Below are 143,804 nucleotides of genomic sequence, written 5' to 3'. Positions count from 1 at the left end.
CTTAGAATCCATGATATCAAACTTCATCTTGAAGTTTTTACACAGATTGAGATCAATCATCCACTTCTTGACATCAATGAATGCTCCAGCTGTAGCTAAGAAAGGTCTTCCCAGGATTACTGGATCTTTAGGCTCTTCATCCATTCCCAGCACCACAAAGTCAGTAGAAATCTCAGCTTGTCCAATTTTGATGGGCAGGTTCTCTAGTAGACCATGAGGCAATCTAGTAGTCATATCAGCCAATATTAAGCGGAGGTTGCATAACTTGTATTTGTTGAATCCTAGCCTCTGAGCTACAGAGAGTGGCATGAGGCTGACTGAAGCACCAAGGTCACATATGCACTTTTTGAAGGCCAATGGACCTAGAGAACAAGGCAAGGTGAAAGAACCAGGGTCCTCTAGCTTTTTTGGGATAATCATCTTCTGAATAACAGCCTTGCATTCATGAATAACCCCACCTATTACATGTACTACTCTCTCATCTTCCAGAGCCTTAGCTTGAGCTTCTTTAGCTATCTCCTCCTTCGCTTTGGTCCTTTCTATTACCAAATCAGTTAAAAACTTTTGATATTGAGGCACAAGTGCAAATGCATCAAGCAAAGGCATCCTAAGTTCAATCTCCTTGACTTGTTTTTCGAACAGAGCTTTATACTTCTCAGTAAACTCCTTCTTAAACCTCACTGGAAATGGTAGAGGTGGCTTGTATGGTGGAGGAATGAATCTCACAGGTTTATCTTTGGGAGCAGCGGATTCTTTAGTAGCTTTAGGATCAGATTGCTTGGCGGACTTAATTGGTTTGACAACCCGTCCCGCGGATCCCACTAGCCCACCGCTAGCTGCCCCAACGGACCGTCCGTGGACCCTGCTAGCCCACCGCTAGCCGTCCCAACGGACCCTAAGCTGGCTGTGCAGGGCATCGATCCTAACCTCTCACTGTGGACAGGAACTATTCATCCAAATCCACCAGTAGGCAATTGGTGCGCCAGGCGTTCCTTGAACCCTGGTCCCCATCCTTTAACAACCTTCCCACAGGACAAGCTGTCACTAGTTGACCTGCAGATTAACTGGTGACAGCATGTCCTGTGGGAAGGTTGTTAAAGGGTGGGGACCAGGGTTCGAGGAACGCCTGACGCACCAATAACCTACTTGTGGATTTGAATGAACAGTTCTTATCCACAGTGAGAGGTTAGGATTGATGCCCTGCAGGGCCAGCTTGGGGTTCATTTGGACGGCTAGCAGTGGGCTAGCAAGGTCCACAGACGGTACGTTAGGGCAGCTAGCGGGGGGCTAGTAGGGTCCACGGGATAGGTTATCCCAACGGACCCCAAGCTGGCCCTGCAGGACATCGATCCTAACCCATCACTGTGGATATTCAAATCCACCAGTAGGTTATTGGTGCGCCAGGCGTTCCTCGAACACTGGTCCCCACCATTTAACAACCTTCCCACGGGACAAGCTGTCACCAATTAACTGAAAGGACCGACCTTTTGTTTTTTAAAAATAATAAATAATAAATATATAAATATAATATAATAATAACAACTAAGCTAGTGGTCTCATATCCACTAGCCATCTAACCACAATCACAATCAACAGCGGAATAACAATACCAATATCCAATAAATATCCAACAAATATATATAGCCAATATTCCAAAACATAACCAATATCCAAATAACCAATCATTAGAAAACATGGAACCAGCAACCTAGCAATGTTTCTAATGACCCAACTCTAGCAACCTAGTAATGCCAGACAACATCCAATCGAGTCTCTAGAACATTGTCCTCTTCATTGCCTTGATTCCATGATCACACTTTACCTTTACCTGCACCACGAACACAAATTGAGATGCATGAGTATTTTATAAACACTCAGTGAGGCAATCCTCCTATCTACAGGGCTATACACACAAGCAACAGTAATTCCAATGTTCCAAACAATCAACAAACAAAACATACAAACCAGGAAAACAAACATCAACTCGCTGGAAGGGAGGTGTCGACCGACACTAGCCAAGTGACGACCGACATTGGCTCAACGGTGTTGACCGACACTACCCCACAGTGTTGATCGATGCTGCTTCACTGGTGTCGACCGACACCAAGTGGTGTCGATCGACACTCCCTCTGCATCCGCGATCCAGATGAAAACGAGAGTCGAATCTCGCTCCAAAACACCACCAAATTGTCCAATACTTGAGACCCAAGCCTTATACACTCATAGGAACCTGTAGCAATCAATCCCAGCAAGAAAAACACACAAACACAGCAACAAACAAGCAAGAACAAGGAATCACATGCTTAGATTAGCCATGGTCATGCACTCACCTCTTTACAGGAAGTTTCTGACCAACAATGATGAATCTCACACTCCCAGCAAGCTTCCCACACGTTCCTAGCCTTGAATCCTCACTCCCACAGCAAGATCTCACCCGTAAAGCCTTGAAATCTCACCAAAACTCACACAAACTCAAGAACACACATTTCTCTTCTTTTTCTCTCTGTTAAGCGGCCAAAAAAACAAAACTCCACGACCTAGGTCGACTTGCCAATTAAATAATCCGGTTCTATAGTTTTCCTTAAACCAAACTGACCAAAATCGACAATTAAATAAATTTGGCCAAACCAGATAAAAGTTGGTGTCGACCGACACCCCGTTGGTGTCGATCGACACCCATCCCCAAAATAGACATTTTGGTTTGCGGATGTTACAATTCTCCCCCACCAACATAGATTCGTCCTCGAATCTCGAACAACCATCAGCCAAGGACTCCCCTGCAACCATCTCCACGGCCCGCACTCCTCCGACTGATTTACGGAAGGTCACCTCTAGTCGATAGACTCACGCTCCAAGCATTATTTGCTCTCGAATTTTGGACTTTCCTTTACTTATAGGCATAAACCTTGAGTTTTTATTAGCTCCTCATCAGACCTAAGTCTGCATGCCATAATGTTGGCTCCTCATCGGGCCTAACCCCTATGCCATAATATATATAAGGAAAATCCAATACTCGTCTCTCGGGTTGCCACCTTACAGCGCGCCTCCGGATCGTCATCCGAAGTTGATATACCAACCATACTCCCAAGCCACAAAGTCTCAGAATATGGCAGTACTAGGAGAACCTAAGTCCCCCAAAGGTTGCGAGCAAACAATTCTGAACACGTCTGAGTCCTATCCCTATTCAGGTTTCCTTCCCGTGGCTCGTGTAAAACATCTCAATGTCCTACCAACCACATATCCCCTCACTGGAATATACCTAATGACCACACAAGGATCATATACATGCCACAAGGCCAAACAATCTGTCCTAAACAGGACCGTCACAAAGACCAAACAATCTGTCCTAAACAGGACCGTCAGAAAGACCAAACAATCTGTCCTAAACATAACCGTCACAAAGACCAAACAATCTGTCCTAAACAGGACCGTCACAAAGACCATCTGTCCGGGAGGACCGTCACAAAGACCATCTGTCCCGAAGGACCGTCACAAAGACCATCTGTCCCGAAGGACCGCCTAAACAGGCACTCTGGCTAAATAGCCCGTCACAAAGGCCACACATCTGGCTAAACAGCCCGCCACAAAGACCACACATCTGGCTAAACAGCCCGCCACAAAGGCCACACAATGTCACAAAAGACTACCACACATGGGCACAATGAATCAAAAGTCCGCCACTAAGGCCACACGACTGGCTAAACAACCCGCCACAAAGGCCACACAAGCCCCTCCAAGGCTCTCCACCACTAAAATGGACAAATTCTAACTCACATAAAACTTTCCATTTTTAGCACCTTCCACCTTTGGAAACTTTCCACTTTTAGAAACTTCTATTCAGGAAACTTTTCCCAAAACCCTGCCTCACGGAAACTTTGTACCCCGAGCACCACCTCATCTTGTTACTGAGTCGCACAACCAACCATCCCAAGCGACCGAGTAAACAAGAGAGATGGGCTGAAATACTCCATTCCCGCTCCAGCCACGGATTACATATGGGACCAGGCTAGACAAGTTCAAGTCGCGGCTTGCTTCTCATACCACTTCTTAAACCTTGCCTTCATCCTCGCCTCAGGCTCCCAAGTCTGCTCCTCCACATCATCACAGTCCCAAAGGACTCTCATCAAAGGAATCTTCTTCTTCCAAAGTTCCTTGATCCTCCTCCCGAGAACCCTCACTAGTCTCGCCTCCACAGTCATATTAAGCTGAAGATCTTCAGGAATCTTAGGCAACAACGGATCATCCTCACGAAGACACTTCCGCAACATATACACATGGAAAACCTTGTGGAGTGCACGCATAACCTCAGGTAGCTCCCGTCTATATGCCACTTGTCCAACCCGCTCAATCACTCTGAATGGACCCATATACCTCGGACTCAACTTGGTCTCAGTCAATGACATGTTCGGACCCCGCAATATGGCCATCTTGAGGTACACTCTGTCTCATACCTGAAACTCAAGATCTGTCCTCCTCCTATCAGCATAACTCATCTGCCTATCCTGAGCCTCCTTCATGTTCAGCTTGAGAACCCGAATCTTCTCTGAGGTCTCCTGAACAAAATCTGCCGCGAACATGCTCCTCTCCCCCACCTGAGTCCAGCATAACGGTGTACGACACGGTCTCCCATACAAAGCCTCATAAGGAGTCATCCCAATACTCGCCTGGTAACTGTTGTTGTAAGCAAACTCTACCAGGTTCAGGTGATCTGACCAATGGCCACCCCAATCCAAAACACACATCCTCAGCAAATCCTCCAGCGTCTGAATCGTCCTCTCTGACTGTAATAAGTTGTACTCATATGCACCTTAGTGCACATCTCTGCCTGAAATGCCTTCCAGAATACCGAAGTGAACTTAGAATCCCTATCAAACGCAATACTCGCTGGCACCCCATGCAACCTGACTATCTCCCTCACATACTTCTTAGCCAAGACCGCTGCTCCATCAGTCTTCTTAATGGCCAAAAAATGTGCTGACTTAGTCAACCGGTCCACAATGACCCAAATAGCATCAAACGTCCTAGACACTAACAAACCCACCACGAAGTCCATAGTAATCATATCCCACTTCCACTCAAGAATGGGTAGACTCTTCAGCAAACCGCTAGGAACCTGATGTTCAGCCTTCACTAGCTGACACACATCGCACCTCGCGACCCAACTAGCTACATCCTTCTTCATCCCAACCCAGTGATAGTACCTCTTGAGATCACGGTACATCTTAGTCGCTCCTGGATGAATAGAAAACCTGCTCGCATGAGCCTCTCTCAGGATCTCCTACCTCAACTCCTCATCTTTGGGCACACAAATCCGACCGTGCACCAAGATAGTACCATTATCTGAGACCTGATACTCTGAATCCACATCCTTTGAGGCATTAACCAGCCCCAAATCCTTCTCCTTAGCCAACCGCACCCTACTCATAAGATCTGCTCTATCAACCACCTCCAAACCCAACGGTTCCTGTGCAACAGCACACAACCTTAACGCACTGATCTCTCCTACCATAGACTCCATCTCCTGCTCCTGAGCCGAAGCTACCCTCTTCCGACTCAAAGCATCTGCAACCGTGTTAGCCTTACCAAGATGATAGGCTATCTCCAAATCATAATCCATCACATTGGACCCCAATAGCCCACCGCTAACCGCCCTAACAAGTCAATTGGTGACAGCTTGTCCTGTGGGAAGGTTGTTAAAGGGTGGAGACCAGGGTTCGAGGAACGCCTGGCGCACCAAGAACCTACTGGTGGATTTAGATGTCCACAGTGAGGGGTTAGGATCGATGCCCTGCAGGGCCAGCTTGGGGTCCGTTGGGACGGTTAGCGAGGGGCTAGTAGGGTCCACGGATGGTCCGTTAGGGCAGCTAGTGGGGGCTAGTGGGGTCCGCGGGACGGGTTGTCACAATTGGATCCTTGAGCACCTCGATAGGATCCTTTATCTGAACTTCATCTTGAAGAAAATCCTCCCCATCTAAACTCTCATTGTCCTCAGTGAGCCGTACTTCTACAGCTTGGGTGGTGATTGCATGGATAGTGCATAGTCCTTGGGTTTTGAACTGCTTTTCTAAGTAGTATGCCAGGTGTTGGGGTAGAAGCAGTCTTGCCTTCCATATACTTCATCTTGGAGTTAAGAGCTTCAAATTTGACGTTCACATGATTGTAAGAACATTTCATCCTCTGACTGAATTCAGCAAACTTTGTGGTAGTATCCAGAGAACCACTAGCTTGTCCTTGAAGAATTTGTTGCATCAGGTGTTTCATTTCTTGATCAGGAGCTTGAGTAAGCTGAATCTGTTGAGGGTGAAATCCTGGCGGTGGTTCTGAGGGAGCTTGATAACCTTGCTGAAACTGTTGTTTAGGCACAAATCCTTGATTGTAAGGCACAAAAAGTTTTTGTTGACCTTGTGGTTGTTGTTGAGGAGGGTACACCTGATCCTGGGGATTTGCAACGTTGGTACTCCTGTAAGACAAATTGGGGTTCGTCTTATAGGGGTGTTAACCCTTGTTGTATCCACCGTGATTCTGGATGTAACTGATCTCTTCTAACTGCTCACCCTCCCTATCTTGAGCTTGGAAAGGTTCATCCTCAGCTAGGTAGTGGACACTCTTCTGCTGACTTAGCAAGATGCGATCAAGCTTCTCATTGAAATTCTTGAGGTCCTTCTTGTACTTCTCCTTAGAACCAGCATCACCTCGAACTGTGCGGTTGTAGTCTTCATTGTAGTTGCCGTCATACTGGGCGAGGTTTTCAACCAGTTGCCATCTTTTCTCTACGTCTTTGTTCAGGAAGTTGATGATAGAAGCAGTGTCAAGCAGCATGTGTATCTTTGGAAGTACACCACGGTAGAGAGTGCTCAGCAGTGACTCGTTGCTGAATACATAGTGTAGGCATTGGCTATGGTAACCCTTGAAACGTTGCCAGACTTCACAGAATGATTCTGAGTTCTTCTGAGTGAAGCTTGAGATGTCATTCCTGAGACGTGCTGTTTTGGCGTTGGAGAAGAACTTAGCCAAGAAGGCTTTCTTGCAATCGTCCCAAGTGGTGATGGTTCCCTTAGGAATATTTTTCTCCCACTGATGAGCTTTATCTCCCAGGGAGAATGGGAAGAGGCGCAGCTTGTAACCATCCTCACTCACGCTGTTGATATTGGTGAGATTGCACAGATGGTCGAACTCGTCCAAGTGGTCGACTGGATCCTCCATGGGCAACCCGTGAAACTTGTTTCCTTGGATCATGGAGATCAGACCTAATATGTCTATATTTTGCATCTCCTTAGCCTGTATTTGTCATGCATTTAGCTGGGACAACTAGTTATTTTGCATCATTTTAGAACCACTTTTGTACATTTTGCATATTTAGGAAGTTTCTGCATCATCCTTGCATACATTGCGCATTTCGGATTTTTTCAGGTGTCTAGGAGACGTTGGAAGCGCAGAGGATCGAGCCACACTCAACCTCTGCAATCAAGCCACGCTCAACCTCCGCAATCGAGCCACACTCAACCTCCGCAACCAAGCCACGCTCAACCTCCGCAATCGAGCTACTCCTCACTTCCACAATCGAGCTACTCCTCACTTCCACAATCGACCCATCCTCACTTCCACAATCGAGCTACTCCTCACTTCCACAATCGAGCCCTCCTCACTTCCACAATCGAGCTACTCCTCACATCCACAATCGAGCTACTCCTCACTTCCACGATCGAGCCATCACTCGAGCCACCGGTCTAGGGATTCAGCTTTTGACGTCTTCAACGAAGTTGTAGAGAATTGAGTCATATTTCCAATGCCGTTTATTTCAAGCCAATCGGAGGTGTGGTTCAAGAGTTATCATCGTTTTAGCGGATGCGTATACACCCAGCTCGAGCCACTTTCACCGACCATGCTTGAGCCATTTTCACTCACACCACTGGAGCCACTCCTACTCACTCCACTCGACCTCACTCTAGGGAGAGACGACACGCGACTCGACCGCACATGTCAGGAAGACGTTCCGTCTTACGCGCTTCAGGAGATTCCCAAACCGATGCTTCACCTTGTTGTTTTAAGTTTTAAGGATTTACATATTTTTACTATAAATACATTTTGTTAAGTCTTGGCTGAAGACATCTTAGTTTTATCTCGTTTTCTTTTGTAAGGTTTACCTAGCCACCAAAACCGTACTCTGATCTTGTATCCCGATATCTTTGAATTTATTCAGTATTTTGATTTGATTTCTTCTACAAAGTTGTTCTTCACATTTTAATCTATCTAAGAATGCTTGTTTCAATGTTTTCTATGTTTGCATCTTTGACTATGATTTTCGGATCTGAGTAGTGTGTTAGTTCTTGAGGATGGGATAGATTAGGTGAAGGATCTTAGGATGTAGAGTGTTTAAGCGTTGATTGCATGATTTCCTTCTGGACTAGAGTAAAAAATACTAGTTTTTCTCTGATCAATTGGGACTAGGTTTGAGACATTTCCACACCCAAAAGGTGTTTGATGAAATGTCTGACCAAGTAGTGCCAGAGACTTACGTTCCTAGTGTGACAACCCGTCCCGCGGACCCCACTAGCCCACCGCTAGCTGCCCCAACAGACCGTCCGTGGACCCCACTAGCCCACCGCTAGCCGGCCCAACAGACCCCAAGCTGGCCCTGCAGGGCATCGATCCTAACCCCTCACTGGGCAAATGGAACTATTCATCCAAATCCATAGTAGGTTATTCGTGCGCCAGGCGTTCCTCGAACCCTGGTCCTCACCCTTTAACAACCTTCCCACAGGACAAGCTGTCACCAATTGATCAATTGGTGGCAACTTGTCCTGTGGGAAGGTTGTTAAAGGGTGAGGACCAGGGTTCGAGGAACGCCTGGTGCACCAATAACCTACTGGTGGATGTGGATTTCCACAGTGATGGGTTAGGATCGATGCCCTGCAGGGCCAGCTTGGGGTCCGTTTGGGCGGCTAGCAGTGAGGCTAATGGGGTCCACGGGACGGGTTGTTACAATAAAAATCGATTTTTATGTGACAACCCGTCCCGCGGACCCCACTAGCCCACCGCTAGCTGCCCCAACGGACCGTCTGTGGACCCTGCTAGCCCACCGCTAGCCGTCCAACAGACTCCAAGCTGGCCCTGCAGGGCATCGATCCTAACCCATCACTGTGGATATCCCAATTGGTGGCAACTTGTCATGTGGGAAGGTTGTTAAAGGGTGGGGACCAGGGTTCGAGGAACGCCTGGCGCACCAATAACCTACTGGTGGATTGGGATATCCACAGTGATGGGTTAGGATCGATGCCCTGCAGGGCCAGCTTGGAGTCTGTTGGACGGCTAGCGGTGGGCTAGCAGGGTCCACAGACGGTCCGTTGGGGCAGCTAGCAGTGGGCTAGTGGGGTCCGCGGGACGGGTTGTCACACCTAGCCTAAGAGATTAGTTGTCTAGGATGTTTGTTGACATGAATGAACTTGTTTGTAATGCCTGCTCGACCATGATCCTCTAGCGAGAGCTAGGTATGGAAGTGGTTGAGTCTGAGTAGCTTTTGCCAAGAGATTGGATTAGCTAGGTTGTGATGTTCATTGTTTAGGGATAGTTTGCTTGTGGTATGTTAAACACTCTGTAGACTAGGATATTCCACCGACATCAATTACCCCATCCTTAGGACTTCTTTCTTTCTGATTTTTATTACATTCTTGGAACAGTTTCGTTTCTTGCTTTTTAGTTCATGCTTAGACTCGTTTATGTTTTTATTTATTTTTGCTTCGTGTCATGCATTCTCGTTTCTAGTTCGGTGACTCATTTCGGTTTTGCATTTTAATCACTCTAGGATTGTTAGAAAAAACACTCTTTTGAATTGGCTTAACTTGTGACTTCTTGATTGCATCTTGAGTGATAGTGAACCTTCCCAACTGGATTGACACCTTAAGTATTACAACGCATAAGGTTAATTGAGACCTGCTAGGATAAGACACACAAAAATCCTAGTATCAATTTGGTGTCGTTGCCATTTGGGATTCTTTTTGCTACATTTAAGATTTCAAGTTTTGCAAGATTAAGTTCTGTTACACAATCATTATGAGTACTGACTTGCTTTGGTTTTCTGCTTGTTTGTTTTGCATCTAAGGTACCTATTGATTGCAACCTTGCATGCACACCAGATCAAGAGGGCATCAGAATCTCCTTCCTGTGATCGACGAAATCAATCGGTTGCAACGCCCACGACAAGCTCGTCAACCCACTTATCATCCCGCACACGTCACTATGGAACACCAGAATGAACCACATCAGGGACCGCGAAACATTGGTGCTGGGGATGCACCGAACACTCATACTCAACGTGCTGGAATCGTCCCTCCTGCCGTGCCGAACAACAACTTCGAGATCAAAAGTGGTCTGATCACCATGATCCAAGGAAACAAGTTTCACGGGTTGCCTATGGAGGATCCACTCGACCACTTGGACGAGTTTGACCGTCTTTGTGGTCTCACCAAGATCAACGGCGTGAGTGAGGATGGTTACAAGTTGCGCCTCTTCCCTTTCTCCCTGGGAGACAAGGCTCATCAATGGGTGAAAAACCTTCCCAAGGGATCAATCACCACCTGGGATGGCTGCAAGAAGGCATTCTTGGCCAAGTTTTTCTCCAACTCTTGAACAGCACGTCTCAGGAATGAGATTTCCAGCTTCACTCAGAAGAGCTCAGAATCATTATGTGAAGCATGGGAGCGTTTCAAGGGTTACCACAGCCAGTGCCCACACCATGGTTTCAGCAACGAGTCATTACTGAGTACTCTCTACCGTGGTGTCCTTCCCAAAATACGTATGCTGCTTGACACCGCTTCTAACGGTAACTTCCTGAACAAGGACGTCGATGAAGGTTGGCAACTTGTGGAGAATCTCGGTCAGTCAGACGGCAACTACAATGAGGATTATGACCGCACAGTTCGCGGCGACGCTGGGTCTGAGGAGAAGTATAAGAAAGACCTCAAGAATGTCAATGAGAAGCTTGACCGTATCTTGCTAAGCCAGCAGAGGAGCATCCACTTTGTATCTGAGGATGACCCTTTCCAAGTTCCAGATGGGGAGGGCGAGCAGACTAAGGAGATCAGCTATGTTCAGAATCAGGGTGGATACAACAAAGGTTACAACCCCTACAAGACGAACCCCAATTTGTCTTACCGAAGTACCAATGTTGTTAATCCACAAGATCAGGTGTACCCGCCTCAACAACAACAACAAGGTCAACAAAAACCTTTTGTGCCTTACAATCCGGGATTCTCACCAAAACAACAATTCCAACAGGGTTACCAAGCTCCCTCAGGACCACCGCCAGGATTCCGCCCTCAACTAGTTCCGCCTACCCCAGCCCCAGATCAAGAAATGAAGCACATGCTGCAACCACTTCTTCAAGGTCAAGCTAGTGGTTCTCTGGATACTGCTAAGAAGTTTGCTGAACTCAGTCAGCGGATGGAATGTTCTTACAATGATCTAAATGTCAAGTTTGAAGCCCTTAACTCCAAGATGAAGTATATGGAAGGCAAGACTGTTTCTACTTCTACCCCAACAACTGGCCAACTACCTGGAAAAGCAGTTCAAAACCCCAAGGACTATGCTACTATGCATGCCATCACCACCCAAGCTGTAGATGTACGGCTCACTGAGGACACTGAGAGTTTAGATGGGGAGGAATTTCTTCAATATGAAGTTCAGATAAAGGATCATGTCGAGGTGCTCAAGGATCCAATTAAGTCAGCCAAGCAATCTGATCCTGATGCTACTAAAGAACCCAATGCTCCCAAGGATAAACCTGCGAGATTCATTCCTCCACTATACAAGCCACCTCTACCATTTCCAGTGAGGTTTAAGAAGTAGCTTACTGAGAAGTATAAAGCTCTGTTCGAAAAACAAGTCAAGGAGATTGAACTTAGGATGCCTTTGCTTGATGCATTTGCACTTGTGCCTCAATATCAAAAGTTTTTAACTGACTTGGTAACCGAAAAGACCAAAGAGAAGGAGGAGATAGCTAAAGGAGCTCAAGCTAAGGCTCTGGAAGATGAAAGGGTAGTACATGACATAGGTGGGGTTATTCATGAATGCAAGGCTGTTATTCAGAAGATGATTATCCCAAAGAAGCTAGAGGACCCTGGTTCTTTCACCTTGCCTTGTTCTCTAGGTCCATTGGCCTTCAAAAAGTGCCTATGCGACCTTGGTGCTTCAGTTAGCCTCATGCCACTCTCTGTAGCTCAAAGGCTAGGATTCAACAAATACAAGTCATGCAACCTCTGCTTAATATTGGCTGATAGGACTACTAGATTGCCTCATGGTCTATTAGAGAACCTGCCCATCAAAATTGGACAAGCTGAGATTCCTACTGACTTTGTGGTGCTGGGAATGGATGAAGAGCCTAAAGATCCACTAATCCTGGGAAGGCCTTTCTTAGCTACAGTTGGAGCATTCATTGATGTCAAGAAGGGGATGATTGATCTCAATCTGGGTAAAAACTTCAAGATGAAGTTTGATATCAAGGATTCTAAGAAGAAACCAACTATTGATGGACAGACCTTCATGATTGAAGAGAAAGATCAGAAATCTGGGTTTAGCATCTTTGAGGATGTGAATGAGGCAGAAACAGAGGTTTTGGTAACCATAGAGAAAAGTCAAAGTGTCACTCGACCATTCTCCAACTCGAGTGCAGTCGTTACCCTCCCTACGCGTCGAGACATACTTCCTAATCACCAACCGCAAGAGACAAGTCCTCCCGCGCTTGACAGTTTGTTTGAACCCCAAACAACCAAGATTTTAAGGGATACAGTGGCGGAGTTAACAGCCACGTTGGAGGAGATGAGAGGGCAAATCATGCAGCTCCAGGATAAAGTTAAAATCTCTTCTCCAAGAAAAGCAAGACAGAGGTTGGGGATAATGAAGAAGAGAAGATCTTTTCTTATTGAACCTGGGCAGAATGCTAAAGAGTATATGGTTAGACAAGACATTCTAGAGGGGTCTACAAAACTCAACTCGACCGACACCGGCACATCACGCTCGCGACTCGAACTTCCCGACTACCTCACTTGAGCCGCTCTCGCTGTTCTGAACCGACGAATCGAGCCAACCTTCCCAACTGCCTCAATCGAGCCACATTCCGACTTCCTCTCTCGAGCCACTCATGACATCCGCTCGAGCCCACATCAAGGCATGCACGGAGTTAAGCAACAGATCGAACATCAAGGGGATTATCAGCCCACAGAGGTGGTTGTGCTAGTATCAGATCATGGCGAGTCTAGAGTCGAAGACATGCAGTGTGACAAGCAGCCGAACATGTATCAGACCACGCAAGCGGTTGAGCAGCACGTCGACCAAACCACTGAGGACACCCCTGCGGATCCAGAACAAGGTGAAGGACAAAGTCAATATAACGCTCCTCCTTGGGCGAGCACCGACTCCTTCTGCTACTACTGAGGTACTCCCACCTTCCCTTTGTACATACCATTTCATTCCTGCATTGTTTCTGTTGTGATTCTTAAATCCTCCTACAAATTTTTTTTACACAGGAGACTGTGTAATTTAAGTTTGGGGGAGGGTTTGAGATGATGTATCTGATGTTGTGTTCTGTGATTCTTATTTTAATTTTTGCATTATATCATGTTTGAGTTTGCATCTATTTATTGCATATAAAAAAAAAAAAAAAAAAAAAAAAAAAAAAAATCGAAAATTTCCACAAAAACAGAGTGTTCATGTAGTTTGCACTTGCATGTTAGGATTGAGATAGGATCAAGGCCCTTGTTATTAGTTCTTTGATGCTTGTTGACTGAACTTGGAAATGTAAGATTGAAGCATGTTTTGAATTGATATCATTCCCTATCTACCTGAACCTAATCCTGACTTGCAATTATCATGTGATGCATTGAAGTTGAACTCATGGATACCATACACATACTTGGATTCTATTTCACATTTTTACCACCCTTGTCAATCCAAGTAGTTGATTCCCATCTTTGGAACAGTTCCCCGCACCATTAACCAACCGTTCTTTCAAGCCAATTGTATTCTTGAGTGTCAGGCCTTTTCCGAGTTGAGCTTGTTAGAAAGTGTTAGGTTCTAACCGACAAGAGTAGGATCCTGTGTAGTTCTAGTTCGCGTTATCCGGACTAGTAGGACTAGGTGAGAACTCGATTTTGGGTATTGGGTATGGATTTGTGCAGAAAAGTAAAGAGGTAGAAAGTCTTTAGGAGGGGGATGTGTTTACATAGTTTACAAGTCTAGTAAAGAATTTGGGTTGAGCAAAGTAAAAAGAGTTATTGGTTCTCGGCATAAAATAAAAAGATTAGACAAAGAAAAAGAAAAAAAAATGCTTAAGTTGTCTAGAGTCCCTAGAAGAAAAGAAAACGAACCATAGTGATAATAAAGATTTCCCCATCCGCTAGAATGAAAAGAAGTGAACTCCTCCTAAGACTAAGTGTAAAAAGTTTGAGATGAAGTTTCTGATGAAGGGTAGAAATAGGACCAACTTCGGTTTAGAGTGTTCTTTGGGTAGACAGGACGCTGCTCTTGTACGTATCAGTTGGTTTCAACCTTTAGCCTTCTCTTAAGCTCAACTCCTTTTCCTGAGAGAACCTTGTTCTGTATTGATAAAACCACGTGATGAGGAGACCATCTATGTCTCGAACCTTTACCCTAGCCAAATGAGTTCAATGACATTGATTAGCTTGATTCACGGTTCTCTGTTAATGAATGTTAAAGGGGATTATTGATAGGATTGCATGTGTAGATTTGAAATAAAGTTCCTTCACCATGCATCATAGAACTAAAAACAAGGACCTTGATTCTAACTACTCTATACAGCTTGTTTTAGGTTTTGAGACCCCATCTTCACACCTCTCTTCCATACTTTGTTCTTGATAGTTTGCTTGAGGGAAAGCAAAGAATAAGTTTGGAGGAGTTGATATGTCTATATTTTGCATCTCCTTAGCCTGTATTTGTCATGCATTTAGCTGGGACAACTAGTTATTTTGCATCATTTTAGAACCTCTTTCGTACATTTTGCATGTTTAGGAAGTTTCTGCATCATCCTTGCATACAATGCGCATTTCGGAGTTTTTTAGGTGTCTAGGAGACGTTGGAAGCGCAGAGGATCGAGCCACGCTCAACCTCCGCAATCAAGCCACGCTCAACCTCCGCAATCGAGCCACGCTCAACCTCCGCAACCAAGCCACGCTCAACCTCCACAATCGAGCTACTCCTCATTTCCACAATCGAGCTACTCCTCACTTCCACAATCGAGCCATCCTCACTTCCACAATTGAGCTACTCCTCACTTCCACAATCAAGCTACTCCTCACTTCCACAATCGAGCCCTCCTCAATTCCACAGTCGAGCTACTCCTCACTTCAACAATCGAGCTACTCCTCACTTCCACAATCGAGCCATCCTCACTTCCACAATCGAGCTACTCCTCACTTTCACAATCGAGCCATCCCTTGAGCCACCGGTCTAGGGATTCAGCTTTTGACGTCTTCATCAAAGTTGTAGAGAATTGAGTCATCTTTCTAATGCCGTTTATCTCAAGCCAATCGGAGGTGTGGTTCAAGAGTTATCATCGTTTTAGTGGATGAGTATACACCCAGCTCGAGCCACTTTCACCGACCATGCTCGAGCCATTTTCACTCACACCACTGGAGCCACTCCTACTCACTCCACTCGACCTCACTCTAGGGAGAGACGACACGCGACTCGACCACACATGTCAGGAAGACGTTCCGTCTTACGCGCTTCAGGAGATTCCCAAACCGACGCTTCACCTTGTCGTTTTAAGTTTTAGGGATTTAAATGTTTTTACTATAAATACATTTTGTTAAGTCTTGGCTGAAGACATCTTAGTTTTTATCTCGTTTTCTTTTGTAAGGTTTCCCTAGCCACCAAAACCGTACTCTGATCTTGTATCCCGATATCTTTGAATTTATTCAGTATTTTGATTTAATCTATCTAAGAATGCTTGTTTCAATATTTTCTATGTTTGCATCTTTGACTATGATTTTTGGATCTGAGTAGTGTGTTAGTTCTTGAGGATGGGATAGATTAGGTGGAGGATCTTAGGATGTAGAGTGTTTAAGCATTGATTGCATGATTCCCTTCTGGACTAGAGTAAAAAATACTAGTTTTTCTCTGATCAATTGGGACTAGGTTTGAGACATTTCCACACCCAAAAGGTGTTTGATGAAATGTCTGACCAAGTAGTGCCAGAGACTTACGTTCCTAGCCTAAGAGATTAGTTGTCTAGGATGTTTGTTGACATGAATGAACTTGTTTGTAATGCCTGCTCGACCATGATCCTCTAGCGAGAGCTAGGTATGGAAGTGGTTGAGTCTGAGTAGCTTTTGCAAAGAGATTGGATTAGCTAGGTTGTGATGTTCATTGTTTAAGGATAGTTTGCTTGTGGTATGTTAAACACTCTGTAGACTAGGATACTCCACCGACATCAATTACACCATCCTTAGGACTTCTTTCTTTCTGATTTTTATTACATTCCTGGAACAGTTTCGTTTCTTGCTTTTTAGTTCATGCTTAGACTCGTTTATGTTTTTATTCATTTTTGCTTCGTGTCATGCATTCTCGTTTCTAGTTCGGTGACTCATTTCGGTTTTGCATTTTAATCACCCTAGGATTGTTAGAAAAAACACTCTTTTGAATTGGCTTAACTTGTGACTTCTTGATTGCATCTTGAGTGATAGTAAACCTTCCCAACTGGATTGACACATTAAGTATTACAACACATAAGGTTAACTGAGACCTGCTAGGATAAGACACACAAAAATCCTAGTATCAAGACCCCTTTTGATTTCAAAGTTATTGTTCTGCACGGCGGGAGGGACGATTCCAGCATGCTGAGTATGTGTGTTTGGTGCATCCCCAGCACCAATGTTTCTCGGCCTCGGATTTGGTCTGTTAGGTTGCTCCATAATGACTGGTGCGGGATGATTAGTGAAAATACGAGTTTATCGTGGTCTTTGCAACCGATTGATGTCGTCAATAGCAGGAAGGAGATTATGATGCCCTCTTGATCTGGTGTGCATGCAAGTTTGTAATCAAAAGGTACCTGAGATGCAAAACAAACAATCAGACAACCAAAACAAGTTAGTACTCAGAATAATAAGTGTAACAGAACTTAATCCTGTAAAACTTGAAATCTTCAATGTAGCAAAATGAATCCCAAATGGCAACGGCGCCAAATTGATACTAGGATTTTTGTACATCCTAGCAGGTTCAATTAACCTTATGCAGTTGTAATAATTAAGGTGTCAATCCAGTTGGGAAACTTTACTAACAATTGAGATGCAATCAAGTAATCACAAGTCAAGCCAATTCTAAGAGTGGTTTTTTATCTAACAATCCTAGAGTGATTAGAATGCAAAACGGAATTGAACTACAGAACTAGAAACGAGAATGCATGACAAGAAGCAAAAATGAATGAAAACAGAAACGAGTCTAAACATGAACTAAACAGCAAGAAGCGAAACAGTCTCAGGAATGCAATAAAAATCAGAAAGAAAGAAGTCCTAAGGATGGGAATAACTTATGTCAGTGGAGTCTCCTAGTCTATAGAGTGTTTAACATGCCACAAGCAAACTATCCCTAAACATCACGACTTAGCTAATCCAATCTCTTGACAGAAGCTACTCAGAATCAACCACTTCCAAACCTATCTCTCGCTAGAGAAACATGATCAAGCAGGCATGACAAACAAGTTCATTCATGTCAACACACATCCTAGACAACTAATCTCTTAGGCTAGGAATGTAAGTCTTTGGCAATAGTTGGTCAGACATTTCATCAAACACTTTTTAGGTGTGGAAATGTCTAATACCTAGTTCCAATTGATCAGAGAGAAACTAGTATTTCTAACTCTAGTCCAGAAAGGAATCATAAAAATCTAAGCTTAAACACCCTACATACTAAGATCCTTCACCTAATCTATCCCATCTGATAACACTCTAATTTACATGTTTTTAGCATCCTTTTTTGTCCATATTTTGCATTGTTCATAACTCTAACTTAGCATTTTTAGACCATTTACTGAAGGAATCAAGTTTTAGTGCATTGAGGGTGTTGCATTTCTGCATTTGCATATATTAGATGAAAACAGGTGCTAAAGAGCCAAGAATGGAGAAAAACAAGGACAACTCGAGCATGTACCCGAAGGAGCCATCGAGCTACAAGAACAAGTCTAAGCCCCAACACGATCGAAGAGGATCCAAGAGCGCGAAGAGCAACCCGAAGAGCCACCCGAGGAGTTACCCGACTCAAGCCTCGTGTACCCCATCGAGTAGACCATCGGGCAGGTCTGGGAAGCTAGGTCAAATGGGTTTCCATATATAAATCCCCTCTTTCCCTTGCTCCCAAAAGAGCACGCCGCAGACCCTCAAACGAGAGAGCGAGAGCTTCTGTGAGAGAACTGAGCAACTCAACATTTTCTTCTTGTTTTTGTACTTTTCTTTTGTAGTTTTCTTAGATCTTTATCCTATACTCTTTCTACTCTACTCTATCTTTCAATATAATGTCATTTTTGTTTATTATGATTGCTTTTTCATTCGTTTCTATGTCCGAGTAGTGTAGCAAAGTTTCTAGGGATGGGATAGATGATTAGGTGTTCTTGATCGGTTAGGATGCTTTAGTTGATTGTTATGATTGATAAATTTCCTTCTAGGTTGATGTTCTTAATGCGGTCAACAGACCGAAAGGTTGAGATTAGATCTAGGGCGTTTATAATGCTACAGGCCGAAAGGAGTAGATAAAATGCTTGATTAGGTCAATGCTAGAGGTATACTTAACTTTGAGTGACAAAATCAGATAAGTCTAAGTATACTGACAAAAATGAATTGTTCTTAATGCCTGCTTGTTCATATTGCTAGTGCGACAGTGTGGTAGTATGTTCAAGGTTGATTGTTGCTAGTGCGACAGTGTGGTGACAAGGTTTTAGAGATTCATTGTCTAGGAAATGATTGCTTGAGGCATGTAAGGCATCCGTATTGGTCTAGAACACTTAGGATTCGATTACCCCCATCCTTAGGAACTTTCGTATTTAATTTCTTGCATTTTCTTTACTTACTCGACTACTTACCCGATCAGGTACACGATAACCTGCATCGAGTAATACCTCGAGCTGTTCATAGTTCACTTGCATACTCGATCACCCCACTCGATCATATACTCGGTTGCTTGCATCGAGTGCTTAGGTCATGTGGTTTACTTGTTTATATTCTTTTACTTTGTTTATATTAGGACTATTAGAACCAAACCCCTCTATTGCCTGGCTTAACTTGCTTGATTCTGATTGCATCTTATCTGCTAGTATAACAACTATTTGGATTGATAACCCTTTGTAGTACAACTGCATAGGGAATTGATACCATTGGTGAAAACTAGTCTAACAATTTGGCGTCGTTGCCATTTGGTTGTTTACTTTTGCTACGTTTAGGATTTCAGGACTTGCTAGATCAAGTTCGTTTGTTTATATTTTTTTCAGATACTGACTTGTTTGCTTCCGCTTTTGTTTGTTTTGAATCTCAGGAACAACCCGAGTACCCACCCGACCCGTCACTCGATCACCTGGATCGAGTTGATCCTCGTGTACACACTCGGATACTTGCCTGTGCATGCAAACACGATCCAGAGGTAGCCAGAACCTGAGTCCTTTCATCGACAACATCGACAGACCTCGGCTACTCAGACAACAACAAGTTCAACCGGAACTAGCGACCATTGAGGAGATGATGAATAATCAGAACGGTCAACTAGATCCTCAAGCAAGGACCAACATAGGAGCACGAAATGCTCCGACTACTCACACTCAGAGGAATGGCATTGTGCCACCAGCTGTACAGAACAACAATTTTGAGATCAAGAGTAGTCTCATCCAGATAATACAGAGCAACAAGTTTCATGGACTGCCAATGGAGGACCCATTGGATCATCTGGATGAATTTGATAGGCTCTGTAGCCTAACTAAGATAAATGGAGTCAATGAAGATGGATTCAAGCTCAGGCTTTTCCCATTCTCTTTGGGAGATAAAGCACACATCTGAGAGAAATCGCTCCCTAAGGAGTCCATCACCACTTGGGAAGCGTGCAAGAAGGCATTCCTGGCCAAATTCTTCTCAAACTCCAGAACTGCAAGGCTGCAAAATGAAATTTCCAGCTTTGTACAAAAGAACAACGAAACGTTCAATGAAGCTTGGGAACGTTTCAAGGGGTACACAACTCGATGTCCACATCACGGATTCAGTAATGCTTCATTGCTGAGCACACTATACCGAGGAGTGGTCCCCAAGATACAGATGTTGCTGGACACCGCAAGCAATGGTAACTTCCTCAACAAGGATGTTGATGAAGGTTGGGACCTAGTTGAGAACTTGGCTCAGTCTGATGGCAACTACAATGAGAATTATGATCGCTCTATGCGATCTACAGGAGAGGAAGATGCCAAGTACAAGAGGGACATGAAAGCCCTCAATGACAAGCTCGATTAGCTCCTCAACCAGCAGAAGCATGTACATGCTATATCAGAGGAAGAGCAGTTTCAACAACAAGATGGGGAGACTATGCAGCTAGAGGATGTTAACTACATCAATAACCAAGGAGTGTACAATAGAGGGTACAACAACTTCAAGCCAAATCCGAATCTGTCTTATCGGAACCCGAATGTTACGAATCCTCAGGACCAAACCTACCCATCTACAGTTCAAGGGAACCAGACCCAACAGAAGCCTTTTGTCAAGTACAACCAAGGCTATGCACCTAAGCAACAATACCAAGGGACCTACAACCAACCACCAGGGTTCCAACAACACCAAGGTCCACCGAACCAGTCACAAGAAGCCGAGTTATGTGGTCTTATTCAGCAAATGATTCAGCAACAGGCTACAGCTTCTATGGACATCGCGAAACGGTTCGCGTAAATGAGCAACAAGATCGACTCAGGATACAATAACCTCAATGCCAAGTACGAATCACTCAATACAAAGGTTTGATACCTGGAAGGCCACCACAACAACCAACTCGCACCAAAGATCAATCAACTGCCGGGTAAAGCTGTTCAAAACCCCAAAGATTATGCAACTGCTCAAGCCATTTTCCTGGATGATGACTATGAGAACTACCTCACTGGGGACAGTGATGATCAAGATGGGGAGGATGTGGATGACTCAACGAAGAATGAGGCCAAATACTATATATCTGAGTATGAACCTGAGCCTTCACCCGAAGAGACTGATCGAGTTGATGATCGAGCACTGGTTCGAGAATCACAAACTGAAGAATAACCCGAAGTGGAACCCAATGACCTACACGATGGTGATGATCGGATAATGCATCGAGTAGATGTTGAGAAAGGAGATCAGCCTCAACCACCTGCACTGGTAGGAGGGGAGTTGGAGGAAAGGTTCAATGTTGCACTTGACATCCAGTTGGAGGCGCTTGCAGAGTGAATAGCTAAGCGCAAAGCTCCACCACCTAAGCTTTTGCCCCCACATGAGCTTCAGCATGAAGCTGCAAAGGAAGCAGCTAGATTGGAGGATGAGTTTAAGGAGGCTGTCAAGGAGATCGGATTTGAAATTCATAGAAGTGGAATTTGTTTGGATCCTGAGGTAAGAATTGAGGAAAAACTTAAAGATCCTGGCTCTTTCACATTGCCGTGTTCAATAGGATTTCGGATTTTCAAGAGCTGTTTGTGTGATCTTGGAGCTTTGGTCAGCATTATGCCGCTTTCAGTTGCTAACAAGCTGGGATTCACCGACTTCAAACCAAGTAAGCAGTATCTGGTTCTAGCTGATAGAACAGTAAGACATTCGATTGGCATTTTAGAGAATCTGCCTCTAAGGATTGGGAGACTGGAAGTGCCTACCGACTTCATGATCCTGGATATGGATAAGGAACCAGATGATCCACTGATTCTTGGAAGACCATTTTTGGCAACAGTTGGTGCGGTGATCAAAGTGAAACGAGGCAAGATCAAGATAGAGCATGGTGAACACTTCAAGATGGAGTTTGATGTGAAGAAAGGGGTTAAGAGGCCAACCATAGATGGTCAAGCTTTTTCCACCAGGACCAAACAAACAAAAATGCTACATCTTGAAGTGGTCAACACCACATTTACCATGGAACCTGGACAAAATCTGGTAGATCTTTTGAACCAGCCTGCTGTAGTGGAGAGGATTCCAGAACCTCTTCCACATGGATCCCATGCTTAAGGAGTATGAAGAGTCAAGCTTAGTGACTTTTAACAAGCTCACTTGGGAGGAAGTCCCAAAGGTATCCTTTAATTCTAGTCTATTTACTGTATTTATCTTTATTTAATTTTTATATTTTTGCAACATTTCAAAAAAAAAAAAAAAAAGAGAAAATTGGAAAGAGTGAAATTGGTAAACCTGAGGGTCAACCCGACACCGTACTCGACGCGCCTGATCGTGTCTCTTCTCGGGTAGCGAGTGGAGTCCAAATTCCGCAAGGAAGCCCACTCTCGGTGAAGCCCACCAACCGAAACCCTAGCCTATTTAAGGAGGTCGAACCCTTCTCCCTCTTCATCACCGATAAGTCTCCCTCATTCTCTTAACTTTTTTTTCTTTCAATCTCCATAAGTTTATATTCTTCTCTCTCGATTCCAAGCTCATCCGATTTTCTTTGGAGACTAACCCTATTAATCCCAAGAACTAGCTTTTCTTTTTCTTCCCAAGGAATCGATATGGAGCCAACCGCTAGAACCTACCAAAGGAAAGGAAGAAGATCCACCTCCGCCGCTGTTACAACCGGAGGAGACGCCGCCGAAGTTCGACAACCCCAAGAAAGAGTAAACGTTCCACATTCCCAACCGTTGGGTGGACGTTTAGCCTCCCCTACCCGTTGCACAACTCGATCCACCACCCGACCTGATGCTCGAGTAGCCGATCGAGTAAACCCCCGAGTTTGCTCACCGAGTCCAACGACGAGTGCTGTCCACCGTTGTCCTCGACGTAGGGGCCTGTCTACGTCCGAGAAAACGCTTACCGACCCTATGGAGGTCGATTCTGATGCTGGAGAGGAAGAACAAAGTGAGATACAAACCTCTCGATCAAGGAGTAGAGCCGAAATTGCAAGGGGGAAGAGACAGGCTTCGGAGAAGGCTGAGAAGGTGGTTGAGAGAGCCGTGGTAGAAGAAGATCAACAAGCTGAGGAGGAGGAAAGAGAAAGAGAAGAGGAGCATAGAGAGAAAACCCGCCAAGCCTCGCGGAGGCTAAAGCAAAAGGAAGTCGACACTCCGGCAAGATTGTTCAAAGTCTTCCGGAAGATGAGCTTTGTTGGTACCCGATACCCTCACCGTGAGACCATGAAGCAATTGGGCATCGCTAGAGATGTTGAATTTCTGTTCGATATGTGCCACCTGGGCAATATGATGCGATCCCATCTATAAGCTTATGAGGAGGAGACGGTCCACTTCCTTTCAACCCTAAAGCTGCACTATTTCGAGGACCACCCGACCCTACTACCCGATGGGGGGATCGGGTTTATCACCTTCTCCGTTCGGAACACGGAATACCGGCTGATTTTCAAAGAGATTGAGACGATGTATGGTTTCAAAGCTGGTAGTGGAGAAGGGATGGAGGTCAGCAAGGAAGAGATGAGGTCCCTATGGCTGAAAATAGGAGACAAGCACCTCTACAAGTCCACGAGCTCCAAATCTGCTCAAATAAGGAGCCCCGTTTTGAGGTATTTGCACAAGTCCCTCGCATGCACTCTTTTTGCTAGAAAAGAGACTGGGAACGTGAATGACCACGAGCTTCAGTTGTTGGATGTTGCGTTGTGTGGAGTTTTGGACAGTGCTAGGGATGGAACACCGCTAGTAAGAGACATAACTGATACTAGTATGTTGTTCGTGCTACTCGATCAATTCCTGTACTTGAAATCGTGAGCTGTGAAAAGGAGAGAAGGAGGCAGAGAGATCTCTATTGTGGGACTAGTCACACCAATCTTAGTGGCATGCAATGTGCCCTTAAGGGGAATTGTCCACGAACCAAGGTGGCTGGATACGGACTACCTCGTGCTGGCGAGATTTTTGGCCTATGAGAGGCCTAATGACATGACATTGTTCAAGTTTGTCCATCCAAACGCCGGAGCTGCTCAAATGGTTTTACCCAATGTCGTATACACCAAGGTTCGGTTAGGACACAACATTGACTTCGCACCGCCGTTGGAAGAGCTGTACAACCCGGAGGAGGAGTCCGAGGCTGAGAAGAGAGAAGAAACCGGGCAGAGAAAAGGAGATAGCTCGGAGGAGTTTGATTTTGAGGAGTATGCATGCTCTCAAAAGCAATCGGTTGGAGTGAGAGAAGCTCAAAAAAGGATCGGGTGGTTGAAAAAGATGAACAAGTTCTTGGTGAAGAAGGTGAAGGATCTTGCCGGTTCAGTGAAGGTAATGGGAGGTCAGATCAAGGAGTTGCAAGACAAGGCAAGCTGTGCCTCAGCTCCTACCTCGGCACAAGCACCTACATGGATGGGGAGAAGCGGACCACTAGGAGGAACTCGAGGACTGCCACCTCCTGAACCTCAAAGAGCATCGTCGTACGATCCCCGAGCTAAGGAGGACATTACCCGACCAGAAGCATCGAGGAGAAGCCACTCTGACGCTTACCCGACACCCAATCCGATGGGGTACACGATGCACTATCTGATGCACCCATCGAGCACCCAATCAGGTGATTATGCTAGACTTTTTCCTCCACCGTACCAGATGCCATTCACGATGCCGTACACGATGCACCCTGCAAGTGGATACACCGGCGATCATTCTAGGCCTGTTCCGCCATTTCCGTCCTACTACCCGATGAGCTACGCGATCCCACCCTCGATCAACACCTCGGATGCTGGTCCGAGTAAGTCGTCCGTGCACATTACTGAGCTCTTTAACGAGCAAAAACCGGCACCTGCTGAAGCCGGAGACGACCCTGGCTATACGTTGGCAAGTATGGAAGCTGCTGCAACCTCCTTCTTCACCAACCCATGAGGTACCACATTCATCCAAACTTTGTAAATAACATTGCATTTAGTTTAATTCATTTTGTGTGATTCTTGGATTCTTTTCCAACTTTTATTTACACAGGGACTATGTAATTTAAGTTTGAGGGAGGGTCCTAGAATGTATTTAACATTGTGTTTTATTTTCTTATTTTCATTATTTCAAATTTTTGTATGCTAGTTTTATTCATTTGAGTCTGCATTTATGTGCATTAAAAACCCAAAAAATTTGAAAAATTTCGAAAAAAAAAAAAAAGAGTGTTCATGTAGTTGCCTTTACATATTAGGATTGAGTCTAGTTTGTTTCATATAGGATTGTCGCATATGCATTTTAGGGGACAATGATTAAAACCACCTTGTTTAAAAATCAAACATTAGGATTGAAGCTATAGCCCTTAGTCACAGTTCATTGTTGCTAGATCAATCTTTAGAAAAAAATGAAAAATCTTTGCTTAGATCCTTTGTGTCGATTGAATGCTTCCTCCACTTGCTTGAACATTAGAACATCTCTATATTATTGGATTTAATTTGAACTTTAATTGTCTTGCTTATGGAACTTGAATACTTGCTCATGGTAACTCTAAACTCTGGTTAGCACTCCATATTTTTACCAATCTTTTTGTTTAACCCGATTCATTTGTCCTACCCTTGAACCCAAACCTTTCTTTCAAACCTTGTTGTGAATTGTTGAGTGAGGCCTCTTTCATTGTGCTATAGGTTGTGAAACCTTGAGAGTATTGAGAACGACAAAGAGCTGCCTCTTGATTTAGCTAAGTTAGATTTGAACTAGCTAATAGATTCGGTTTTGAAAGATAGGTGGTTAGAATGTGTATTTGGGGTTGGGTTGTGGAATAAAAAAAAAAAGAGAAAAGTCCCTAAGGTTAGAATTAATTAGCTCTAAGTCTCTAAGTTCCAAAAAAAAAAAAAAAAAAAAATTAGAGCTAGAATTTTAAAGTCTAAAAGTCTAAACCTTAGGGAGTAAAAACAAAAAAAAGAAGAAGAAAGAGTTAAAATCAAGGGTGTGGGTAGTTAAATTCTAGGAGATTTAAATTAAAAAAAAAAATGTATTATGAATGTATGAGAAAAGGGTAGATCATCAAGAGTTAAGCTTTGTATGCCCAAATTGTTCTCAGTCTTAGATAGTTTTCACGACTGTCTAGCATTCCACTTTTTGAGAGAAAACCACCTAAAGAATTTGCTTGAAACCACCTTATCAAAAAGCCTTACCCTTGAAACCGATTGAGCTTGATTCAACGTCCATTTGCAAGAATTCGCCAAACACTTAATTGAATGTGAAAGAGATGTTTCTTATCTTTAGGTGGAGGTTGAGCTAGATCGATGCATGGCAATAAGCATAGAAAAATATTTGTAAGTATGTTGATTGATCTTAGCACCATTAAACTATTTTTAAGGACTATAGCTTGCATCTTTCGGTTAGCATTTTAAGGTTATGAGTCCCCACTTTCAAACCGTACCTTCTTACTTCCTTGCTAGAGGACTAGCAAGATTTAAGTTTGGGGGTCTGATAACACTCTAATTTACATGTTTTTTAGCATCTTTTTGTCCATATTTTGCATTGTTCATACCTCTAACTTAGTTTTTTTAGACCATTTACTGTAGGAATCAAGTTCTAGAGCATTTAGGATGTTGCATTTCTGCATTTGCATATATTGGATGAAAACAGGTGCTAAAGAGCCAAAAATGGGGAAAAACAAGGACAACTCGAGCATGTACCCGAAGGATCCATCGAGCTACAAGAACAAGTCCGAACCCCAACAAAATCGAAGAGGATCCAAAAACGCGAAGAGCAACCCGAAGAGCCACCCGAGGAGTTACCCAACTCAAGCCTCGTGTACCCCATCGAGTAGACTATCGGGCAGGTCTGGGAAGCTAGGTCAAATGGGTTTCCATATATAAACCCCCTCTTTCCCTTGCTCGCAAAAGAGCATGCCGCAGACCCTCAAACCAGAGAGCGAGAGCTTCTGTGAGAGAACTGTGCGACTCAACATTTTCTTCTTGTTTTTGTACTTTTATTTTGTAGTTTTTTTAGATCTTTATCCTATACTCTTTCTACTCTACTCTATCTTTCAGTATAATGTCATTTTCATTTATTATGATTGCTTTTTCATTCGTTTCTATGTCCGAGTAGTGTAGTAAAGTTTCTAGGGATGGGATAGATGATTAGGTGTTCTTGATCGGTTAGGATGCTTTAGTTGGTTGTTATGATTGATAAATTTCCTTCTAGGTTGATGTTCTTAATGCGGTCAATAGACCGAAAGGTTGAGATTATATCTAGGGCGTTTATAATGATACAGGCCGAAAGGAGTAGATAAAATGCTTGATTAGGTCGATGTTAGAGGTATACTTAACTTTGAGTGACAAAATCAGATAAGTCTAAGTATACTGACGAAAATGAATTGTTCTTAATGCCTGCTTGTTCATATTGCTAGTGCGACAGTGTGGTAGTATGTTCAAGGTTGATTGTTGCTAGTGTGACAGTGTGGTGACAAGGTTTTAGAGATTCATTGTCTAGGAAATGATTGCTTGAGGCATGTAAGGCATCCGTATTGGTCTAGAACACTTAGGATTCGATTACCCCCATCCTTAGGAACTTTCGTATTTAATTTCTTGCATTTTCTTTACTTACTCGACCACTTACCCGATCAGGTACACGATAACCTGCATCGAGTAATACCTCGAGCTGTTCATAGTTCACTTGCATACTCGATCACCCCACTCGATCCTGTACTCGATTGCTTGCATCGAGTGCTTAGGTCGTGTGGTTTACTTGTTTATATTCTTTTACTTTGTTTATATTAGGACTATTAGAACCAAACCCCTCTATTGCCTGGCTTGACTTGCTTGATTCTGATTGCATCCTATCTGCTAGCATAACAACCATTTGGATTGATAACCCTTTGTACTACAACTGCATAGGGAATTGATACCCTTGGTGAAAACTAGTCTATCACCATCCTCAAGAACAATCACATTATTCAGATTCAGAAATCATCATCAAGGATACAAACTCGGAAAACATTGAATTAAGCATAGTAAGATAGATAAAAATGAGATGAACAACTTTGTAGAAGAAATCAAATGCAAAAACTAAATGAATTAAAAGATATCTGGATACAAATTCTTAAAACGTTTTAGGTAGCTAAATAAAGGTTAAGGAAAAAACTGAGATAAAAGATGTCTCAGTAAAAACTTAACAAAATATATTAATTATAGAAAAACATGGAAGGCCCTAAAACATAAAACGACAAGATTGAGCGTCGGTTCGAAAATCGGGTTGTCCAAGTCGCGTGTCGTCAGTTCTGGAAGTGCGTCAGTCAAGCTGGATCGAGTGGAGGGGTGTTGGCTTGAGCTGGGTCGAGTGGAGTGGTGTTGGCTCTACCTGGGTGTATACGCATCCACTAAAACGATGATAACTCTTGAACCACACCTCTGATTGGCTTGAAATAAACGGCATTAGAAAGATGATTCAATTCCCCTACAACTTTGATGAAGACATCGAAAGCTGAATACCAAGGCAAAATCTTCACTCGACTCGACCAAACATGTGGAAGAAGTCGGATGACTGGCATTGTTGGTCGAGCGGGATGACATTCATTCCAGACATGATGGATCGAGTGGGATGCTGGTGCTTTTTTCTGGGAGCGCGTCCAAGTCGCATGACGTCTATTCCGAGCATGCTTGGTCGAGCCGCATGTCTCAACCTCCATTCCGTTCCAACTGTCTGGACATCTCCTAAACACCTGAAATAACTCCAATATGCAAGATGTATGCAAAACCAATGCAAAGACTACCTAGATATGCATATTATGCAAAAGAGACTGAAAATGCAAAACAATGAGTTAAGAAAACAAAATAAATAACAAATGCATGATGAAAGAGTGTAAAATATATACATATCAGAGCATCAAGTAATGCTATTTGATCCGATTTGTCAATAATACCATGCATGTTTTCATTCACGGCCTTTTTTCCTTTGTTACTCTCTTTGAGTTGATCTCTGATCTACCTAATGCGAAGGCATGATGATTTCCCATAAGTGTTGGAGAGGATCTCTTAGATGTTGCGAGTGGTGGTGGCGCGAGCAACAATGGATTGGACAGGGAGAGAGACATCCAAGCAAAGCGCTGAAGAGAAGCTTGTCTTGACGCTTCCACGTGGAAAAGTTAGGATTAACTTGATCTGTAGTAGTAGCAGTGGTAATCGTTGCTGGTGGTGTGTTGTCTTCATCGGCAATAAAACAGTGAAGCTCATGTGCTTCGAGTAAAGAACGGATCTCGAGACGCCAGGTGATGAAGTTGTTAGGTGTGAGTTTTGTGATGTTACTCCTGTTGAGATAGATCAGTGTTTTGTGATGGTTCAGTGATATTAAAAACATGAGCTGATTCAAACGAGGTAGATGAGGCTTCAGATGCCATGATAAAAAGAGATCTGGGAAAGGACGAAGAAATTGAGAAGAAGAAGAAGAAGAAGAGGAATAAGAAGAAGGGAGGCGAAAAAATTTTTAGGTTTGGATCAGTTGGTCTTATACCATATGATGATAATTAATGATTATTCAACATAGAGATCACAGATTTATACAGCAGGTTGTTAGGATTGTTATGATCACAATCCAAAGATACTTGGTAATTAAGATATCTATACATGATAAGTACAGACTAATAGATAAACACTATCTATAATAATATATCAAACTCCAAAACAAAAATTCATATGAATAAAGAGATCCAAAAAAAATTCTATGAATAAAGGGTCTATATAGATATTTATACGTATACGAGGGGGGGGGATGTAGTGATCCGTGCTAAGGGTAGAAATCTCAAGTCAAAAATTCATCGGACAAAAGGAGTTGGAATGATAGCAAGGGACAAATAAAGGAGAACAGTCGAGAAACTTGCAAAAAAATGTTAAACCATCGGGAAATGGTACCGACAGGCTAAGTGCGGTACCAAGAGGCGTACGTACCGTACCAAGAGGCTAGTGTACCTGTCTGAGATACAAACGTTTGCGGTACCAATGACTGACCGACCATCTGATCGTCCGACCGTTGACCCGTACCGTTGACCGCGTTGACTGAACCTGGACCGACCCTTCAGCGTGCGTTGTGGGAAGGGAACCCACTAAAATTATTATATTGGGAGATTTTAAGATAGTGGCAAGAAAACCCACTAAGGAATATTTTATTCCAGCGAGTGAGATAGTAAGAATATTTTATTTAGTGAGTGGAGAATCCACTAAATGATATATTAATCACTTTTTGGACAAGTTTTGAGTGGGATTGCCAGCTGTTCGCCCATGCAATCTCCTTGGAGTGTGTCCAGCCACTTGTTAATCTATGCAAAACTTCCTCAACACTTGTCTCACCAGCTGCGCCACTTGTCTTGAGCCAAAATCACACTCTTTCCCTATAAATAGCAGCCCCTTAGTGTGTTTTGTGGAGTTCTTTTAGTTGCTTTGTTAAGTTAGAGAGAAAGAGAGAGAGTGAGGGAGAGTTAGTTCAAGGGAGAGAAGTTCCAAAGTGCTGTCACTGTAGGATCGTTTGGGTCGAGTTTCCGCCGGGTAGCTGTAGGAGTTTGAGTGGTTCTTGCTTAAGCTAGGCCAATGTGAGTTTCAATGCATGTGATATGACACATGATAGGATTTTTGTGTTGGTTGTTCGCTTGAGAGGTGTGAGTGTTGTTGCATGTGTGCTTAAGAGGTGTGAGTGTTGTTGCATGTGTGTTTGGGGTGAGTGTTAAGCGCTTTTTCCTTCGAATTTGCGCTATAATGGCTAAATCCTTAAGTCTTTGAGCTAAACTTAAGTGTTTGAGTGTGTTGGTGCGAGAGTGAGGTGTGTGTTTAATCTCGATTTTTATCGATATTTTCCTAAGTTTAAAGTGAGGTTTTGGTGCGTGTTTTGGTTGAGTTTTCTTAAGTCTGTGTGATAGACTTAAGTGCTTAGTTTTGTTTCTTAGTATCTAGATCGATCTCTAGATAGCAAAGTCTCATTTATTGTGTGATTGTTTGTGAGTTCAGGGAGCATTGATCCGATCTAGTTCGAAGTTGGGAGTCTCGTTCTAGATTTGGTTTGCATGTGCATTTAGATTTCATCTTCTCGATTTTCTTGATAGATTTTCTTAAAGTTTTGCATCTAAATTTGTTTGGTGAAGTGTTTTGGTGAATTCCATGGTTGATCATGAACGTGATCGCTGATTCGTTTATTTGATCTATTGCATGTGAGATTAAGTATTGATACTTGTTGTTTTATGTGTTCTTAAGACCATACACTTAAGTATCAACTGTTGGATGGTCTTAGTGCGTGGTGTTTGTGACGGGAGGTCTAACTGACTAGCCATAAGCGCACTAAGAATTGGGATGTGGCTGACCTTCCTTGGGATCCATTACAACATGCAGCCTTGACTTGGTACTTGTGTTGCATGTTGTTGCGAAGAGCTCGGTGGACTTGGTTTGCTACCTTGGCCGAGGCTGTCTACATGACGGTGTAGTTTATGTGTTGTACCGGTTGCATGCCTTTGTGGTTGCAACGCGGGTGTAAAAATGTAGTGGGATGGAAGGCAGCATATATGGAGGTGTTGTATCGGTTGCATGCCTTTGTGGTTGTAATGTGGATGTTCACAGGGAAGTGGGTGAAGTGGTGTTTTGTGGTTGAGGTGAAGGGCCCTTGCACATGTGAAGGTTGTGAAAATGATGAATATGTGATGAGTTGTTAGCTTCCGCTTGCATATTGTGTTTATGCTTGTTATTACTTGCTTGATATCTTGCTTGTGTGTTGTGTTTGTTGTTGGGGTTGGGTTTTGGGGTGTTTTGCTTCCAAGTAGATTCTCGATCTCACTGAGTGTTTAGCACTCATGATGCCATATTTTTGTGTTGCAGGTAACCTTAGTCGGGAAAACCTTAGAGGGAGCAAAAGGACATTAGGCCAACCGGTGTAGAATTGTATTGTCTTTGTAAGATCATTTTGTAATGTTTATTTTAAACTCATTTTGGCTCTAGGCCTGGTACCAAAAACGTTGTGTATGTTTTGGAAACGTGTTTTGTGAAATAAATAAAGTATGGAAGTGTTTTATTAAAGTTGTGTAGTTTCAAATGATATTAGCTTTGTTTGGGCTAAAAAAACGTACCAAACTGCGAGGGTTGCAAAGCATAAGCAGTTTCGGTCGCGGGTGAAATTGTTCTAGAGAGGACCGGTTGGAAAGCTGCAGCTTCTATCCCTCGACTGGACGACTTCGATGCAGTTCCCATCGTGGTGTCTTGTGCCTGTCTGTTGGCCTGTTCAGCCGTAGGACGGTTCAGAGACATTACATGGGGTAAAAAAAACTCCTATTTAATATTTTGGAAGTACACAACTTCTTTTTGATAGACTATATAATAGTTATAAATTATAAAGTTATAGTTATTATTTGATTCATTAGTTTGTTACAAAATAGGTTATATGGGTTGGCTTCCTTAATTATACCGAGATACACTTAAAAGAATATCCCAACGAATAATACAACTTAAAGAAATAAAATCTTTAACAACCATATACTGTTAGGCAATTAAAAAAAATAAATATAATTAAATCTCGGAAATTAATCATGCTTAAGCGTGATTTCCGATTAAGCAAAGAAAATAAGATCTTACCTAACACCCTTCCAAACGTTTAGTATAAATCATTGACATCTCCATTTACCGAAATACACCATATTCATACCCAAAAAAAAGTTGTTCAATCTATGAAATATTCAAGTTTTAGTAATATTATTCTTTCAAAAAATATCTGTTCAACTAAAATTTTGACTGAGTAACAGGTCAAAATTTGAATATTTAAATTCAATTTCATATATTTCTTTTGTTGGTTGTATAATTTTATATACTATAATAAACTTTTTAAATAATTTAATTTGAAATATTTCAAATTAGTTTAATTTGATATTTTAAAAAATATCATAAATATATGATAGATCAAAAAAATATCATAAATATATGATAGATCAAAAAGTTACAAATTATAAACACTCAAATTTGATTTGTTATAGCACAGGTCAATAATATGTCACTATAATATGAAAGAATTCCAAAAAAAATGATTTCTTGCTAGAGCACAGGTTGAAATTACAAGAAATATGATTTCTCGGATTAAATTAAAGTTTAGAATAATGTTGTTTGGTAGGCTTTCTCGGTCAAGATGATTTTGACAAACATATGTTACAGATTTAATTCTAAAATTAATATGCGGTATACTATGAGTTAAGTCATAGAATTAACAATCAAAATACAATATATAATTTTAAACACTAAACAAATCAAATAAAATTAACAAACAAAAATTGAATTTTTATTATCACACAGCTTACCGCGAGTGAAAGTCTAGATCTAAAAGAATAGATCTTACAAACTATATGTATTTTCATAAGTGATATTCAGCATATGATTTTATGACATAGTGTTTTATCCAAAAAAAAAAAATTTACAAATAAAATAATCATATATATGATGTTTTGAATAAAAATTACAAAATAAACAAAAGAAAATTCGACCCATGCTCTTGCACGGGTCATATTCTAATTTAGGTACAAAATGGATGCATAAAATAATTCTAATTTTTTTTTTCAAAATAAATGAAGCTTTATAATCTTTGATGTATTAAGGGATCTATTTTAAAAATTTTGCCGAGGGACCTATAAAATATTTGAGCGGGCACTTAGTTTAAGCATGGAAGAGGACAAATATATATATTTATTATCTTATTACTTAACACTTACATTAAAATATTAAAATCTCTCGATTACTCTCCATCTATAAAATCATGTATATCTTTTATAATTAAGTTAATCAAAACTAACAACATTCTTTATTGATGTTTTTCTTATTTATACTCCATGACAGAGTTCCTAGTTCTAATTAGAACTAGCCACACATTCTGACGCCGGTGATGAACGTTGACAATGCTCTCGACAAATCTTCTTGCATTCTATCGCCGATTTTGCTTCGCCTTCTATCACAATTACCGCTAATATGATCATGAACAATGCTATGCTAGTTAGCTTTCCCATATTTCTACTTTCACTTTTTCTTATTTATGTTTATGAATGGGTTCTAATGAAAACGTATCTATTTATAATATTGAGACACTAGTTGACTACATTGCTTTTCATTTAGCATTAGTCAAAATTTCATATATTTCCATGTTTGTTCACACTTTGTTAATAGTCAATTTTTTTAATATTTTTTTCCATGTTTATTCTCACTTTATAATTAGTCAAAATTTTATTTCTTTCCATGTTTGTTCACACTTTGTTAATAGTCAAATTTCTATTTCTTTCACTTTTTAATTAGTCAAAAATTTATTTTTTTCTATGTTGTTCTCACTTTATGATAGTCTTACTAGGTAACAATCCACACTATATGCGAGATAAATCGATTTAAATAAAAATTTATAAGGAAAATTATTATGTTGGAACCGATATCCGTTTGTCTCAAACATAATATATAATTAATTTATTTTTTAATTCAAATTTAGATTTATTTCGTATAAAAATATGTTTCACACGTAAAATCTTTGAACATTAAAAAAGTTTTAACGTGGTAGAGAAACTATTAATATGTCTTTTGTGGTTTAATAATCAAATTCATATATTTTTATGTTTTATCATGTAACCATAACAATTTTGCATATTTCTTATGGAACCATACCAACATATACTAAATTACTCTATAAATTACTTATTTAGTATTATAAGTTAGTAATAATCAGATTTTAAACTCATTTTTCTGGAGATAATCTAATTTAATGATTTAATATTTTTGATTAGCCTATTTAAATCTTTTAAGTTACTCGGTTTATTATGATTCTCTATAAATGATGGAATATTATTAAAAATTACAATGAAAATAATTAAATTCCAAGTTGTTAAAATATTCGTGTAAAAATACCTTTCACCAGTGATATATGTTAATGTGGAAAAAAATTTAATGTGGTAGAGAATAAATTGATAAAATGTTACAATTTATGGTAATATGTAGTTTTGTGTGATTTAAAAATTAAATTCATATCTTTTATATTATATTGAGTAATAATTTTGCATGTTCTAATGATCACTATTTTTGCATGTTCTAATAATTCATATCTTTTATGTTTTATATTTCTTTTTGGTTATCAATATTTCCATTTTTATCAATAATCACACTAAAAGCTAAGATTATATTTATATATATATATATATATATATATATATATATATTATTTAAGATTCATAAATATAACTATTTTTATTATTAATTCATAACATACAATAATATACGATCATACTAATTATTAATTAATTCATCTATAACATAATTAGTTATAATATGTAATCTGCACCGCTTTTTTTTTTTACCATTCACATATTTTATAGTGAACCGAAAATAATATTTTCACCAATCAAATATCATTCTGTACCGCTTATTTCGTATAAACGACACTTCTCCCACAAATATATATATAACTTTAGAAACAATATATCCGTTTATATTAATTAGATATTGGGGATTTGAGTTATAAGTAAACACCGAATTAAAGAGAGAGAGAGACCGAATTAGATATTGGGGATCCCCTATATATTAATAGAGAAACACTCTCTTGAAAAATCTGATGTGTCGCCGCCAGAGAGCTCGAGACACATTTAGCAAAAAACCCTTAAATTTTCTACTTAATTACATTAACATGCCATTATATTTAAAAAATAATTAACTGAATAATAATTAGATATGTCATCAATTCTTACACAATTTTAAATATCACATATTAAAACTAATAAAATAATTACATATTGTTTTAAGTCAAAATTTCACTAAAATTTACTTACAAATATACAAGTCAAAGTTATATTATTTTTAAGAAACCAATATTTATAAAATATTGATTTCTTAAAATAAATATAAGTAAAATATTCTAAAAAGGCTATAAAACATATAAACTTAATACAAATAAAGAACATATAACTTATTAAACATATAACTTATTAACAAAATCATATTATTTTTTTATGTTAGTATTATTACCTATCATAATAATTTAAATAACAAGCTTTCAATAGTTATTATAATTGATTATAAAAAAAAATATATTACCCCTGAATTATCTCCAACTCATTAAAGAAAACTTAATCCCAATAAATATAGATTTTTATATATTCATAAATATATATAAAAATGATAACAAATTAGGGAATATCATGATGTGTGATTATTTATAAATAACTAAGTATGTACACTAATTAATCTCAACATTTAGTGTGATTATTCATTAAAAATGGAAATATTGATAACTAAATAGGAATATACATTTTAATTGTACATTAATCAATATGCTATTAAAAAAAAAATGAGACAATAACCCTTATCATTATAAATAAACTTAGTACCCAAAAAAATCATAATATATTTACAATGAGTGATATATTTAAAAAACTTTAGTTACATATTATGTTTGACACAAACAAATATTTGTTCTAAAATAATAATTTTACTTATAATAATTTTCTTTAAATCAATTTATCCCGAATAGAGTGCGGGTTGTTACCTAGTTTGAGTTATAAGTAAAGACCGAATTAAAGAGAGAGAGAGAGAGAGAATTGATAGAAGTTAAAAGGAAGAATGGAAACTGAAGCTTAAGGTTTCCTTTCGGTGAGGGAAGGTTTCATATGGACAAGCTCTTCTTTATTCGCTCCCATGGCAAAAGCTGAACGGCCAGCCTCTAAGAATCTTTTGACAGCATCGTCCATGTACCTCTTCCCTTCAATAACTGTCATTCCTTTGCTTATTTCTTTAGGGAATGTTGTAAGCATATTATCACCTTTTAAAACTGCAGCAAGTTGTACAAGCTCTTGCTGAAACTCAGTTAACAAAGCTTTCTCATTCGCCTCTCCCATTCTTATCCTAACCGGTTCCGGTAGCGTCTCAGGGCAATCAGTTCGAGGCTCCTTTCGGATCTGTAAGATGTTCTCAAAAGTCCCAGCCCATTCATCTCTCTTTGTGAGGAAAGGCGTTGATAGATTGAACAGTTTCTTCACAGTCGCGGGGATGGAAGAGTGCTCGTACTCGGACGATGGAAATGGAGACCCGTTTGGTCCATGTACGACCGTTCCTTTCTCGATCCATGGGGACACTGCTATTGTTGGTACACGAATACCTAACCGGTTGAATGGGAAAAGGAACGGTTCTTGTCCAACTATACCGTCCGGGCTAGGAACATTACGAACCGGTGTGGGCACGTGGTCGAAGTACCCACCGTGCTCGTCGTAAGTGATAATTAATAGAGATTCATTCCACTGTGGACTCGCTCTTAGGGTCTCGTACACTTCCTTTATAAACTTCTGCAATGTGTAATATCATACCAAGTTTTTAGTTAAAGTTTTTCTATAATATTAATATTGTATAAACGTAATTATATAAAATAAAATAAAACAAATTAACCTGTCCTTGGTAGACATCATGGGATGGATGATCATCAGAAGCCGGTTCCGAGATGGTGTCCATGTAACGTTGCTCAATCACAGTGTAGGCAGGGAGCTTCCCTTTCTTAGCATGATCCTTGAAAGAGAGACCATAGCTATGGAACTTAAACACGTATTTGAGTTTTCTTAGGCCCCGATAAAACAATACCGCCGGAATATTCTGGTAGTATATTCCGAAAGAGATACCTTCGTCGTCAAGATTGTCGAAAATGGTTCTTTGAGGATAACCCTTCGCAAGTGAAAGAGGGTCGTTGCTGGTTGCTTGACGTCGCTGAGTGCACGAACATGCGGTTTGGTTGTGTCGATGATGGTACCGAGGCGAACCATCTGTTCAAAGAAAACAAAAATCAGATTTAATTATTAGTACTAATGACTTTTTTTATTACTATGTTAATATAATTAAATGAGTCAACAATATCACCATAGAAGAGAGCACCAGTCAGAAGAATAACTTGACAAAAGAAGCTAAAAAATATTATACCACATAATAAAATATTAGTTCCATAAAATAGAGGGAAATTTTAAAAGACTGAAGAAATAAAACCATGCATCTGTTTTTCTTCTTAATTCAATGAATAAAAATAAAATTCAGATTCACTGCTTTTAAGTAGAAAATAATCTTATTTTTAAGATGAGCCAACAAGACAACAAAGGATACGACAATCTGATTATATGACGTGATAATAAATCCAAAAAAAAAGACAGGAAAATATGAAAAATATATCTTACCTATCGAAAACAGCAAACTCGGAGACAAGAGACTTGTAGACAGGAACCTTATCAGGTTCGAATCCATTCATAACACTTGCCGACATGTTACCACTGGGGTCCTCGGAATATGCTTGTTGAACAAACCCATTCATCGGTGGAGGATCCATGGTTGTATCATTTGACCCGAACACTTGCTCCCTTATAGCCTGAAACGAATGACCCGGATCTGGATCCACGTAATGCGAACCCGACCCAAATTTGATCTTTTTAGAGGAAGGGTCCGATGCTGAGACCGGGTTTGACTCCGACCCGTCCACACCGTTGATCTCCGGGTTCAGTTTCTTCATCCATCCAAGCATGTGATCGAACGATCTATTCTCCATCACAACAACTACTATGGTTTTGATCGGACTTGTTGCATGGACATGGTTGTGTAAGATCGTTACTGTTAATAGGAGAATTAACGCAAGTGGTGATATGCATATTTTGATGAACATATTTTTTTTTAGGGGGGGAGGGAATGGGAAGTTTTGATGATAAAGATGATAGATAAATGGGTGGATAACTTTTTTTTGTCTTAGGCTTCTTATTTATTTTATTTTTTAATCTTAATGTTTCGATTTTCAAGGTGTGTATGTTCTAAATCTCTCTCCTAGCATATGTATGAATATATATATATATATATATATATATATATATATATATAAGAAGAAGATTGACACAAGTACATGGAATTTATTACCTTTTAACATTTTTGATTGCCAAAAGGAACAAAATTTAAGAGAATCTCACATTTTTTTATTAATTGGAGTTAAATAATAATCTAAAACAGATTGTGTAAATTAGACCTCTATATATAAAAATCCAGAAAGATTACCAAATACAAAGTTAGGATAGAATAATGATAAATTGACTGGTGACAAAATTGTCAATAAATGACACTAACCAAAAAAAAGATGTCAAACATATCTTTGGATTTTGAAGTATAGAAAAGATTAGCACAAGTATACATGGAAAAGAGATAGAGAGAGACAGTTGTTCTAACATAATTAACTTAAAAGAATTACAAAGGTCACATTACAATAATACATATATCGAACACGATGGATTCATACAACTCTAGTAAACCGAAGAATACAAACAGTCTTTTTAAAGTAAAATGTTAGCAACCAGCTGGTTAGAACAACATTTAGTATAAGAGAATTGGATGTTGTTAAATTTCATAATCCAATAGAACATAAGTTGACTCCAATCCTTTAATAGAAGTATCTGAAATAAAGCCTTTCACGATGTTGATGACCAAGCACACAAATGTAAAGCCATTTGATGAAGTTTATTGCATTGAAATCAATAGACTATAATGCTTCCAATGGTGTATAAGTATTAAGTAGGACGTAAACGTGATCCCCAAATTTTAACTATTTCTTGACTATATATTTAATGATCCAACCATCAATAACTTTTTGTATATGGTTGTATATGTATACAAAAAAAAAAAAAAAAATTATTATAAACTATACAATACAACCACTGGAAAAAAAAAATTCGATTAATCCTTGCAACATGTTAGAAAAAAAAAAACTTGTGGATTAGCAAGAGTTGAAAAGAATTCAACCACTGGAAAAAAAAAAATATATAGAGACCACAGCGTCACATGGCATATTTGGAAGGTATACATAGTTTAATTTAATTTGATTTTAATTTTAATTTCATTTTTTATTCTAATAACTTGAAATTCAAATATTTTATAGTAAACTATTTTTAGTATCAAAATTCATCATTTTTTGTATTTTAGAAATAAAAACATGCTTCATTCAGTTTAGACACAATTTTTTATATATATAACTATACTTCTAATTATCTTCCTATAAACTCTTGTTTAAATATTAAAACATTAAGTTCTCTAAATTACCGTTTTAACTACTCAAAATTTTATAATCTATAATTTTTAATCATTTGTAATTAAAAAGTACAAATATAAAAGTAAATAAAACTAAGAAATAACAAGGTGGGGTAGGATGTTAAATTTTACCAAACAAAACTATTATACAGTGTAAAAATTAAAAATATGTTGAATTATTAGGTGGAAGAGAAAGAATATAATGTGGAATATAAAATGTTAAAATTAGGATACTGAATAAAAAACAATTTCACAAAGTCTAAAAAAACTAAGGGAATAATTTAACAAAGTCTAATGGATCAGTTTCTCATGTACCCTAAAAATTATTTTTATTCTTATTTGACTCTACTTATTCTTGGTATCCTTCATCCTTTACAAGAATATCAACTAGTTTACTCTTTCTCTAATTGAAAATTATATTTATTTTTAAAGATTGTAAAAAAAAACTAAAATTAAAAGAAATCAAATAGTGATCTTCTCTTTCTTTCTCTTTTTCTTCTTGTTTTCGAGGAATAACGCTCCACATCCGATCTTTTCTCTCTTCTCTCTCCATTAATTGATCTTGTCTCTCTCTTCTCCGTGATCTAGGACACGGGGGTGTGGATATATCCAGGCTTGTCTATTTTTTGGGGAGCCTGACGAGTAGTGTGACCACCTATTCTTTAGTACTTGTACTTGTCTCTACTCGTTTACGGTATGGGTGGATGTTGTTGGGATTTACTACAGCTTGAACCGGATCCAGATTGGTCTGCGACGATTCAACAAAATAATCACACGTTCTTTTGAGGGGAACAACTACATTCTTCTTCGGCTGGCTTTTCAAGCAACGATATACTAGTTATGGCGGTAGCGTAAGGAGAGGAAACACAACAACTACTACCGTACGTATCAGTGTATCAGTTTGACTATCTTAAGTCCAAGGTGAGCATTTTAAACATATTTGGCTGCTTATCTTGAGGGGGCCTATCAGATTAGATAGTCGGTTTAGTTAGTCTACTTCTCTGGTTAAGTTAAACCGTGTACAGCTTGTGTAGAGAAGTAGTATATATACATTGTATAGTGACCAAAATACGATTAATGAGAAAAATCAGAAGATTGAAATATCTAACAAACTTTTCTCATCTTCTTCTTCAATCGTAATAGTACGCACATTCAGTTTGGTTGCATGATCGAAAAGACGATCTGGTCGCAAATCATGTCTTTGAAATACTTTAAAAGTAGGAAGCTAAGAGTGCTTCCGAGTTCCGTCTTTAGTTTAGGTCGAGTCGTCGAGAATAAACCGATGGCCACATGATTTCGAAGTGTTTTGCTTCTAATATTGTGCAATGTTTTCTTTAATGGCCGTTTTTCTTCCAGCCAACTCATCAACTTTCCTAAATTTCTTTTGAATTATCAATTAATTTCACATTTCAAAGAAAATATATAGTATTTTTTTAGATTCTTACTGCAGATTTTCGAAAAGAAAAAAAAAAAAACAGTTTTCCCTTTATTGTTTTAGACTTTTAGTGTATAAGACAAGAACAAAAGTTATAGAATGTACTAATAAGAATAAAACAAAAATTAATCCCTTCTATAATGTGAGTGGAAAAAAGACTTCGATGCTTGTAAGGGAATACTAATTTAATATAAAAACGTCGTTTGTAAATCCCGTGATCCGTAACTGTGAGACCGTGACCCAAAAGCAAATATGTCATTGAGTGTATATAGAACTATTTTAATTCTCTTTTGGCATATTGTTAATCAGATTTTATGTATTCTTTCATTATTACTTGGAAGAATTGAACTTGCGTTCTTATCATCGTGTCTGCTAATAGCAGATACAACACTCGAGGAGCAGAATCATTTTAGATTCAACAAAAGATGTACGAACCAAAAACGAAGATCAAAGATATTTGGACAAATTTTTCACTTATACATGCATTTAATAAGCCATAAGTTCAAACCCACAATACAAACGAGACACAAGTTGTTGGCTAGGCGTCGACAGTAACAACCTTTAATCCTGACATCAGACGATCATATATAATCTGTAATTTCCACTGTCGGTCCAAGAAAACCACAATATTTTTTTTACTTTCTCATCTTGTTCAAACATTTACAATCGATAGTATCTTCTCTATAGAAAGAAGAAAGCAAGGGGAATTATGGGACTTTACAAAAGGGATATACAAAAGGAAGGAATGGTCAAGGATGTGAAGGCGGAGGAGGAGCGGTAAGAGCGTAAGTAAGACTATTGGATGAGTTCTCAATAAAGCCAGCCACTCCTGCCGCTGATTGCGTGTTAGATGGCAGGAAGAGGTCATGTTTTTGGTCTTTATATGCACTCCACACCTGTCACAAATTCATTTAGGTTTATTTTTCAATGAACACAACACTTGTTGAACGAAGACTTTATTCGTAAGTGGTTTTAAAATCACAACTTACTTCTGACGCGTCAAGTATCTCACGCACTTTTGAGCAATGTGCCCCTTCTGTTGCAAAACCATGCAATACCTGAGACATGTAATAATTATTTCATCAACCACATATGTTACAAAACAAAAACCAAAAAACAAAACAAATTATACTGACATATTCAATACTAACCTCAACAGCAAGCACCCGCCCGATTGATGCTTCCGATTCATTCCATTTCATGTGAGAGCTGAGCCCATACCTTCCTCCCGTCCTCCAGTCAAGCAGTCCAAGAAGAACCTCAATAAGACTAACCCTACCAATATTTACAACTATTTGTATCAGATAAAAACATAGACCATTCTAAAGTGGAACGAATATCAAGCCTTCTTGAAATCACATCGTAACTCGAATTTGCCAGATTAGCACTTGAGCATAACAGAGTTAGCACTTAGAGATATATAATATGTCAGCAACAGTTTAGCTCGAGTACCAAAGGCAAAATTATAAAGTAATGGATGACTCACTTTAGCCCCTGCGCAACAAGCGCATCTCTTGCCCGATTTCCAGCAACAACAACACGCTTAAGCGTCTCTAGTGCTAAAATGCTCCCACCAAGCCATCCTATTGCTTTCATGAGAAGTGGAACCACCTGGTGTTTAATCAACTCAAGAGTCATTCCACATTTCACAAGTAACACCAACAACCAGTTTCAATTTGTTAATGTGTGTGGTAGTAAGAGGAGAGAAATAGAGTAGAGAACCTGGGCATTTCCAACACTAGTTGCAGCCATTGCTTCAGCACATGCAGTACTAGCTGCAAGTTGATGAAGCACACGTAAACAACTAAGGCGCACACGCTCTTGAGGGGTTTGCCCAGGTGGACTTGAGGGATCAGCAGACTCATTCACCCCATCAGAGCCAATCTCTTCAGCCTTCACTTCGCCAGAAGACATTGTTTCCCGCCTCCCCTCATACGCCACAGCAGCGACAAGTTTCGGGACATACCCGAGATATCCTATGTGATCTGCAAGTGCAGGATGCACTCGCAACAAAGAAACCAATGCAGCAGAGAGAAGGAGAGGGAGCTCGGGGTCAACAGGATGTTCTTCATAATGTGTTGCTACCATTGCTGACAAATACTGATCTAGCAGTCCTTCCAAGAATCGTTTTGGATTTCTCAGAGGGAATTTGGGATCTTTTAAGAAAAGCCTGACATAGATTCCACCAACCTAGAGAGAAAACTTTCATCAATAATCATGCTTCCACTCAAAGGAACTCTTTCCCTACTGCTCTGCTTCATAAATAGGTTTAAATAAATTAAAATAACCTGTGGCTCGTCTCTCATTTCTTGTTGACCAGATGGCTGCTCTGGTACATCCCATTCGATAACACAACCTTTCTGCTGTTCACGATAAATATCTGATGCCATGGTCGCAATCTGTGCAGACAAAGATGCTGCCATTGCTGGTGTCCACACAAGTTCTGGTGTCTCTGTGGTCCGCTCAAGCGCATGTACAACAGCCTCCCCAGGTCCATCACGAATTATGGATACAAGACCGTCCGGAAGGAATCTCACAAGTGTGATGGCAACTCTAGGCCCATGCATTGGTTGTGCAACAAGCTTCCCTAACAAAGAAGCCGCTGCAGCTCTTTGCTGAATGGGAATTTCTTCTACAAAAGACCATTTTGAGTTACTGATCCCATTTTATGTAATCAGAAAGTCAAACCGGAAAAAAAAAAAATGAGTTAAGAATGGTTACTTTGCAAAGGCAATAAAAGTTCCAGGATGTATACTACTCCACCATGTTTTGCAGCAGCCCAAGCAAGTTCTGGTGTGCTTGCCAAAGCATAAAGAACATGGAGGGCACCCTCGCGAAAAGAAGGTGCAGAATGAAGCATTTGTAAGAGGAGAAGAAGACTAGATCCATCAGATACAATCGTCTCCAAGCAAGGAGCATAAGCAGTTAGACGAGAGAGGACGTTCAGGCAGAGTTTTGGAATATCAGTTTTTGATGCAATGGGCACCGAAAAACATTCAAAGAGAGGTAATAATCTCTCCTTGGACGAAAACACTGAAGCCAGATCTGGATACTTTGTAAGCAAGTTCTGAAAAAAAATTATAAAAAAAAAATTAAAAACGTCAGACATGCTAATTTCTTTGATATCTACACCTGCACAGGGTCCATACAATTACCTGAAGAGCAGTCAATCCTAATTGGAGGTGATCAATCAGAGAAAACTCTTCCTTCTTCGTCCCCTCAGATGATGGCTGATTATCGGAATCTCCTTCAATCAATGACAGTTCTGCGACGCTACTTTGAAGTTCTGGAGTATCCTTAGAAGAACTGCTGCCTTCGATCAAATTTTCGTCCTCAGAAACAGAGGGCAACTCAGTATGCACTAATGATGATATAAAGTCAATTAGAGCATTGCAGAATGCTTCTGGTTCACTGATCTCTGAGTCAGGTTTATCATTATAGACCTTCAAGTAAACATTGCCAATGAAGACCTCTTTTGACAGGGCGTCATATGAAAAAGATTGAGCAGTTTTCAAATCATATGAACCATCAGGGCACTGGCAGGCGCGTTGCTCATCCACAAAATTTAAAAGCTCTGATCGAGTTGCAGAGTTCCAGATAATCTGTAAAACAAAAATTCTTATGAGATATCCAAAAACACAAGAACTACAAACATGGAAATGTGAATTCTAACGATCTTTATGCAACATTCATTCAATATTCTTAAGCTGCTCAGACAACAAATCAGTAAAAGATATATGTTTACCTCTGGTGTCTCCAAATTTGTGTTAAGTTTGGATAACAAATCCTTGGCAACTTCATCTTTCAACAAACTAGCAAGTTTTGGAGTCAGTAATGCTGTGAGAACATCAGCCGCAGCAGCATTGTAAGGAGTCAAACTCTCATCTCCACACAGTCCACTAAGCCTTGATAGGGCTTGTGATGCTTGTAAGGCATGCTCATTCTTGGCAATTTGAATGCTAACTCCAACCCCATGAGACTCGACAGAATTAGATTCCTCTGCAGTTGAGTCATACTGTAGTAATAACGGGAGAATATACCTGATCAAACAGACACACAAATCGAAAGAATCACAGCCATTAGTTATACTTGTCACGAGCAATAGTCCAAATGAGTGTAACAATTAACGAAGATACAAAGTTCAGGTGAATATTGAATCCCCATGCCTTCATAATGATTATACATGGAATTTTACATGCATGGACAATAGAGCCACCAAGATTCTGTCTTGTGATTGAACAAGAACATATAAACAGTGACAAACAGAACAAGAATACAGCTCACCATAAAGCACCGGCCTTTAGCAGACCATGCTGAAGTTCAGGGAAGACAGAAACCTTGGCAATAGACTGGAGAGAAGCATCAACGGCTGCAGGCACAAGTTCTAACTCCGTACAGTGCACAATGTCTTCAATCAGACTGGGTAACTCTAGAAATCTAGCCCTTGCATTCTCAAATTGACTTATTACAGAAAGTGTACGCATTACATTTGTGACAATGATTGCAGCTGGTTCGTGTTGTGAAGTTGTTGGCTGAACCACACACATGCAGCGGGAAAGAAGAGTCGATAGAAGCTGCACACCACCATCTCTCACTAATTCTTCACCATTCAATGAAGAGGCAGCACAGCTACACAGCAGATAAGAGGAAATAAATAGATAACATTGAAGGAATGGAAATAAATAAAACTAGAATTGCACAGTTTTAGCAAGAGAAATAAGTACGTTAAAGAAACAAGCTCAGATGCTGCAACAAGAAGAGGGGATCTATCATTAGATAGAAAGTTGTTGTCATCCGTGTCCACGGTGACTGCATCAAGTAACATTGGATAGCCAGCATATTTGAATGGCTGTAACACGTGTCCATAACGTCGATATAAGATGCACTGCGCTTTCAGTAAAAGCAGCAACCTCCACGGCTGAGGACCTTGCAATCCTTGCATTGTTGCCTATAAGCAGAAGAACGGATAATAGCATGATAAATATAAAATCTAGTGCCAAAAAAATAAAATATATATATATATAACACAATCATATTTATGGACCTCAAACACTGAAAGGAAAAGGTTGACCAATGTTCATACTATTATTAAAGACTTCCTTGACAAGCAAACACCGAAGAGGAAAAGGTTGACCAATGTTAACTCTACTAATAACAATACAGCAACATAATGAAGGTGAAAGCAATTGCTACATATAACATTCATCAAACAACTTGAACATGGAATTATCTGCTGGTATCCAAGAAGTCTGCACCTTTTCAACATATAAGGTGACCATCCAATGGTCTAAAAGAGAGGTACAATAACAGACAACGATGGTAAACATATAATTTAAGAAAAGCTCAAATCCCAGATAATGATCAGAATTTTGTGGACGTACCTGTAGGCATTCATAAGCTTTTTGAACAGCCAGGAACTTTTCTCTTCCTTCTGGATTCTTGTCAGGATGGTACCTCATCGCAAGCTTCCTATACTGGCGCTTTAGTTTCTCTTCATCAAGGTTTTGAATCTGTTTGGATATATTAGATATTTCCTCATTCAACTCAACTGAAGCAGGGTCATCACTTGAAACATCATTCAGGGATATTTCAAGAATTTTGCAAGCTTCTCCTTCAGAAAGATCCATGGGTTTCCTAGTCAACTCTTCACGCCACATCACAAGTAATGATTGTAAAAACTCGACATGTTCAACAATCGGCCAATTTGGAAACCGAATCTCATCACATAAATTTCTGAGATAATAACGGTGACACCACATCTCATCTCTAAGTTCTGGATACGTAACAGGTGGCATGGGAGCATAATCATAGAGAGAATGGCAGTGCTGTGACAATTTCTGAGGATAGTCACCAAGATGCTGCAAAACCTGAGGAAATAGAAACGAGAAATTAAAACTCAATAACTGAAATTGACACTCTTCAAGAGAAAATGAGCTAAAGCCCACGGTAGCGAATATGTAAATACCTGACATATAAGATTTTCTGCTCGCATTTTATGTGTCCATATAATCTCGGGAGTATCAGAATCCGAAACCATGCCAGCTGCAAACGCAGCTGGTCCACTGCGCTCTAATACATATAATAAGGACTCAGGGAGAAGACCACCCAATACGCTTCGTTTAGCCAGGGGCAGAGAGGACGACACAGTAGCTTCTTCCCCACCATGAAAAGCTTGATGCACATGAGTGACCGAAAAGAGTTGTGCTATTGAGTAAAGATTGGATCCAGGGTACGCAAGGGCAAAATAAAAGGCCCCTGTACTGTACAGGCGGATCATCGCCTTGGAGTTTCTGGTAACAACGTCTTTCAAAAGAGCAGCGGCAGCCTCCACAATAACTGGTTCGCCAGAAAGCAGAGCCTTAACCAAATTTTAGAGAGACATGAGATTAACATTGTCAGTTTTCTGATGAAAGAAAATTGAATGAGCAGGACTCAAATACTGACACATTATTTTGCAACTCATCTCTCAGATAATACAGAAAACTTAGGGCATAGATAGCAGACATGCCTAATGCCATTAAACTTAGGGCAATAACACCTATCAAACACATCATCGATGCAGCTAGAAGAAGACTATGGAGAGAAAGAATGACATTACCTGAGCAATGTGAGGAAGACAACGTGTACTAGACAAGATACGTTTTACTCTTGGTGTTGGAGTTACAATCTCTCCTGCGTCATCTAAATCTGAATGTGCCGAAACCATGCTATGTAATATGGACAATGCAGCATCCCCTACCTGCGTAGTGTTTTAGCAATTAGATTGAGTAGTGCATACACAAGTAAGAATGAAAAAGAGGAAAAAGGCAATGGGCATGAAAAGCATGTCTTTTGGATGTTAAGCATGATAATATGAAATGTCTTAGACAGACGCACGCATATAATAACCATAAAGCTTAACCTGTGTAGGTGTGAGGACTGGAACTCGAACAGCTACTGCCCATCTAAGTTCACGGATATCACGCAATTTCTTCCAGTCAGACATTCCTAAAGCCCTACACTTTGTTGTCCAGTCAATATCCTTTTTGGACCATAAACTTCTAATGACGTCCTTCTCTACAGGTCCCACTTCTGCACCACCTTTGTCAATGTACATCCATTCCTTAGGTGGTTCCATAAATGCAGTAGCAGCAATTAAATTGGACTGCAATGGAATAGGAGTCCTCTCCGAGTTTTCATGAACAACAGTCAGCAGATCTACAGCTAGGACACAACCACCGACCACAACACAACCTTCGACATTTAACAAGACCTTAACTAGAGCCTGCATGTACGAGAAAAAAAAAAGTAAGCAACCAAACATGAAGAGAATATCTCCAGAATGATTTTGTAAGTGACGACGTAATGCATACACCAAAACTTAATGAGAATAAGCGAGGAACAAGAGTAACAAGAATAAAAAGAGTAAGAAAGCAATATTTTGAATAGTTAATGATACCTTCAGGAGAAGAAGTAGGCGATGCCTCAAAGCTCTATCATTTGTCCTATCTATCAGTACTGTAATATGTGCAGTGCCTTCAAAAGGACCTATTGTATTGTAGTGTTGCTCATAGACAATCGCCATCGCTCTTGCACAAAGCTCCCTAACAGAGGCTCCTCCCCCTCCACCAAAACCATCAAGCATACTCATATCACACCAGTCGCCTGATGAACCCAATTCATCTGGAACAGCACCATCAATAGTAAGCCCCATATCCGCATCACATTGGAAACGATGATAGAGTGCCCTGAAAAAAGCAACTGGATCACGGAGAGGGAAATCTTGTGCCTTGCCAGCGTTCCCACTTTCAAGCAATAAGCGTAGGTAATATTGACCCACACAAACTTCTTTTGACAAGCTACGATAACTAACAGAGAATTCAGAATAGTTCCACGATATACGTGGGACAGTCTCCTGGCCAGTTGTGGCCTCGACATCCACACATCCGGGGGAAATATCTTCTGTGCGCTCTTTCTCAACATCTAGATTGTGAACCTCAGCCTTCAAAGCTTCCCTTAATTCTTGCCTTGTACGCTCATTCCAGATGAGATCTGCACGGTTATGATCAAGGCCAAAGGCTCGCCAAAACTCACGCCAATTAAGAAGTAGCTTTCCGGAACCTACAGCTGTACTTTCTACAATAACTTGGGCAGGTGCTGGAAGCACTGAATTCTGGATCCCATACACGTTTGGGTCAGAACCAACGACATCAGAAGCATTAGTCTCAGGTTGCTCGTGTCCATTTGCATTTGTGGTGATTGAAGCAAATGCTGGATAGCCATTTTGTGAAACCCCAGCAGTAGTACTGTCACCACCTGGAAAAGCAGAAGCCTGTTGATTCAAAGCTTCAGAAGAATAATCTGCGGCAGGCCTTTGAAAGTTATCGGGTACACTAGAAGCATTTGCAGTCATCTGTTTTGCTGCATCGCTGGTCTCAACATTATTACCAGGGGGAAGAGGAAAATCTTGAGCACCCATTCCCTTAGCTATGCGACCTCTTCTCTGCTGAAGTAATCTTTTCTGCCGTCTCCTTGTTGACGAACCTTCTTGATCTGTATCATCGAGAACATCATCGGGACGTGTATGCAAATATGCAACAAGCCCAGGTGGCAGAACTCGAGATAGTAGATCTAAAGCTGGTTGGTAAGAATCTGCCCAGAGTGCCACAAGCTGCCTACTTACCTCGCGGCGCTCACTGGCAGGAAGGGAAAATGCATTCAATAAATGTCTCAACAAAGCACCATCACGCAAAGCAGCATCACGCATTGACTCTGCAGCAATTGCATCCTCTTCAGCTATTGTACGCATTATAACAGCAATGATTTCCCTAACACTTTCAGCAGGATGTGCAAAGAGTGAAAATAAACGACGTCGTAGGGCAGCAATTTGTCGTAACAATTCTACAAAAACAGTGTACTGGGTGGTCTCTCCATGTGGATCACAAACCATAGCCTCAAAGACTTCAACAATTGCCATGGAAAACAGAGGTGAGACTGACATGGGCTTCAATCGATTGACAAGGATCGTAACATAACCCTGTTGAGAAAACAAAACAGACTTGGTATGCATGATAGTTGCATGTTTTTCTCCTCTGGAATCCGGTACAGTATTTAGATCTGCTGACCAACCACCTATGAGGGACGCAATAAGCCCTGCAGCTTCATTAGCCACGCCTTCAGAACCATTCCTAAGTAAACCCATTATCCTGTTTACAGCAGCAGGGAAAGACATTATATGGGATGATGCACTCCTGGAGGACAATAACCTACGCAAACATGCAACAAAGCCAATGACAGTTGCAGCTGCTTTGGGTGACGGTGGTGGCAAAGGAGGGGCGTCTACAGGGAGATTTGGAGTTGATGGTAGCATTGTAATCAATGCCATCAAAGTCACCTCAGGAACTTCAATATTACTGGGCACACCTGTATACGGGATACAAGCATTGAACTCCCTTATTCTGCGCCATAATCTAGCCTTATAACCAGGAACAGAACCACCTTCGGCAACTGCATCTTTTGCAGCAGCAGCTAAATGTTTCAGATGTAGCGAGCAAGTTTCCATATCAGCAACAAGATGTTGTGGTCCAAAGATCAAACTAACCCTTCCACAAGGTGGATCAATGCGATGACCAGGCATAGTAAGCCTTGGTGATACTGGTATCGGGCAATGTCCCTACATCACATGTTCCCCATATATTAGCATACCATCTCAAATAGATTTTGCGGTGCAATTAAAGCAAAGTATTAATATATGACAATGTTTAGGACAAACATATCACGTTCTAAAAATCACGATTATACGTACTTCAGTTTGCAAAGTATCGAGAATCGCCGCAAGTAGGTTGTCTCGGGATATGCTCGCATAGACCTAAATAAAATACGTGTCACAGAGGTTAGCTAATTATCATGATTAAATATATAACATAGAAGCAGAGAAAAACTCACATGAACTGGACAACCATCACTGAATTCGATAGCAAACATTTGGGGCTCCTCAGCGAACCGAACAAGTGAACTTACCGAAGATAGAGGACGAACGATGACAACCTGCACACATCTAAGCAGTATTCTCAGTATTTGACAGAACAAAACCAAAGTAGAAAGTAAAAGCTACGTCGTACACATTTTCAGTCTTACTTTATCATCCCAAATAGTGTAAATTATTTGACTTATGTTCATCATGGGAAACTTTTTACATTAAAATTCTAAAAAAGAAAAAGAAACAAAAACAATAGAACAAAGAATACGTATTGCCAACTTACTTCATAGTTATCTATTCGTCTCTCAACAAGGGAGGCCTTAGTAAGAATTAGCTGAAGAGCCACAGCATCCCCATGCTTACCAAGTCCTCCTTTAGGGCCAATTTCCAAGCTTAGTCCAGGCATGTTTAGAGTTCCATGAGCAGCAGATCTTAATCTAGTAACAGACCACCACCCATTAGGAGTTTCTTCAGCTCCAACTGCTTCTTTAGCTGCATAGTCAATAATGGGCATAAAAAAAAAAAGATAAAGAAATGACAACAAAGTGAACTACAAGACACCTAATTAAGAGGAGTTGTAAGTACCCCTTCGTGTCATATACTCCGAAGCTGTCAGCAACTGTGAATCATCGACTGACAAGAATACCCCAACCATGGACTTTGCAGTCTTAGCCTGCAAATGATATTTGCAATCATCAAGCTTACTTCAGAAAGTCTCAGCAAAATTAAAAATAAGTTAGCAACAACTTCTCAACTAATGTCCAAGCATCTCATTAATACCAAACTTGCGACAATGGAGGAATTTGTTGTCCCGGGGGCAGCTCTAAAAGCTTTTGACTTTCTCCCGTACATAGGACACAGAATAAACCCAGCAGAGTCCGTAGATTTTGCCCGGTATGCATCAGAGAGAAGAATGATAGCAGGGGAATCCATGTCTCTGAAATCCAAAATCCATCGTGAATGACCAGATTTTGAGTCAACGAGCTCCAGACCGACAAAGGTGACCTTCAATTTCTGCAAGGAAACAAAAAACTCACTTCATAACAAAACCTAATTTAAACAATTAGTAAAAGCACCTCGCTTAATTTCTACTACCAGTCGCAACTTTCAAATGAATCTTGGTTCTTGCAATTACAAAAATCAATCAATCAATCCCATAGAAAATAAGAATAAGGCTAGTCGTGTGAAATATTATTAATTACTGGAGATGACAACTCCCCCTGCCCAGTTCATGATTACAAAACTTTAGGAGCACAGTGTACATTTTAAGATACTAACTGCATCAGCTTAACGCCTAATACCAGACTATGGCTAAAACTATCTAACGATCAGAAACTTCAAAAAAATTTGAACAGCTAAAAGGCTTAGCCTGACTTGACACACCAAATTAACTTCACCAACTAAACCAATTTGACAACCATCGCAACAAAACACAGCTCAAAATCATAGGAAAACAAGCATAAACCTAAGAGATGGAACCACAGTAAGACGAAAAAAAAACTTACATAAGGAACCCATTCAGCGTTGCGTCTCCTAAGGTGTAGCACCTGAAACTCAGCCACAGGTCTAATTTGATGCCATCTAAGCCGATACAGCTCGGTTAAAATACTTGCCCTGCACCTAGACGAGAACTTCATAGCCTTGAATTTGCCTTTCCCATCCGTCCTAACATTGATAGTAAACTCACCACCAACACTCTCCGTATTCTCATCCCTCCCAATCAAAGGTGAAGCACCATCAAAATTACTTCCAGTATCATAAGAATTAGTAACAGCAAGAGTATTAGGATCAAGCGTGACGATTCCACCGTTGGAAATACAAAGGATCCTCTTGTAACGACCCCTCCAGGAATGCTTAACAACAAGATACCTAGCAAGATACTCGGGCTCTTCGACAACAGCAGCTGTAGACGCGACGGTGCCTCTAGAGACGGAGTCCATAGTGCGATCAGATCCGACGGTGGTCACTGAATCGATGAACTGTAAGGTGTGGTGTCGAGGAGCATTACCACGTAGAAAATCCCAGAAACCTACCCTGGTATGATCGGGGACGCCAGGATAATGGCGGGGATGAGACTGATTCGCCCCCAGTTCTTTAACTGGTTATAGAAAAAAGCCACAGGGGCTAGGAGAGAGATCCCTTGCAACAAATCGGATCCAGAATTTCGGAAAGCTTAAACCCTAATTTCTCATATGAAAGAAACCTCGGGAAGAAGATGACTGCGATCGGATGCAAAATTCGGTGAAGGATCGATCAGAGAGAGAAATGAAGCAAAAACAAAAAAAATCGATCTGAGAAGAAAAAGAGTCGCGAAATTGTGAGATGGTTTTTACAGTCTGACGACGACTTTGTTTGTACGAGAGAGGGGTTAAAGAAGAAAAAGCCGTAAGAAGGCCATTTCTTTGGTTTGATTCGGTGTCGCTCCTCCGGTGCAATCATCCATTTGTTTTTTCTTTTTCCGCGGATTAAACGTGTGTCAAAATGAACTCGTGTATTTTTTTTTTTTTTTTCTTATAACAACAATAAAATATAGCATAGCATGACATATTAAAATAATGTAAAATTTAAGAAATTTTATAAAAAAATCAGAAAACAAATATCAAAGCTATATTTTTGATAAAATTATCACTATTTTAAATTTTTTTTAATTATTGAATTATTTTACAATATCCGATAAATAATCCAGATTTTAGCAGATTTCCGGCTACTAAAATTCAAATTTAGGATACAAGACACATTGCATAAACTATAACAAAGCATCAATTTTTATGTTGGAAAAATGAAAGATATTTACTTGAAACCTTTTACTTTTAGTCTAGGTGATGTATACCACTATAACCTTGTAATTTATCACATAAAAGACCCAACCAAAACTAAAAATTGTTTTGGAGGTTTTTGCAAGTATATTTACTGTAACAGAAACCTTTAGATGTATTCTGAAAATTTAAAACAAACAAAAGTGTTACACATTAACATAAACAGTAAATGTACAAAAGCTTTATGTATATAATCAGAGCCATGCCTACATGATGGAAAAAGAATATATCTATATACTTAAGCTTCTTTTTTTGAATGAATGTAAAACTCATTCAACCAAAAAACTCTTTGTTATAAAATATGCATTTTTAGATCAAGCTTTCATTTTAAATTTTTTTATTTATGAAATTTTAGACAAGAATTGTACAATGTTTAAATCTCTCAAAACAAAATTGTTCATGCATGTATCTAACAATTCAATTACAAAATGAGAAAACGTATGTGAAGTATTCAAACAATCAACGTCAAAATATATTTTTCAAGATTTCCACAATTAAAAAAAAACAAAGATAAAATTTAGATGAGAAAAACAAATTAGTAGTAAATTTTTTAAAAAAACGGTAAGTCATAAGCCCGCGCATAGCGTTGGTATTCATCTAGTCTTATCTTAAAACCACGAGAATTACTCTCATTCCATTGGAAAAGCCAAACAACTATTTTAAAACAAAATCAAGAAAATAATATTTATTAAAATAATAATTTGAATTCAAAAACTCAATAATCCCCCCTCCTACAAAAGATTAGACCACTAATTCTATAACGTTAAGAAACTGTTGTAACTGAATGGTAGGGTTTTAAGGGACATGTGTCGATCACACAATCTATAAACAACACCGATCTATCCACGACGCCGTCAAATATCCCATTTTCCAATTTTCCTTTTTAAAACTGCCATTTTTAATTTTGTGTCATATATGAAAAAGATAAAAATACTCTTAGATGAAAAAGAAAGAACATGGGCAAAGCTTTGTGCGGTTCCCAAAGGAGCATTAGTTTCTCTTTCATTAAATCATTGATTTTTTACATTTACAATTAAAGTTTTGATTGGTTTTGCGAATAAATCATGATTGAAATTAACTGCTTATAAACATGTTCATCATTATGCAGGCAAATAAATGTGGTGGACAAGAACCTTGACCGTTGTATCTGGTCCACCGGAATTGCAGACTTGCAGTGTGGACATTTTTTCTTCTTAGCAGTGGACACGCATCGTCAGACCAAACCTTGGCAAACGTCCACTCAAGAGATGAAAGACATAATAGTGGTGGACAAAAAAAGATCTTGTCTGTTGGATGTGGTCCACCGGATCTGCAGAAATGTAGTGTGGACAAGTTTTTAGTTAATTAGAAATGGACAATAAACACATGACCAAACAAATACGGTCCACTCAAGAGAAAGAAGGACATGGTTGTGGTGGACAAACCTGATTGGCTGGATCTGGTCCATCGGATCATGCAGTATGGACAAGTTTGAAAGTGGTGGACAAAAACCTGGTCGACTGGATGTGGTCCACCAGACAATGGATCTGCAGACCTGCAGTGTGGGCAAGTTTTATTCTGAGCAATAGACACAATACGCATGACCAAACAAATATAGTCCATTCAAGAGAACGAATGACATAATAGGGATGGACAAAAACCTGGCCGGTTGGATCTAGTCCACCGGATCTGTAGACTTGCGGTTTTACCTGCCTACGGTCAGGTATAAGAATTTTAGAACTAGATCTAGCAGTTTTGCCTGCCACGATGGGGGTAGGCGGATCAGATGGAAGTCTCGGTTGAAGAATTGTGTCTGGATTGGATGAAGAATTTCTCCATTATATGCGTCCAACAGACTTATAAATGGATTTTTGCTGAAAGAGATTCAGTTTGTGCTGCAATGCGAACGGCAGACAAAGAGAGACTGAGATGGAAGAAGATGAAAAGTCTGGAGAGAATGAAGATGGAAGAAACGTAAAAGTAGAGGGTTAAAATGAGGAGAGAGAGATTTGTGTCTTTGGAAAAAAATTTAAAGACGACTAATTGCTTTACTCATTTATGTCGATTCCCAAAAAAATACAGAAAAATAATTAATTTTGTGTTTTAGAAAAAAAAAATATATAATGGTCTTTCAGTTATAATGTTGTGGCAAGTGGGAAAAGAAAATAGAGAAAATTGACCAAAATGTTTGGTACTATGGCAGTGTTGATAAAATTCTCTTATTAATACTCAATAAAATAGCAATATTTACTAAAAAAAATATTATCCAATATAAGGAATGAATATAAGTTAATTAATCCTTCTTTTTTAATTTGTATTTTTATGCAGGCGCTAGTTGTTTTTCCAAACTTAAACATCGATTCACCGACAGTAAAATTTGGAAAAAGTGTGCCCAAAAAAACAGATTTGTGTCCATTAATTGAGAAACAAAATAAATTTGACCACAAGTTCTCATGCACGCCCTTGTTTCTATGTCTCTTAAACAAAAACTCTTTCAACACGAATTAGTAAACATTACAACAATCACATCGTTTTGAGATGCAAACCGCCTTTCCTATGTCATTCACTCACTCCTTGAAGTCATCCTTGTCATCTGCCGGAATTGGTTGGTTTCTCCAGAACACGGCCAGGCCACTCCCGCCAAGCTGCAGAATGCCATTGAACATAATTACACTTTGTAAATTCTACAAGTCAACTTTTGTGAAATGGCTATGAAAACTTACCGCCATACAGACAACACTGACTGCAGAAGGAACAGCAACGAGAGGGTTTGTGAAATGCTTTTGTGCAAGCAAGAACCCGAGCGCTGAACTCTGCAGTTTGCAAAAATGAAATATTCTTAAAAGGAATCCCTAACAAAGCTTAGGTAGCAAACGGCAATTTATATGGTAGAGGAAAAAGTAACATACTTGCATTCCACATTCTATAGAAATGGTGCGCGAAGTGGACTCGCCGAAAGAAAACTTAGAAATCCAGTAGCCAATAGCAAAGGCTGCAGCATGAAGGACTGCCACCGGGAGTATAAGTTGAGCTCCTTGGGTTTTCAAAACCTCTGAAACTTGTCCAATCTTTTCAAAAGAGACAAAGGTAATAGTCAGTCTCAAAACTCAACTGAAGACATCTCTCTGGATTATGGTTAGATACTTATATGAACTACTTACAGGGCTGGCGCAGAGAAGGGTGGTCAGAATGACTCCAATTAGAGGCGTCACTGTTATGATCTTTGATGTAAATTTAGGAAAGAACTCGTTGGCCAGAACTATTGCACAATGCAGAAAAAGACATTAGTCCCCAAGGATATACAGGCCAAATTCATTATCTGGAAAAACTGGCACCATACTTACCTCCAACTATAGTAGGCACCAACACTACTTGAAAAGTACTAATAGCAAGTCCCTGATATAGAAACATGAATCCGTAAGCTTTCGTTTTAGCATCTCTTTACTGTTTCGCTTCTTTTTATTCTAAATCATTTAACAACTTTTACTGAACCATGTTGATTCATATTTTGGCTTAATGAAATGTTATCTTATTAGCTACAGTTACTTTGCATGGATTAATTCAAAATATTTATAAAGAAAACTCACAGCAGCATCAACGGGAACAAGCTGGCCAGCAAGAAGCTTAGTGAGAAGAGGAGTCATTATAATAGCCCCGATGGTTGAACACCTAATAAATTAGAGGGAACATTATGTTAAAAATTTGAGGCCTTCCACCACATTTAAAAACGGGAAAATAAAAAGGAAAAGAAGTGAAGAAAGAGAAGTATACGTAGTCATCAGTACAGAGAGCGCCACATTCCCCTTGGAAATGTAGGTAGCAACATTTGACGCTTGTCCTCCAGGGCAGCATGAGACTAGGATAAGACCAGTCGCAAGAGGTGCTGAAAGCTTAAGAGTCTAAAATAAAAACACAGAAAAAGTTTGTATTAGTCGCCTCCTCAACAATCATCATCCAAATACCCATAGAACAAGTTCATAGCAATCCTATCTACAGCAGGAATCCCTCAAAAAGTGAGTGAGTATGCCAGAAAATGTTGCTGTAAAAAGAAATGTTGATTCAACCTAAGAAGAAAGTGATATTTGAATACGTAACAACAGTCAACTCTAGGTTTAATCAAGTACCAACTACTAATATATCAATAACTTGGTTAGAGCGTATACACACTACAGAAGTAAAAACGAATAGAACCAATATCAAAAGAACAGAGTCATCCATAATATTGAGTAAGTAATTATTTCAGAGAAGCAAATAGAACTTAATGGGATAGACATTAGTGGAAACATACCATTGCAATGAGAAAACCTAGAACTGGCTTGATCAAGTATTGAGCAAGAAAACCAACACCCACCTGCAGAATAAGGACTCTCAACGTTAAATAGACAATGTATCTAACAGAGTGAATAAATACACCAGTGTTCATTGTCTCTCACCGTCCATGGATTACGTAAACATCTTCTGAAATCTTCAAACGTAAGAGTTAATCCCATGGAGAGCATAAGAAATCCAAGACCTAGAGTAAAGAGATCTGTTTCCAACCATGTAACCTACAACAAAACTCACTCTATTAGCCCCAAAAGAACAAAGATCTCTATAGATAAAAACAACAACAAAGAAGCATAAAAAAAAAAGACATACTAAAGACGGTTTGAAGATGCCAACAAGTGTTCCCAAAATAACCTGCACAACGAAACCACATTGCACCATGTCAGTTATCAAATGCATACAAAAGTTTCAAACTTCATCAAAGAAAAGGTATAAAAGAAGTACCCAAAGTGGAAAAAGGGTTGTCAAAAGCTCAATAGTCTTCTCATACTGACTAAGTTCCTTAGGAGCACTCTCAGGTACATCACCTGCAGCAGCCTTACACACAACACTACTACTCCTGTAAATTAACAAACTTTAATGACCACCCAGAAATAACGAGATCATTTCAATTCAATCCACATCTAACTTCTCTGCAAAGTTTTAAATCAATTCCACAAAATAACCTGGAGGTTGTTGTTGCTTCAAGAGCAGAGACAGGACGTAACGGTTTACTATTCTGAATCCTCAAACTAATCCCAGAGCTACGAACAGAAACCAACTTGGGAGAATCTGAACAAAAATAATAAATCAGCAAAAAGAGACACAAGAAATCTGAATCAAGAGAAGTTATGATGATAATATAGAAGAGATTAGTAGATTACCCAAAAGAGTATGAGCTCTGCTCCTCGTAGCAGGAACCCAACAAGTGTTGATTCTGCATTGACTTAATTTGCCGTCTGTTGGCAAAATCCTAGAAATGGAGGCCATTTTTTGTGATCGAGAGAGGGTTTTAGGATGTTGGGGTGAGTCAGAAAAGATGAAATAGAGACATCTCCAAATAAGGAGGAGGAAATAAGGGTTTTGTGGGAGTGATGTGGGAGACGAGAGCCACACATTCTCCTGCCCCCTTTCTTCTTCAAATCAATCCTATCTGAAAAATATCTCAACATTTTTGGGTCGATTCTTACAAATTTCAACTCTTTCCATTTGGTTTTTTTTTTTTCTTTTTTTGTCGTCACTTCCATGATATGTTTTAAAATCTATAATTAAAAATCATTTAATATATAGTTTTCATTACATAACTCTTAATAGGTTATAATTATAACAATAGATTTTTCATTTTTCACTAGGCATGGAATTAAAAAACCGGACAGGTTTTTTCAAATTAAACAAAACCAAGATTTGAGGGAATTGGTTAACCGGTTGATTAATAAGAGTGAACCGACCGGCAATTATTTTAGTGGTTTTGGTTATTAGTCTTTTTGGTTGCCATTTATATGTTTCAACATTTTTACATTTAAACTTTTATATTTTTGGTTTTGTTACGACTTACTATACGTAAGATAAGATTAAAAAATTACAAAACTCAAAAATCAGAGGTGATGATTAGAATCATCGAGAGAGCTATAATCTAGTTTCGGTTTGTTTACACTAAAATCGTCAAGTTAAAAATATAACAAAATTAATCATATCCTACATGGCCCTCCCATAAAAACATTTTCTCATTGATTTTCTTGTTTATCTAATATTTGTTTTGGTTTGTTACTTAATGATAAATTACTCATTATATAGAATTGAGAGGAGGGAAATGCTCAAAAGTCTCCAAAATTGATTTGGAAATCTGCTATCTCCCTCTCTATTCTTCATACCCTTTTTTCTTTTAATGAAATGTGTACAGACTATTTTATCCTTTCTTCCTTTCTCCTGTTTTTTTTTTGTTTTTTTTTAATTTTATTTTCTAAAAAAATATCAGTCACAATCTCTTTTCTTTTCTCAGCCACCACCGCTGTTTCTCCGCCGAAGCTCTCCACCGCCACTGTTTCTTCAGCGGAGCTCTCCATCTCCACCGTCTTTTTCCTTTTTTGGATTCAAATTCTCCTTCAAAATATAGGTGTGTTCTTCAACATAAGAATAAATTCTTGATTAAATAGGGTTAGGTTTTGAATTTTGGAAATTTAGATTGGATTTTGTTTGAGATGCTTACCAAATTGGGTGTTTTACCATGGGTTATGGGTCGATTGAGCTATTTAGTTGATAAGAAATGAATTTTACTATTGAATCTCAGTGAATTGTAGACATTAGAATCTCAAACCATTCAATTCGATTTTCAATTATCACGACTGGGTAAAACTGGTAATACTAAGGGTCTGACTTGTTCAAACGCTGCGGTTGCGGTTGCGGGAGATTGCAAAAGTGGGCGATTGCGGTTTCAAACGTTATTAAGCGTTTTGAATGACTGGTTTAGCAGTTTATAATTGGTGCGTTTGCGGGAGGTTTACGACTGGTTGACCAGCGGGTGCAATAGCGGTTGAAACATAATAAATGTGATATATAATATATAAATGTTTAAAAACACCAAAATTTTTATTAAACTTGATTTATAATTAAAATTTATTAAAAAAATACTAAAATAATTATTCAAAAAAAAAAATTTCATATTGAAATACTTATTCCTTTATGCATTTGGCTTTTCACCAAAAATTTAATCAAGTAATTTGATAAATGACAAAACATATGCTTTAGATCGTAGATCTTTTCTCTTTTCTCTTAGATCGTGGGTCAGTAGTTGCATCGGTAGGAATGGTCAAGTGAGAGTTGAGAAGAGTCACTGGTGATTTGTTCTAATATTTTTCACAAATAATCTTATTTTCTTAAATTTCTGATGAAATATTATATTTATTTAGATTTTTTTAACTTATATGCGATGTGTCATTAAATTTACATCAAGTTTTCCGGATTATTGTTAATTGGAATATTATTTTCTTCTAATTATTTATTTTATAATCTCTGCAATCGTATTCGTACTTCATTTTCTCCCATCCTTAATGAATAAAATGGTTAGATAGAAGATATAAAAAAAAAATCATTATCAATGATTTCTTTAAAGTTTATTACAAAAAAAGTCCAAACGCAATTGTCTGCAACCGTAAATGCTTGCGGGAAGCAGCTTTTGGAATTCAGTGGTTTGAAGCGGTTGGAAGTGATTAGGAGTGATTGGGAGCGGTTTGTGTGATTGGTTCCAATCGCTAGCAACCGCTACCACCCGCAAATGCAGCATTTGCGGGAGGTAGCGGGAGAACCAGTCAACACCCAAGTGTATTATAACTAGTAAAACTGGTAATACTGATTCATGTAGTACAACTAATAAATATAGTAGTATTACTAATTGAGTTTTTTTTTTGGAATTGTTTTGGCAGGATACAATGAGAGAGAACCTCAACATGCATTTTAAGTGTGAATGTTGCATGTATAGTATAATGTTCAAGATATATGTGGCTGATAAAACTTTGTTGATATTATATACAAGGATATACAAGAAGCTTGAATTTTAAAATCTTGTAATGTTTAATTTTTCTTTCACTTGATGTATATAATTATTATGTCATAACAGAATAAAACATGCGTAAGTAATATAAAAATGGTATAACTAGTAAAACTAGTATTAAAAGTTGAACATAAAGAAAATAATTTTTAAAGAAAATATAAGAATGTGTGTACTAGTCATATATATAAAAGTAGAGTTTCAATCTCTCCTTATTGGTCCACTTGGCAATGCAATTTTAACAAAAAAAAAATTTATGTTAAAACACAAATTTAAAAAAAATTAATTTTCACATTTAACTTACATAATATAAAACTGAAATCTTTATACCTTCTCCCTATAAATTATGCATTAACTTTATTTCTCCACTAAGTTGTATTAATCAATTGTATTAAAACAAAACAATAAAATTAGAATTGTAACTCTCATTTTTCTAAATGTAATTTTTCATTATTTCTCTTCCTATAAATACTCATTATCTTATTCTCTTAGTCTATCACTCTTTCATTCTCTCATCTTCTTCCACTACTCTCAAATCTCTTTTTTGTTTTGTTTTGTTTTGTTTTGTATTTTTTTTGTTATTGTTGTTATATGGGTTATAAAACAAATCAAATATCATTGTAAAAGCTTAGTTTTAGAGTTTGTATGATATGTATATCTTATATATTTATTTTAATCTTTTAAAATGTTTATCTCCATTTTCTATTTTATATTAACATCTTATAAGTCATTATTTTCATACTTCCTTACAATATTCACCACACAATAAGATCATAAAGTTGAAATGATCCATATGTAATTATCTATTATGTCTCTGGTTATCTCACATATTCATGTATCATTTTTAATAATTTATAAAGATCAATATAATATTTAAAGATCAATATAATTATCCATTTATCCATTTATAAAGACTATTTTGTTTTGTGATCCAATTGTTAAATCTGCAGATATCAATATAATATATATATATATATATTTATGATTTGAGGTTTTTGAAAACAAAAAGAACATAATTAAACAATTGGTTTTTTGTGTCTTTAATCAAAATAAAAAATGATCCAAAAAACAAAACATATTCAACTGGAACTTAAATATAAAAATAAAATATAATTTTAAAAATATCATTTCACTAAATTCTCTAAAAATGAAACCATTAGTATGAAATCTAGCACTATAAATTAAGTTGATGAGTGAAAACCAAAAAACATATAAGTTATTCTTGGGATTTTAAAAATTATTGAGATTGAAGAATTCATATAATTTTATAAGAAAACTAATTTAGTTTGTCACTTAAAAAATAATATTTTTTATTTTGAAATATTATGTGTAAGTGTTGAGTTTATATCAACAAACAACCAAATCATGTGAATTTTGATTCAGCCACTTGGTATTCCTTTTATTTTAGGTTATAAAAAATTAAAATATTTATTTATAATTAAAGACATGTAACTCCATTTAACTTAAATGTAACTCCTATCCAAATAATTGTACATTAATTCATTCCTCCTACTAACTTATTATCTTTCAAGAGAAATTATTTTTGGTTAAATTTAAATATTTTTTATTTATTTTGGTTGGCTAAACTTATATTCATATTTGGTTGGTTAAATTAATATATTTCTCATGTAAAATTATTGTTTATAATATATTTCTCATTTCAAAGTTTAAAGCAATATATCATATATATAAAAGTAAGGTTTTGGTCTCTCCTTATTGGTTGATTTTCATTTAATGTTTTCTAATTTTTTTTTATTTTTTATTTGCTTTCTAATTGCTTTAAACAATATTTAAGATCCAATAAACACAATACATTTAACTCACACACTAAAATAAAATTATAACTGAAAATAAAATAAATTATGCATTAATCATATTCTACAACTCAATTTTATTCAAACACAATAAATTACTATTGTAACTCCATAGTTCTAAATGTAACTTCCATCATTAATTATCATATAAATAAGCATTCTCTCAATCTATCATTCTCTCATATTGACATTCTTTTACTATCTCATTTTCACATTCTCTCATTTTCTTCTACAATACCTCAAATCATTTTTCGTTTTTTTTTTTGTTATTTTTGATTTCTTATTTTTATTGTATGGGTTGTAAAACAAAAAAATGAAATATCATTGTAAATTGTTAATGCTAAATTTTAATTTTAGAGACTACATGATATATATTTTACATTGTTCTTATTTTAAAAGATTTATCTCCTTTATCTAATTTGGATTATTATCTTATAAGTAATCATTATCTCTTCCTCTCCCACCAATATTAAATGTTGTTATATCTCATATGTGTTGTAAAAGTTTGATTCTATATTTTAATTTAGAAAGTATTATATATATATATATAGATATTACATTGTTCTATTTTTTAAAGATTCATCTCCATTATCTAATTTGGATTACCATCTTATAGTAAACCTTCTCTCCTCCTCTCCTACCAATATCAAATGTTGTTATATCTCATATGTGTTGTAACTTGTAAGAGTTTGATTCTATATTTTAATGTAAAAAGTAATATATATATTTAACATTGTTTTCAATTTTTATTTTATTTATATAAATTTTTTTTTTTTATTTGCCTTTCTAATCTATTCATATTTATTTTTTAAATTTGCATAGCTAAATTTAAATTCACATATGTTGGTTTTAACAAAACAATCAACTTTATTTGAGAATTAGATGTTCCTATTCATTTTTAAACGATCAATGTGTAACATATAAGTATTTTGTCTTGCAATCACAAGTTCCATTTCCATTGCTTAACTCCATGGTTAAACTATAATATATGTTGTCCTATTTGTAGGAATAACAACATACTTATTTAATTTATTTAAAAGAGCAGATGATTAAACGAAATAAACATTTCTCCAAATTTTATAATTCAATCAGTGAGTGTACTTATTACTTTGAAAAACTTTTACATTGAAGTTCATAAAATCATATAAGAAAACTAAAATACTATATCACTTCAAATTTGGAAGGAAACACTTGGTATTCCTTTTTAAAAAAGTCAAGACACATATAAAAATTTATTAATATTTAACTCACTTTAAAGACATTAAAGGTCATTTAACTCAAAAATAACTTCTATCCAATAATTTCATACATTCCTCCCACAAATAAAAAATATATATATTTATATATATGTTCAAGATTGTATTTAAATATTACATAATTTTTTAGTTAGCTAAATTTATAGTCACATATATACAATATATATACATAATAATTTATATTACTTATTAACACCATAATTTCACCCATTATTTGCTTAACTCAATATTGGTTTCAAAGCCAACTAAAGAAAAACAGAAACGATCTTATTGATATTAGACCAAAACATGGGCATACAAACATAATCAATTACACGGAAGATATTTTTTAAAAATAACTTATTATTGCAACATCAACGTATGAAGAGTTTACATAAGCAGTTAATTAGAAAATCTATAATATAATAAATATATTGGAAACAATATCAGTCAATGATAAGATTGAATCCTCAAAAGCAAGAAACAACATCTTCATAATTCATAAAAAATTATACACATCTGAACGAAATGGTATAAACATATAGTGTATAAATAAAAGTGACGGCAAAGCCCGTATATGCCTAATTAAAACGAAATAATACAAAAGAGAAAACGAAAAAGACCAAAAAAAAACAAGAAAGTGCCAACTAAACCACAATTCACGCGTTGCGTGGGGAAGCACCTAGTAAATGTCAAAAGTAATGTTTAAATGTTTACTAAGAATGAAATTTTAAAAAATATATGAATTTTGGGTTGTTATGAAAGAACCTAAACAAGTGTTTCCTTATACTTTTAAGGTCACTTTGTAAATAATAATCAAGTTAGGATGACAAAGTTATAGAATTGTAGGTTTAAAACATATGAATGCATAACAAACTCATAATTATATGTTAATAGACTTTAACCAACAGTAAAACTAAAAAATATAATTTTAAAAGTGGTAAAACTAATTAAATGGAAAAACCTCAAAAATAGAACTATTTGCAATTGCAGTACAACTATTATACTTTGTATAACTATGTGTGAACACTAAGTGTGAACACTAAGTGTGAACACACATATTGTACACGTGGCAGTGCAGCTCATATATTTTTTTGATTTTATTTTTATTTTTGTAAGCTCCATGTGTGGTTTTTTTTTTTGTTTCTGCAACAAATGGTTAATTACAAATAAATTCTGACTACTTCTATCTAGTTTTATTAGTATTACAAAAATATATTAGTTATACCTATATATACCAGTATTACTAAAACCCAGAAATTCAATTTGAATGAGATCTAAAACAAATGAGTTTTATCTAGTTCTAGCTACTTGAGATTTTGATTCTACAAAATTTGATTTTTTTTTTCCCAAACGAAGTTGAATATTTAGATTAATACTATAAACTAGATATTCACCCGCGGTACACCGCAGAGCTATAGTTTTATTTAGGAATGCATAATATAATTTATTTTTTATATTTTTTATATATGTAACTAATATGTTTTATATTTTTTAAATGTACTATAGTTTTACATAAATATATTATGTATTGTATAATTTTCATTGTGTATATTTATTGCTTTATTATATAGTTAAAATATTCTTATTGTTCATATAATTTACTTTAGTCAACAAATATACTGTTTTTATGATTTTGTATATTTATTTACAATATATGGATAATAATATTTGAAATTATATATATATTATACTATAATTTGACTTTTTAATTTAGGTTGTTACATCTGTATATCATTTTAACACCTTTGTATTTATAGGATCCAAATATTTTCATAATTTGAGTTGAGATCAAATTAGTTATTTGGTCAAATGTGCTAATTTTATTTTTCAGATATGATGTCTTATCACGATTTATTCTGCTGATTGAGTATTAGCAAAATTACATAATGAACCATCCTTTCCATATACTTTCTGGTTAATCTATTATGTAAAATTCGATTTGGACAGATCATTTATTAATGTTTTAAATGGCATGGAGTACGATTGTGTTGATACCAGCAGGTTTGTTATCTGAAAACATGTAAAGCTTCTATTTTACTAATAATATGGGTTATATTTAATCGAATTTTAAGTAAGTGATGTTTTTAATATTAATCTAACCAATACTTATGTGTTTTATGTCAGAGTTTTCCCCAATGGTGAAATCATCATCAAGTGGAAACATGCAGTAACCAAGAAATAAACACAGGTCAGTTCTCTATGTATTTTTAGCATATTATATAGCTACGATGTAATGCTTATATTTTACTATGGAAATGGTTCATTATATAGTTAGGATGCAATCGAAAAAGTTATTATGAATCAGAAATGGAAATTTTTTATTGAAACAATTGAATCATTTAAAGAAAGAGCACTTATTTGCGGCAAACCATGTCACCAAACTAAGAAATACCAAACTTGGAAAGTTTTAACATGGAAAGGAATAAAAATAAAAAGCAAAGACTATAATATAAATAAAATGGCCTTAGTTGGAGAGAGTTATATCGTCGACCCAAAGTATGAATTTCAAATAATTAATATCAGTAGCATGATTGTAAATAAGTTTGAACTTCAGGATTTATTTTATATATGTCTTTAAAAATGTATATATAGATAAATAAAAAAAACTTGTAAAACTAGTATACTATTTTACTACCCAGAAATTCTAATATGAGCATAAACCCAGAATTTTACGGACTTGTTTCCCTAGTTTTTCGTGCAGTTAGAAACGATGAGATGAGCCCTTCGTTTGCAAAATCACTCAGAGTGAGATTCTAGATGTATTTGCCACCGATCTCTCTTCATCGTGACGTTTGCAATTTCCATCTTTTAACGCAGTCCGTAATGTTCTGAGTCCGTGGAAGCAAATCACGAAGCTCTAACCCAAACGAATGACCTGATTCTCGAGTTTGGCTTGTAATTCTTCCCGAGTTGGTTCCTGAGTTCGTACTTCACTAATCTCTATCTCCTTCTCTTTCTTCTTCTTGAAGTGGTTTTAGAAACCGCTTGTTCATTGTTGTTGTTTCTTTTTCCCGAATTGGTTCCGGAGATCGCTCGCCCTCTCTTCCTTCTTCCTCCTTATTTGGTTCCGGATATCACTCGCTCTCTTCTCCTTCTACCTCTTCATTTGTTTGGGCTTGCGAATCTTCTACCTTTGAACTTCGAGCAATCTTCGTCCTCTTTTTTCCCACCTTGTTTTAGCCATTTTCGAGTAGTTAGACAGTAGTTATCGTTGAAATCTTGCAATAAACATAAAACAAAGTGTTACCAAGTTTTACTAATATTTCAAAATCACATTAGTTTTACCTAGTTATACTAGTATTACTACCCAGAAATTTAGAGAAGAACATAAACCCAGAATTCACAAATTATAATTCCAAAGCTTGTTTTTTGGACTCATCTTCCTTATCAATTGAACAGAATAACATAATATCTAGTTTCTCAAGTTTCAAAAATTCGATTTTGAGATAGTAGTTTGAGAAATAATGGATGAGATGATAAAACAACAATGAGAAAAAAAATTAATTATTTTATTTTAGATCCTTTTTTTTTTTTGAAGTTATAATTATTCTATGTTTGTGGGTTAGATCCAATAAATATCGGGTGGGTTGATGTGTCTGTATTTTATAGGATTTTAACCATAGTTTTCATATTTCTTTTGAGTCTTTTGTTAGGGCATGTGCATCGGTGAAGGACAATTTTTGGTCCTTCAAATATTTTATTCTTATTTTGAGAGTTTCTTAAGTTTGGTATGAGCATTGGTGTCCTTCACATTTGGTCTCCTGGAAAAAATAATAGTATTTTTAATTTTAAAAATTAATTATTTAAATAAATAAGTAAAAACATATTAAAGTTTTAATTGAAATAAAACATATAATATTGATATTAAAAACATAAAAAAATTACAAAGCTACCATATATACAGTCAAATGAATCCTTACTTCACTCGTCACTCGTATCCAAAAGACCAAAACAATCATTCTGTTTCTACACCAAAGAGAGTACTAAACATATTTTGTCAACAAGAGATCTCGAGTTTAACCAACCGACAAACAGTGGTGAAAAAAAAAGGTGTGAGGACCAATCCTGAGAAGTTGAGAGGGTTCTGCAGCTCCACTAAATCCTGCTTCACTCCTAGCCAAGCCAATCATTCTACACCAAATCTCTATGCTTCCAAGAAAAAGAAGACTTGGTTTCCTCCATAGAAACGCCAACTTCCCATAGTATTCACCCACTGCAACAAAGCCTTGAGGTTTGTCAAGATCCAAATCATAAACCACTCTCCTGACCTCCACCACATTCCAAAAGGCAACTCAGATGACTCACAAAAACCATCTCTAGTATCGTAACATGTCAGGCCTTGGATGAAGCTTACAGCACAAACCTTTCTGTCTAGTGGAGCACCTATCCCATGAGTAACAACATACTCTGTCATTAACTCTGTTTCAGATGTCGTCCTTGCCAAACCAAAATCCATAATCTTAAGATCACAGTTCGAATTCAGAAGCAATTTGGCATCCACACTAAGAACTCATTGTCATCTATGTTTTTGTAATGCAAGATGCAGTATAACGAGTAGGACCAGCCCATCACAATTAGCTAAAATGGCAACACAACCAGAACATATATCTCACCATTACACTCTCTTCAAGCTGAACATATCGCATCCCCTTACACTCTCTTCAAGCTGAACATATATCTCACCATTAGCAAAATGTTTAATCTAGATTTTCTCAAGATCCAGACCCAATTTACAAAATCACACAAATCAGTTTCTTCGTAATCGTTTAGCAACCAATTGAACAAATCTCTAGTCAAAATCTACTTATCAATTTCTTCCCAATCGTTCCAAACTACAAGTACAAACTAAGAAAGAACCTGAGCTAAGGCAGGATTAGCAGTGCCGGAAAAGATACGGAGGCGAGTGGTGTTCTTGTGAATCGAATCTTCCAAACGAGTCCTCGAAAAACTTGCGGGAACGGTGTCGCATGTAAGCAGATGGAAACCGGAGGAGTTTCCGCTGTTGAACTTGTACGGATCCGCCGCGTTACACTTCTGTTATTCCACACCCAACATTAAACAATCGAAGAAGACAAAGATTCATCAGAAACAAGCGAAAGACTGTAAAAAAACTGATTTGTGTGATTTGTGTGAAGAACGGCGGAGATGTAGCACACACTGCCACGTGTAACGAAGGACCGAGATAAATACGTCCCCTTTTAAGGAATGTCCCTTTAATAATTGGGGAATTTCTATTTAAATTTAATAATTTTGTAACGAAGGACGCAGCGAAGGAACGCCGCTGCAGATGCCCTTAGGTCCAAATGTGTTTTTAGAGTCCTTTTAGTCTTTTGTGAGGCTGTACAGGTTTTAGGCTACTTTAGAAGGAAACTGAGTGTTTTGGAGATGAAAACAAGCATCTAAAGCCAATTTGGTGAAGACTGATCGGACTAGCAAGCAGATGGAGCAAAACAGAGAAAAGCATCCAGGATCGGCTGATCCGCATTCGGGATCGACCAGTCCCATACCCGAAGCAAGTTTTCCTTTTTCGTTTTAAACCGACTTTTAGGGTTTTATTTTGATATTTAAGTTAGAGGTTCGGCCTCCAGAGACATAAGCTTTATTTTTCTGAGACTATTTTGTATTGAGAGCAAAGGGAGAAGATCTCTAATCCTTCTTGACACTTTGGAGAAGATTTCTAAACCCTATTTTCTATTTCTTTTGCAATTCAATTATGTTTTCTTCATCTTTGATTTGCTGTTTCTGTTTCTCTATGTCTAAGTAGTTTCTCAATTGGGTTTAGGGTTTCAAAAGGGGTTTTATGATTCTCTAAACTTAGGTTGTTAGATTTGGGATTGATCTATTGTGTTCTTCATCTATTGTTGTGTTTAATGCTTAAACTAGATTAGCTACCTAGTTTATGAGTGTGGGTTTAATTCATCTAGGCATCAAAAGTGTTGTTGAATTGCTTGAAAAGAACATAGGTGAGCAAAGTGGACCTTAGCCAACGAAATTTGAAGTTGAGGCACCTTGTGAACAGATCAAACTTGAACCTTTATTGCTTGCTTGGTTTGCTAGGTCCAAACGACGGTTTAGGGTTTAGTGAATTCATTGCATAGATAGTTAACACTGTGAAAGTAGGTTAGCTTTACAACTGTGATTTGAGTTCTAGAACGGTGTCTAATGCATCCCATCTAACCACCTTAGTCCAAAATTATATCCCCATAGATTCCCTGCACCCAATATTTCCTTTTTGATTTAAAGCAACTTATTTACTTTCCTGTTTTTAATCGGTTATTTAAAACACAATCTTTCTCATTGCCTTAGCTATATTTGATAAATACAATTTCATAGTGCATTGTTTGGTCCCTGTGGATTCGATCCTGAAGTGTTACAACGATACCACTAGATCGTGGTGGAGTACACTTGAAAACTGAAACCACGGTCAAGCTATAGACCTTAAACAAGCGCTTATGGGAGGCAACCCATGGGATTTGTGCTGGCTTACCCTTTTATTTTATTTTTTTTTTTTGTTTATTTTTTTTTAGGATTTTGGTTTTGTTTTTAGGATTTATTACGGTGAAATCACGTCCGGTGTTAAGTGTTTTCAGGAACAGGTTCCAAATGCAGAAGATGCGAAATTTTTTTTGTTCCAGGAGCTTTGGATCGATCGATCCTCCTTAAAGATCGACCGATCCCGGTGGTTTTCTGCGGGTGTCTCTAAGTTCAATAATGTTGCAGATCGGTCGATCCCACCCTGAGACCGATCGGTCCCCACCCTTGCCAACACCACTCCAACACCAAATGCAAGATCAGCGGTTTTTGTTTCTTTTCCTTACTTTTTCTTTTTCATTTTTTTTTCTTATTTTCTTTGTGGGATTTGTCCTTTTCTTGGTTTTGCTTTCACACCGGGACGGTGTGAAGTAAGTCCGGGGGAGGGATGTCTCTAAGTTACTAATGTCATATTCTTTGGTTGTTCCTTTTGATTTTTCAAGTCTTTGAGTCGTTTTCTTATTTTATTGAGTCAAAAATGTTGGGAAACTATGATCATTTCTAGGAATCTTTTGCTTTGAACTAACACTCTTATGATTGCTTTAGTACTTTTGATTTTTGAATGAAACTTGGAATAAACATGAGCAGTCTCAACACGCCCCAAAAGACCCTCACCGAAGAGAACATTAAGCTGATTTGACGTTGTCTCTAGCTTTGTAAGGACTTAACTGGATTTAACTTCTTGCCTTGGGACTTGGTATACATCGAACAAGACTCCTCCCTTAAGCAATACAAGACATGCAATTCCTCACAAAGTATGATTCCCCTCTCTCTTCCCTTCAGTACTCAGTAAAAAAAAAAAGAAGAAAAAGAGGATATAGGTAAAAAAGAAGTGAACCAAGGGTTGTGCGTAAACCCGTGCATCCTTCGGAATTCATGGAAACCTGTCCACAAGAAAAGAGAAAAGGATTGATAAAAAAATACAATGATACCCTAGAAAATTAGGGAGAAATCAATCTTTTGGAAGTGAGAAAAGAGAGAGAAAAGGAAGCATATGAAGGAAGTCTTAGGCATTAAAAGGTTGAAGGAGTCAGTAAGTTCAGTGATCGATATTCCCTCGGCGAGACCACACATTTTCACTAATCTGATTTAGAGAGACAACAATGGGGATGCTGAAGGTTCTTTAAGGTTGTGGAGTTCAGAGTAGGGAGTGTTGATCCTAATCATGGGCAGAGTACAAAAAGTAGTTCTTAATTTGATTTGATGAAGAGTGCAAGGAAAAGGTTCCCAAGAATATGTGAGTTTCCACTTTCAAACCTTTTCTCTGTTCCTGAGTTTTTGTCTGTTCTTGCTTGAGGACAAGCAAATATTCAAGTCTAGGGGAATTGATGTGTCTGTGTTTTATAGGATTTTAACCATAGTTTTCATACTTCTTTTGAGTCTTTTGTTAGGTCCAAATGTGTTTTTAGAGTCATTTTAGTCTTTTGTGAGTCTGTACAGGTTTTAGGCTACTTTAGAAGGAAAACCGCGCATATAGGATCGCATACTTGGTCACCCGATGCTATGGAGGGTAGGCCAAAAATTAGGATACATTCTGGGAAAATAAAACTTCCATCGTCTGAGTGTTTTGGAGATGAAAACAAGCATCTAAAGCCAATTTGGTGAAGACTGATCGGACTAGCAAGCAGATGGAGCAACACAGAGAAAAGCATCTAGGATCGGCTGATCCGCATTTGGGATCGACAAGTCCCATACCCGAAGCAAGTTTTCCTTTTTCGTTTTAAACCGATTTTTAGGGTTTTATTTTGATATTTAAGTTAGAGGCTCGGCCTCCAGAGACATAAGCTTTATTTTTCTGAGACTATTTTGTATTGAGAGCAAAGGGAGAAGATCTCTAATCCTTCTTGACACTTTGGAGAAGATTTCTAAACCCTATTTTCTATTTCTTTTGCAATTCAATTATGTTTTCTTCATCTTTGATTTGCTGTTTCTGTTTCTCCATGTCTGAGTAGTTTCTTAATTGGGTTTAGGGTTTCAAAAGGGGTTTTATGATTCTCTAAACTTAGGTTGTTAGATTTGGGATTGATCTATTGTGTTCTTCATCTATAGTTGTGTTTAATGCTTAAACTAGATTAGCTACCTAGTTTATGAATGTGGCTTTAATTCATCTAGGCATCAAAAGTGTTGTTGAATTGCTTAAAAAGAACATAGGTGAGCAAGGTGGACCTTAGCCAACGAAAGTTGAAGTTGAGGCACCTTGTGAACAGATCAAACTTGAACCTTTATTGGTTGCTTGGTTTGCTAGGTCGAAACGACGGTTTAGGGTTTAGTGAATTCATTGCATAGATAGTTAACACTGCGAAAGTAGGTTAGCTTTACAATTGTGATTTGAGTTCTAGAACGGTGTTTAATGCATCCCATCTAACCACCTTAGTCCGAAATTATATCCCCATAGATTCCCTGCACCCAATATTTCATTTTTGATTTAAAGCAACTTATTTACTTTCCTGTTTTTAATCGGTTACTTAAAACACAATCTTTCTCATTGCCTTAGCTATATTTGATCTATACAATTTTATAGTGCATTGTTTGGTCCCTGTGGATTCGATTCTGAAGTGTTACAACAATACCACTAGATTGTGGTGGAGTACACATTGGGTTTTAATTGACTTGTTGATCATGGGTGGATAAAACCCAGGTAATAAATGTAATAATTCTGTTTGTGTTAGGGTAGTAAAGTAATAGACATATTTTTTGAATTAAAAATAATTCTAAAAGAAATTGTTTTTCGAGTAGGGAGTTTTGAGATTGTCAAATGAGATGGATTTAAATCTCTCTAGCCCCTTCTCCTCCAATTATATTCTATTTAACCCCCTTAATTAAAAATTGTATTTAAAATTTTATTTTTATTTAGATAATTAGTAAAAGACAAATAAATTTAAGGTTTCTTCTATATTTACAGACCCAACCTAATTTTGGATCTAGATATGGTATACCCATATCTATTTTGGATCTTAAATCCCCAAATTCATAACCAAACCCTAATTTCTTTATTCTCTTTTTTTTCTTTCTCGTGTTATCCTGTTTCTTCTCCTCCGACTCGAGTCGACAGTTGCAGAGGAGGATTAATCTCGTTTCATCTTATTCTTCTCCTCTTCTCTCAATACTCTTTTGTCTTCTTCTCTTTTATTCATCCGTTTCTCTCAATCCCCTTTCTTCTTCTCTTTGGAAAAATCCGCCGTGAGAATCAAAATTCGCCGTGAGAAATCAGAATTCGCCGTTCGTTTCCTCTCAGCTGCCAGTCATTATAAGCCATTCTCTTTATTTCTTTGCTTTGATCGACTAGTTGTTGGGTTTAGTTCTCTAAATTGTGTGAAAAGGATATGAACTTTGTGAGTTCTGAGTTTGGGAAGTGTGTTTTTGAAATGATTTCGTGAAATGTGTTGTGAGTTTGAGTGTAGATAGATAATGAGATCTATTTATGTGAGGTTGTCTTCGGATTGAGTTTGTGAGATTGTGTGAGTTTGAGTTTGTGTTTGTGTTTATGTTCGGATTGTGTGAGTTTGAGTTTGTTTTTGTGTGTGTTTTTATCTCTTTGCTTTCGATAATGAGATTGTGAGAGTTTGAGTTTCTTTTGGACCCGTTTGTTTTTGTGTTTGGATTGTGTGAGTTTATGTAGATAATGAGACTGATTTTTCAAAGTTTGATATAAATTTGTTGTTTTAGGTACCAATCCAAATGGTTAAAACCAGAGGAGGAGGATCTATTGTAAGAAGTGGTACTAGAAGATCCGAAAGAATAAAGCAATTGGAGATAGCAGGTGAAAATGTAGTGATGATGTCGTGGGAGATAAAGTTGGTGAAAATGTAGTGGATGATGTCGGAGAAGATCAAGTAGGCAAATCTGGTCCAGTGAATTCATCACCTATCCATCCGAGACATGTCTCTGACCAGGAGGTAATTTATTTTGTTTAGTACAACATATTACAACTAGGTACAACTATGTTGTGACACTTAATTTCTTTGTAAAATTGTGTTTGTATTTCAGGAAACAGAGATGGATACGGAGGAGGACACTCAACCTATTGAACCAAAGTTATATTTTAGTGATCCAAGCGTCTATGGAAATCATCACAATAAAAGCAATCAGAATCAATTTTGGTCACCATCTTTGTCAAACCACTCACCTCGTACCAGTCGGCTTCTTCAACTTCTTCTTACCTCCTTTTCCTCTATGTTCTCCAATAGATGCGAACCTTTTTTCTTGTCTTCTCCCTTGTTTAACATCATAATCCGGAGGAAAGATTAACCGTTTCATCGTCTCCTCGGGAACAATCCATTGAGAACTATGGGGAACCGGATAAATCGTCCTTGAATACGCCAAAACCCAAATCTCAATCCAGTAATATTTTGAGCACAAGTCATGTAACTCTATCTCAGGATCTGCTTCATTCTTTGCTTCTCTTGCAGCTGCTACTGAATGCACACATGGATATTTGTCTATATCAAATTGTTTACAGCTGCAAGTTTTGCTTCTCTAATTAACCACATATTGTAGACCATCACTACCTATCACACTATATTCAAGTCGGTAACAGTTTAGCTCATTCACCACCAACAATTTTGCTTCCTTACATGTTTTGTGAGTTCTTTCTCCAAAAAAGGAACCAGCTTCTGTGCAGTTGATATTTCTGCAGAAGCTTTTCTATGTTTAGCAAACCACTCAATCATTTTCTCGATAATAGCATCTATCATTTGTAACAGTGAGTAGTTCTTTGCATTTTCTAAAACACCATTAATCGATTCAATAGAATTGCTTGTGTCTAGGTTGTATTTTTCTCCATGAAAATAACATCTAGCCCAGTGCTTTATCTCCGTGTGCTCATCTAGATACAAACGTGCCGAAGGATATGTTGACGAAAAATCACCATAAAGCTGTAAGAACTCTGCCTCCGTATAAGCCCGAGCACATTACCTGAACTTTTTGGCACATATTGCTTTGTTTACTCCAATAACTTTTCCTTTCACATTCTGAGACAAATGGTAGATACAATGCCCATGGTGAGACAATGGATAGAGCATTGCTATTGCCCTGAGGAGACTGAATTTTTTTGTCAGAAACAAACACAATTTCAGGTCCATCTGGTAGAAGCGATTTGAGCTTTTCGAGAAACCAAAACCAACTTTCATTATTCTCGCCATTCACTACACCAAAAGCAAGCGGATAATGGTGATGATCGGGATCTTGAGCTGTAGCAACAAGTAGCACTCCACCATATGCAGTCTTAAGGTGGGTTCCATCCAAAATGATCACTTTTCTCATGACTCGGAAGCCTTCAATGGAAGCTACTAGTGCGAAGAACAAGTACTTAAACTTATGTTCCTCATCCACTTCCACATATGAAACTGTATCAGGATTCATCTTTTCTAACATGAACATATATAAATACATAAGCCTAAAACCTTTCTCTGGGGTACCTCGAACATCATCCGTAGCTTCTTTTTTTTTCTCTCCACGCGGTAGAGTATGACACCTTCACACCAAATCTTCTTTGAACCAAGTGAATGAGAGATTTTGGAGTTGGCGTGGCAATTTCACCCGGATAATCTGCAGCCAATAAAGAAGCAACCATATTTGGTGTACCTTTCCTTTTAATTCGCCCTGTACTTGTTCTTGACCGAGAGCATGTATGAATATTTCTATGAGTTCTTATAGAGAAAGGCTTAGACTTATCACTCCTTGCAGCTCTTACGTACCAATTGCAACCATTATGTGCTTCAGAACATTTTGCCACATATCTCAATGGCTCCGACTTCTTTGCAACAAACTCAAAACAATTCTTATGTCCAGCCTTTTCAATTAAACTTTGTATTGCTTTTTTGCTTCCAAATTCCTGGCCTATCGTAAAATCAAGACCATCTTCCCATAAAAGAGGTCCAGACTGGTTTCCTTCTACATCTCTATCTTCATTCTCGACCACCACCAGATTTTGTAGTGATGGTTCTCTTACGTACATATCTACGATACCACCACCACCACTACCATTCGTTCCACCAACTAGAGCAATCTCTTTATTCACTCCATCAATTAGAGCAATCTCTTTATTCACTCCATCAATTAGAGCAATCTTTTTATTCGCTCCACCACTATCATTTGCTCCACCACTATTATTAGCTCCACCAATTAGAGCAATCTCTTCATTATTTGGAAGATTTCTTGTTGCCAAATCCTTTATCAAAACTTGATCAAACCCCTCATTTTCATCGATCCCCTGATTTTGTTCTTCATTATTAGTAACTTCGACATGCAAAACACTTCTAAACCCTTCTTTAGGCACATCCTTTAAATAACACACAACATCTTCATCATCTCAAATATAATTTGGTATTCGCTTATAGTTTGGGAATGAGAAGGGAAAGTAACTAACTCTCAGATTTTTCATAGCCACATCTACCCTTATCTTGCTGCATATCTTCTCAACCAACTTAGCATATGATACATCACTAGATGATGTCTTCATAAGAAAAGAATACACTTCCTTATCTTCTCTTGAAATCCATCGTACATCTTCTCCAATACTTGAATAGTATCCATCATAAAGAAAGCGTATGATTGAAGTCTTTGGCATTGTCACCTGAAAAAGAAAGAGAAAGAAAACAGTCAATTTCCATTTTTTAGTAGCAGTGCATAAACATAGTTGTACCCATTTTTCTCAGTTGTACCAAATTCTGGATCCTTAATTTCCTACATAGTTGTACCCATTTGTCTCAGTTAAACCAAAGAAGAAGAAGAAGAAGAAGAAGAAGAAGAAGAAGAAGAAGAAGAAGAAGAAGAAGAAGAAGAAGAAGAAGAAGAAGAAGAAGAAGAAGAAGAAGAAGAAGAAGAAGAAGAAGAAGAAGAAGAAGAAGAAAAAGAAGAAGAAGAAGAAGAAGAAGAAGAAGAAGAAGAAGAAGAAGAAGAAGAAGAAGAAGAAGAAGAAGAAGAAGAAGAAGAAGAAGAAGAAGAAGAAGAAGAAGAAGAAAAAGAAGAAGAAGAAGAAGAAGGAATGTATTAGTTTTAATTAATGTCTAAGAGTTTGAGTTAAATTTGATGGAGTTAAAACCTTTTAAAGAAAAACTTTAAGTTTTGGCATTATTAATTAATCAACTTAAATCAGACCAAAATCTGACTAACCATTGAATATGTATCTTCGTTTAACGCCAAATCATATAACTTTGTGTTGTATTCTTAAACAATGATCGATCGTTGTAAAATTGACGGAAGACTGAAATCGAAAATGGAAAAAAAACATATTATAGACTATGGAAAGAGATCGATGAACCGGTTCGGTTTATTAATGTCACCATTGATTGTAGTGCAAAATATCCTAATTTGGGATTCGAGATAAGAAGAAGAAAGAAGAGTAGGGAAGGAGAACTTCACCATTGGCTTTCTCCTTATCCACTTCCACTGTAGCTTCGGCTTCTCCGCGTTTATGGAATCCTTCTTCCAACGGCAAAAATCAGCGTTGCTCTCTCTAATTTTCGATCTTGGAGGAGGATCCGTGGGCCGCCGAGATTTTTGATCTCAACGCATTGATCTCAACGTAATTAAAACTAATTTTTACTTTCTCGGGTTTCGTATGGTGAGTTTTTGCGGATTAAAAATCTTTGAACATGTTATCTGACCCGCCTAGCATGGCGTGTTTGGACTACGAACTAACACTAAAACTATTAGTTTATCTCATACATACTACATATTTGTAATCATAGTTTTGAAAATTAACTTATAAATTATTTAGTATATGAACTACAAAATATTACACATACTATAACACATTATTGATATTCCAAAAACCTTCCAACTATGTATTTCATAGTAAACTAGTCAATTTGCGTTAACCAACTTTACTATATCATCTTCACTCACTCGCTAAACTCTTTCTTTGGGTCTCCTTGTCTTGTCTTTTCCTTTCTTCGTCTTTTTTTTTATAACATGGTTGCTTTCAGTTCGACACTTCTACCAGTACAAGTTTCATGGCATAACACAATGTTCTTGTTAGATATATATGAACAAGTTGTACGTACTGAAAATGATTGGCGCAAGATTCAGAAAATCAAAACCCATTCCTCAACTTCGACATCTTAAAACACCTCATTACAAGAAAACAGCCCATAGCCGACTACATTTTACGACTATTTTTCAGTCGCTAAATTTAGCGACTATTTGGTTACTCTGTTACGACTATTTTACGACTAAATAAAAATGATCGTACAATAGTCGCCAAATTGCGACAAAATTCAGTAGTCGTAAAAATAGTCGCCATTTAACGACTACGTTACGACTAATATGTAAAATTATAAACGCAGTTGTAACCTTGTCGTTATGTAGTCCCTCAGTTACGACTATCTAGGTAGACGCATACAAGTCACCAAATTAGGCGACTATATTACGACAATATCGGCGGGTCGTACAGGTTGTCGCTTAGTAGTCGTTATTTAGCGACTATTATGCGATACTTTCGGTGAGTCGTAACGTAGTCGTATAATAGTCGTAACATGTCGGAATTAAAATTCACGTTTTCTTCGTTTGGGGGTTGTGTGTACTTATATTACGCGACTGAATTTTAGTAGTCGCTTGGTAGTCGCCAAAATTGCCTATATATACGAGCTTCACCACTTCTTCTCTCTTCACTCACCATTTCTTCTCTTCTCACTCATAAAAACACAAACACATTTGTGAAAATTTAAAAAAAAAAAATCTTCCAAAAAAAAAAAATATATATATTCTACATTCTTGTATAATGTCTGGGAATTACAATTATAGTAATTCTCGAGAGTGGATGTATAAGAGGTTTGATGAAGTGACGGGCAATTTTTCGACAGAGTTTACAACGGGGATGGAGCAATTCATGGAATTTGCAAATAGTCAATCTCTAGCACAGAATAATGGGGGTATGTTTCATTGTCCTTGTAGTCGTTGTAAGAACGATAAGTTTATGTCGGGAAAAAGAATTTGGAATCATCTTTTTAGCAATGGATTTATGCCTGATTATTATATTTGGTATAGACATGGGAAAGAAATCAATATGGATATAGGAACAAGTTATGTTGGTAGTGATCAAGAAGTGGGTAATGTAGATGTGGGTAATATAGTAGAAAATCCATATGTGGATATGGTGAATGATGCATTTCATTATAATGTGGGTTTAGATGATAACTATCATGAGGGTAGTTCTCAAAATGTAGAAGAACCAATACGTAATCATTCAAAGAAATTCTACGACTTGTTAGAAGGCGCAAAAAATCCACTATACGATGGTTGCCATGAAGGTCACTCACAATTATCGTTAGCTGCTCGATTCATGCAAAATAAGGCGGAGTATAATATGAGTGAAAAGTTAGTGGATTCGGTGTGCGAAATATTGAATGAGTATTTACCAGAAGGAAACTAGGCAACGGGTTCACATTACGAGACGAAAAATTAATGCGCAATTTAGGTCTCCCATATTATACAATTGATGTTTGTATTAACAATTGTATGATATTCTGGAAAGATGACGAAAAGGAAAAGACTTGTCTGTTTTGTGGTGCTCAAAGATGGAAGCCAAAGGATCCTCGACGTAGTACCAAAGTACCATACAGTCGTATGTGGTATCTACCTATTGCTGATAGTTGAAGAGGATGTACCAGAGCCACAAGACTGCAGCAGCGATGAGATGGCATGCTGAGCACAAATCTAAGGAGGGAGAAATGTGTCATCCTTCAGATTCAGCGGAGTGGAAATATTTTCAAGAACAAAATCCTCGATTTGCAGAAGAACCCCGTAACGTTTATCTTGGATTATGCACTGATGGGTTTAATCCGTTTGGCGTGTCTCGTAATCATTCATTGTGGCCTGTGATCTTGACTCCATACAATCTACCCCCTGGTATGTGTATGAACGAAGAGTTCTTGTTTCTTACAATTTTGAATTCTAGGCCAAATCATCCGCGAGCTAGTCTGGATATCTTCCTCCAACCTTTGATTGAGGAGTTAAAAGAGTTGTGGTCTACTGGAGTCGATGCATACGATGTTTCCTTGAATGAAAATTTTAATCTAAAGGCAGCGCTAATGTTGGTATAAGTACTCAATCTTTGATGGTTCTTAATAGGTTCTGTTTTGTGCCTATATATATGTATAAGTACTCAATCTTTGACATCTGTTTTGTGTTGGACCTATATATATGTCTGTTTTGATTGTTCTTAATAGGTTTTGTTTTGCATTGGTCGTATATACATAAGTATAAGTACTCAATCTGTTTTGACATATGTTTTGTGTTGGTCCTTATCTGTTTTAGAACATTGACATCTTTTTTGATGTTTTGTGTTTGCAGGTTTACTCACGACGATAAGGAGCATTACTAAAAATTTTACAAATAAATTTGATGGTCCATACTACAGCTGGACATGTGTGCCTCGGGACAGACAACAGAGATGGTTCATTGAGTTTGCTGTATAGTTTTCTTCTCTCTTAACCTTTTCACATATAGGTTTACTTGTTGAGTTTCCACTAACATCATTATATTGTCTTTGCTATGTAGAAAACACACACATGGGATCCTTTGATTACTGGGACAGTTCAACAGTTTTTTGAGCTCATCTGCCAACGCCGGATGAAAGACATGATTTGCAATGCCAAGACTAGTGGAGAGCGACCAAAATGGATCAGAGATACTATTTGGCAAACAATGGTTGATTATTGGGAGACTGAAGAAGCACAACAAAGGAGTGTCACCTACTCTAAAGCTCGTATGTCTGATCGTGGTGGTCTTGGTCCTCACGTCCACTTATCAGGGCCAAAGTCTTATCAACAAATCCATAACGAAATGGTTAGTAACTTTTATATACCCATAAATTTTGTTTTTCTTTACATTTGGAGCTTTAAATGATGTCATAACCCTTAATTCGTTTGTAACATTGCAGGAAAAGGAATTGGGAAGACCGGTTAGTCTTGGTGAGGTTTTTATTAAGACACATACCAAGCCAGATGGTACTTATGTTGACCGGAAGGCAGAGCAAATCTCTCTCAATTATGAGAAGAACTTGCAGCAGAAGTTGTCCGACCTTGGGGAACATACTTCACAGCCTCCAGAGCTCACAGCAGATGATTACACAAACATCTTTATTTAGGTAAATATAACTTTTCACAACCCACATTGAATTATCTTTCGATTTCTACAGCCTCTTTAACGTTTGTTTTTCTCTTTGTTTTCTTGTAGTCTACTCAGAAAGATTCACGAGGAAACATGTATGGAGTTGGAAGTCTTAAGCATACTCTTCAACCTCTTCTCAATGGCAAGGAAAACCAACAACAAGAGTTTACAATGTTTCAGTCATTGCAAGAGCAAATGAGGGAAACTCAACGTTAAATCGAAGAGCAGGCTGCTTATAATTCTCGCCGTGATGCAGAGGTTGCTGCTCGTGATGCAGAGCTTGCTGCCCGTGAAGCACTACATTTCCAAGCTGTGGCTGAGCAGAAGGACAAGTTAGAGCATTTGTCCTTAGTCGAGAAGTACCTGCGCAAAACTGACCCTGCCTTTATAGAGTTTATGAAGACTCAATCAGCTGAAGCAACCACAGAGCCACTCTCAACCACACTCCCTGCAACAGCTCCACCTTCAAATCCGGTTCCTTAACAGTGATGCTTTGTAGGTTAACTTCTCACCTACAATTTCATAGACCTAACTAATTAGCTTGTCTCTTTTGTTGAACTTCTCTCTTTTGTTGAACTTGTCTCTTTGTTGAGACACATGTATACTTGGTATGCATTTGTCTCTTTTGGTTTGTATATTTGTCTTGTGAGAAACTTGGTCTTTTGGTTTGTATTATAAATCATGGTTAATATGATTTTATTGCCTTAATCTTGTTTTTGTTCTAATATGACTTTATTGCCTTAATATTGGTTTCATAATATTTTGAGAAACAGGTACCAATTTCAATTTAAAAAATTTATAAATTTGTTTTCCACAAAACATTAGTCGCTAAACAAATTTAAATTACATTATTAATTTGTTTAGAATAGTAGCCAAATAGTCGTAAATAAGCATGTTATGACTACGTTACGACTACAAGCAAAATTACTGTATATCATGATTAGTCGTAAATTCGTCGTAACCGAGTCTTCAAATGTTACGACTACACTACGACTCCTTTACAACTGCCTATATAACTGCTGGTTATTCGTAACTCTGTCGTATCGTAGTCGTAATTATTTACGACTCTGTTACAATTATTTTTACGACTATGGAATTTTGTCGTACAGTAGTTGTTAAATAACGACGAATTCTTTTACCGATTAAGGATTTACCACTACACGTTTTAGTCGTAACTGAGTCATAAACAGTAAATTAGCGACTACTTAATGACTCTGACTGTAGTCGGGAATAGACTGTTTTCTTGTAGTGCCTTTACGACATTTCTATTCCTACTTCGTAGAGAAAAAAAGATGGTCACATCTTCCACAAAAAGTTAACCCTCAATCAAACGTTTCTTTTTTGGGTGAATTACTCAAATGTTACTCATTTTAGGTAATATTACCAGAATCTACAAAAAACTTTTTTATTACTAGAATGTTTCGGATATTTTCAAAATACCCAGCGTGCCCCTGTTTTATGTTACCGGAAAAAACGTTATTACAAAAATGCCATTGCCACGTCAGACGCCACGTCAGAAATCGCTGACATGTACCATAACTTAGCCGTAACGCGATACAAAGTATGTTGCGGCTGAATTATAGGTATGTTGCGGCTGAGTTACTCAAAAAAACATTTGAGTAAGAGCGGACGGCTGACTTATGAAAATCTGGCTGAGTTACGCTTATAAGTCAGCCAAGAGTTATGGCTGACTTATTAAATTTGGCTGAGTTATGCGCATAACTCAGCTGTAGTAATGGCTGAGTTTTCACCTGATGGTTGAGTTGTCAAGATTTTGGCTGAGTTATCTCTACGACACGGTTGAGTTGTCAAAATTTTGACTGAGTTATCACAACGACACGGCTGAGTTGCCATTTTCCGACTGGCTGAGTTATGAAAAATGGCTGACTTATGAGATGTAGTTACGGCTGAGTTATGGTAAAAAACTATAACTCAGCCGTAATAGGCTGACTTATCGACAAGTCAGCCGTTTGACGGCTGACTTATTGGCAAAAGATTAATTACTAGAATGTTTTTCAGTTACGGCTGACTTATCAAACGATACGGCTGAGTTACATATTTTCAGTTCATGAAGCGGCTGAGTTTGGCAGCAATTTTTTTTGCTTTTTAATTACTGTAATGTTTTTCGTGTTGTGGCTGAGTTTTAGTTAGGCTGAGTTATGGTATTGTTTCATGGCTGATTTGCCACGTCGGATGCAGCATCCATGTCAGCATTCCATGTCATCATCTTTTTCTCCGGAAATACGAAACGTCGTTCGACTCTGGTTCTTCAACTGGTTAATAAGTGAACTATTTTACCTTCTTATTCACCTTGTTCTTCTACTTCTTCTTCACTTTCTTCTTCACACCTTGTTCTTCTACTTTTGTTCTTCTCCACCTTGTTCTTCATCATATTTCATGGATCCAGTGCCGGTACTAGTTGTGTCCGGTAATTGGATAAAGACACAGAGATATGTATTTAACTCCGACGAGAGAGGGTGTATAGTTGTGCAGATAGATGGAGGCACAACATACGACAAGCTTGTTAAGCTTGTTCTTGAAGACTACGGATTGGACTCGTTTAGACATGAGCTAAAGCTGAGCTACATGTTCTCGAACAGGGCAATGAAACATATGGCGCATGATACTCCACCAGTTTTTGTCTCCAATGATCGACAGTTGCAATGTTTTTTGGGTCTATGGAAAACCGATCAGCTACGTCTCTGTGTAGAGTTTTCGGCGAAAGAGTCTACATAAACTAGTGGAGCTAGAGGAAGTATGATTCGGCGAAGCAGAGACTTGAAAGCAGAATCTACCCCCCGTGTGCGGTGGGGGATTTGAAGGCACTTGTTTTGATTATGGTAAGATTGTTGACAAAGAAAACGAAGAAGAAGCTGTTGAAGTAGCATCTGACGAAGAAGAAGACGATGAATTTTCAACCCGATTTGATGTTTTCGACGACTCCGATGGTGAGTCATCTGATGACGAGAAGTTTTCTGTATTGGGCGAGCCTCAGAGTACAGTGGACGACCCACCTACTCTGCCTCCTCAGAAGAAACCTCATAGAGATGATAACTTTGCCGGATCGAAGATGAATCCGGAGGCTATTAGGTTGGAGGTGTCAATGCTAAAAATTGCTGTAGGACAACGATACAGTAGCAAAAAGCAGTTCAGGAATCACGTGAAACTTATTTCGGTTAGGGATGGATTTGATTTTAATGTACCAGTCTCAAATCCGAGACAAGTGGTTTTTAGGTGTTGGGTTAAAGGATGTATTTGGAGAGTTCGTGCATCTGTACAAGGGGATGACCCGGATTTTCATGTTCGTGTATACGATTCGGAACACATATGTTCTGTGACGGAACGTTCTACTAGATGCCGTCAATCAACAGCTGATGTACTGGCAGGTCTTTACAGGGACTATCTTGGTGATCTTGGTCCGGATGTTAAACCTAAAAGTGTCGGAGTCATTTTCAATAAGCAATTTAGTCTAAAGGTAATTACTATGTTTCGACTGACTTATTGATAATAATTGTTGAGTTATAGGTATGTATAGGCTGAGTTAATTATTGATAACAATGGCTGAGTTATAGGTATGTATAGGCTGAATTATTTACATTTTACGGCTCACTTATTGATTATTTAAGGCTGACTTATTCGAATGTATCGGCTGAGTTATTTATATATTATGGCTGATTTATTAATTTGTTGGTGTCGACAGATGGGTTATTGGAAGGCATATCAAACGCTGCTGAATGCAAGGCAGATCCATCAGGGAACTCCTGAGGAAAGTTTTAGCGAGTTGCCTTCTTACATATTCAAGTTAAAAAGGGAAAATCCGGGTACAGTCACGCATCTTCAAATATGTGATGAAGATAGATTCAAATATGTTTTTATTGCTTTTGGTGCGAGTATTGCTGGGTTTGCTTTCATGCGCAAAGTTGTTGTTGTCGACGGAACGTTTCTCCATGGTAGTTACAAAGGGACACTTCTAACAGCCCTAGCTCAGGATGGTAACTTTCAAATTTTCCCATTAGCTTTCGCTGTTGTTGACACTGAAAATGATGAGTCTTGGCGTTGGTTCTTTACACAACTCAAAGTTGCCATTCTAGACGAAAAGGATCTTGCGGTAATCTCCGACAGACATCAGTCAATAGGGAAAGCGATTCGTCAAGTGTATCCGTTGGCTTCACGTGGAATTTGCACTTACCATTTGTATAAGAACATCTTGGTGAAGTTCAAAGGAAAACATTTGTTCCCTCTGGTGAAAAAAGCGGCAAAGTGTTTTAGGCTAACTGATTTTAATGAGGCTTTCAAAGAGATTGAAGCACGTCATCCCGAACTACATGGATACCTCCAACGAGCTGGTGTCCGAATGTGGGCGCGTGTTCATTTCCCGGGTGAAAGGTACAATTTAATGACAACGATTGCAGAATCAATGAACCATGCACTGTCAAATGCTAGAAGTCTTCCCATAGTTCAACTTCTAGAATCGATACGGGATATGATGACCAGATGGTTTTCTGAACGGAGAGAGGATGCGAAATCGCAGCAAACAACGCTCACTCGAGGTGTTGAGAAACTATTACAGGTAATTTTACATAAGTCAGTCGTCAATGTTGATAACTCAGCCGTAACAGTTACCATATCTCTGCCGTAATTGTTTCCTTATCTCAGCCATTACCATTATAGTTTCCATAACTCAGCCATTGTTGTTTCAATAACTCAGCCATAATTGTTTTCATAACTCAGCCTAAAGCGTTTTGTTTTTTGTTCTACTCCCTTATAGGACCGTGTCACCGGAGCAAGACTTATGGAGGTACAAACGATTGATGTTGTACGTGTTGAAGTGAAATATGGATCATCTTTGCATGTTGTAAATTTAGAAATAAAGAGTTGCACATGCTGTCGTTTCGACCACGAGAAAATACCATGCATCCATGCAATCGCGGCTGCAGAGCATATGGATGTGTCTCGTATATCCATGTGCGATACGAAATTTAGGAGTGTCGATTTGGTTAACGGATGGGCTGGTTCAATCATGCCTCCAGATGAATCATTCCCTGCTCCTGAAATTGTGGATAATCAGAAGTGCTTGCCTCCGATTGTTGTGAACCAGCCAGGAAGACCAAAGAAGCGTAGGATTAAATCATCTTTGGAAGTTGCCACTGAAAATAAACGCCCTAGGAAGCAACACGCATGTTCGCGATGTAAGCAAGTTGGGTACAATGCGAAAACTTGTGCTCTATAGTTTATATTATGTTATTACTCATCTGTTAAAGTATTATTACTTTATTTTGTGGTATTACTCATCTGTCAAGTAGTATAACTCAGCCGTAACACACTATAACTCAGCCATAACACACTATAACTCAGCCATCACATGAATCGACGATATATTTCGTCCTTTATCATGATAACTCAGTCGTAATAAACTATAACTCAGCCATATAATCAGTCGTATAAATCAGTCGTTTGATTGTTTCTTTGATAACTCAGTCATGACATGAATCGACTATATATTTCGTTTTCCCGTAAAAGCTATAACTCAGCCGTAAATTTTATAACTCAGCCATGACATTAAACTTCACTAAAATCGTTTTGATTAGTTTCCATTACACTTCATCCAAACAACAACAAAAAATATATATAATAACAACGCCTAAACGAGAGATCTCTGGTCGGGGGAGCCCGATCGAAAAGTTTCGCCACCAACCCTCTAGCGTTCTGGACGGTCCTGCAATCGCAGAACGGGAGCTGGGCCAGATATGTCAGTCTCCAATGGTTCCTCCACTGCGAGTTCGTTCACCGCAATTCGACAGAAATCTCGTACCCGTTGTAAGGCCTCTAGCCTTTCGATTGGCAATCCGGAGCCTCTGGACATCATGTCCTCTATAAAGGCACATGGGCCTTCAAGAAGATGGCGCTCGCGGAAGGCTTCACCCGACGACTCCAGGAAATTGACGTATCGGATTAACCTAGTCAAGCAAGCTCGATAGGCCCAGACATCCGTCACGAACGGAAGGCGGTTTCCCTCAGGGGTTCGCGATCGCCTTTCTGGAGATCGGGTACATCCATCTGATCGACCAGTTCTTTGCACGCCTTGTGCTCATCAAGTAGACGGACTATTCGCCAGTGTGCCAAGAAGTAACCTTCGACGATAAGGTCTTCCAGGACTAGAATGGTTCCCTCTAAACGGTAAAAACGATGGAGCTGGTCAAGTTTCAGCCGAAGCGCCCGAATATACGTGCCCATCCTCTTTCGCCGAGCTCGGTACTCTCGGAGTTCTAGCTGAAGGGGAGACACACCGGGGTCGACAGTATTTGAGTTTGGAGCGACCTCACAAGATCGGGACGTCTCTCCTACCTCCTGTGGAATGGGATTTTCCGGCTCCCGATTGCCGGATGCGGCGGCTATCCTTTCCCGGGCCTGTCTCAGCAATGCGGATCGAGTTCTTGCTGGCATCCTTCTATTTCTTACGCTGGTGGAAGTTCGAATGATTTATTCCCCAAACCTTCATCCCTATTTATATAGAGTCATGGGATGTAACCGCCGCTGAGTCCACCAATCAGACTGCAGCGAAAATTCCGCTGTGTCCCGAGAATAACTATAAAAGACCGTGCAACACATTTAATGAAACGTGTCTTTCGTTTTCCCGTAAAGCTATAACTCAGCCGTTAAGCAATATTTTGGCAAGTTAACCTAATAATTACAAAAACATTTCTTTTGATAACTCAGCCATATAGATCAGTCGTTTGTTTTCATATTGTCTTTTTCGATAACTCAGTCATAACTCACTATAACTCAACCATGACATGAATCGACTATATCTTTCGTTTTCCCGTAAAGCTATAACTCAGCCGTTAAGCAATATTTTGGCAAGTTAACCTAATAATAGACGCGACTTTTCTTTTGATAACTCAGCCATATAGATTGTTCATTTTGATATTTCATCCGTTATTCACTATAACTCAGCCGTCACATGAATCGACGTGACCTTTCGTGTTCCCGTAAAACTATAACTCAGCCAATACATGAGAGTAGATACTAAAATGTGGAAGCATGAAAGGTGGATACATAGAATTAGCCGAAGAAAAAAAGGGACGTTTAATACATGAAAAAGATGGGAACTAAAAACTAAAAATACATGAGAGTCACGAATTGATAAGGTAAAACTAAAAATCACTGCTGGAAACCCTAAAGGATCTCCGAGACTTTGAGGGACAACCACAGATGGTAACAGTTTTTGCACATGATTTCATAGTCTCCATAGCGGAGAGAATGGAAACCATAATTCAAACAACACATCACAGCACAAACGGGTTTAGGGAGTGACGGGCTGTCAGGATAGCGATGGGAGGCTGAGTATGAGTTTTTCCGGGCCGTCTTATAACGAGATAAATCATCCAGAAAATAATTACCGGTTACAATGGCATCCGAAGACTTCAGAGGATAATGATTTGCATCAAATAGCTGGAGGTAATGGACGGCCATATCCTCATTCCCTTGACAAATACTTAGTACCCCACATGCTAAGGTGGCATAACCATCCGCCGGTACAATACGACTGAGAATATCAATCCCACGCTGGATATCTCTATCCTCAGCCACAACCCTTAGCCCTTCGAAGTAAATGGCAATGGGGTTGCCGGCCTCAAAGCATTTGACGAAGAAAAGCCTGTGCCGCCCTTCATTTTGGAGGCTACCATCAGGGGCATTGGATGTGTTGATTTCTGATGGATCAGTACAAAGCCAATATATAGCAGCTGTCTTTAGAACTTCATCACTGTATACTGTATTTTTCCCCCTATAACCAGCCCTTAAAATAGAACCAAGTGCGGTCCATCGACCATATTCTGCAGCATTTTCTGCAACAAGGGAAACGATTTTGATGAAAACGTCATCGGGGAGATCCGGCATCTTGGGTGCTAGCGCGGACATAGTGTTGAAAAAAATAATTTTATTCTAGTTTGTAGTTGAGAGGTAATAGACTAAAAACGGGAATATTATAACTCAGACACTTGGTTCTATTTGTAGTTGACAGGTAATAAATAGACTAATGATTTTAGGGTTAAGCATATTTTGGCGGGAAACCATAAGTTAAAACTATAACTCAGCCATAACATGAATCGACGTGACCTTTCGCTTTCCCGTAAAACTATAACTCAGCCGTAAAGCAATATTTTGGCGGGAAACTAAACAATAAAATTATTGCAAGTTAACCTAATTTATTGGTAAGCAATATTTTGGCGGGAAACCATAAGTTATTCTTGTAATAGATGCATCGACGAGACCTCTTCAGATTATTCTTACTGATAATTCAGCCATTACTAACTAGAACTCAGTCAATACATGAATCGATGAGAATTATGGCTGAGTTATCATTAGAAACGAAGGTCATTTCTTCAAATTGTTTATAATGATAACTCAGTCATCATTCTCTATAACTCAGCCGTCACATGACCTGTAACTCAGCCATATAGATTGTTCCTATAACTCAGTCATAACTCACTATAACTCGGCCGTTAAGCAATATTTTTGCAAGTTAACCTAATAATAGAATCGACCTTTCTTTTGATAACTCAGCCATATATATTGTTCATTTTGATAACTCATCCGTTATTTACTATAACTCAGCCGTCACATGAATCGACGTGACCTTTCGTGTTCCCGTAAAACTATAACTCAGCCAATACATGAGAGTAGATACTAAAATGTGGAAGCATGAAAGGTGGATACATAGAATTAGCCAAAGAAAAAAGGGACGTTTAATACATGAAAAAGATGGGAAACTATACGAATAAATGGAAAACAATTATTTTAAAATAAACAGAAATTAGAGTCACAAATTGATAAGGTAAAACTGGAAATCACTGCTAGAAACCCTAAAGGATCTTAGAGACTTTGAGAGACAACCACCAAAGGTAACAGTTTTTGCACTTGATTTCAAAGTCTCCGAAGCAGAGAGAACGGGAACACATCACAGCACAAGTGGGTGAAGGGAGTGGCGGGCTGTCAGGATAGCGATGGGAGGCTGAGTATGACTTTTTCCGGGCCGTATCAAAACGAGATAAATCATCCAGAAAATAATTACCGCTTACAATGACATCTGAAGACATCAGAGGATAATGATTTGCATCAAACAGCTGGAGATAATGGATGGCCATATCCTCATTCCCTTGACAAATACTTAGTACCCCACATGCTAAGGTGGCATAACCATCGGCCGGTACAATACGATTGAGAATATCAATCCCACGCTGGATATCTCTATCCTCACCCAGAACCCTTAGCCCTTCGAAGTAAATGGCAATGGGGTTGCCGGCATCAAAGCATTTGACGAAGAAAGGCCTGTGCCGCCCTTCATTTTGGAGGCCACCATCAGGGGCATTGCATGTGTTGATTTCTGATGAGGGATCAGTACAAAGGCAATAGATAGCAGTTGTCTTTAGAACTTCATCACTATATACTGCATTTTTCCCCCTACGACCAGCCCTTAAAATAGAACCAAGTGCGGTCCATCCACCATATTCTGCAGCATTTTCTGCAACAAGGGAAACGATTTTGATGAAAACATCGTCGGGGAGATCCGGCATCTTGGGTGCTAGCGCGGACATAGTGTTGAAAAAATTAATTTTATTCTAGTTTGTAGTTGAGAGGTAATAGACTAAAAACGGGAATATTATAACTCAGACACTTGGTTCTATTTGTAGTTGAGAGGTAATAAATAGACTAATGATTTTAGGGTTAAGCATATTTTGGCGGGAAACCATAAGTTATTCATGTAATAGACTAATAATCCTAGTGATAACTCAGCCGTCAAGTCATATATATATTTCAGCCATCACTTACTATAACTCAGCCATTACATGAATATACGAGACCTTTCGTTTTCCCGTAAAACTATAACTCAGCCGTTAAGCAAAATTTTGGCGGGAAACCGTAAGTTAACCTAATAATAGACGCGACCTTTCTTTTGATATCTATAACTCAGCCATCACATGAATCCATAAAACTATAACTCAGCCGTTAACTAATATTTTAGCGGGAAACCATAAGTTAACCTAATAATCGACGTGACCTTTCGTTTTTCTATTGTTTTTCCTTTATATTCTCTTAATTCATTGTATCGTATTTTGGTGGGAAACCATAAGCTATTCATGTAATAGACTAATAATCCTAGTGATAACTCAGCCGTCAAGTTATATATATATATATATATATATATATATATATATATATATTTCAGCCATCACTTACTATAACTCAGCCATCACATGAATATACAAGACCTTTCGTTTTCCCGTAAAAAACTATAACTCAGCCGTGAAGCGATATTTTGGCGGGAAACCGTAAGTTAACCTAATAATAGACGCGACCTGTCTTTTGATAACTATAACTCAGCCATAACATGAATCCGTAAAACTATAACTCAGCTGTAAAGCAAAATTTTGGCGGGAAACCATAAGTTAACCTAATAGTCGACGTGACCTTTCGTTTTTCCAAAAGTTAACCTATTGTTTTTCCTTTAAATTCTCTTAATTCATTGTATCGTTTCGGTTTCTTACTCATTGTATCGTTTCCTTCTTCTCCGCTCACAATATATTGCACCTACAAATCTCCTCTACAACCAATATCAATATATCCTTCGATCATTGCATATGTAAGTCTCCTCTCCATCCCCTCTCAATCTATTGCATATTTTCTGATCATTGCACCTATCAGTTGGTGACGGTTGTTTTTATTTTGATAGCCGAGCTATGGACGGAGAGGGTTCCAGTAGACGTCAAAAACGCAAGGCAGACGAAGCATTATCGCCAGCAAGAGTCCCAGAAGCTTACGAGTGGGAAGAGGAATCACTATTGGGTGTGTCCGAAGCCTTTTCTCAGACAAGGGCCGCGGTCGAGGCGGAGTCAAAGCATCGCTACGCAGAAATTCTGCGTATGATGGATGAGCATATGAAGAAGAAGGAAGAGAAGACCGTCCTCGTGCATCAAGTGGAACTAATCGACGCTCAACTAAACCAACTGAATCAAATCTTGGCTGGAGAACTTGTCGACTTAGCGACAGAGCACAAGAAGTTAGAGGAGATGAGAGAGATTGTGGAGGCCGATGCCGACCTGTGTGTGGTTCCTCCTCCTGTTGATTGGGATTAACTAAAGCTCATGGTTCCTCCTCCTCTTAATCGGTTTTTAGAAGTTAATTCCATTGTAATGTCGTCTCTTCTTCTTTATGAACCCTGAACTTGTTTGATTTTTATTTCTTTTTGTAATGTTTCATATTAATATAACTCAGCCGGTATTATGATAAATCAGCCTTTAAGGATTTATAAATCAGCCGTCACATGAATCGTTGAGAGTTTTCGTTTTCCCATAAATATTGTAACTCAGCCGCAAAGTCATATATATCAGCCATTTATTTTCATAAAGTTTCTTGAGGTAACTCAGCCATACTCACTCTAACTCAGCCGTAACATGAATCGGTGCGACATTTCGAATTCCCGTAAATATGATATCTCAGCCGTCAAATCATATATAACATTCATTTACTTTCAAATTTTTTCATGTGATAACTCAGCCATAAGTCACTATAACTCAGCCGTTACGTGACCTTTCGTTTTCCAATAATGGTTATAACTCAGCCGTAAAGCGATATTTTGGCGGGAAACCATATGTTAACCTAATAATTTTAAAATCCAGTTGTTGGCGGGAAACCATAAGTTAACCTAATAATATTAATATTTAATTGTCGAGTGATGTTCTTCTTCTTAAAAACGAATCCCCAAATGTCGAATGCTTAAACCCTAAAAAATCAAATTCTCGTAAATCATGAGCAATGTATCTGGAGATTCGAGTTGTGCATCAAATGTCCGAGAGAGAGGACGAGGTACATTTGTTGGCGTACCTAAGAGATGTTGGTGTGGAGAAGCAATCGTGGCCAAAAATTCGAAATCGGAGTCAAATCCTTGTCGACGATACTTCCATTGTGGGTATGCAGCTGCGAAGAAGGTAGAGTCTGTTCTTGGTTATGTTGAATCTGTTCTTGTTGGTTTATATTGAATCTGTTCTTGTTCCAATTGTTGTCTCCATCACCTTGATAGCTTATGAATGATGAACACGTCTTCAAGTGGGTCGATGAGGCACTGTTGGATGAGGTAGAGTCTTTCTCTGTTCAAACTGAAAAACTACAAATGGAGCTTGGGAAGGAGCTATTTGAGAGGGTTGAAGATGCAAAATCAGAATTGAAAGCAAGGATGAAGGTTATGATAGTTGTGATAGTTTTTGGTTATATAATCATGTTTGGTCTATTTAAGATAGCAGGATGAGATAGTGTATGATGGGATTATGTTTCTATAATGTTGTTGTTAATGGTTATGGATTCCAAGCAAACTAATGTTGTTGTTAGTGGTGTTTTATCAATCTTTTTTACTAACTCAGCCATATATTTACTATAACTCATCCATAACTCACTATAACTCAGCCGTCACATGACTTTTCGTTTTCCCGTAAATATTATAACTCAGCCATCAAGTCATTTATATCACTCATTTACTTTCAAGTTGTTTCTTGTGATACTTCAGCCATCACTTACTATAACTCAGCCGTCACATGACCTTTCGTTTTCCCGTAAATATTATAACTCAGCCGTCAAGTTATATATATCATTCATTTACAAGAGTATATCTGGTTTTTAGAAAGTTTTAAAAGGTTTTACAAATTGTTTATAATGATATATATCAATTTTATTTGCTTTTCTAAAAGCTTTACAAGTTGTTTCTAATATTAAAACAGTAGACTCTGAATAAAATATTTTTTAAAATAGAGTTTACAAGAGCAGTGGCTGAAATATTTTATTAAAAAGTACAAAAACAAGATAAATTATTCAAGAGTTCTTAAAATAGATTTGAACTATTTAAGTTCATATTTCAGTTTCCTCTCCCAGCGTATTGAATTGTCATCTCTCTAGCCATTGCTTCAAACCTTCTCCTATCAGATTTGTAGAGGTTGGCAAGATATTCAATGGTCTGTTCCTCATCATTGACCTCTGGTTCAATCAACTTCTCCACTAATCCCTTGAAAAGCGTAACAATCGGCAAGGCAGTGGGAATCCAACGGTCGGTCCTCAAAACTTTTAGGTAAATGCCTCCACTATCTGATACATTTGGGTGGCAAATACTTGTGATGAAAACAACCTGCATTATCAAGAAATTTTATTTAAAAAACTATTTAGTTGGGAGTCCTAATAAACATGCTTGCTAAAATAAAAAGGAGTATAATAAAAAATAGATACCTTGGGGGGACTTCTTGGGTAATCAGGTGGAAAACTAAGCCTAAGTTTAAACACTCCCCCTTCATAAGGAGTGTTCACCGGTCCGATTAGGGTGGCCTCCCAACGGAAAATGTCGTCATCAACAGTTACTAAAAAAAAGTCAAACACTCAGTCTCATTTATCCTTAACAGTAAAACAAATCTAATCTGAAGATATATGTGTTTACCTGCTGTGATGTTTGGCGAAAGATCTCTGTTCAGATATTTCAAATCAGTCCTTATATAGTTTGAAGGAGAACGACGGGCCATTTCTGACGGATTGAAGGAAGAAGGTAAACAGACTTTTCGGATCTGAGAGATGATTTAGGATTTTTCGTGAGACAAAGGTTTGATGTGTAAGTGGAGAGCAAAAAGTATTTATAATACGCGAAGCGTCGCTTTGGTTTACAAAAAGTACCCCTTCTAAGCCCTTCAACGCGTAATTATAACCGAACTAAAGCGACGCTTCGCGTATTACGCCATCAATCAATTACGGTTTTACAAGCCTCTGGTGGCTATAACTCATCCATAACGTTATAGGGCGCTATAACTCAGCCGTCACATGAACTTTCGTTTTCCCGTAAATATTATAACTCAGCCGTCAAGTCATATATATCACTCATTTACTTTCAAATTGTTTCTTGTGATAACTCAGCCATTACTCAGCCGTCACATGACCTTTCGTTTTCCCGTAAAGTTTATAACTCAGCGTCAAGTCATATATATTACACATTTACTTTCAAATTGTTACTTGTGATAACTCAGCCATAAATCAATATAAATCAGCTGTCACATGGCCTTTCGTTATCCCGTAAATATTATAACTCAGTCGTCAAGTCTCACATACACAGAGCATTAAATTCGAATTGATTACATTCCGTTCTGCAATTGATTACATTCAGTTCTGCAATTCGCCAAAAAAAAATAAAAAATAAAAAAATAAATGCGACAAGCATCATATTAGCGAACTAGTTCCCATGGGAAGGCTATCGTCTCTAGCATTCTGTACGGTCCTGAAGTCTCAGGATGGGAGCGGACCGTATAGATCGGACTCCAACGGTTCTTCCACCACCAGCTTGCTCAGTTCAGATCGCCAGATCTGACAATCCCGCCTTAAGGATTCAAGCCTTTCCATCGGCACTTCGGAGCCCTTGGACACCATCTCCTCCAAGAAGGCACATGGACCTTCTACGTCATGGCTTTCGCGGAAGAAATAGTCCGTTGACTCCAAGTGGTTGATGTACCGCCTCAGCCTTTCCAGGCAAGCTCGGTAGGCCAAGACTTCCGTGTTGTGCGGGAAGTCAGAATTTCCCAAAGGTTCGTAATCACCTTCGGGTAAGTTGGGCACCACCATACGGGAGACCTGTTCTACGCAAGAGGCATGCTCAGCAAGTAGACGAGTCATGCGCCACTTCGCCAGAAAAAAACCTTCAGCGATGAGCTCATCCATGACTCGGATAGTCCCTTCCAATCGGCAGAGACGAAAGACTTGCTCGAATTTAAGACGAAATGCTTTAATATAAGCGCCAAGTCTCTTGCGGCGAGCTCGGTACATCCGGAGTTCCCTTTGCAAAGGATTAAAGTAACGGGATCGAGACAGAGACTCTTGAGGGGGGGCATTATCCGACGCATTCGGACCGAAACCGCTAGTTCCAGCGGCTGTCAGTTCTCGGGCCCGTTTCAACCATGCAGATCGGGTAGTCACTGGCATCTTTGCTAGTTTCGTTCTAGTTTGGAATGCTCTTAACATTTCCAACCCTTTCCCTATTTATACTAAAACTTGGAACGCAACCCCCATTGATTCCACTGCCGGGAAACCATAAGTTAACCAAATAATAAGCAGGAAACCATAAGTTAACCAAATAATAGAACGTGTACGGTTTCCACCCCATTGAAGCATCGGTATGCCACCATCATTAGCTGATGCATTCCCAAACCGTTCTCCAAAGCATTTGATGGACTCATACGCCCAAGCCTGTAACACGGGTGTAAACCCACTAAGGGTGTACGACTTTCCCGTAGGGTTCAGCATCTTTATGGAATCAACAAGAGCTTCAAATGCTGACCGACCCCACGGATACGTCTTCATTGCTTCATCATCAAAAACTCTTTTGGCACTTTCATATGGAATTCTAGAGTTATGATGCAAACCATAAAGTCTAATGTGTTGAAGAAGCAACAGCCCCAACCATTTACGATGATCAAGGTTAACCCATCCCCGGCACACTTTTAATGCTTCCCTGAGTTCAAGTAGCGTTGGACCTGCCCCACCAGGCACTTTCAAAAGTCGGAAGAACTTTTTGTGTTCCTCTTCAAGTTCAAACTGTTCAGTAGGCATTGGGTCTATGTTTAACCCCGTCAGATAATGAAATTCATTCAACCCAAACCTGATAGGTTGACCGCCGACCACAAACCAAAGCTCCTTCTTATGTACCCTTAACTGGTTACATAGTAGGAAATGAACAACCTTACCAGACCAGACGAATTGGCTATCAACTAGCTTAGAGATTATTCCAATTTGTACTTTCTTCGTTTCATCCCACGCATCCAGTCCTATTGATTCCCTAATCTGAGGTAATTCTAACATCCTGAAATTTGTGTTTATATCTCTAGACTCTATTTTAGCGTATAGTCTTGGTGGGTAATCCCTTGCTTGTTCTTCAGAAATATCCTTCGCCATCTGATAGTAAAGCATAAAATAAATCAGCCATAACATATGGCAAACACAAGGCATATAATAACTCCGCCATAATACATAACTCAATCGTAAAGCATAAGATAACTCAGTCCAAACTCAGCCATCCAAGACGGCGACAATCACCCGTATCTCAAAAATAAATAGGAAGACACATACCGGAACTCGAAGACGAGACGGCTTAGACGGAAACGAACAAGACCAGCGCCGACGAAGAGAAGAAAGAGCGAATGAGGATATCGAGCGAGGACGGCGAGAGATGACGGCGGGAGAGTAGAAAAAGACAGATTATCGCCGGCGCAATTAGGGTTAGATTTCACCGACGATAAGGACAGAGAGTTTTTTTTTCCGCGGTTTAAAAACCGTTCACTTTCCCTCTCATTGTAACTGTCGATGCTGGAAAGATAACTCAGCAGTCATAAACGGTATCTCAGCCAACCCTCAAGTTAGAATGATTAAATAACCGACTAAACCGAACCGAAAAGAAAAAATAATTTTTCCCAATTTGGTATTTTTGTATTGGTATGTTTGCCTAGTTTTCTTATATTCGGCTTATTTCGGTTATATTATGCTAATCTACCTAATTACAATATATTTTGGGTTATTTATTGTTAGATATTCATCTAACCGACCAATAACCAGAAATAACCAAAAATTAATTTCAAAATTTTAAAATTTTTTTAAAAAAATTATTTTCAAAATGGTTCAACGATAAGTATATCCATATTACCACCTTAATCCAAACACATTATATCCAAAACCAAACTGTTATATTAAAAACAAATAATGTTACCTCATCTAACTCTAAACCCTAAACCCTAACCCTAACCCTAACCCCTAAACAACATGTTTTGGTATGTTTGACACATTTTGATCAGAATGTGTAAAAATCACTCTTTTTGTCTATAATTATTATTTTTATTGGTTATAATAATAGTAATATTCATTTTGCCATTCTAAATTTTAATTTTGAGTTATAATAACCTTATTTTACAAATATCTCATAACTCAGCCGTTTAAGTCAATAACCCAGCCACTACTTAGTCAAATTACTGGCCCCTTCTTTAATAATAAATAAAAATACATGACAAATTTGAATTCAAATTTTTGAATTTATTTTTAATAATAAATCGTTTAAAATATTTTTATTAAGTGTATGGATGATAACAAGAAACATAATTATTGTTTGCGTCTCCCCAACAACCCTTTTTGCATTCCCGAGCGGGTATATAATAAATTAATAGGGTGGCCGTCGGATAACTCAGCCGTAAAACCATTATTATGGCCGTTGCATAAGTCAGCCATAACAAAGTTGTTAATTTAACTGACTATCCTAAGTCAGTCGTGTAAAGAACACAACTCAGCCTTCAAGTATATTACTGTCAAACGACGTCGTTCGATATATTGTTTTAGTATAAATTAAGGGATTTGGTGTGATTTATTGCTTCAGTAATCGAGATCGAGTCAAGATGATGGCAAATAGAGATATATACGGCGGCAACTCCAGGGCTGATGAGAAAACTGCTTCTGAAGCACTAGCTGAGGTAGATCTCTGGACTATCTGAAATCTCAAAGCATTATCTTAATATTGTGTTTGTGGAACTGTAGGAACTGAATCGTAATGAAATAAATATGAAAATGAGGTACGGCAAAATCCGGAGGCAAGACAAGGGCGTTCCATTCGGGTGTAATTGCGGTGTGGTGCTTCTCGTTGCCACTTCTAATGATCCTACCACGAGAGGAGAACGTTATTTCAGTTGTCCGTATGACATCACAGATGTAAAGATTTTTGTACTCTTATTGTTGAGTTTTGTGTTCTGTTTCTGACTTTTTTTTTAGTCTAATATGAATTATGTACTATTTGTAAGGGTCCCGGTCAAGGCTGCGGTTTCAGGAAGTGGTGGACTGATGCAGTGCGCGAAGAGTTTAGGGTTATTCAGGAGGAGAAGAATGAGATGAAGCAGGACTTGGATGCAACCAAGAAGCGCATCGAGATTCAAGAAGAAATGATCTTGTATTTGGAAAAGAAATATGACGCGCTGGAGAAGAAGTTTGAGAGCTTGAACAAGTATCTGTGAGATTAGTCAAGCTCCGTTGTTTTTTTTTTTTTTTTTGGAATTGATATGAACTTTCTATGTTGTGGTGTTTTATCAATCTATTTTAATAACTCAGTCATGATTAATTATAACTCAGTCATCATTAATTATAACTCAGCCGTCATAGACGATATCTCAGCCAACCCTCAAACTAGAATGACTAAATAACCGACTTAACCGAACCGATCGATAAAATAAATTTTCCAATTTGATATTTTTGAATTGGTATGTTTGGTTTATTTCGGATATATTCGGCTTAATTTCGGTTATATTAGGCTAATCTACTTTATTACAATATATTTTGGGTTAATTATTAGAATGACTAAATAACCGACTTAACCGAACCGATCGATAAAATAAATTTTCCAATTTGATATTTTTGAATTGGTATGTTTGGTTTATTTCGGATATATTCGGCTTAACTTCGGTTATATTAGGCTAATCTACTTTATTACAATATATTTTGGGTTATTTATTAGAATGACTAAATAACCGACTAAACCGAACCGACCGATAAAATAAATTTTCCAATTTGATATTTTTGAATTGGTATGTTTAATTAATTTCGGATATATTCGGCTTAATTTCTGTTATATTAGGCTAATCTACTTAATTACAATATATTTTGGGTTATTTATGGTTAGATATTAATATAACCGACCCATAACCGGAAATAACCAAATATTTTTTGATTTTTTGATTTTTAAAAAAAATATTCAAATGGTAATAATATTATTATATCCATATTACCACCTTAAACTATACACATTAAAACACATTAGAACCAAATCCAAAAATCAAATAATCTGAACCCTACATCTCAAACCCTAAACCCCAACCCTAACCCTAACCCTAACCCCTAAACGTCATCTGTTGTATGTTTTACACATCCTTGGTGAGAATGTGTAAAAATCAATCTTTCTCTATAATTATTACTTTTTATTGGTTATAATAATTGTAATATTCATAATTCAATTTTACATTTAAATGTTGAGTTATAATAATGTAAATTTACAATTATTTTATAAGTCAGCCGTGTAAGTCAATAACTCAGCCATCACTTAGTCAATTTGTCGGAATTTTAAGATTTTTTATTCGAATTTTAAGTTCAATTTTTTAATTATTTTGTATAATATATTGTGAAAAAACTAACTTTATAAATTGATTACGCGTGTGGATCTGAGCAGGCACAGAATTATTGTTTGGGCTTCCCCAACAACACTTTTAGTAATATCGAGGCACAGCACGAAAGACTAAACGAAGCCGTACCAAGTTCATAACTCAGCCATAACTCACTCATCCGTACGAAGTAGATAACTCAGCCGTTCGAAATATATAACTCAGCCATAACATATATGTTTATTCAATATTTAATTATAACTCAGCCGTGTGAAGTACATAACTCAGCCGTAACATTGAAAAGATACTAAACAAAGAACTTTCTTATCCAAGTACAATTCCTACCAAAAGAAATCCAAAATTTTCCAATATCCAAGTACAATTCCTACCAAAAGAAATCCAGATGATTTTTTACATATCCAAGTACAATTCCTACCAAAAGAAATCCAAAGGTTTTTTTACATATCCAAAGTGCAAGTCCTACCTACCAAAAGAAATACAAATGTTTTTTACGTGAACTGATTCATAAAATCAGGTGACTCATCGAAGATTTCTGCTGCCATTTTAACACGTATACCCTGGATGTTTTGATCACATATTCCATCGAAAGACACACCAAGCGCTAGACATTCTATAAACTTTAAAGCGTACACGCCACAGTCACCACTCTGTACGTTTTGCGGGACCTTGGAGGCACTCTTCCTCCTGAAGGTAAACTGTTTGTAAGTAGGTGTACGAATTTCGTGAGGAACGTTCGCGTTCATCATTGCTGGAATCATCCGCGTAAACGCCCTACAAGCATTCAGCATTCTAAGCTCACTCTCTCCGGTTACTTGTCCCACGATGCTATCATAGCAATCAATATGCTTTCTGTTGAGATCCACGTGCAGCGCCACCCAGTGATCGCCTCCAATTTGTGGAGTAATATACAGGTGATCCACATCTTCTATCCACTTCAAATTAGTTTGTTCATCTGATGGAATCAAACCTTTAACTAATTCTTCATAACAATTGCCAGTCATTGTAAAAAACTTGGGTTCGGACTTGAACAACGGATAATGACGGTGAACCATTTCACTGGTGAACCACAGGTCTATAAACGCAATGCGTTTGTTGTGGAATGGGAAGGGATCTCGTTTGTACCTACACCTAAGGACTCTCATAAACGCGCCCAAGTGCTGTACAACAGAAAACTGAGTAGTAAACAACAACGCAGCCATAATGTAATATAAGTCAGACAACGACAACAATAACTAAGACATTAAGATAAACTTACTTCATCAGTACACCACCCATATTTACCATATTCGTCTGGCCTCTCTGGCCAGTCCTTTCGTTCGGTGATTAGCACCCTATAGAATTCAATTTCCATTCCGCCTTTGCCTAACGGGATATTCCTAACAAACAAATAAACACAAGTTAATATAATGTTAACAAGCTGTTATTAACTTGTTAAGCAAAAGGGTCTAAAGGGTCATACTCGGCTTTCTTTAGGTACTCCAAAAGTTTCTGAACCTTGACCGGATCAACAGGTGCCAGAGGATCATATATTCCAGGTCAGGTGAACAGTTCTTCCTCATGCACGTCAGTCCGTTGTCTCCAATATTAGGGAAAATCCAGCTTGGATGATCTTGTTGTGTATTCAATGCACTCCCATCCGCTGACAGCTTAACACTCTCCAGCCTTAAAGCTTTAATTCTATCAAGCCTAATCTTTTCCTCCTCATCATCCTCAGATTCAGGTTTAAGTGAGTCGGCTTCAGCAAAATACTCGTTTGTAATATCTTCTGCACCAGCTTCTGCACCAGCTTCTGCACCAGCTTCTGAACCTCCAGGTAGTACAAATTTCAACGGCTTAACACCAGCAGCCACAACAGCAGCAGTAGGATTTGTAGGCGCCCTACCTCTACCTCTACCTCTACTTGTACCTCTACCTGTACCTCTACCTCTACCTCTACCTCTACCTCCACCTCTACCTCCAGCCGCAGCTACTTCTTTAGCCTGCTTTGCCGCAGCTACTTCTTTGGGCTTCTTTAACGCAGCTACTTCTTTGGCCTTCTCTGCCGCCTCTAACTCTTTGGCCTCCTCTGCCGCCTCTAACTCTTTAACATTTCTCCTCGTGGAAGGCCGTCTTTTCGTATCAGCTGGTCTCTTAGTAGCTGGAGACTTCTTAGCATCTGGAGAAGTCAAATAGTTCTTTTCCTGTATATTAAAATTATAATAACTCAGCCTAAATATTCTGAAAAATCAGCCATAAAACAAAGATGAATCAGACATTACCTTCTCTCCCGCCTCTAACTCTTTGGCCTTCTCTGACGCCTCTAACTCTTTGGCATTTCTCCTCGTGGAAGGCCCTGTTTTCGTATCAGCTGGTTTCTTAGCAGCTGGAGACTTCTTAGGAGAAGTCAAAGAGTTCTTTTCCTGTATATCATAGTGAAGACAATTAAAATTATAATAACTCAGCCTAAACATTCTGAAACATCAGCCATAAAACAAAGATAAACCAGACATTACCGGAACTTTTGGTGGACCTTTTGATGTCTGAAGTTCCTGTCCATGTCCCAGGTTATTTAGTTCTTGTCCCATTTTTAAAGTCTGGTCAGTCGTGCTCTTTGAAAGCACGAGCTCTTTCATCTGTTTGAGGTCCGTCTCAAAAGATCCAAGCCTGGTTTCAATCCTTTCATCCATCTTCTTCTCTAGATTCGCCGATACATTTTCAATGTTCCTATCAACGGTGTCAAACCTTGTGTATAACTTATAGATCAATTCGTAGAGATCATCTTCCTCCTCACTTACCTTTTTTCCTTTCTTCTTCCTCTCCTGTGCAACTCCTTCACTAGTTTCCTGACTGTTGGAAACTTTCATCTTCTGAACTTTCCGCTTCTTTGCGGGAGGAGATTCAGACTCAACAACTGCTTCAGCTTTCTTTTTCTTTTTCTTCTTATCACTCCCCTTAACATCCCAAAAACCTTTAACAAACGTATTCAGATGTATGTCTTCGATCAGGCGATCGATTGCTGGGTCGTCTTCTTCTTCTGGCCACGAATGAAATAGCTCGCAGCCATTTTCCTTCATAACCATATTAATCACACGCAGCTGTAACATAAGAGATTATGAAACCCATCAGTAAGTTTTAACTCAGTCATTACTAATGAAAGCATAAATCAGTCATTACTAAAACATAACTCAGCCAACACTAAAGCATAAATCATCCATTACTAAAACATAACTCAGCCGCTACTAAACAATAACTCAGCCATAACTACATCATAACTCATCCATTACTAAACAATCACTCAACCAGATATAAACCTTACCTCACCAAGCGCTTTGATCTCTTCAGCAATTGCGGTTTCCAGCGATGAACGTGTACGGTTTCCACCCCATTGAAGCATCGGTATGCCACCATCATTAGCTGATGCATTCCCAAACCGTTCTCCAAAGCATTTGATGGACTCATACGCCCAAGCCTGTAACACGAGTGTAAACCCACTGAGGGTGTACGACTTTCCCGTAGGGTTCAACATCTTTATGGAATCAACAAGAGCTTCAAATGCTGACCGACCCCACGGATACGTCTTCATTGCTTCATCATCAAAAACTCTTTTGGCACTTTCATATGGAATTCTAGAGTTATGATGCAAACCATAAAGTCCAATGTGTTGAAGAAGCAACAGCCCCAACCATTTACGATGATCAAGGTTAACCCATCCCCGGCACACTCTTAATGCTTCCCTGAGTTCAAGTAGCGTTGGACCTGCCCCACAAGGCACTTTCAAAAGTCTGAAGAAATCTTTGTGTTCCTCTTCAAGTTCAAACCGTTCAGTAGGCATTGGGTCTATGTTTAACCCCGTCAGAAAATGAAACTCATTCAACCCAAACCTGATAGGTTGACCGCCGACCACAAACCAAAGCTCCTTCTTATGTACCCTTAACTGGTTACATAGTAGGAAATGAACAACCTTACCAGACCAGACGAATTGGCTATCAACTAGCTTAGAGATTATTCCAATAGGTACTTTCTTCGTTTCTTCCCACGCATCCAGTCCTATTGATTCCCTAATCTGAGGGAATTCTTTCATCCTGAAATTTGTGTTTATATCTCTAGACTCTATTTTAGCGTATAGTCTTGGGGGGTAATCCCTTGCTTGTTCTTCAGAAGAAATAATCACCATCGACATCTGTTATAGTTCATAAGTAAATCATAAAATGAATCAGCCATAACATAAAACAAACTCATACACAAAGCATAACATAACTCAGCCACAAACACATAACTCAGATCTAAAGCACAAAATATCTCAGTCACAACTCATCCGTCAGCAAAATAAAACAAACAGTAAATCAGCCATCGAATCGAATAAATCTAACAAATCAGCCATAAACCCTAAAATAACTGAGCCGCAACATAAAACAAAAAGTAAATCAGCCATTGAATCGAATAGATCTAACAAATCAGCCGTCATTAACAACGGCGACAATCAGCGGTAAATCATCGAAAAAACCCACATTCAGCCGGAAAACTCGAAACTAAACAGTCGACACATACCGGATAGACGAAGACGAAGAAGACGAAGAGAAAGAGAGAGCGACGACGAAGAAAGAGAGTGCGACGACGAAGATAGAGAGAACGAGTAAAGACGGCGAGAGATGACGGCGAGAGATGACGGCGGGAGATTGATGGCAAGAGAGTAGACAACAACAGAGTATCGCCGGCGACAAGAGACGACGAGAGTTTCGATATTTTTTTTTTTCGCGGTTTGTGAACAGTTAAAACCTATTCACTTTCCCTCTCTTTGATATAAACAAGAAAACAAAACTGTGGATCTAAAAAAAAACTGCGATCTAAAAAAGATTGCTTAATGACTGTGTTAAATCATATCTGATGTGTATTCTAATTTGCTGATGTGTATTTTTTTTTTAATTTTTAACTCAAATTCGAGAAACAAAATCCAAGGGGTAAATTGTAATTACACCCAGGACACTAAATATTCTAGTAATTTTCAAAAGATTTATAGATATGAGTAATAAACCAACTTTTGGATAACATTTGAGTAATTACTTCTTTTTTTTTTTTTGTCCCATTAGATACTCGAGGAATTGATGAGTCACAATAACTCCTAACATGAGTAAACGTCGTGGGAGCTTTGATCGTCGAAAGAGTTAGTCCATAAATATTTGTTTTTCATTTTTTGGTGTTGGAAAATTTTTTAGAAAAAAGTTATTTATATAATATTAAAAGAACCAATCTATTTATATATATAGTACTGTCTTTTCTATTTACCGTTCTTTATTTTCTTTTTTTTTACATTTCATCTTTTTACCATTCTTTTGAAACCTTTTTAAAAAAAAAAATCTTTTGTCATCACAACAATATTATGCACAATTTATTCTAACCAATAACCACTAAACATGTTAGGATTGACTTTGTACATGTCTTAAATACATGAACTAAAAATTCGATTTCTAACACGAAAATGATAGAACCAGAACAGACCAAATTAAAAGTCACAAGTTTCCAGCTCGTTTTGACATTTCTGGTTACAAGTCACACACTAAATAAATGTTTGAAATCTTCGAAAAAAAACATTGCTATAATTAATTAAAAATCAATAGGTGGAAAAATCCGGTGAGAGGAAAGTAGAATGTTGCTAGAATCAATAAAAATAAATTAATAGGTACATTATATAAATATACTAGTATATATCCCTCCTAATCCAACGGTCCATTTATACATGTCCCCTTTGCACATGTCAAAGATAATAATACAAACAAGTATAATTGTAGGTATTTATTGGTTGTGAGAGAGAGAGACTATTTTATGTTTTCTCTCTTTTTTTTTCTTGGAAATTAATCAGTTAAAATCAGTTTTTCCAAATTTCAGATAGTTTTGGTTAAAAGATTTATAATCTATAAAGAAAAAATAGACTACTTATAATGATATAACTACAAATCAATTGAACCGGTATCGTTTAAGTTTTAATCTATCGAAATTTTTATTTTCGATAATCAAAAATATTTATATATATATATATATAATTTTTAAAATATTTTAACATATATAACTAAGGACATTACGATATTTTAATATCTTAGATATTTGAGTCCAATATTATTTGGAATATACATATAATTAATACGTTCGGATATATAATCTCCTATATATTAATAGAGGAACATTTTGGCAAAAAAGCTGAGGTGTCAACGTTACAGAGCTTATGACACTCTTTCCTTTATTTGTCATCAGCTTCTAAAAATATTTATATTTATTTACCATTGTATTTTTCCAAAAATATAATTAACACACAAAATCAAATTTTCATATTATCTTTCTAACTTAATTATATCCTTTAATTATATTTTCATAAAATTTTTAAAATGAATTTTAAGAACCTTTTTGTTCATATGATATAATAATATAAGATTGATATTATAATAACTCTCACGGGTTAAGTTTTAATTATTATACAATTCTTTTTTGTAGATATATACTACACAATCGAATTTTAAATATTTCAATTATCCATAAGTAAAAACATTAAATAATTATTTTATACCGCACTATGTGCGGATTGTTACCTAGTTATATTTTAAGTATCTTAGATACTGTATTTCTATTTTCGGTTAAACATTTGACACATTTTAAAAAAAGGAAACCATATATATCTTCATATATTTATCACCAGTTTCGGTTTTTTTTGGTTTCATGTAATTTAATTCGTGGCCTACTCTGGAAAGAGATAGTATATACTATTACATTATTTTACGTTTATATGATTATATCCACACACGCACCTAAAATAAAATAAAAACAATTTGTGTGTTTTTTTTTTTTTTTCCCGCTAAGCATTAATGAGCCTCACTCCTTCTCAACTGTTATTTCACTTTAACGTACACATGAGAGAAAGACCAGCAAAAAAAAAACACAGCAAAAGAAAGAGAAAGAGAGAGAGAGAGAGAGAAGAAGAAAAAAAAAGTTTCCGCATTAATGGTGGCTTCACCTACCAGTTGTCTAGTGGTGAGAGATTAATGTGAAGAAGAAGAAGAAGAGATAGAGAGAAGAAGAAACCAAACCAAACCAAAATCTACATTCACACACTAAACAATCTCCTTCTCTCTCTCTCTCTCTCTGTTTTTGTCTTGCGCCGCCGAGAATGTGGAACTCGGCGGAGAACGCGTTCTCGCGTTCGACGTCGTTTAGAGACGAAATAGAAGACGAAGAAGAGCTCCGTTGGGCGGCGTTGCAGCGTCTACCTACTTACTCGCGTATCCGCCGAGGTATCTTCAGGGATATGATTGGTGAGTCTAAAGAGATCCAAATTGGTAACCTCGAAGCTAGCGAACAACGTCTTCTCCTCGATCGCCTCGTCAATTCCGTCGAAAACGATCCTGAACAGTTCTTCGCTCGTGTTAGGAAGCGATTCGACGCGTAAGCAAAAAAAAAAAAAAAAAACTCCTCAATTTGTGTAAATTGTAGATGCATTTTTCTTTTCTGAGTAAATTATGTTTGTGGTGCAGAGTGGATTTGAAATTTCCCAAGATTGAAGTTCGATTTCAGAATCTGATGGTGGAATCATTCGTTCATGTTGGAAGCAGAGCGTTACCAACAATTCCCAATTTCATCATTAACATGGCAGAGGTACTAACAATTTACTCTTTCAATATTCTTCTTTAATTATATATAGTTGTTGTGAGCAATTTTGGTAATTTAATTAAGAATATGTTACAGGGTTTGTTAAGGAACATACATGTGATTGGTGGGAAACGGAGCAAATTAACGATTTTAGATGGTATTAGTGGCATCATTCGACCTTCCAGGTATTATTTATATAAATACTACAGCATTTCTTCATTATGTTTTGTTGCTAAATTTTTTTTTGTTGTCTAAATTACTTTTATGTTTTGTTTCTTGAGATTGACACTTCTACTAGGTCCTCCAAGTTCTGGGAAGACAACATTACTCTTAGCTTTAGCTGGTCGCCTTGGAACTAATCTTCAGGTAAACTCAGTTTTTGAACAATTACAAGATGGGTTATGTTTTGTATATGCTTCTTGGGTTTGAGTTTTTGTATCTGTTTTGGCTACTTATGAAGACATCTGGGAAAATAACATACAATGGCTACGATCTCAAAGAGATAATCGCGCCTAGGACGTCTGCCTATGTGAGCCAACAAGATTGGCATGTGGCGGAGATGACAGTGAGGCAGACTCTCGAGTTTGCTGGTCGTTGTCAAGGTGTTGGATTCAAATATGGTAAGCAGCTACTAAGAAGCAGTATTGTGGGTGGGTGCATTGTTTATGTCTTTTGTTTCGACTTAAATCACTCTGAAACACAGATATGCTTTTGGAGTTAGCAAGAAGGGAAAAGCTTGCAGGAATTGTACCTGATGAAGATCTTGATATATTTATGAAGGTAGTTCACTTGTGGTGTTTTACTACAACAGGCTTAGTCCTGTTCTTCTCTTGATTTACTTATTCCCTTGATTTATAACGCTTTTTCAAATCCTCCAGTCTTTAGCTCTAGGAGGACAGGAGACAAGTCTCGTTGTGGAGTATGTTATGAAGGTATCTTTTTGACTTTTTCCTTATCTTTTCAAAAAAAAAAAAAAAAAAACAGTAAACTCCATTAGTGTGTATTTATATTATCAGGCCAAATTATACATACCTCATTCAAAAAATTCCTTTCTGACATTCTCATACATCCAACAAAGATTCTAGGGTTGGACACATGCGCGGACACATTGGTCGGAGATGAGATGATTAAAGGAATTTCAGGAGGTCAGAAGAAACGGCTCACAACAGGTTTGCTGTTCTCATTCTTTTAATTTTTTTTTTTTTTTTTTTTTTTTTTTTTTTTTCATATTTGAAGATTCAACAAGTAGATACACTGACCAATTGAGTGGGATAAAATTCACAGGGGAACTATTAGTAGGTCCAGCAAGAGTCCTTTTCATGGATGAAATATCCAATGGTTTAGATAGTTCAACGACTCATCAGATTATCATGTACATGAGGCATTCTACTCACGCACTCGAAGGAACCACTGTCATTTCTTTACTCCAACCGTCTCCTGAGACTTACGAGTTGTTTGATGACGTTATCCTTATGTCTGAAGGACAGATTATATACCAGGGCCCTCGTGACGAGGTTCTTGATTTCTTTTCATCCTTGGGTTTTAGTTGCCCTGAGAGAAAAAATGTTGCAGATTTCTTGCAAGAGGTAAGAAAGATATAGAAGAATTTGAAGTAGAGATTTAAGTTGTTGTTTTCCAGTTTCTTAAACAGAGTTTTCTGTTAATATAGGTCACTTCAAAGAAAGACCAGCAGCAGTACTGGTCAGTTCCTTTCCGGCCTTATCGCTACGTACCTCCTGGAAAGTTTGCTGAAGCTTTTCGTTCGTATTCAACTGGCAAGAAGTTGGCAAAGAAACTTGAGGTTCCATTTGATAAACGGTTCAATCATTCAGCCGCGTTATCGACATCTCAGTACGGTGTTAAGAAGGGTGAACTTCTCAAGATCAACTTTTCCTGGCAGAAGCAACTTATGAAGCAAAATGCATTTATTTATGTGTTCAAGTTTGTTCAGGTTTGGCTCCCCAATTCTTTTACTTCAGTCCCTTTTTTCTGTTGGAATCGTAAGTGCCTTATTTAATCTCATTCTCTCCACATGCATACTACGCGTTTGCAGCTTCTTATAGTTGCCTTGATCACAATGACTGTCTTTTGCCGCACAACAATGCACCACAAGACTATTGATGATGGCAACATATATCTTGGGTCGCTTTACTTTTCCATGGTTATCATTCTCTTTAATGGATTCACCGAGGTTCCAATGCTAGTAGCCAAGCTTCCTGTTCTTTATAAGCACAGAGACTTACATTTTTACCCAAGCTGGGCTTATACATTACCTTCCTGGCTTTTGAGTATCCCTACTTCAATAATAGAATCTGCAACATGGGTGGCAGTAACATATTATACGATTGGATATGATCCTCTTTTCTCCAGGTAATATTCTTGTAAAAAGTTGAAAATTGGGAAAGGGTTTGGTTGCTTAAACATAAGTAACAGTGAACTTCTCTAATCTTCAGGTTTCTTCAGCAGTTCTTGCTGTATTTCTCTCTGCATCAGATGTCATTGGGTCTTTTCCGCGTTATGGGTTCTTTAGGCCGACATATGATAGTTGCCAATACGTTTGGGTCCTTTGCAATGCTGGTGGTCATGACGCTTGGAGGTTTTATAATATCCAGAGGTCTTGTCTTCATACTTTCTCTTGGAGTCCTTAAACACTCTCTTTTACCACATGAATATTCATTTCATTCTCTTGTTTAATTTCCCAGATAGCATACCAAGCTGGTGGATTTGGGGTTACTGGGTTTCTCCTTTGATGTATGCTCAAAACGCAGCTTCCGTGAATGAGTTTCTTGGCCATAATTGGCAAAAGGTGACAGTATTACCAACATATCTATATAAAGTGCTTCTTTAGTTATACTTTTTGGTGTTTCTATTTCCATGCTCAAAGGTGTAAATATATTTTGTTTTGCATATGGTCTGAAACACATAGAATGTGGAACATACTGTTGTAGTTAATTGTTGTTATTTCCTGTTTATGTAGAGTGCTGGGAATCATACCAGCGACTCTCTTGGTTTGGCATTGTTGAAAGAAAGAAGTTTGTTCTCTGGGAACTACTGGTATTGGATCGGTATCGGTGCCTTGCTTGGATACACAGTTCTATTCAATATACTATTTACGCTGTTCCTAGCACACCTCAACCGTAAGCTTTTCATTTTCTGTTATACCTAAAGCATCAACTATCTGCTTTTATAAACTATTGTGCTAACTCTTTCCATATCCGTGTAAACTATTCATAGCTTGGGGTAAGTTTCAAGCTGTTGTATCCAGAGAAGAGTTGGATGAGAGAGAAAAGAAAAGGAAAGGTGATGATGAGTTTGTTGTGGAACTAAGAGAGTACTTGCAGCATTCAGGCTCAATACATGGTGAGGGAACAAACATCTTTCCTTTCTTATCTGTTTACTGAAACTGAAAAGAAAGCTAATGCTTATACTTATTTGCACCAGGAAAATATTTCAAGAACCGAGGCATGGTTCTCCCGTTTCAACCACTATCTTTGTCTTTCAGCAATATCAACTACTATGTGGATGTTCCCTTGGTATGTAATATGTTTCTACAGTGTTTAGGTAAAGCATTTTATATTCTCTAGCAGTCTTAGCTCATGCAACAAAATTTTCAGGGACTAAAAGAACAAGGGATACTAGAAGACAGGCTGCAGCTACTTGTGAATATTACTGGAGCTTTTAGACCAGGTGTTCTTACAGCATTGGTGGGAGTAAGTGGTGCCGGTAAAACAACGCTCATGGATGTTTTAGCTGGAAGAAAAACCGGAGGAACTATAGAAGGCGATGTGTACATATCTGGTTTTCCCAAAAGGCAGGAAACGTTTGCAAGAATTTCAGGTTACTGTGAGCAGAACGATGTTCATTCTCCATGCCTAACTGTTGTTGAATCTCTACTTTTCTCGGCTTGCCTTCGTTTACCAGCTGACATTGACTCAGAAACACAAAGGGTAACATATCTCCATCATCATTCAATCATTCCCATATGTTTTTTTTTTCTCTTGGATTATACTAACATCTCTAAACTTCAAATTCTTGGAGGCGTTTGTTCATGAGGTGATGGAGCTAGTGGAGCTGACCTCTTTGAGCGGGGCATTGGTTGGTCTCCCTGGAGTTGATGGCTTATCAACTGAACAGAGGAAAAGGCTAACAATTGCTGTTGAGCTAGTTGCGAACCCTTCTATAGTATTCATGGATGAGCCAACTTCAGGGTTGGATGCAAGAGCTGCTGCCATTGTGATGAGGACTGTAAGAAATATTGTTAACACAGGACGAACCATCGTCTGCACGATTCATCAGCCTAGCATTGATATTTTTGAGTCATTTGACGAGGTTGGTTCTTCAAACAATGGAGTTGGATAATAAAATCAAACAGTCTGTCGAATTGTTAAACTTTTTTTTTTTTTTTTCTCTGCAGCTTTTGTTCATGAAACGTGGTGGAGAGCTCATATATGCTGGTCCACTTGGTCAAAAATCATGTGAACTTGTCAAGTATTTTGAGGTAGCCTTTATTCTTGATCCATGAATATTTGAACTAGAAATACATGTAAATTCAAGTCTCTTTACAATTACTCTTTGCTTGGTTAGTCAATTGAAGGAGTGCAAAAGATCAAACCTGGCCATAATCCGGCAGCATGGATGCTTGACGTCACCTCTTCGACTGAAGAACACCGTCTTGGAGTTGATTTTGCTGAAATTTACAGGAATTCAAATCTGTGTCAGTATGTGACTTTCCCCCCATGCATGTGGAATTCAAATATTAGCTTTTCCATAAGTTCTGTTTACCATATTCCCTGTCTCCTTTTCTTCTGCAGACGCAACAAGGAGCTGATCGAAGTCCTCAGCAAGCCAAGTAATACTGCAAAAGAAGTCGAGTTTCCGACCAGATACTCTCAGTCACTCTATAGTCAGTTTGTTGCTTGTCTGTGGAAACAAAACCTATCATATTGGCGAAACCCACAATACACTGCAGTTCGGTTCTTCTACACTGTGATTATCTCTTTGATGCTTGGAACCATATGTTGGAAATTTGGCTCAAAAAGGTAAAAACAAACATGCAGCTTCCAGTTCTGTAAAGTGGCACATTTCTATCGCCTAACCAATTAAAAAATTTCTTCATGTATTAGGGACACTCAACAACAATTATTTAATGCAATGGGATCGATGTATGCGGCAGTTCTCTTCATTGGAATCACCAATGCAACCGCTGCACAGCCTGTTGTTTCCATAGAAAGATTTGTTTCATACCGTGAGAGAGCAGCAGGAATGTACTCGGCACTTCCCTTTGCATTTGCACAGGTCACACATATGTTTATCTTCTCTTAATCTCATCCCTATTTGAGTTTTATAAAATTTGAACATGATAAACTTTTTGCAAGAGTTTGCAGGTGTTTATAGAGTTTCCATACGTGCTAGCACAATCCACAATATACAGCAGTATATTCTATGCCATGGCCGCGTTTGAATGGTCAGCGGTGAAGTTCTTGTGGTACTTATTCTTCATGTACTTTTCGATAATGTACTTCACCTTCTACGGGATGATGACAACAGCAATCACCCCAAACCACAACGTTGCCTCAATCATAGCAGCACCTTTCTACATGCTCTGGAACCTATTCAGTGGCTTCATGATACCATATAAGGTACATTACTATATTTCATTGTTTATCTTTTGTTTTCAATGGTTTTGTATCTCATGTTTCGGACCACAGAGGATTCCACTGTGGTGGAGATGGTACTACTGGGCAAACCCGGTGGCGTGGACACTGTATGGACTATTGGTGTCTCAGTATGGAGATGATGAGAGAAGGGTGAAACTCTCAGATGGTATCCATCAAGTGATGGTGAAACAACTGCTTGAGGATGTAATGGGATACAAACATGACTTCTTAGGAGTCTCTGCTATAATGGTGGTGGCCTTTTGCGTCTTCTTCTCCCTTGTCTTTGCTTTCGCCATTAAAGCCTTCAATTTCCAGAGAAGATGATTGTTGATTTACCAAACTCTCCAACTCCCACATATTTATATATATACACACATATATACAGATACCAACTATTTGTTAATTTGTATATTGGGGGCTTTTATACCCAAGAAGGCAGGGGACTGCTCCTATTCTTCCTCTGCCATTACATGTATGGATTAATAAAAGTCTTGTATTGTATTGTGTTGTGTTGTGTTTTTAGTTCCTTGTTATTTTTTCATGAATGTGTATGAGTTATATATATAGAACAGTAATCAGTTTTAAATATATGGTAACTTTTAAGTGAGTTAAAAGGTTGAAAAAGATCCCAACATGTGTAACTTTTATTGATTTGTAAGGTCACTCACCATGTAAATAGAGTTTCAAGAACTATATAAATTACCTCCTTCTAATAACTAAATACTCCCTCCGTTTCAAAATATAGGATGTTTTGGAGAAGTTTTTTGTTTTATAATATAGGATGTTTTCAAATTTCAATGCAACTTTTAGATTAGTTTTGTATTTTCTATTATGCAGTATTGTTTCTGATTGGTTGAACTTGTTAAAAGTAAAGACTTCTTAATCTGCGTGTTTTGCTTAAAACATCCTATATTTTGAAACGGAGGGAGTACTAAAGTTATCGATAATCATAGTAAGTAGGTTTAAAAACCTTTTTGCCTTTTTGGTAAGAATGCAAACATTATACTAAAAAGAAAATGTTTAGGTTTACAATAAAAGATTACAGACTTACAGGAATGGTCTCATGACAAGAAAAAAGTAAAAAAACATGGAAGCATAAATAAACCATAACTAGAATTCGGTCCATCCAATTTCGACTGTTCGTCCCGGGTTTGTTGTTTAAAATTAAAATTCTATGGAGTCATTTGTCCAACCTTGTATATTAGTTCGTGCCACATTCCGCTTAGCCTCCATTCTTTTTTTTTGTTTTCATGTGGAGGTTCAATCAGGTTCCTGGTACCCCCACAAAACATTTCGACGAAGTTGCAATCCCTGCATATCATGTTGCGGAATGGGGCGTACAATTGGGGTTATTAATTTCCGGTAAAACACATCTGCTTTAGTATGTGACAAGTCATGACGCTCTAAAGACCTGATATTTAAACCACATTTCTAAGCATCATGATCTAAGCCACCTCCTCTCTAGAAAGATTTGCATTGACTTGTTAAACCACATTTTTTAAGCCACACCTAAAAACACCATACACTAGACTAGACCTCTGGGATCTGACCTCATATCCTTTATTACTAAACAAAAACAAAAACAATGTAATTACAGTACAATTGCATAGCTAAAAAAGGCCTAAAACAAAACAATGAAAACCCTATAATAATAATAAATGTGATTAGTAGCATCCACTTCCTAAAAACAAAATGAATCATATAGTTTAGCTTAGCTTAATTAAATAAAAGAAGAGTTGAAGAAGAAAAAACGAAACAAGTAAGTGTGACGGACATTGGTTACATATCCATTGGCTGACTGACATATCATTCTCTCTTCTCTTTATTGATTGACAAAAACAAAACAAAAAAAAAAAAAAAAAACATTTTTCCAATTTCTCTCCCAAACAAAAACAAAACCCTAAAAAAATCATCTCTTTCGATTCAGTTTCGCCTTCGACGACGACAAATTAAAAACTTACATCGATCTCCAAAATCAAATCTTCTTCTTCTCTACACAACAACAACAACAACAGGTCCAGCTTCTTCTCTCTTTCGATTCCTTGTTTCTGTATTCGTATTTATCGTCTTCGGGATTTCGAGAATTTCGCCCAAATCATCTTCTGGGTCAATTTTGTTTGCTGCCAAAAACTTAAAAGAGAAATCAGAAAAGCTTATGTCGGTCCATTTCCTTTTCCTGATTTCACCTTCTTTCGCTCTGTATTTGTTATTTCCCCTTCATCGCCTTTACCAAATTTGAGGCCTTTTCGCATGCTTTGCTCATTTCTTCTTTGGAAAAAAGTATCATTTCACTATTTCATTTCGCATGCTATGTGTTGTAGTAGATTTTTAGGAGAATCATACATAGGGGGCTGTGTTGTAGTTGTAGTCTTAATTAAAGAACAAGTATCTCATCTCTTATTATTAACTATTTTTTTGCTCATTTCTTGATACGTTTAGGTGTATTGATGTTCTTTGCAGAGATGTCTCCAGCAACTAAGTCTAAGTCAAAGGATAAAAAAACTGGGAAAGAAGCTCACAAGGCATCACCAAAGCAGCCTTCGCTTGCGCTTAATGGCAATACCAGTATGGCAGCTAATGCTTATAATCCTCTTCTAGGAACATTTCAGGTTCTTGATTCTGTCTCCGTTGCTTCTTCTGACCCACCACTACTACAGTATGGTCGTTTCCGCAGTATAGACGAGGCTGATGTGAATGGGGTTGAGTCTGATTCTGTTTCCAACAACGGTAGCTGCTCGGGCGAGTCGGAAGATCACAAGGAGAAGACAACCAATCTTCCCCTCAAGCAGGAGGTGATAATACCAGGTGCAGACAATGACAAGCGTGAGAAAGTTCGCCAAAAGAATGAGAGAAAACATCAACGCCAGAAGGAGAGGAGGGCTCTGGAGTTGTATGAGAAGTGTACTACGTATCTCATGTCCAGGAAACTCGAAGCCCTTACGCAGCAGCTTGTGGCTATGGGACTATCTCAAGAGCATGCAACTACGGCATTGATGATGAATGACGGCAAAGTAGAGGAATCTATTCATTGGTATTTTGACAGGGGCGAGGAAGAAATTGAGAAGCAAAGCATTAAGACTCCTGGGAATTTGAAAATAGACATTACAGAAGAACTAGCTAGGATTACGCAAATGGAGCTACAACTTAAGTGTACAAGGCAGGAAATTGAGCGTGCAGTTGTTCAAGCAGAGGGTGATTTGGACAGAGCAGAAGAAGTCATGAAAGGCACCAAATATGATGAGTTTTCTGTGAAACAAGAAGAATCTGGTGATCCTCTTACGCCCAGTAATGGTAAACATACAGTAGGAATAGGTTATCAGAATTCAGATGCAGAAAGGCTAGAAACACAAACTGTTCCATCACCTGGTTTACAGCCACCAAGAGATGACAAGAGCTTTAACTATACAAGATCACCCTCCACAACTGAGTTAGTGAACAAAATGATGGCTCAGCCTATGAAACGACCTGAACTGAAGTTAGAGTGGCCAAAACCTCAGCAATCTGCTGCTTTGGCTGATAAAAGGTGGCCTAATACAGGACAGGTTCCTTCTGCTTCTTACTCTTTCCCATCATCGCCATCCCCGTCACCTCAGCCTGCTTCGAGGGTTGAAACTCGCTATTTAGCTAGTGGAAATGAATTTAAGAACCTCCAGCAACAGCAGGCAGCAAATAGAGAATCAGTCATGACAATGAGGCAGCGGCCACAAGTTGTAAGCACAAACCCCATTCCAACCTCGAGCATGAGCGCACCCCCTACCAGTTGGCATCCTGCAGCCAACATAGAGATAATGAAGTCAAATGGGTTCATACAAACACATAATATCCCTAGTGCGCGAAGCCCTAGTCCAAACAATCTGAATCCAAATCAGATCTACCAGCAACTTCAATATCAAAACCAGAAGCGATTCAGTAACACCAACCAAGTGGATCCACACGGTAGCATGGCCAGAGGGAATGGCGGGTTATGGACTAGAAACACTGCATCATCGCCATCTATATCTGCTGCATCGTCGTTGGGATTGTTCTCTGCGGTTGGTTCAGCGGGAACATCAGGTGCATCCTCACCAGTAGATTGGATCTCTGGCGGCGGTTCAGTGGACTACACAAGCATAGACTGGAGTCTAGATCAAGGTTTATCCCAAAATAGTAGAGTCAATGGAAACTGGTCCGGGTTAAAAAGCAGCAGCCACACTTATGATGCGAACATGAACCGGTATAGTCTAAATGGTTCCATGGGAGGTAGAGTCAACAGCAGCAACGGTGTATCTATGGAGAATGCGGGTGTTGGTGTTGTCGTGGAAACACAACAAGCAGCTACCTCTCAAGACTGGACTTCACCATTTGAAGGAAAAGATATATTTGGCTTGTCTAGAAAATATGTGCCTCCTTCTCTGTAAGAGAAGAGTGGTTTACATATGGACATGAAAGTAATAAAACAAGAAAAGAAAAAAAGACAGAAAATGGTTTCATGAATTATGTGTGGTTGCTTCTCCCTTTGATTATCATTCGTGAATATGTCTTATTTTTCTTATTTTTAACTTATATTTAAAGCATCTTCTCCTCTAGTTGACCACTCTTTGAAACAAAAGTAGTACAACCTTCAAATCAATCCTACACAACATTTATTACAACTTTGAAACATCTCCTTGAAAATCCATGCGCGATTCAGCGGATGAGGTAGTAGCATTTGCAGAAGCAGGTTCTTTGTACCATTCGTTAGCCTCTCGAGTCATAAAGTTTGCTTCTGCAACATGTTTACTTGGAATTAGCCTCAGAAGAGTAGAAACCACTACTTGTAAATTACAAGACAAGAGCATACCAGACAAGAACACGTTCTTGTATTCTTCATCATCATATATGAATTGCGGCGGATCTGGTGAACCAATACCGACAATAGTGCTTCCACTGTTATGCATTCATCCCACAAAAATTAGCACTTCATAGCAAAGAATTAGCAAAACTACTCAGCTCATTTATAATCTCTTGTTCAAGTAAAATAGTACTCAGCTCACTTAAATATGATCTTGTACTAGCTTGTTAGGATGCATTTGGGAAGACAAAAATACAATAGTAGCACACTGTTGCCACAAGATGAGCTAACTATGCAATGCACAGTATTTTGTGAAATTTCTCGATAATGTGGAAATAGCTATAGAAAAGGCATACCTCCCAGACATAAATACGGCATCATATTCCCCGCGCGCAGATGCTATTATCCGTTGCTTCAAGCGTTTTAGGGATGGAAGAACTGAAAATGCTGGCGGTTCTGAAATAACGCAGAAGTGTAAGTCCTTGTCCATGTACCAGACTGAATCTTGAAATTTAAAGATGTGACAATCTTTTTAGGAAAGGAAGAGAGGTGCAACATATGCAGATGAAATCATACCCAAATCGTTTACGCAAATGCTTTGAGATACACCATCGCTGGACACATTCTCAAGTAATGTCAAGGGATTAATATTGCTCGTCTGATCTAAACGAAGACGCTGAAAAATAAAAGCTTACGCCATTAAATCCTGAAAAAGCTTATCAATATTAAAAAATATCCATCATCAGTAGTTTCAGTTGATTACTTTGTAAACTTCAGCAGTGGAACATGCTTCTCGGGGCTTTATGAGCACCATTGGAAGATCAAGAGGAAAAGGAGGAGGAAGGTCTTGGACAATCTGCATTAGCCTTTAGATTAGAATTCACGAAAATAAGCTGCATCAAACTGACAACTCCCAAAGCCCAAAAGTAATAAGCATGTAAGAGAACTGAGTCAGAACAAAGGTATGCAAAGTAGTAGAAGGCTTCGAAAAATCTCAACAAAACATACCTCACCTCTCCCAGTACAATAAGCAGCTCCATGCGAGAAGAAGAAAGGAATATCTGACCCAATTTCACTTGACCATTCCTGGAGTTCCTTCTCAGTGACAAGACCTCCATTGAGCTGATTTGCTGCCCAGAGTGCAGTTGCAGCATTACTACTTCCACCACCGAGTCCAGCCCCGGTAGGCACCTTCTTGTCTAAATGAATCTTTACATATCAAGAGAGAATATAATAAGTTCACAACTTCACTATGAAATGTAGAAAAAGATATCATTGGTGTTGAGTGCTTTTTACCCAGAAGAATTTGTTACTACCAGTTTTCTTCCTATAAAGGTTAAGTGCTTTTATAATCTGCATTGCAACAACACAGACCAGAGGATTAGAATAATGCTTAATCCACAAGGCCACAGGGGATCATCTATTAACAGAATAACTAAAAATCGTCTCACCAGATTTCTCCCATCAACAGGGACTCCTTGAACGTTAGTAGACAGACGATCTTTGGATTTTGATGGTGACAATGAGAATTTAATTGTGTCTCCTAAACTAATCACCTAATCAAATGCAGGAAATGAATGAGACACACACTAGAGACATTAAGAACAATGCTATATCAAAAGCTAAACTTGTGAGGAAGAAACTTACATGAAACAAAGAGGCTAAATCATGAAACCCATCTTCTCTCTTTCCGGTTATCCTCAAGAAAACATTAATCTACACACATGCCAATGATTCTTAGGGTAACAAAACAAGAGAGATGGGTTATAAGAGAAGTGTCTTTTTTTTTTCTAACCTTGCAAGGTGAGAAGAGATTAAGCCTGGACAAGGGAGCTTCTTTGCAACATGGTCGCCTATCTTATTCAGCCTCTCATCAGGATCAAACACTATCTAACAAATATACAATGACCCCATCCATAAAACAATCATCTCAAATTCTCAAGAACATGAAATTCAAATCCTACTCTTTTGCCTTAAAATTGCTTCAAAGTTATTAAATTTGAGCGAGAACCCGTCACAATCTAATACGAGTAGAATAAAAATCAATGGTTTCAAGGAAGATAAGAAGATTCATTTACCTCGACTTGCTTCCGGGAAGATTTGACGGAAAAGCTCAAAAGGGGACGAAGAAGCTTCGGAGTAAAAGAAGAAGAAGCAAAACTGGTTTTGAAAGAAGAAGACTGAGTGAAGTTGAGACTTGAGATAAATGGAGGAGAAACCGTTGCCATTGTTGTTTCTTCCTACCTGATTTTTTTTTTTTCTCTTTGATCGGATATATTGCCCAATAAACCATATCATATATGTTTTATTTTATTAGTCAACTATATAAAATTGTGTAATGTGTGTATAGTAAAATTGGCCCAATAGCACATTTGCTATTTGTCCAAAAAAAAAAGCAATTTTTATCATTTTTTTTTTCCTTAAACGAAAAAATTTGACGTTTTATATAAATAATATAAATAATGGTTCATACATGTATGTTAATCCTCAAAAATAATTATATTTTTTATTGATGTTAACGACTATTAATTTATCCTAAAATAATAGTTTAATTAATGGTTGATAGAAAAAAAACGATTATAATTTATAGACTTCTAAACTTATATATACAACGATTGTTCATGCCCATGCCCTTCAGGCCTTCACTCATGTTATTATTTAATCACTAATTATAAGTCTTTTATCAGGTTAAAGATGTATATCATCAGTTGTATTGTGAAAATGCAGGTGAGAAAATTTAATTTGTAAGTCCCTTCTCACTTACGTTGTCGTCAATTAATTTTGGTTTCTTCTTGTTTTAACAGACCGTATGGTTTGGTCGGAACCAGATGAATTTGAAGAAGGAAAAACTGCCAGTATTATGAGAGAGGATTTGATAAACATAGAGCCTACCATAACAAGTTATGAAGATGAAGTCCTTGCTTTGAAGAACAGAGTCATCAATCTAGAGAATGTAGTCCGAAATTTGCATGATGTTATAGCTCGCTTGGTTAGTTCTAATGGCAGGGAAATATTTAATGGCTAGGTAGATTGCTTTCTGTCTGTATTAATATCATCATACTAATGACTTATTTGTTCTTAAGCTGATATGCATTTTGCCACATATGGGTTTATGTGTTTTGTACTAATATTATCTGATCTAAATGGCTTGCTTGTATGTAATTTTGCTTTCTTCTTAAGATTATAGTCTTCACATGATCCCCTTTAATAATTTTGGTCTAGTTATTAACTTATCATTTTTATTAGTACATCAACATGGCATCAAGTAGAACCACTACTCTATGTCGCAACATGTCTTAATTTGTAGTTACAGCTAATTTGTAGCAAACAATTTACAGATTTTAAAATAACATATTACCCACAACTGTTACAACAACTCGTTTCCTACATATAAGTTCGTAACAAATTTTGTAATAAATTAGATACACTGTTGGTCTGTAGCTTTCTGTATTTAATTTGCGATGAATACTCACTAATTTGATACAAAATAAATAAACTAAAATTTAGTCTCCATTAGTTATTTTTTGTGGGTAATTGTTGCTACAAATGTTTTCCGTAACAATATCTCGTAACAATATAACCAGTTTTTACTAGTGTACATCTATCCATGCATGACCAAGAATAATAAGTTTTAAACAGTTTTGTGGCTCCGGTCTTAATTTTTTGGCTCACACTATTATTGATCATGAAAAATTATGACTGTCCAAAAGAGTTGATGTTTTTTGAAGCCATATCATGTTGATGCTAAATAACGATAATTAGTGTAGAATCCATCTTTAATTTGTGACAGTTTTTGAAGGCTGAGATTTGTTTGGATGTATTATTTGACAATAAGATCTTCTATAAATCTCATTGGATTACATGTCACATAGCTTTTCATGGAATACTTTCCTCTACCTACGAAGTATTATTATTGTATACATGCAGCTATATGAAGCTAATATATCAATCGATCCAAAATAGATTTGGCATGATCACTATCAAGATACATGAACTCTTACATCATTTCACCATATCTGATCAAATCTTATACAGTACTCATCAAATAACGCATAACAAGGGTGCTTTACTTAGAAATAAAACCTAATCATCGCTATTTATTTTTGGGAAAACGCCTCTTCTACTTGGTGGTACCTGTATCCTCACCGAGAAGTAGTCTTATCCAATCACCATCAAAGGATATGCGTCTCTCATTTGAAGAAGTTGAACCAAAATTATCTGTTTCACAGTTGAAGGTTTGTCATGTAAATGGAGAAGAGGAGACTTCCTGAACTGAATGAACAAACAATGAAGTGCATGTAATGCGTAAAGAGTTTTAAAAAAAGAGAAGAAAAGAAGAGTATTACCTGTTGTAGGTTCATCTGTATGGCCAAGAAGAGAGGACTGAAGCGGCAGTGTGGATTCTAAATCAGTATCGGTTACCTGTTTTTTCCTTGCTGATCCATATACAATAGATTCCAACAATCCATCGTATAGTGATGATGGTGACACAGGGGACTGGACCAAAGTGTTGTCTGACTCATGCTCCTGCATTGAGTTAGATTGTTGTGCTCCTCCAGGCTCTTCATGAGGATTAAAATATTGGAATGAAGGGAGCTCGTGAATAAGAGGCTCAGGAGGAGAATAATATGTAGCATCGTCAAGCAAATGGCTATCCGGTAACTGTTCAGAAATGTTATCGACAAAAGGATAGTTCCAGAGCGGAGGGCTTTGCACGTTCATCGCATATGATCCACCGGTGCAAGGAAACGCGGTTTCTGGTTCTCTAGAACGTTTGCCGGTAGAAATGTAAGGAGATGATGACATCATGTTATACACGTTAGGCTGAAAGAAACACGGGTTTTGTCTCACGAACACGCCACTGGTTGGAACACTGCGAAGCATTGACTTGTAGTAGGAAGAGCATTGGTTGAGTGGCAAGTGCTGGAAATCCAATTCAGGTATCTCAACACTGTCTGACTCCAAAGAGTCTTGACTATGATGACCATCCAATGAAAGACCATTGTTTAAACCAGACTGTGTTGCAGCATTCATTGCTTGCTCTCGAACATCATCAGGGTAAACAGGTAAGCCAAGTCTTTGCAGTCTCTTCAGTCTTGTATTCCAAAAGTTCTTTATCTCATTGTCTGTTCTCCCAGGCAGCTGAAAAGACACAAAAAAGATTAGACCAAAAACAAGAGAACAGAGAGAGTACAAAAGGGGATACTAAAGTTACATACTTCACCAGCCATTCTTGCCCATTTGTTTCCCAATAAAGCATGAAGTTCGATAACACGCTGCTCTTCTTTCTCAGTAAAAGCGCCTTTTTTCAAATCCGGTCTCAAGTGATTAACCCAACGAAGGCGACAACTTTTACCACAGCGAGAAAGGCCAGAGTGTTTCTGAACAGCGTTCCAGTTGCCATCTCCGTGTTTATCAACATAAGCTATCAAAAGGTTGTCTTCTGCTTGTGTCCAAGGACCTTTTGTAAAAGTTTTCTCGGTTGCATTATCATCGTCTGATCCTGAATCATTGCGAACTTTGCCCATCTTGTGTTACCTTCATCTGTGAAAATATAAGATGAGAAAACAAAAATATACAGTAAGTTTCATTCTAGCTAAAAAAAAAAGAAATCAACATTAACGTTTTCTAGTCACTTTCTTGCACCCGAGAGTTTAGTTTTCTTGGCAATCAAACAAGCAAATAAAGAAAACTAAAATAACCAATAATAACTCCCTCATGTCGCTTTATTTATTAATCATACTGTACTAGGTTTGGTTAATATACGTGTGCATACAAAAATTGTTTAAAAATTTACACTGATTAAGTTAATTTGATTATTACAAATATAGATTTTTTTCTTTATTATTATTTCCTAATCAATGTACAAATTACAATAACTACAAGAGAATTTAGAAACTTACATAGGAAATGATTATGAACGTCTTCGAACATCAATTAATTCTCCTAAAATCAACCATTGATAACAAAAAAAAAAAAAAAAAAAAAAAAAGAAAAAAAAAATACAAATCAGTTCCAAGGAAATAAATCCGAATCAAGAAATGAATTTGCCAAAACCGGTTTGAAACTTTCTCTACCTGCCGAAATTGTAGTCGGTTTAGAAATGACAAGTATAAAAACCGATGTCACCACTGAGATCAAGAAACCGGTTTACAAGAACACTGAGATCGGAGAAAATTCACTGAGCCGATTCCGGTTAACGAGCGATCAACGGGAGTTGTAATTCGTATATGATGAAGAAGAAGAAGAATCTAAAGAGGTATTAGATCATCAACCCATAAATCTCCCTGAGAAAAATTAAACACACCATTAAAGAAACCTTAAACCTCACTTTCATGGAGGGGTTATAAAAAAAGAAGAAGATGAAGCGTATACCTAAACCATGGAGATATAGAACTAATCACAGAGAAGAACGTCTATTAATCCTAGACACCATTGAAATGTTGCAACAAATCGGAGAGGAGAAAGACGGAAAAAAAAAAAAAAGGTTTACGTCTGAGTTTTAGGGCTTTATAAGGCATCGATATATATATATATATATATGGTTTGAAAAGAAAAAAAAGAAAAAAGAAATAAAAAATAAAAAATGTGCAGATCAAAATCGATCCCAACAATATCGGAAGAGATGAACTCGAGCTTCTCAGGTTTTTCTCGTTTTTGCACTTTTGGTCCCTAGGTTCTTAGTTCTTTTACATATTTTCTTTTGACTTTTGTGTTGATCAGATATCCCTTTGAAATTAGACGGATTGGGTACTTTTCGATTTGTCAATTTAACCCAAAATTTTGGTGCTTAAAAATACTAAACTTGGCAATAGATCAATGAACTTTTTTTGCTTCCTCTCCCAAATTAACAAACAAGGATGATCCTTTTTGTAGGGAAACATTCTTGTTTGGTTTTATCAGGAAACCACAGTTCAATTGAGGTTTCAGAGTACAATCATCACGAGAATAAATTTGACAATGTCCCAAAACTAAACCGGATTCGTCTAACTGCATATCCCAGGACCTAACTCCACTCATCTTCTTGCTCTGTTTGCTTTGAATATTGTTTCCTTGTAGTACTTAAGCTCCTTTATGCTTTCTCTTATATCATCCATGGCTCTGTGGTTGTTTTTCTTTGCAGGAGCTCTGTTTTTCTCTGTATTCACCCCACAAAAACATATACAAACTTATTTTACGTATTTGTTCTCATAGATGACAAGCACCATTTAAGAGTTTTTATCGTTACCTTTGGGGAACCATCGGGAACATAAAGCCTTGACGCTACTTACATCAACAAGTACATGAGGGAAAAGAGCAGCCAAATCTGGCATGTACTTCTGTAAAATATAAACATTGGTTATAATCAAGGATTCAAGATGTAACTGTTTAGCTTTAGAGACCAGAGTGAGGATACATTCAAGTTCTAGCTACCTACCTTTAAGAAAAGGAAATCAACATAGACAGAATTTCCTGCTAAAAGTGGATTTCCAGAACGAACGTGCTTCTTTATGAATTCAATGACCTGCAGAGCAACCCACAGTATAACATTTCAGTTAACCATCACCAAAACATTTACAAAAAGATTGAATGTTTTGGTCTTGATATTAAAGATAGACAGAGATGCTCTTTTAACTTTTTAGCTAAATTTAACAACAAACCAGTCCAGTATTACATGTTTCTTTACCTCTTTCTCAGCTTGCCTTTCACTTATCGTACTAAGGAGTACTTTCTTCGTCAACCCTGAAGTGATTGTCCCAGATGTCATATAGTTTAAAAATCCATGGGAAACACAGAGATTCTAGTTATAAAAAATATCAGGAGAGAAACTTACCACTAGCTCCATGATGAGTTTGACACCAGTCACCCATTTTATCCATACATTCTTTTGTTTGATGTACAACTAAATCTGGACCCTGACAACAGAGAAACTAATTCACTAACAAATCCTAATAAAGCAAGTATCTACGGTTGAGGAGCAAGAGTGTTTCATCTAAAAGAGATTGAGATGTTTTGCAAACTCCGCTAAAACCACAAAACTGAGTACTGTGTAATTCCACATTCCTACAAGAACTTTCTGATCTCTTTTCCCAACTGATGGCAGTGATTTTGAGTCACCACGATATCCCATTGATCAAAACTTATTCTTCTCTAAGAAAGTTTATCGACACTGTAGCTTATTGACTATGAAATAACCACATTTCGTGAATGGAAAAAAGTTTTCAACAATTTGAGGAAACTTCTTGGGTAGAAAAGAAAACAAAGTATCATAAACATCTTTATAAGTAGAATATTTTGGAAGGCTACGGTAGAGAAGAATTTTACCTCCACTGATTTGCTTAAATTTCCATCAGTAACTATACATGCAATCTCTAATATCCTGTCAACTTCAACATTTAGACCTACACAATATAGTAAGAATAAGAACATAGACGATCTAAAAGAATCTTCAAGGACCAAGATCCTTTTACTGTGTGTTAGTACATGTGTAAAGTAATATAAAGAGTTGAATTTTCTGAAACAGTCAGGACTACCTTCAAAGGAACACATATCAGAGCATAGTTATGACAAACAAACAAATTGAAAAAGAAGATTTATTAATCAAAGAAGGAGTGACTATACTATAGATGTGTAGAGCATTTAGAACACTAAATACACTAATCTACCAAAAATTCAATGAAGAAAAATTATAATTAGCATCCAAAGGCAGGGTTTTTTTTAACAGATGATGAACAAGTCAGTTTAAGATTACCAGTCATCTCCAAGTCAATCCAAACAAGTGGCTGCTTGTAATCTCCAACCTCAGTTGACCCATTTTTTGCTTTCTCTTCTTGTTTCACTATAAAATTTTCACAAAGATCAATCTCAAAACAATAAATCTAGGCGATGCCATATGCAAAAATCTAAAACTGAAAGATCTTCAATCCTTTAATTGACTCTTTTTAAACTCTCTACATCAATATATTAAGAATCAATTGACTCGCGCAAAGAAACCTAAGCTTGTTTTGTGTAAGAGGCAAAAAAAGGGTAAGAGGGAACAAGGAGATACCAGAGGAAGAAGAAGAAGAAGCTACGGGAGCATCTTCGTCGGCGAAAGCGAGAAGAGAGAAAGCATTCGAGAGCTTGTCCATTTAATCGGAGTCGGAGGAAGAAGGTCAAGTGCGCATCTAATCGGTATATACATTAGGGGTCCGTCTAGATGGTAGGTAACAAACAGTTAGTAACAATTAGGGATCGTGTTTGGGTTTTGGACCTTTTTTTTTTTCCTTTTTTGTTTTTCTCAAAAATTCTCTTTTATTACTTGAACCTTGATCAATGATTTTTTTTTGTTTTTTTTTGTTGTTGTTGTTGACAACAGCTATAGAATTGACTCAAAATAGCCAATCCGAAGGGACATTGTTAACATAGGTAACTTGTTGCGGTAGCTTGCGGACTTGCCGTGCTAAATTATCTGCTTTACCATTCTGAGCTCATCGGACGTAGACTAGCTTGAAGGCAACGAACTCCTCCATATCGGCCTGAATGTCCTCCAAATACGGTAGAAAAGCTGGCCACTCTGCTGGCAAAGACACCATCTTCACTAAGTCTGAGCAGTCGGTAAGAAAAATTACAGATTGATTATCCGCTCCAATCATGCATCGCATAGCCCAAATAAGGGCTTCGACCTCGGCATGAAGAGGAGTAAGGCTACGTCGAAGGTTGGCTGCGCCCATAGTAGACGTATCACCCCAAGGGGACATACAAAACCATCCTCTACCCATAAAACAATCCGTATCTTTCCAAGAACCATCAACAAAACACATGTAACTCGAAAGAGAGCTAGGAACCTGAAAAGCCCGGTTTCCGCCAGAATCACCTACACCAGCGTGTCCTGGGAACTCAACCACACCCTTTGACTGAGCCAGAGCCCATGCTTTGGCCTCATCCTCCGCTATCCGTAGAATTGCAAGAGGATTCAAATCCAAATTACTGAATAGTTTATCATTCCGAGCTTTCCAAATATACCATAGGATCCAGGGGAAAACCTCCGATGATGGTATATCGGTGAACCGCCAAAAAAGACTATCCATGTTCGAGTAAACTGATTCCATTGGAAAATAACCCAGGCCCGTCGGGAACTGCGACAAAGCCCAAACCTGTCTGGCCGGTGGACATTCAAATAGGGTATGATTTATCGTCTCCTATTGAAGTCCACAAAGCCCGCACAAAGCATCAGAACAGATTCTCCTTTTCCTTAAATTTACTGCAACCGCCACACAACCCAAAAGTACTTGCCACATAAAATGACGAATCTTCGGTGGACATCTAACCTTCCACAAAAACGCCCAAAGAGGGGCGATGGTCGGACCAAAAGTTGTTGTATCAGAGGGATCCCGCATATTTGAGCGAAGCATGTGGTACCCTGATTTGACCGAATATTTACCAGACGTAGTAAAATGCCACCCCAACAAATCCGGTTTATCCGGTGGTCGCAAAGGTATGGCAGAAATTATAGCCATATCTTCCGGTACAAAAGTAGCCTGAAGCTGAGCCATATCCCAGGTATTAGAATCCCTGGTAATAAGATTTGAAACTTGAAGTAGAGGATCATGAGGGGATCCAGTACTTAATGCTGGTCTCGGGGATTGAGCAGGAATCCATGGGTCCGTCCATACAGAGATGGAAGTCCCTAATCCTACTCGTTTAGTTAGTCCTTTGTTTACCAGAGAGCGAGCATAAACTATACTCCGCCACCCATAAGACGGGGAGTAAGATTTAATTGGATCCAACGGATCAGAATGCCTATAGTAACGACCTTTAAACACTCGTGCAAAAAGAGAGTTTGGAACCATAATTAGCCGCCATAACTGTTTGGCAAGCAACTCCGTGTTGTAGTCATCTAAACATCTGTAACCCAATCCCCCATTATTTTTGCTGTGACACAACTTGTCCCAAGCAATCAAGTGCATACCCCTCGACTGTCCAGATGAACTCCACCAGAAATTCGAGACCGCACTAGTCAATTTCCGCGTTACCGTTTTTGGCAATCGAAAGCACGTCATCACAAAGGTCGGAACTGCCATAGCTACAGATTTTATCATAACTTCCTTTCCCCCTTTAGATAACAAACGTGCAGGCCAACCACTAACCCGTGCCTGAAGCTTATCCTGAACAAACGAAAATATTTTTGTTTTAGATCCCCCCAGGCTCTCCAGAATGCCTAAATACGAGCTCATTCCACCTAGATTTGTAATCCCCAAAACTCCCTTGAGTTCCTCCCAAAGTCCTCCATCAACTGTATGCCCAAATTGGACAGAGGACTTCTGAAAATTGATCTGCTGACCAGAGACCGATTCATACTGCTTGAGAATCCCCAACACCACCTCACATTGTTCCCTAGTAGCCCGACAGAAGAATAAACTATCATCCGCAAATAACAAATGAGAAATAGGAGGGCTTGCAGTAGAGACCCTTATACCGGTAATAAGTTTTGCCTCTTCTGCACGCCTGAAATGAGCGATAAGCACCACCGTACATAGAATAAAAAGATATGGCGACAGGGGATCCCCCTGCCTCAACCCCCGATCAGGAATAATGGACCCGTGTGGGGAACCATTAATCAAAACCCTGTACTGAGCCAAAGTCACACACCACATTATCCAAGATATCCACTTCTCACAAAAGCCAAACTTCCTGAGCAAGTGTTCGACAAACGGCCATTCCACCCAATCATAAGCCTTGCTCATATCTGTCTTGATAGCCATATATTTTCCTTTACAGGATGGATTAGTATGGAGACTATGGAACATTTCCTGAGCAATTAATATATTATCCAAAATGAGGTGCCCCGCTACAAAAGCCGACTGCGTTTCCAAGACCAAAGAAGAGAGGAGAGGACACAGTCGTTGACATAAAACCTTAGAGATAACTTTAAACCCAATGTTGCACAAGCTAATAGGGCGTAACTCTGTCATCCTGGTTGGTTATCCACCTTCGGAATGAGATAAATGTTTGTTTCATTCAACCGTTTATTAAAAAATCCTTCCTGAAGAAAGGAATGACCATGAAAACTAGATCAGCTTTGATCGTGCCCCATGCTTTCTGATAAAACAATGCTGTCATACCATCCGGGCCTGGAGCCTTATCCGGATGCCTCATAAACAAAGCCTGTTTTATTTCAGACTCAGTAACTTCCCGGGTTAGAGAATCATTGTCAGCCTGACTGACAGATGGAGTGATCACTTCTAGGCTCTCCTCAAAACCCACGGGATTCGAAGAAGTGAAAAGCTCCTGAAAATAAGACACTGCAATATGTTGAACCTCACTATCCCGTGTTAACCAAGTATCTGTCTGATCATAAAGACCAATAATTCGGTTCCGCACCTGCCGCTGCTTTGTCTGAGCATGGAAGTAGCTAGTATTATAATCCCCAAATCTCATCCACAAACTCCTACTTTTCTGATACCAATACACCTCCTCATCCCGATATGCCTCCCGAAGCTTCCAAGTAAGTTCCGCTATCTTTTCCACCGACGTGCCATCATTTTCCTGTGCCACCGCTATTTTTGCTTTTAGGTCCTCAATTGTCTCCCGCCCATACTGTACCTGCGTGTGTCTCCACTACGGCGCTCATCGAGGGTTATGCTAAAAAGGTGGTGGGTCGATGCTTGAACCCAAGGGCTCAAGATATGAAGGCTCTTCTGGTGATGTTTTCCAGGATCTGGTACCTTGAGGGCAAGGTGGTTGGTGCAGATTTGGGAATGGGGAAGTTTTAGTTCAACTTTGATGACGAAGCTGATATGGTAGAAGTTTTGAAGCTGGCTCCATTTCATTTCGATCATTGGATGGTCTCCATGGTCCGCTGGTGTCCGAATGTGGACCCATCCTACCCTTCGAGCATAACGTTTTGGGTTCGTGTTATGGGAGTCCCTTTTCAATTTTGGGCTGGCCCGACTTTTAGGAGTATTGGTGAAGCCTTGGGGACTGTGCTGGACGTGGATATTGATGGGAGGAGGGTTCAAGTGACGGTAAACGGTCTCAAGTGTCTAAGCTTTGAAACAGAGGTGGAGTTCTTTAACGGTGAGGAAACTACTGTCTCGCTACGGTATGAAAGATTGTTTGGATATTGCCGCAAGTGCTTCAGCATGTGTCATGATGAAGATCATTGTCCTCTTCTGCAGGAGCCTACTTAGGAACCAACTGTTCTGCCTCGAGATGTTGCTGATAGGCGACATCAGAGTTACAAGGGGGCGGTTAAGTCGGAGGGGTACAGAGGTGCTAAGGCTGATGGGAAGAGGCCACTTGAGGGGAGGGTCGACAAGGGGTCCAAGGGGAAACCGGTATTTCCAGTTGGTGGTCCGGTAACAAAACAGCGTCGCTATCAGACGTATGTTCAGTATAATGACCACCGACACCTGAGAGAAGCAGCAAGGAGGGCTGCTGTTCATTCGGAGACTAAGGTGGAGACGACTGTTCCGGTTGGTGTTGAGGATATTACAGATGGTTCTCGTCCTGCTAAGGTGGTCCGTAAGGCATTGTTCCAGGATGAAGGTCCAAAGGATGGCATTGTTGCTGCAGAAACGGATGCTTCGGGTGCCTTGGTGAATTCAGGGGAATCTCAGCCGAAAGCGACTGCACCCTCTGTTTCTGTTGAGAATCTTGTGGTGCCGCTTGGGCAAGAAACAGCTGTGCAGGATACTGAGGAGGTTTCCACTATGGTTACGGGAAGTGCGAAGGAGGCAGGAGTTTCACCTCCCATTGAGGATGAGACTCTCGCTATGCAAGTGGATGAGACTCTCGCTATGAAAGTGGATGCTGTCGTTGTTGCGAAGAACGGGTTGGAGGATCTGGATATTGGTGGTTTAGTGGAGGATCATCCTTCGGGTGAGGAGATTGTTTCTGCAGAGCTGAAGGATCTTGCTGAAAGTGAGCCACAACATGTGGAGGCATCAGGTTCTACTCTGGTTGCGGAGAAAGCACGCAAGGGTAAGGGGGTTTTGGGTGTACAAGGGTTTGGATCCAAGAAGCTGAATGTGTATGTACGCACTCCTCACAAACGTCCTGCTCTCAAGAGTTCTGCCTTGATTGCGGATAATGGTACCCAGAAACCAAAGGAGGTGGAGAAGGGTATAGCCGGTGGAGCTAAGCCACCAATTCCGAAGATCATCAAATGAAGATACTAAGTTGGAACTGCCAGGGGCTGGGCAATAAAGCTACAGTTGGATATCTCAGGGATTTATGGAAGCAGCACAAGCCTGATTTTTTGTTTTTGTCTTAAACAAGACAACCTTTTTCAATTTTAGAACCTTTTGTTGGTCATTTTGGTTATTCAGCTTTAAAAACTGTAGAACCTGTTGGTTCAAGTGGTGGTTTGGCATTGTTTTACAATGATAATAATAATAATAATGTTTCTTTTTTTATTTGAGTCTAATAGACTAATTGATGTGGAGATAACTTATAAAGGACAAACAATTTACTTATCCTTTGTTTACGGTGATCCGGTTCCCAAACGCCGAGATTTAGTGTGGGAACGGTTAACTAGAATTAGCTTAGCCAGAGATCAAACTTGGTTTTTAATTGGAGATTTCAATGAAATCAAAGGCAACCATGAGAAGCGGGGTGGGAAGTTGCGCCATGCTTCCTCTTTTGTGTCTTTTAATACCATGATTTGGCATTGTGGGTTATTAGAGTTTTCCTCCTTGGGTGAGAGCCTGTCCTGGAGAGGTTGACGGGATAAGAAACCGATAAGATGTCGGTTAGATAGAGCTTTACCAAACGAACAGTGGCATGATTTGTTCACAGATTCTTTCACGAACTATTTACCAATGGTTGCTTCGGATCATAAATCGGTTTTAGCTGTCATTGAAGCCAAACGTCGGCAGGGGAGGAACAATTTCCGCTTTGATAGACGATGGCTGGATAAGGAAAGTTTTTTCGAAGCTGTAGCGGAAGGGTGGGATGCAGGGGTCAATTCATCGAATGCCTCTTTAGTGGATAAAATTACTACCTGCCGGCAGGCTATTTCTCAGTTGATCAATGATCATTACACAATGTTTTTGGACTTAGTCTTTTTTTTTTGCTTTTATAAACACTTGATAATTTTATAAATTTTGATAATTTAGTAAACAAATTCGTGTGTGGATGACAACGACGTACTTCAAATTTCGTAAAAGTTCAGCCTAATTTTTTGTTCCAAGTTACAAACTTTTCAATAATAGTTTATTACTTCTTATTTTATATAATATGAGAAAGTTTTCACCTAACTTTGCATAACACGATTGGCAGCGTATATTTTCAACACATGTCCTCATTTCTCAATTATTAAATTTTTTTAATTCATTTTTCTCAAAATTACATACATTATTTTTCATATTTACTAAATTTAAATGATATTTTTATACTAAAAAATATATTGATATTTATGCAATGTCCTTTTTGTAATTATATGTAGATATCATTTATCAATATTTTATATAATTACCATAACATTATAATTTTGCAAATAAGAAATAATTAAATATATATTAATATATGAGAAGGTTTTCTTCTAACTTTGCATAACACAATGACCTTTGGCAGCGTATATTTTCAACACCTGTCATCACTTCTCAATTACTAAATCCTTTTAATTCATTTTCTCAAAATTACATACATTATTTTTCATATTCACTAAATTTAAATGATATTTTTATACTTCAAAATATATTGACATACAATGTCCTTTTAGTAACTATATGTAGATATCATTTATCAATATTTTATATAATTACCATAACATTATAATTTTACAAATAAGAAAGAATTAAATATTAATATTATAATTTTGGACAAAATAAATTTCTGATAACTAAAGATTTAAATATTAATATCATAATTTTGGAAAAATATAATGTGATGGTTATTAAATTCTTTACTAATTTCAAGCTAAAAAAATATTATAATATTATAATAATTATTTGTTGAAAAAATATTATAATATTTGTTTCACAGTTTTTGTGCCAAAATATCAAATCAATTTATTCTAAAATAATTTCAAGATATAAAACAATTTGATATTTTTTTAATAGTAATCATTAACACAATTTATTGCATCTTAATTCTTTAAAATGTAACTCCCATGATGTTTGAAAAGATTTAAAAATAAATCTTTCATCATATGAATACACTTTAATGTATTCAATGCAACACAATTTGTATTTTACAAAAAAAAAAAAAACACAGAAAAAACATATGGTATATTTATTTTTTTGAAAAGTAACCATAACTCCCATGATGTTTAACCAAAAACTTCTCATACTACTACAAATTTATCTATAAATAGCTATAAAAAATCTTCATCAAACATCATATTCTACCTCTCACATAATTTTCTGAATTTTGTAATATTTAACTTTTTTCTTTGTGTGATATTTGTAGGTTTTGAAATAAATAAGTTGAGTCAAAATTTTGGAGCATATATAGAAGTAAACATGTGAAATGTGGTTATTCATTAAATTCAAGATTCTTTTGATCAGATTTGATTTTTTAGCACAACTGATTTTATATTTTTAAAAATTTTTGGTGTATCGGAAATAAAAGTTTGACCTTAATAGTAATTTAAATTTTTCTATAAGATAATATTTCATAATTATCATCAATCATATATAATTTTCACCAAAAAATATCAAATAAATCCACGCGTAGCGTGGATTCAAAATCTAGTAATAAATAAAATTAATAAGTATATTGAATATCAATGTTTTATTCAGCTCTTGCTTCAGCGTTTTAAATATCAATATCAATGTAAATCTACTATATACTCTACATTGTACCACCGTATTAAGACTATAATCGCAACACTTGATTATAAAATCTACTATTTACTACGATATAGTTGATGGATCACATCCTTCCCCAAAACATATAGTTGATGGATCTCCCTTCTTCTTCTCCTATGACCAAAGCACAAGATATCTCTCTCCAGCATCCTTGCTGAACAACGAAGGAGAAGCTACATTCCAGCCACTGCCTGATCTCTCCTTCCCTCTCACGCCAATATCTCCTTCCTTTTCCCGTCTATCCCAAACCATCCTCTTTCTCATCCCTTTCAAAAGAGAACTCCCAACTCTCTCTTCATCTTCTAAGCTATGAGACAGCTCGAGCAAGAACCCCAAACAGAAAGAGGTATCTTCCCTTTTATAGGGAACTTAAGGGTTTCTCCAAAACCATTAAACCACACAAAATCGGAGAACAAACCAAACAGACAACCTTTAAACAATATGGTTGATCTAAGTGATTTAACAGACAACCTTTAAATAGACAACCTCCAAAAACAGAACTCGGTTCACGGGCGTTGCAGGATCTTACTGTCTGTCGTTAGTTCAACCAAAACAAAATGTGAGTGCGTGAACATGGCTGATCTAAGTGATTAGATGTGTATTTTGTGTAATTTTGGGTGTTGATTGCTTGTGTGCTTGTTTTTGAGTGTTTGTCGTGGTGTTCGTGGCCTTTGGAGGACGGATTTGGCATCACGAAACTGAGAGGAGTCATAGGAGATCATGTTCAGAAATGCTTCGCGCGACTGCATCTATCGATGTAGGATGTACATCAGTCGATGAGTGCATTGGTCGAGGCATGGGCGTTGCATCGGTTGACGCAATGAGTGCCTTGGTCGACGCAAGGACGCAATGACGACACATGTGTCCAGAGTTGTCTGATTTGCTTGTTTTGTGTATTGTTTGTGTTTGTCTTTTCGCTTGTGTGTATAGCCCAGTAGATGGGAGGATCACTTCACTGAGTATTTGTGATAATACTCACGCATCTCAGTTGGTGCATGTAAATGCAAAGTGTGATTGTGGAATAAAGGCAATGAAGAGGATGATGTTCTAGAGGCTCGTTGACATGTTGTCTGGCTTCTATTAGGTTGCTAGAGTTTGGTCCTTAGAATGTTGCCTAGGATTGTTGGTTTCTTGGTTTATGTTAATATTTGCGAATTGCTGGATTTTTCTTAGACTATTGATTTTTGGATTTTAAAGTATTTATTGGATAATTGATGGTTTAATGTTGGTTATTTTTGCTGTTTTGTTTTGAATGTTGTTAGGTCGTTTGTGAGTATTGGATCACTAGTTAGTTATTATATTTAAATGAAAAAATGGTTCGGCTTGTTTCAGTTTCGTATCAGAACCCTTACGGTTCTAGGTACAAGTTTACTGTGTTTTTTGTTGTTGATGTTTGGATTTGCATGCGTTTCATTGATTATGTGAGCTACTCTATTCTGTGTGGCATGTGGTCCTAGAATATCCTATTCGAGCCTTCAATGAGATTCTACACTATGTTGTGTAATTTATGTGCGGTTTAAATTGTTTGGTTAGCCATATGTTCATGGTAGTGCTAATAGTTAGAGGTGGTGTTGTTGCTGGTCGTGGACGCGGACGTGGTCGTGGTAGGGGTAAAAGCCTAGTTGTTAGTGACACTGTGGACCAGAGTGTGACTGTTGACGGCATCAGCGAGTCGCAAGCATTTAGGAGGGGTTAGTGGGTGTGGTTGGTAGTGGTATCGATGGGGTCGTGGGCGCTGGCGAAGCCGGTGTAGATGATATCGGTACCGGGTTGGCTGGTGGTTTTGGGCTTCTGGGTGCGGGGGTCGCAACACAAGGAGCCCCTGGTGGAGATGTTAGCCTTGCGGGCTTGTTGGCGTAGTTGTTGGAGCGGTTTCCGGGAACAGTTCCAGCGCAGGCTCTGGGTGTTGGAGCTCATTTTCAGTACATCAACATGCTGGGTGAGATGCGTAGGAACGGTACAACTCAGTTCTCAAGTGGTACTGACCGTTGTGTAGCTGGACGAGGTTAGAACGCAACTTCCAGTTTCTCAGATGTCCCGAAAAGTATCGGGTGGACATAAGGGTCCATTACCTGGCAGATGATGCCCACTTGTGGTGGAGGTCGATGGCTGCCAGGAGAGTGCAGAGAGAGATGATTTGGGTTGACTTTATGGAGGAGTTCAACTGCAAGTATTTCCCTTATAAGACACTAGGCCGTATGTAGTTATCTCAGGGAACTCGGATAGTTCATGAGCTAGATGTGAAGTTCAGTCGGCTTTTGGTGTTTGGGAGCCGAGCGATGGAGTATGAGGAGCCTCAGGTCAGGAGGTTCATAAGGGTGTTTCGTGATGACTTGTGGTCCATTGTAGAGGGCATAGTTACGCCACAAGGGCGGAGTTGGTTGAGACAACAGTTGAGATCGAGGAGGACATCCGAGCAAAGGTGGTGACGGTCAGTCCAACGGTTCACCCAAGAAAGGCTCAACATCATGGAGGTTTTGGCAATGGCTGCAAGCCTACGTAGGGAACCAAGAGGAAGTGGGAGGCTACGCAAAGGTCGAGTGGTGCGGACTGCTACAGGTGCGGTAGCATGGATGACAAGGTGGCTAGGTATCCCCAGAGGAGTGCTCCGACAGCAGCTCAGACGATGGTTCGTGTGTGATACCATTGCAGGGAGCATGGGTATGTCAAGCCTAAGTGTGCAAAGTTGCAGCAGATGACGGTGGCAATGGCACAACATAGAGTTCTGCCGGGAGTGCAACTGATGGGACGAATCGAGCAGGTGCCGCAAGTGTACTCAACCATGGAGACCGGTGGAACTAGTGCTAAAGCAATCACATGTATAATTCCTGATACTCAGACTTGGTAAATTTAGTAGTTCAGATTTTATGAATCGCCTGTGAAGAATGTTAGGTTCTTAGCACATGAGGTTTGTGTAGGGATCTTATTGGTGGGTGGGTTTAAGTCCTATGTCATGTTTGATTCTTGAGCAATTCATTGCTTCATTACCCCTGAGTGCACCGACGGCTGTAGATGCTCAGATTGCAGGAGAGTTGATGCCAGCAGATTTGGTTATCAGTCCCGTGGAGTTGTATGATGTTATCCTGGGGATGGTTTGGTTGCATCGTCAAAGGGTACATCTGGATTTTCATTGGGGTAAAGTGGTTTTCGAGTGTCAGGAGGGAAGTTGGTATTTGAGGGAGTGCGACCCGCCACTTCGGGGAGTCTCATGACCTTGTCCATGCAGGCAAGGAAGATGATAAAGAAAGAGCGTGAGGCCATTATGGTTACAATCTCGATGCCAGAGTCAGTGGGACAGTCTACAGATAGTGGTAATCGAGTTATTTAGGAGTTTGTGGATGTGTTCCAATCGTTGTAGTGGTTACCACAATCTCGGTATGATCCCTTCACAAATCAACTGGAACCGGGGACAACATTGTTATCCAATGCACCTTAAAGGATGGCTTCAGCAGAGATGGCAGAGCTGAAGAAGCAACTAGAGAATCTGTTTTGCAAGAGATTCATTCATCATAGCATTTCACCGTGGGGAGAACTTGTAACATCCGTGAACCAATTATTGGTTTTCTAGGATGGGTGTCGATCGACACCAAGGTGGTGTCGGTCGACACCAAGGTGGTGTCGGTCGACACCAATGTTATCTGGTTCGATCGGATTGATTTAATCGTCGGTTTTGGCCGGTTTGGTTTAAGGAAACTATTGAACCGAGATTTAAAAGGGAGAAAATGACCTAGGGTCATGTTTTTGTTGTTGTCTCGCCGTTTTTAGAGAAAACAAAGAGAAAATTGTTCTTGAGGTTCTAGAGTGAGATTGTGAGATTTCAAGGCTTTGTGGGTGAGATCTTGCTGTGGGAGTGAGGATTCAAGGCTAGGAACGTGTGGGAAGCTTGCTGGGAGTGTGGATTCGTCATTGTTTGTCAGAATCTTCCTGCAGAGAGGTGAGTGCATGACCATGGCTAATCTAAGCATGTGATTCCTGCAGAGAGGTGAGAGATCATGCTTGTTTTTCGCTGTGTTTGTGTGTTTTTCTTGCTGGGATTGATTGCTACAGGTTCCTGCGGATGTATATGGCTTGGGTTCTGAGTATTGGGCGATTTGGTGGAGGTTGGGAGCAAGATTCGACTCTTATTTTCGTCTGCATCGCGGATGCAGAGGGAGGGTCGATCTAAACCATTTGGTGTCGGTCGACACCAGTGAAGCAGCATCGATCGACACTGTGGGGTAGTGTCGGTTGACATCATGAGCCAGTGTCGGTCGACACTTGGCTGGTGTCGGTCGACACCTCTCTTCCAGCGAGTTGATGTTTGTTTTCCTGGTTTGTATGCTTTCTTTGTTCATTGTTTGGAACATTGGAATTATTGTTGCTTGTGTGTATAGCCCAGTAGATGGGAGGATTGCCTCACTGAGTCTTTATAAAATACTCATGCATCTCAATTTGTGTTTGTGGTGCAGGTAAAGGCAAAGTGTGATCGTGGAATCAAGGCAATGAAGAGGAGGATGTTCGAGGGACTCGATTGGTTGTTATCTGGCATTGCTAGGTTGCTAGAGTTGGGTTATTAGAAACATTGCTAGGTTAATGGTTCTATGTTTCCTGTTGTTTGGTATTTGGATATTGTTTATGCTATAATATTGGTTTATTATTGGATTATTAATGAATATTTATTGGATATTGGTGTTGGTTATTTCCGCTGTTGATTGTGATTGTGGTTAGGTGGCTCGTGGATATGGGACCACTAGTTGTAGTTTATTTATTATTATTATATTTTTTATTTATTATTTTAGAAAAAAAAGTTGGGTCTGTTTCAGAACCGGTGTTGTTCGTTAAGAAGAAGGACAATAGTTTTCACTTGTGCATTGATTATCAGGGTCTGAACCGGTTCTCCAAAATTGATCTGGTGTCTGGTTACCATCAGATTTCGATAGATGAGACAGATGTCAGGAAGGCGACCTTTCAGGACGAGGTATGGTGATGCCTTTCAGGTTGACCAAGGCACCAACAGCGTTCATGAGATTGATGAACAGTGTGTTCCATGAGTTTTTGGATGTTTTGTTATCACCTTCATCGATGATATTTTGATGCATTCTAAGAGTCCTAAGGAGCATGCGGTACATTTGAGAGCAGTATTGGGGAAGTTGCGCGAGATGAAGTTGAATGCCAAGTTGAGCAAGTGCAGTTTCTTGTAGAGGAATATCGGATTTATTGGGCACATTGTTTTTGAAGTTGGAGTTTCTGTGGATCTAGAATAGATTCAGGCCATCAGGTATTAGCCTAGACCGCATAATGCCACAGAGATCAGGAGTTTCCCTGGTTTCGTGGGTTACTACAGGAGGTTTGTGAAGGGGTTTGCGAGTAAGGCATGACATATGACTAAGTTGATGGGGACGTATGTTCTTTTTGTTTGGTCACAGGAGTGTGAGGAGGGTTTCAAAAGCCTGAAGGAGATACTAACTACTACGCCAGTGTTGGCATTGCCAGAGCAGAGTGAGCCGTACATGGTATATAAAAGTGCTTAAAGAGTTGGCTTGGGATGTGTGATTATAGATGTCAGTTTTTGGTGTTTTTGGAGCGTGGAAAAGGAGATCTGAGCGTGGAGGCGAGTAGGGGTTGTGAGAAGTCTTGAATCTCGTTGTTCTTTGTCAGATCTTCTTGTTTTAGAGGTGAATGCGTGACCATGGCTGATCTAAGCGATTAGATGTGTGTTTTGTGTGTTTTTGGGTGTTGATTGCTTATGTGGTTGTTTGTAAGTGTTTGCCTTGAATTTTGTGGCCTTTGGAGGATGTTTTCAGCATCATGGAGCCAGGAAAAGTCGATGGAGATCATGTTTGGTGATGCTTCACGCGACTGCATCGATCGATTCAAGGAGTGCATCGGTTGATGCAGTTGGAGATTTGATGGAGACGATGGACGTTGCATCGGTCAATGCAAGAATCTATGCAAGAAGTGCATCAGTCGACGCAGTTAGGGATTTGGAGGTTGCGTCGGATGACCCAAGGTCGTAGAGTTACGCATGTGTTCAGGATTGTCTGGTTGCTTGTTTCGTGTTTTGTTTGTGTTTGTCTTTTCAATTATGTATATAGCCCAGTAGATAGGAGGATCGCCTCACTGAGTATTTTTGATAATACTCACGCATCTCAATTATTGTTTGCGGTGTGCAAGTATGTGACGTGGGATCATGGCGATGAGGAGGAGGATGATCTAGGGTCTCGGTTATTATGTTGTGTTTAAGTTTATGTGTTGTTGGAACCTAGTATATAAGTATGCTAGGTTGTTGGATAGAATAGTTAGGAATGGTATTGTGTTGATGTTTTATTGGAGTTGATTATGAGTTATGTTTCCGCTGTGTATGTTATTGGATGTTAGTTTATTATTGGTATTATGGTTGATTAGTAATGTGTATGTTGTTGGGTAGTTAAGTAGTTTGAGATGTTTAATTATATTATTATTATTATATATTAAAAAACAGGTTGGGTTGTTTCACCCTTGACCGAAAAGATAAGTGCATTTCTGGTGACAAAGATGGCCAAATCAATTTTATTAAACCTCTCCGCAAACCGGGGTGTCACAATTTGTAATGCCCCAACCGCCACATCTTACTGGGCCCCATGTCCACTCCCAGTCCATGGGCCCACTTTTCTTAATGGGCCTCACATCCTCTCACTAGGTCTGTGAGCTCATCCATATCCAACGGTCGGTTCTACGTTTGGGAGGCTTTAAAAATTTGTTTACATCCCTACAAATTATCACATGATCTTTCCATGTGATTTGTCCTCATTCGCACAGTTCCGACAATCACTTCCCGAATGATCACCCATCCTAAAACTACTCCAGCTGAAGCATGCTTAACTGTGAAGTTCTCTCAGAATCTTTAACTGAAACGATAAGTGCACTT

General features: G+C 38.2%; 8 protein-coding genes, 3 non-coding genes and 4 pseudogenes across 18 annotated transcripts; 4 read left to right on the top strand and 11 right to left on the bottom strand.

The window, feature by feature from the left end:
- Positions 1-6,874: 6,874 nt before the first annotated feature.
- LOC147944082 (small nucleolar RNA R71) lies at positions 6,875-6,981 on the top strand. Its single transcript, XR_015558756.1, has one exon. It is a non-coding gene; the product is annotated as a small nucleolar RNA R71 (small nucleolar RNA).
- Positions 6,982-10,632: 3,651 nt separating this feature from the next.
- Positions 10,633-10,739, bottom strand: LOC147944081 (small nucleolar RNA R71). The gene has a single exon (XR_015558647.1). It is a non-coding gene; the product is annotated as a small nucleolar RNA R71 (small nucleolar RNA).
- Positions 10,740-20,138: 9,399 nt separating this feature from the next.
- Positions 20,139-20,245, bottom strand: LOC147944080 (small nucleolar RNA R71). Its single transcript, XR_015558733.1, has one exon. It is a non-coding gene; the product is annotated as a small nucleolar RNA R71 (small nucleolar RNA).
- Positions 20,246-36,374: 16,129 nt separating this feature from the next.
- On the bottom strand, positions 36,375-38,846 carry LOC104787050 (non-specific phospholipase C2-like; annotated as a pseudogene). The gene is made up of 3 exons (XR_015557236.1): positions 38,235-38,846; positions 37,465-37,832; positions 36,375-37,364 (listed from the first exon to the last, which is right to left on the bottom strand). The product of XR_015557236.1 is annotated as a non-specific phospholipase C2-like (transcript).
- Positions 38,847-42,007: 3,161 nt separating this feature from the next.
- Positions 42,008-53,934, bottom strand: LOC104787049 (dnaJ homolog subfamily C GRV2). Of its 5 annotated transcripts, none has more exons than XM_087450466.1 (22): positions 53,015-53,934; positions 52,290-52,523; positions 52,095-52,182; positions 51,793-52,001; positions 51,476-51,577; positions 51,336-51,398; positions 48,990-51,203; positions 48,453-48,815; positions 48,150-48,290; positions 47,517-47,909; positions 46,933-47,418; positions 46,276-46,499; positions 45,836-46,180; positions 45,297-45,591; positions 44,707-45,153; positions 44,273-44,618; positions 43,840-44,183; positions 43,274-43,741; positions 43,038-43,162; positions 42,703-42,826; positions 42,541-42,609; positions 42,008-42,447 (listed from the first exon to the last, which is right to left on the bottom strand). In XM_087450466.1, the coding sequence occupies exons 1-22, from the start codon at positions 53,447-53,449 to the stop codon at positions 42,301-42,303; spliced, it is 7,662 nt and encodes a 2,553-aa protein (XP_087306592.1). In that variant the 5' UTR covers positions 53,450-53,934; the 3' UTR covers positions 42,008-42,300. The 5 variants fall into 5 exon arrangements, with proteins under 5 accessions (XP_087306592.1, XP_087306593.1, XP_087306596.1 ...); XM_087450467.1 differs by having other exon boundaries at positions 43,840-44,180; XM_087450470.1 differs by having other exon boundaries at positions 51,476-51,587; positions 53,015-53,923.
- A 2,759-nt stretch (positions 53,935-56,693) lies between these two features.
- On the bottom strand, positions 56,694-59,854 carry LOC104787048 (sodium/pyruvate cotransporter BASS2, chloroplastic). The gene is made up of 13 exons (XM_010512540.3): positions 59,494-59,854; positions 59,296-59,401; positions 59,075-59,189; positions 58,943-58,984; positions 58,738-58,851; positions 58,593-58,655; positions 58,076-58,203; positions 57,892-57,973; positions 57,649-57,700; positions 57,466-57,563; positions 57,214-57,372; positions 57,028-57,117; positions 56,694-56,949 (listed from the first exon to the last, which is right to left on the bottom strand). The coding sequence occupies exons 1-13, from the start codon at positions 59,597-59,599 to the stop codon at positions 56,872-56,874; spliced, it is 1,233 nt and encodes a 410-aa protein (XP_010510842.1). The 5' UTR covers positions 59,600-59,854; the 3' UTR covers positions 56,694-56,871.
- Positions 59,855-82,308: 22,454 nt separating this feature from the next.
- LOC104789310 (uncharacterized) lies at positions 82,309-83,331 on the top strand (annotated as a pseudogene).
- A 12,421-nt stretch (positions 83,332-95,752) lies between these two features.
- Positions 95,753-96,404, bottom strand: LOC147944079 (ubiquitin-conjugating enzyme E2-16 kDa pseudogene; annotated as a pseudogene).
- Positions 96,405-103,305: 6,901 nt separating this feature from the next.
- Positions 103,306-106,805, bottom strand: LOC147944078 (uncharacterized). Its single transcript, XM_087512456.1, has 5 exons — positions 106,593-106,805; positions 105,361-106,224; positions 104,558-105,139; positions 103,815-103,897; positions 103,306-103,441 (listed from the first exon to the last, which is right to left on the bottom strand). The coding sequence occupies exons 2-5, from the start codon at positions 106,222-106,224 to the stop codon at positions 103,306-103,308; spliced, it is 1,665 nt and encodes a 554-aa protein (XP_087368582.1). The 5' UTR covers positions 106,593-106,805.
- Positions 106,806-108,840: 2,035 nt separating this feature from the next.
- On the top strand, positions 108,841-115,947 carry LOC104787047 (ABC transporter G family member 32). The gene is made up of 24 exons (XM_087450465.1): positions 108,841-109,472; positions 109,562-109,682; positions 109,773-109,861; positions 109,958-110,042; positions 110,137-110,296; positions 110,380-110,456; positions 110,555-110,608; positions 110,755-110,845; positions 110,961-111,262; positions 111,346-111,627; positions 111,730-112,046; positions 112,130-112,290; positions 112,379-112,482; positions 112,654-112,813; positions 112,911-113,036; positions 113,118-113,209; positions 113,291-113,623; positions 113,715-114,005; positions 114,091-114,174; positions 114,261-114,394; positions 114,488-114,715; positions 114,800-114,971; positions 115,061-115,315; positions 115,385-115,947. The coding sequence occupies exons 1-24, from the start codon at positions 109,198-109,200 to the stop codon at positions 115,655-115,657; spliced, it is 4,266 nt and encodes a 1,421-aa protein (XP_087306591.1). The 5' UTR covers positions 108,841-109,197; the 3' UTR covers positions 115,658-115,947.
- Positions 115,948-117,090: 1,143 nt separating this feature from the next.
- On the top strand, positions 117,091-119,898 carry LOC104787044 (uncharacterized). Of its 2 annotated transcripts, none has more exons than XM_010512537.2 (2): positions 117,091-117,348; positions 117,794-119,898. In XM_010512537.2, exon 2 carries the CDS (start codon positions 117,796-117,798, stop codon positions 119,728-119,730), a length of 1,935 nt encoding a protein of 644 aa, XP_010510839.1. In that variant the 5' UTR covers positions 117,091-117,348; positions 117,794-117,795; the 3' UTR covers positions 119,731-119,898. The 2 variants fall into 2 exon arrangements, with proteins under 2 accessions (XP_010510839.1, XP_010510838.1); XM_010512536.2 differs by having other exon boundaries at positions 117,123-117,348; positions 117,773-119,898.
- Positions 119,798-122,417, bottom strand: LOC109124738 (4-diphosphocytidyl-2-C-methyl-D-erythritol kinase, chloroplastic-like; annotated as a pseudogene). The gene is made up of 11 exons (XR_015557235.1): positions 122,222-122,417; positions 121,939-122,033; positions 121,791-121,859; positions 121,595-121,699; positions 121,440-121,496; positions 121,152-121,352; positions 120,907-120,999; positions 120,720-120,819; positions 120,500-120,599; positions 120,153-120,238; positions 119,798-120,077 (listed from the first exon to the last, which is right to left on the bottom strand). The product of XR_015557235.1 is annotated as a 4-diphosphocytidyl-2-C-methyl-D-erythritol kinase, chloroplastic-like (transcript).
- Positions 122,418-123,966: 1,549 nt separating this feature from the next.
- LOC104787043 (transcription factor MYB104-like) lies at positions 123,967-126,649 on the bottom strand. The gene is made up of 6 exons (XM_019245513.2): positions 126,519-126,649; positions 126,221-126,430; positions 126,047-126,089; positions 125,363-125,687; positions 124,490-125,285; positions 123,967-124,361 (listed from the first exon to the last, which is right to left on the bottom strand). The coding sequence occupies exons 4-6, from the start codon at positions 125,669-125,671 to the stop codon at positions 124,264-124,266; spliced, it is 1,203 nt and encodes a 400-aa protein (XP_019101058.2). The 5' UTR covers positions 125,672-125,687; positions 126,047-126,089; positions 126,221-126,430; positions 126,519-126,649; the 3' UTR covers positions 123,967-124,263.
- Positions 126,650-126,955: 306 nt separating this feature from the next.
- On the bottom strand, positions 126,956-129,436 carry LOC104787042 (oligoribonuclease). The gene is made up of 8 exons (XM_087450464.1): positions 129,172-129,436; positions 128,875-128,961; positions 128,448-128,524; positions 127,957-128,038; positions 127,810-127,865; positions 127,561-127,647; positions 127,372-127,462; positions 126,956-127,281 (listed from the first exon to the last, which is right to left on the bottom strand). Exons 1-8 carry the CDS (start codon positions 129,251-129,253, stop codon positions 127,160-127,162), a joined length of 684 nt encoding a protein of 227 aa, XP_087306590.1. The 5' UTR covers positions 129,254-129,436; the 3' UTR covers positions 126,956-127,159.
- A 156-nt stretch (positions 129,437-129,592) lies between these two features.
- LOC147944077 (uncharacterized) lies at positions 129,593-130,192 on the bottom strand. The gene has a single exon (XM_087512454.1). It carries the CDS (start codon positions 130,190-130,192, stop codon positions 129,593-129,595), a length of 600 nt encoding a protein of 199 aa, XP_087368580.1.
- Between the last annotated feature and the right edge of the window lie 13,612 nt (positions 130,193-143,804).

This window comes from Camelina sativa, chromosome 5 (assembly GCF_030686135.1).
Source record: "Camelina sativa cultivar CO46 ecotype springtype chromosome 5, ASM3068613v1".
Lineage (NCBI taxonomy): Eukaryota > Viridiplantae > Streptophyta > Magnoliopsida > Brassicales > Brassicaceae > Camelina > Camelina sativa.
This window is presented reverse-complemented; position numbering and strand designations above follow the sequence as displayed.

Coding starts and splice junctions, on each gene's coding strand:
- LOC104787049 (XM_087450466.1), bottom strand. CDS start 53,449: ATGGACTCCGTCTCTAGAGGCACCGTCGCGTCTACAGCTGCTGTTGTC. Junction 47,910..48,149: donor GTCTTCCTCACATTGCTCAG/GTAATGTCATTC, acceptor AATTTGGTTAAG/GCTCTGCTTTCTGGCGAACC. Junction 46,181..46,275: donor TCTGAGCTTGTTTCTTTAAC/GTACTTATTTCT, acceptor TCTGCTGTGTAG/CTGTGCTGCCTCTTCATTGA.
- LOC104787047 (XM_087450465.1), top strand. CDS start 109,198: ATGTGGAACTCGGCGGAGAACGCGTTCTCGCGTTCGACGTCGTTTAGA. Junction 109,683..109,772: donor TCATCATTAACATGGCAGAG/GTACTAACAATT, acceptor AATATGTTACAG/GGTTTGTTAAGGAACATACA. Junction 110,846..110,960: donor GAAGAAACGGCTCACAACAG/GTTTGCTGTTCT, acceptor TAAAATTCACAG/GGGAACTATTAGTAGGTCCA.
- LOC147944078 (XM_087512456.1), bottom strand. CDS start 106,224: ATGTCGATGGTGATTATTTCTTCTGAAGAACAAGCAAGGGATTACCCC. Junction 105,140..105,360: donor AGATCAAAGCGCTTGGTGAG/GTAAGGTTTATA, acceptor CTTATGTTACAG/CTGCGTGTGATTAATATGGT. Junction 103,442..103,814: donor GCAGAAGATATTACAAACGA/GTATTTTGCTGA, acceptor TTTGTTTGTTAG/GAATATCCCGTTAGGCAAAG.
- LOC104787043 (XM_019245513.2), bottom strand. CDS start 125,671: ATGGGCAAAGTTCGCAATGATTCAGGATCAGACGATGATAATGCAACC. Junction 125,286..125,362: donor GGGCAAGAATGGCTGGTGAA/GTATGTAACTTT, acceptor GTGTCTTTTCAG/CTGCCTGGGAGAACAGACAA. Junction 124,362..124,489: donor TACAGATGAACCTACAACAG/GTAATACTCTTC, acceptor ACTGTGAAACAG/ATAATTTTGGTTCAACTTCT.
- LOC104787044 (XM_010512536.2), top strand. CDS start 117,781: ATGTTCTTTGCAGAGATGTCTCCAGCAACTAAGTCTAAGTCAAAGGAT.
- LOC147944077 (XM_087512454.1), bottom strand. CDS start 130,192: ATGGATAGTCTTTTTTGGCGGTTCACCGATATACCATCATCGGAGGTT.
- LOC104787048 (XM_010512540.3), bottom strand. CDS start 59,599: ATGGCCTCCATTTCTAGGATTTTGCCAACAGACGGCAAATTAAGTCAA. Junction 57,373..57,465: donor CCCTTCTCTGCGCCAGCCCT/GTAAGTAGTTCA, acceptor TCTTTTGAAAAG/ATTGGACAAGTTTCAGAGGT. Junction 56,950..57,027: donor TCAGTGTTGTCTGTATGGCG/GTAAGTTTTCAT, acceptor GGCATTCTGCAG/CTTGGCGGGAGTGGCCTGGC.
- LOC104787042 (XM_087450464.1), bottom strand. CDS start 129,253: ATGGACAAGCTCTCGAATGCTTTCTCTCTTCTCGCTTTCGCCGACGAA. Junction 128,962..129,171: donor TTCTTCTTCTTCTTCCTCTG/GTATCTCCTTGT, acceptor AAAATTTTATAG/TGAAACAAGAAGAGAAAGCA. Junction 128,039..128,447: donor ATTTAAGCAAATCAGTGGAG/GTAAAATTCTTC, acceptor CTCTGTTGTCAG/GGTCCAGATTTAGTTGTACA.